The sequence below is a fragment of the Lutjanus erythropterus genome, chromosome 7, assembly GCF_056507025.1.
Source record: "Lutjanus erythropterus isolate fLutEry1 chromosome 7, fLutEry1.hap2, whole genome shotgun sequence".
In the NCBI taxonomy this organism is placed as follows: domain Eukaryota; kingdom Metazoa; phylum Chordata; class Actinopteri; order Lutjaniformes; family Lutjanidae; genus Lutjanus; species Lutjanus erythropterus.
This window is the reverse complement of record NC_139323.1, coordinates 9644130-9763866: the sequence shown is the minus strand read 5'-3', so window position 1 is coordinate 9763866 and position 119737 is coordinate 9644130. Positions and strand designations below refer to the sequence as shown.

Below are 119737 nucleotides of genomic sequence, written 5' to 3'. Positions count from 1 at the left end.
TGTGTATATTGTTCCAAATTACATAATGTTACTAAATGCATCTCTGTGCGAACATGGAAACAGAAAAATTTTATGCTTTCATCCCTGCCCTCGGCCTTTGTTAAAATAAAAGTAGGCAGGTTGTCTGGCTAAGCTTTCTTATCAAAAGCTACAGTTCAATTAGACTTTTGTCAAAGATTTAAGTAGGATTAAAATAATTATTAAATCAAAGAGATACCAAATGCATACATTTTTGCAACTTGCATGCTTAATATTGTCTTTATTCATTCATAATTTGTGATGAAATTTTTTTTTTTTTTTTTTTTTTTTAACTTTATAGTTTCCATGTCGAGGTTAATCTTTGCTCTCACCTCTGTGTGCAGACCTGACAGCCTGGGCTCAGCTTCATTCACATTTGCTGAATGAGTGTTTAGCTAAATCCCACCAGCTGACAGGGCCAGAATCCGCAGAGGTGACAGCCTAAAAGCCCTTCCTGTGGCCTAACTAATGTCCACACCAGAAGTGCAACCTTTGCAAAGCCCGGCCTGGGACAAAGGAGAGACGAGAGAAACGCCGTATGTCGTCATCTTTGAGTAATGGTGCTGCAACAAAAGGGCTAACTTGAACGTACAAAAGCTGGTAATCTTTGTTGTGAGAAGGGTCAGCTTTAACTTAAAGCCACCGGGGCCAATACAAGTTACTGAGAAGCCCAATGCACATTTACAGTGTGTTTACACTGAACTTGACAAAGAACTCTACATGTTTTTGTCAGTTCATTTCTAGTGAAATATTAGATTAAATTTGAGTACATTTGTCATTGCAATGTACTTTATGAGACATACACTCTAAAAAAATACTTGTTTCTTGTTTAAGTTAAATAATTGGACACTAACTTAAAAAAGTTGGGTTCTTGGCTGGCTGCACATTTTAAGTTGGCTACATTTTAAAAGACAAGTTGAGGTTATTTTGTAACAATTCTAAACAAATAACTCTAAATTAATTCAGTTGTTCTTGAGAAAACATGTTCAGTTAAACTGAAGATATTCATTATTTCAGTCACACTGATAGAAATTACAAACAAATTTGATTTCCTTCACAATTATCTCAGTTTGAAGGTTCAATTCTTCATTTGACAACAAAAACAATATGTTGTCTATGTCTGCTCACAGCAAATTTATTCAACATTTAAGTGTAAGGGAAATAAATTTCGTACTAATCATCATGTTTCAATGTTTTTCATCAATGTTGCTGAGAAGTCTGCTAATATACTGATAATTTTTCTTAATTGAAATATTAAATGACACTTAATTTAATCAGTTGATTGAACTCTGTACAGTACATTCATTCAACTCGTCATTTCAAGTCAAAAGACTTCAAGTTAGAAGAACTCATGTGGTCTGAAGAGTTCTGAAAAAAAAAAAAAAAATTAGAAAAACATGAATAAATAAAACCTGCACGGTCACGTCAAGTTAATGAGAACAGATTAGTTAATTCATTAAATGACTGTATGATTTTTTACAGTGTAGATTAATGTGGAGGCCTACAGAGGCCCAGTTCTGTCACTGAGGATCTCTTCTATTTGTGTCTGAGAGCACTAAATATCACTGTCTCCAGCTAGACGAATCAATAATAGTACTACCCATGTAGATAATAATAAGCCAGTTGCTGACTTTGTGTGAGATACCAAGATGGCAATTATATCAAACAGGCATTTACTCTGAGACTAACACATGGCTGACACATATAGTTTCCTCATCACGTGCAGCTGTCATCTTAAAATGCAAACCAAACACTTCTAAGTGGTATTTATAGTTCAGTGTGAATGGCTCCCTTTTAAGCTGTCTGATTTAATGAGTACGCACACCCCTCTCCTGATGTATAAGATGAAATAAAACCTACAGTATGGGAAGGGATACTGCAAGTTGACGCGCAGGTACTGACATGCAGCCCCGTGCCAAATATTGGTTCTGGCACAGGGGCGTTATACAAGCGCCTTGTTGTCGTCTGGCATCCCGTGTCTGTCTCCCAGACTGAACTCATTCACTGCAGCTCATTCATTTTCTCCATTCATCTTCTCAGATGTGGGGCCGACGAATTATTCCAGAATGCCTTAACACAGGCTCACACACTGCTCCACTGTTTTCCTTGGATTTAATAATCTGTTTCATTTTGTTTCATTTCTTAGAAAATGTCCTGCGATTTCAATCACCCAAAAAGGACTTAATCTCAGTCATACTTGTCATGGGTCCTCTGCTAGGCTCAATTTAGTCTGGCAGAATCCTGCACATCCTGAAAATGAGTTATATGCTGCTAACTCCAAGAAAAATGAGAGGCGAAATACACCAACCATGCAAACTGGAACAGAACTGAGAGTCTGCAGCCATGTTAGCATCTCTGTGAGGACGTACACAGGAAAAGCAATGTGCTGAGCTAAATGCTAATATTAGCATACAAACATGCTCATTTTGACAATGCTAACTTGCTGATGTTAAGTAGGTCTTATTATAAGTCATTAGCAATTACCATGTTGCTATGCTAACATTTACTAATCAGCACTAAACACAAAGCACAGCTGAGGCTTTTCAGGTATTTTGTCATAAAATATTGGCCAAAGTATTTTTACCTGATGGCAGTATTAGAGGTGAAGAGTCAGATGATCACCTAAGGTATAGTTCATCCTGAGTGGGACGTGAATGCAGAATTACAGTCAAGACCATCTACCGAGGCCAAGTCATGAACAGGACCAGAATGTGTTGAGACCAAGACAAGACCAAGACTGAGTGAAGTAGTACCATGGCAGGTAGCGTTTATGTCAGAGCTAACAATAGCTAATGCTTATGTAACATAACTACACAGCTTTGTGTCATGTCCTGTCATTGTTTGTTGTTTTATTCTTCCTTTCTAAGTGCTGATAAAAGTTTGATGTTATCCAATCATCATCATCATCATCATCATCATCATCATCATCATCATCATCGTCATCATCATCATCAGTGTTATCCAATTTACATACTGCTGTATGGGGTTTCTCTTTTTTGTTTCCATGACAAGAATTTCAAATTAGAAATTCGTTAAGTTATTGGTTGTATTTCAAGCAGGAAGTTTTACATCCCATGACAAGAATGGTAATAATAAATCAGACAATGCACAAGCAATTCAGTGATATCTCTGCAGCTGTGGTCTCGACTGGTCTTGAAATAAAATCAATTCAGAGCTCAGACCAAGACCTTCAAAAAGTGGTGTGGAGACTGGTCTTGAGATCACGGCTGATCTTGAGTACTACAGCACTACGTGGATGTCTGCACCGCATTCGATGGAATAAGGAAGGAATATCATTCCTTGACAACTATTATCATCAAGTCATCAGGATTCATATTTTGGGCACCATGAATATTTGAAGCAAAGTTGGTGCCAATACATCTGACACTAGATGAAAAGTCAGTGGATAGCTGAAGTCATTAGGATTCATCCTCAGAGGAACATGAAAGACTGTATAAAATTTGATGGTAGAGGAGGTTGAGATATTTCAGTCTGGATCAAAGTTGTGGATGGAACGATGATGGTAGCCCATCGCGTACAGCTGTTTGTTTGTTTTTTTCGCCCCAACCCCTCAGACAGCCTGAGTCCGCCGCTGGCGCACAGGGCTTAAAACCAGGATGTTGAGTAAGGTAGTAAAAAGTCTGGATGAATATCAAAGCTCTCGATCATGATCAGAGTAGTTTGTTGGAGGCTCTTGCAGTGAGTGTGAGTGTTTTCAATCCAACATGAATGAGAGAGAAATAGGCGTGAGGTGTCTAAATGGGAGCCAAGTGTGTCAGTGGATATTTTTGGACTGCAGTGGCGGAGGGTCTGGGAATACAGCCATCGGCGGTGATCTGCTTGACCCTTGGTTGTTATGTCTGTGTTGGAGAAAGCACAGCTGCTATGTGAGAGCCAGAGGGTTACGACTGCAGACTGTTTGATCTGTTAGCTCTCATACCTCTGATATGATAACGACTTCTGATACATCTGTCAATGCACCCAAACTTCAATGTCACCTGCTTCTGAGTCTTAAAAGTGAGTCAGAAGTATACACAACAAAAATATTTGCTCCCATCTTTGGAAGTAAAAGATCAAAGACTTCTTTTATGCACACAAAAGGTTTATTTCTCTCAAACTTTGTTCACAAATGTGTTAAAATCTTAGTGAGCACTTATTCTCTGCCATCCACTTACAGGTGTGGCAATAGAGTTGCTGATTAAACAGCAGGATAGTAAATGTCTTTTTTTTCAAGATAAATCTGCACATTTTAGAGCGACCTTTTATTGTGACGGGTTCAGGCACACCTGTGTAATAATCATGCTGTTTCATCAGCATCTCTATATGCCACCCCTGTCAGGTGAATGGATTATCTTGACCAAAGCGATTTTAATGAATTTGTGAACAAAATTTGAGAGAAATAAACCTTTTGTTTGAATTAGGCATGGTAATAATTAATTGTTGATCGATTAACAGCGATTATTTTTATGAGCAAGTTCTGCATGTTATCTGATCAAGTTGAATTATATTTGTTTATTATGTCCTTCACATCTATATACATTTCGTCGGCTGTAATGCTGTCAGAGAATAAGCAATATGTTGCTGTGGAAATAAAGCTTTGATTCAGGAGGAAAAAAAAGGTATTGTTAGGTATACGCAAATCTCTCTATTTTTTAGTAACAATCAATTAATCGCTCTTTAATGTTACCAATGATTAATTAAGGAAAGTTCTTACAATTTGCAACCCTAGTTTGAATAGAAGTCTGGGATCTTTTACTTCCACTAGTGAAAAATGGGAGAAAAAAAAAAGTGCTACGTTTTTATTTTTGTTGAGTATACATGCTTTTTGAATTTTATAGTGCTTTTTTTCTGGTTGCTCTGAGGAAATAAATAATATGAGAAATTTCTTTAGAAGTTTTACAGATTTTCCACATTCATGCTGCTCAGAGCTTCCCTAACTTCTGTCTTTGCACAGCAGTAAAACAACATTTCTTTCGGTTATTGACCAAAAGTATGGACTACTCATGTGTTAATAGGCATAATAAAATAATTAGAAGCAATAAAAATAGACAACTTTATTGATTAGTTTGATTATTGTCTTCAGCCCAGAGCTCAGTTGTGCATGACTTAAGGTGAATTTACAGTCCAAGGCTCAAATCATTTTAGCAAACGTGCAGTATCAAGCATGCCATCACGTATTTCAACCACCTCATTTACCTTCATCAACAATCAGGATGTGGGGAAAAAAAAAACGGGAGTCTAAAGCATGTTTTTCCAGCACCACATCTTTGCATAGATAAAATCAAAACCACATCTGCTCGTACAGAGAAATTCACTGTTTTGAAATCTATCTTGCAAAACATGAGAAGAAGATTGTGCTCATTTCTTTTCTTTTTTTTTTTTTTTGACTTAACACTGGTTTGGTTTTTAATGTTTCTAATGGCTCCAGTGCAGAAATATGTCTTCATATGATACTAAACATCACAGGGAATTAAAAAAAAAAACTCAGTCAGACAGTGCTTACTTTAAAGATGGAGCAAATCAAGAAAATCATTCAAGTAAAACGTCCATATTTCATACAAATCCAGTGTCCACATTCTTCAGTGTCCTGATAGCCTCGTGTGTCAGTGCTACAGTGTGACAACAGACGGCCAAATCTTATAATGCAGAATGGAAAATTTAGCTGAAATTAATTCAACTCATATCAAATGTGGCTTTTTCAAAAATTAGTACAACCTTGTAAAATTTTAAGTGCAAAAAGTAATCAGATTCAGAAACTAATCTGTAGCACCATCATTTGCTTTAGACCACACATGGATACACATATAATGCACTGTATCCACACACAGAGCACTTTAGTCCCCATCATTAACACAGAACATAACATCGTCATGGCAACATGTGCACAAACTGTTACATGTACTGTAATAAAAGTTAGGATTCATGGAAAATCATGAGAGAAAAATAAGTTAGAATGTCACAATGAATAACAGGATATTTTACATGTGCATATCATACAGCCATTAAAAAACGTATGGTTTAATCCTGCAGAACATCATTAGAAGTAATACGGTAACATCTGGATATGAGACTGGAGTTGTTCATCAAAGAAATCCAAGAGTCACATCCCTGTTTGTCCCCCTCGTCAACACTTTCACTTTTTATTATGTGTTCATGATAAAACGAGTGTCTTTTTCTTGGCTCAAACATTCATGTTGGACAGGGATGTGTTTCAGTGACACACGTAACATGACTCTGACCAGACTTCAGTCACGTCGAGGCCAGGGGCCGCAGTAGCTCCAGCTGGGACTCCAAGGTGACCCTCTCCTGGTGAACCACCTGCAGACAAGCGAAAAGAAAACATAACCTTTGATCACTGCAGTCTGAACAGGAAGGAAGCTCTGGCAGTGATTACATTATTTGCTTTATTTGCCATGGTGACCACGGTCTACATTAGAACAAGATGAGCTCACTGGAGTGGCGCTGAACGCATGGATCAAAGTGTTGGACAGATTGAACAACATGCAAAGATTTAATTTTTTTTTATCAATAATAGGACCAAAAATGTAAAAATCTTACTGAGGGTAGCACTAGAGGAAATGCTGCCAGTACATGATTCGTTCCATCCAGGGCCCCTAATGTTCATTACACCCCAAAAGTGTTAGACAGAATGACCAGCTTATGACGGTAATGATGTTATCAGTTGCTACTAACCCTGTTCAATTGTTACTCATTAACATACTTGCCAACCTGCCTGATTTTCCAGGGCGACTCGTGTTTTTCAGTGCCTTCGTTGGCACAGAGCCGACAGACAGCTGCTGAGAGCCGGGGAGCTTTGGGGGAGAGAGCTGAAGGGACAGACCTGATGCTGATTTCTTTCACGGGCAGGCGGGGAGCTCAGAGTTTATGTTTCAAACTTTTGGGATCAAAAAGTGGATCTTAAATCTTGCTTCTCAACCTTTCTGCAGCAGTGACCCGCGTATGAGTCGACTGTGCTTAGTCGTTTACAGCACGATAATTAGTCTCTCTGTCCATGTTGACCGCTAACGTGACGAGTAATGTATTTTTGTGAACGTACAGAGTGGAGGGAGAAAGAAGAGAGACAGGAAGGACAAAACAGGAAGTATCATGATGAATCTTGCATGAAAAGACGACACTTTGGCAGCATAATTAGCTGAGAAAATTTCAGGGCAATCTATTCGTTAGAGTTTCTTTTATGGCAGTTGCCTAAAGGTGGCGTGGTGATCCTCTGGTGGGAATCAGGACTACCCATGATAGAACTTCAAAGTCTTTTGTAAGTGGTTGTCAAGACATGGTCTCTGGACACAGTGCTGGACACATCAACTAACATCACTGTACTTCACCATAAGACAGAAAAACCTTTACAGAAACTGACTGTAACATAAATGTGTTAGTCTTAAGTAGATTTTTCTTGGTTCATCAAAAAACTGGCAAATACTTCCTTCTTTAGAAAGATGATAAATAACCAAAGTTGGATCGAAGGATAAAAATGTCAGTTTTTGATATGTGGAAATTTCATTAAGATTTTTCTACACAAGACTTAATTTTATAAGCAACTTCAGGGGAGTAAAAAAGGGAAAAACAAAAAAAAAGAGTTACTCCTTTCCATCCAGCGTCCACTCGTTCCTCACACACCCTGCTGCTGTTGGATGCCTGACAGGCCCAGGCTCTATTTTGAAGAAGACAGTTGTGAATGCCAAAGGCTGTTTGGTATTTCAACAAGGCCTGAGTCTATATAAAGAGACATATGCCTTTCTCTGCAAAATTCCACACATGCTTTGAGGAACTAGCAGAATTAGAGCGAATAAATGACATCTTGGATCACCAACTACTAAAGGAAGAAGAATTATGAGAGCTTAAGAAACAGCTTACAATCAAACTGCCTGTCTGGATGCGTATTACTCCCATCTTCTCTGTTCTTTAGTTTCTGTGGTGTTGAAGCTATAAACGTGCTGCATGTGAGCGTGAAGGTTTCGCTACCGGATCATTTACGAGGAGAATGACAGGCATGCAGCATGTGTTCCAAATGTGAGTGCGTGTGCCACAGGCAGATCCCCAAAGCAAACAGCCAAGTCCGTGCCATTAGTTCAGCTATGAGTGACGGGCAGCGAGCACTGCGACACTTGAGCTTGCAGCTTTTCACCAAGTTGGACCAGTGGCAGCATTTTCTGTCAGTAGAATCCTTCATCTGACACAGAACTACTATTTTTTTTTTTAATATTTGTTATTATATATGTAATAATGTTTTGACAAAACTGAAATCCTACCAGGCAGGCCTGAATCAAAAAGAGGAATACTTCTTAATAATCTGGGGAAACTGACTCCCTGGATTAAATCTGAGTCTTTAAACACATTTAAAGTACAACCTTTTATAAATCAAAAAGATGCAGAAAAATGTTGTCAGGTCTTTACTTCATGCTGACTCAATCGGCTCATTTTTGCAGCTCTGCACTGGCTTCCTGAAACATTTAGAACTGATTTTAAAACCTGTCTCCTTACATACAAAACCCTTCATTGGCTAGAACCAAGTTACATTGCTAATTTGTTTCCTACTTGCCTTCAAGAACACTGTGATTGTCTGCAGCTGGTTTAGTGGAGGTTCCCTGAAACAGCCGAACAAAAGTTGGGGATGCAGCCTTTGTCAGTTACGCCCTAAAAGGTCTGGTTAAACTGCCTACAGACAGAAGAGAAGCCAGCTTGCAAAATATTTTTTAAAAGAAAGCTGAAAGCTTATCTCTTTACATTACTCTACAGATACAAAGCCTGAGATTATTTTACTATTCAGTGGGTTTTATTTACCATCTTATTTTATGTATAAGATGCATTCTCTGTATTCTATTTTTTTTTTTATCTTATCTTATTTTCTTTCTTTTTTTTTTTTTTTATCTCATATTTCCAGTGATGGAAAGAGTAAGTACTGTTACATTGCTAAAATATTTTCTCAGTTACAAGTAAAAGTCCTGGTGTTAGAAAAATACTTAAGTACAAGTACAAAGTATTTGTTGCAAAAACTACTCAGAGTTTTAGTTTTGTAACTATTGATGTCACCGTCACCGCTCCGAACTGGGGCTGCAAAGTTTTGTGCATTTTCCTGAACTAAAAAAACCCACAACTGAATAATCATTAATAATTTAGAAGATACAAAGCACATATTTTTCTCTTTTTTTGTCATTTTTTTTCTCATTTTATGTCTAAGTTCAGTTTTCCTTACTCAACAAATGGATCCATCAGACAAAACAATGTCAAATGAGGTGTAATTACTGCCGTGACTATTGATTAAATATCCATCAATACAATACTGTTTTGTTTTTTGTCCACATGTCCTGGTTTTCATTGGTCCATTTGTGATCAGATCACCTGATTGGCTTCTAAAATGCAGATGAAAGGTTTGGATATGTATTCATTGTACTCAGTGCTCAACTATGATTTTAAAAGTAACCAAGCAGATTACATCTTGTAATGAATACTAAATCTACTCATAAAAGTATACGTACCCCAAAAAACTACTGAATTACAGTAACTTGAGTATTTGTAATTAGTTACTTCCACCCCTGCATATTACATTACTTATGACATTATATTCCTGTTTTTATGTTCATTCTATGTCTTTTTTTATGTGAACCACTTTGGACTGCATTTCTTGCATAAAGTGTTCTGCACAAATAAAGTTCATTATTATTATTATAATTATTGTTTTCTATATCTTTATATCCACCATACTGTCATGTTGTTATCCTGTGGCAGTACAATGACAATAAAGAATCATGAATAACCAAAAACATTTGAAACAGTGTTAACATGAACACTAACACTCTCATGCTTGTGGTGAAAACTTGTGTGTATGAAGTCCTTGTCCTTTGATTGAACTGTGTTTTTTCCCATTTCACAGTGTCTCAGAGGAGGAGGAGGGCAGCCAATGTCAGAAAGTCACTGTGGCCAGCCACTAATGTAGTCCACACCCGCTCACATAAACACACAAACACACCCACGTTCAGCAGAGTACTGTACACAGACTGCTGGTATGGTCACATCTCTACATTTACAGGAGCCGTAAGAAACAGAAGATGGACTGACCTTCAGTTGTTGCTGGAGCTCGCTGTTGAGACGTGTCAACACTGCGTTTGTTTCCTTGTTTTTACGGATCGCCATCTGGATCTCCCTCTTCTGTCTGGACTGCAGCCTGAGAGAGAATTTTATTCACTTTTATCAGGTTTCAAACCTGTCTTGATAAATAAAACAATGGAATATAAGAATAAACATAATCCCTGAGCTATCCCCAGTTCACTCAGTGCTATTCAGGTCTAAACAGTGTTAAACTGAGCAAACTCTGAAACAATAGGTCGCTGCCCTCAAAGACACCGGACACTGAAGTGATCAGATGAAACACAGGAGTTTTACATCAATCACCCCGCCGCTGCTGGCAGTCACTACAGTAATTGATGGTCACCTTTTACTGCACTGACAGACAGTTTCAGTGAGCTGTCTGGTCAATAAGGAGACAGGAGGACACATGCTGGAGACATTATGGTGGGTTAGGGCGTGCCTTAATGTCTGCTAAATTCCCCTATCTCAATTGCATGTAGTTTTATGTGGAAGCCTTTATGTCCAAGACAAATTTCCCTCAGGACAAATAAAGTTATCTTGAATCTTGATAGCTTTCAGGAGTTAATGATCAACATACAGTACTCGCTTTTAAGAAGTTCTTAAACTTCAACTCTATTGGTTATCTGTCCAGCGAGAGGCGGGACCTTAGTTTCAACCAAGTTTCTTTTGTATGTAGTCTACTTTAAAGTGTTTACAAGGTTAATTTAGCTTACTTATTAAATTAATAAAGAAGGATTTTCATGCACAATAGAACTTTAGTTCACAGCATTAGAATTCATTTGAAGTTGTGTTTCTGTTCACCTGATGAATATAAGTATTTACTCTCCTCACAGGTGTGCTTTTCTCTCTGCCACCTTCTGAATAAAATGTCTCACTCTTCTGCTGCTAAATGTTAAACTGTGTTCACTGTGTAGAACTTTGTCTGCTGTTTGTTACTGGGCAGCAGACAGAGGGGCGTTTCAGAGCTTCTTCATTGAAAACAGCTGCCTGCTGTGGCTAAAACTGATGCTAATGTGAATGGAGAGAGTGAATCAAAACATTAGAGGGACACTTTGGATTTTTTGAGGCGGGGTTGAATGAGGTACTCATCCGTCGTCTGTGTGTTACCTACAGTAGATGGTGGTCGGAACGCCTCCAGTTTGGAGAAGCGGCAGGAGCACCGGTGGAGGAAGCTAATTAATGTCCTGCTTTGGACAGGGTCGACAGCAAAACATATGAGCCACCTAAAACTTTCTGTCAGTTTCAGTGAATGCTATCTTTAGAGTATATTCACCACTTTACTTTGCTGTCAGAAAGCCTTTTCTGATTGGAAACTGCCATTACATGAGCCAAATATTGCTCTCTCCCTTACTTAGCCAGACTCAGATTGCAAAAACAGAAATTTCACCCCTCAGAACATGGGTTTGTCTACTGCTGCCTCGTTCAGTTAATTTGATTCTGTTACTGAGTGACTGTGGAGAATCTGAACTAATCATTTGAAACAGAGAAGTTACACAACAACACAAACAAAAAATCACGAACTGTTGCAGCAATACACCACAAACTCCTGTGATCTGTGAGGTAAAGTTACTGGTTTTGCCGATGGACTCTGGTTGGTTTGGAGAGAGCGATGTTTGGCTCACGCATCTGCAGTTTCCCATCTGAAATGCCTGTCTGATGGCAAGGCAAAGCCGTGAAAACATACTCTATATAGTGTACATCTAAACTGTTATTGATTTTTGGACGTCTTAACTATATTGGCTGCTTCAGCAAACTGGCGGTGTGTTGACTGCCCTCTACTGTAGGCAATACACAATTGATAAGTACCTCATACAACCTCACTTCAAAAAATCTGAACTATCCCTTTAAAGTCAAGGGTTGTAAGACCAAAAAGAAACAAAAAAAATCTTCATATAACTGAAGGTAACTGCAGAAATGAGTGATAATTCTTTGCTAGGAGCAACCTTCTTATGTTTTCTATTGTCATTTGATCCGGTCATGATATTAAAATATTGATTAGAGCAGTTTTAACATAAGCAACCATATAAATGTGGTTTTCTCTCCTGCCTGACAGGATTTTTAGCCACTACAGCTAGTTTGAGCTAATTCTACTCATGAAATTCACATTAAATCTACTGAAATTAGTTGAAAAGTAAACTCATTTGTGTTTTAGAAATAAAGAGTCAAATTTTTTTTTTGGACTAACTTTTGAGCAGATTTGGCGGGCGGAGGAAACGGCGCGGAAGGTGGAGGTACGGCCTCCAGGTTCTGGCTCTCTGGGTGGTATTTCCTGCGGACCGGCTTCTGTGGTGCCTGACTGTGAGGAACTCCAATCACGTCCTGAAGGAAAGTTTCACAAATAAAAATTAGATCTAGACACTCCTAAAATAAAACTGGCACAGGGCCTGCATGTCTACGAAAGCGGCTCGGACCTGTTTTGCAGCATTTGTCAGGTCTTCAGTACTTGGACCAAATCTGGATCGTGGACCCTGTTCCTCAGGTTTCACACTGCTCTCCTCCTGCAACGCACACACGGAGGCAAAAACATGAGAAAAATGAAATTACACACAAAAATTTGCTCTGACATCAACCACATGAACCGTACGATAAAATATCTTTCCCTACTGACAGCCAATGTCAGGGTGTTGATGTCATGATGAGGTTAAATATTATGAAGGAGCTGCTAAAGAGGCAGGATGAAATGTGTCTGCCCTGACCGTGGATAAATCAGTGCCTCCCCTGCAGGGACTACGATCTAGTGCTCTCCAGGCGCAGCTTCCTGCCTGCTCAGGGGCAGCCATGATGGATTAACTTGCTTTTATTGCATCTTCTTGCTCCGTTTCGGCTATTATTCTCTTCTAGACATAATGCATAAAGTATCCGCACCTGCGTTCATTCAGCACAGAGGTTAATAGTGCAAAAGGGTGAAGACAGGCCCGACACGTGAAGGTCAATTTCTTAAGTTTAACTCATAGCAAGTTGGATCAATTTATTTTACACAGAATTGTACTGTAAACTAAAGTGTATTATTTCCCACTGTTTAGACCTTTATTAGACTTTAGTTTACAGTACAGTTCTGTTGTAATGTGCCACAAATTACCCTCTAATAAAGTATATTATTTCCGACTCCTTAAACCCTTATTAGACTTTATTAGAGGGTCATTTGGGACACATTACAACAGAACTGTACTGTAAACTATGGTATTGTGCAGTCAGTACACGCACAGCTTACAGTACAGTTCTGTTGTAATGTATCCCTAACAAAGTGTAATAAAGTGTCTATTACTATATAATAAAGCGCATTTTTTCTAGTTTTTGTCTAATTTGATATAAAGTACGGCTGGTTACATTTTGTTGGCGTACTGTAAAATAAAGTGACCGTAAGTTGTTGTGAAAGTGAAGGCATATCTTACCAAGCAGCAGCTTCTGTACTTTTTCTGCACTGCATCGTTTCCCATCTGTTAATGTTGCATTTAGTGAATTTGATCCACTAATTTCTACATGCTGCTGTCTCCATTGTGGTGGCAGTTGAAATGCCTGGGCTCTCCTGATGGCTTAAACAGGCTAATGCCGCCAGTGTAAATTGTACCCAAGAAACCTAAAAATCCATTTTGCCGAGCAACGCGACTGACATGCAACCAGACGCAAATAAATGATCCCGAGATTCACCGCACCATTGAATGTGAAACACAACCGCAGCATGGAAACATTTAAAAGGGTACAGTAGTAGCTGCTACAGTGGCAATAAACCACAGGAGCTCCATCAGCAGCATGTGTGGCCACATGAGCCGTAGGTCATGGCTGTTTCACTCCGGCTATGTAAGAGAGCTGAAGAATTACTGTCATTGTCACATCGACCTTTTGAGCATTTAACTGATATAAATAAGAGCGGCTGGATGATACACTAAAGCTCCATGTGGTGATGTTGGCACGATGGGTGAAGCCAGCGAACACAACAGGAGGAGCAGAGGAGAGATGACTTTGAACCAGTCCAACTCTGTCTGAATGTATTTACTTGTCAAGGGGATTGTGAATGTGGATGGTAGTGTGACTGACAGATCTGTGCGTGTGAAAGAAATACAAAGATGTGGCATTTAGGTCATGGCTGCAGTAGCATCACTCCTGGCTGCCCGCCAAGTGTCGCACCAACTGCACTGTGGTTTCTTCTTACTGACGCTGCTGTGGTCACTGGAAAAGTTTGTGGTTTGGAAAAGCTGAGTGAGAGACGTGAAGCGAAGTAAGTTAAGTGAAGTACAGTAAAATAAAGTGAGGCAAAGTAAAACTAGAAGAGTGCAATCAGTAGAGTGCAGACCTCTGCTAGGCAACATGGTGAAGCACCTACTGCAATGCTACTCCACATGTGTCACATGCAGACTTTTTTAAAAATAGTATAATATAAGTTTCCTTATCTAGATGTAAGCACAGTTAATAAACTGTTTTTGTACAGTATAGTCCAAGTTTTCTTTAAAATCCATACAATAGTGTAATAGTATTGTAACTGCATAAAATTAATAAGAAAACGATAAATGGGATAATTAATCCAAACTTATCAATTCAAACTATGTTATTTATTTACAAGAAGAGAAACTCATACAACCTAAAATTCTAAATAAATTACACTTCACATTGGTCACAGCCTGTATGTCCCAGTGGAAGTTGTGGTTATTCAGAGGGTTAACATGTTGGCATAGAGCTGATTAGATCGCCCCAGTAACTGAATTTAATTCCAACAAGGAACCAGTATTATGTTCAATTTGTAATTATTGCTATTATTATATTATGTAATTAACCTGCAGATGCTCTGGTTTAAGATGAAATGGAAGTTTTCCATGGTGATGTTGGCTGCAACAGTCGAGGCTAACCTTGTTTTTCAGCCTAGCAGTTGCTGATAAATTGTGAGGAGTGAGGAGGAGGAGTGAGGAGTCAGCAATCGATATAAAAATAGGGCAGTCGATAAAATATGATTTTCAAGGATTTTCAAAAATTGTGAATCACTGCAACCACAAAGTCTTAAATACAATAAATGTGCTCATTCATAAAATACCAGGCTGATGGGTCAATTAGTGTGTAAAATTAGCTGGACACACACACACACACACACACACACACACACACACACACACACACACACACACACACACACACACACACACACAACGTATTGTAAAATGAAGGGAGGAGAAATGAAGTAGAATAAAGTCAAGTACAAGTTAAGTGAAGTAAAGTGAAGCAAAGTGTGAAGTGAAGTAAAGTAAAATAAAGTGACAATGGAGTGAAGTGAAGTTAAAGTAAGTGAATTAAAGTGAAGTGAATGTACAGTAAAAGTTTGCACTTTGGTTGTGAAATAGCATCGATCAACCAGCTTGTCTCTCATGTGTGCAGGAGAACGTACGGTGGCTGTGCAACATGCTAAAGTCTGTATCTAGAACCAGTGTTTCATTTGTCCATTTGGGTCTACTGTAGAAACATGGCGGAGCATTATGGTGGAGAGGACCCACAGTCTTTGTAGATATAAAGGGCTCATTCTAAGGAAACAAAAACACAACAATTCTTTTTTTCAGGTGATTATACACTAATGAAACATGTATATGATTATATTCAATTACTGCCAATATCTCCTTCTAAATGTTACACACTAAACCTTTAGAGTGCAGTGAAATTATGTTACCTTTGGTTACATAAAGTAAAAAAACATGATGTAAAGTGAAGTTGTTTTTTTAGCAAGTCACACATCAGTCACTTCGTAGCCCTTTCTTTTAAAAATAGAAATGAAACAAAGAAAGACAGTATACGCCTGCAGATGTGAGGAATGTTTTTCTCATTCACCATAACTGCAAACTGAATGACTCCCAGGGGTTCCCTGCAAAAGCTGGTATCAAATATTCACCCTTAACTTCAGATCGACATGTTTTATGTTAAGGAAGCTTTTTTTTAACTACGCCTATAGTTCACTTATGTCTCTCTGAGGAATTTGGGCTGGTATGAGTTTCAGTTTGTCTTACTGAGTGAAAAATATACACCCAGGGAATAAGCACCTTTGGGATCGTCCAGTCTTTTTGGTTTTAATTAAGATTTAAGTAAAACATCCTGTGGGAAGACAGAGGAGGGGTGACAGGAAACAGTGATGGAGAAGACAGCAGAGAGAATAGTGAGAGGGCCTGTCTGCTGGGCTGAACACAGACCATGAGTGATGGAAAAGACCGCGTAATAAAGTCTCACTCAGTAATGGAGGAGGGATTTGAGCGATCGTATGACATCCGAGATAAGAGAGGAAGGACTGAGACAGTTTGTCTGTTTGAATAAAATTAAGAGTTGTGGTGGCCTTTGACCTTGAAACCACATCTGATTTGTCAAATAGGAGTCGATGAAGACAGAAACCCTTCAGGCTGTCTGCTCTGCGAAGACGCAGCTGTCCAACTGAAGTACAAGTCAAGTCTTAAGCACGAGTCCAGTTAATACAAAACAACCTCTGAGAGGAAAATGAGATAAAACAAAAATTCTGGTCATCCATTTTCTCATGTAGAAATTGTTTGCTCTTGTGTGTTTACAATATAATACAATATTAAGAAGTATGTTTTTATTAGTGTATAATCACCTAAAATTAGAGCAGCAACAATAATCTATTATTAAACTAATTGCCAGCTCGCTTAATCTGTTTGAGTCATTTTATAAGAAAAAAAAGTGAAAATTATCTGATTCTAGCTTCTAAAATGTCAATATTTTTTCTGAGGACGTCATCTTGAACTTTGGGAAACACAGATTTTCTGACATTTTCTGGACCAAACAACTAATCAATCAATCAATGAAAAGATCAACAGATTAATTGATCATGGAAACAATTGTCCCAGGAAAGACTTGGAAAGCAGGTTAAAGTTTGGACCTATTTTTCAAGTGACAAGATTGTGACAGGATTAATTCATTAGTTAATCGAGAAAACACTCAGACAGATTAACTGACGATGAAAAAAGTCGATGGTTGCAGCCCGACCTGACAACAATGACCACCATGTATCAAAAGTAGCTCAGAACAAACCAAACCCTGGTTCAAGATACGGCCAACTGCATTTTGAATTTTATGTGAGTTTAACAGATCAACAGCCATCATTTATAAATATGAAAAAAAGGTATGACATTAACTAATTCTAAACTAGAATTCTAAATTAATGGGTTTCTACATTGTTTATTGGAGATCATCAATAAGGCTAATTAGCCCATTCATTGATTATTTTTGTTGTCAAGCACAGAGACTCATTATTTTAAAAAGTTTTAACTCAGGCTGTTTATAGAAGATAGAAGAGTCAAACTGAAGGAAAAAAGATGTTAAATGCAACACTGGTTTATTATTGGTATTAAGTTACTTCTAAACTAGGATTACAAAGGTATATTTTTCCCTTGTACATAGTATTTCTTTTCTAATTATGAAAACCAATTAAGTGGAGAAAAAATAAAAAGGTGCATTGTTTTACATATTTAAATTCCAAACTTTACAGGCCAGGAGATGTAAACATCCTGCTGCACTTCAGATGAGGCCCTTCTAAGAAATCATTTTAAACCTTTTTTCACCTGTTTCACAGATGTTTTTCTATGTTGTATGTTGTTGTTGTTGTTGTTGTTGTTGTAAGGCTGAAGTGCACCACTATTAAAACTCACCTGGAAGAAAACATGAATGTTTTCAGTCCTGATTAGAACATGGGGTCGTGGTGCTCTTCAGCCTCTTGTGGCCGAAATGAGTATTACAACATCAAACACTCAAAAACTTATCTTGACCAAAAAAAAAAAATTTCTTTCACCAGCCAAAACTTGAAGTCATGAACACAGCAGAGAAAAGAATTTATAGATGGATCAAAAATCAAAAATGGATTATTTTTTCCTGGCTGTATTTCTGTGGTGCTCTCCGGAGTCTCATTTCTGTCTTTTAACCAGAGAAATAAAGCGCCCATATTTTCATAATCAGACACTGACTTGTAACTTTCAGACTGAACAATAAATTTGTGCACGTCTGCGTAAACGGTCACAAATCTCAAAGTCTAACCATCAAATATGAAGTCCACCAGGGAGCCAAAAAATGATCTTTTTCAACTGCCAAAACTTTTTTCACCTGTTCTAAAGTCATTACACAGGAGAGAAAACTATTAAGATCAGACTCAGAAAGTAAATCACCAGATTTTTTTCTCTCAGAGCGTCTGTACTGTTCACTGACAGACTTACGTGGTAAAATAAGTAGACTGATTAGATGGATTAATATTAAAGAGGAACTACACGACTGTATGAACTTATGAGACTAAGAGAGATATAAATGCATATCTGACATGAAAAGATCATGGTAAAAAACTGCTGACTGTGAAATTAATGCATGTCTACTGTGTTATGTTATGGGTGTAATGGATTACATGTAACAGGATTACATAATCTGTATTCCATTACAGTGATGGATTAAAAAATATGTAATCAGATTACAGCTACATTTAGTAAAAATGGGGATTATAGACAGGATTACAAACCTAACAACAAACTTAAAACATTTAGAGCTGCAATGATAAATCTATCATTAACTGATTATTAAATTAATCTGCATCTATGAGTCATTTTCTAATTTGAAAAAGTCAAATTCTTTGATTTCAGCTTCTTAAATGTGAATATTTTCTGTTTCTTTATTCCTCTCTGACAGTAAACTGGTCATTTTTGACTTGTGGACAAAACAAGACATTTGAAGACGTCATCTTGAGCTTTGATTAACATTTTCAGTTTTCTAACACTTCATGGACCAAAAATCTAATCAATTAATTGAGAAAAGCCCTACAAAATACTATATTAGGCTTAACAATTTAATCATATTTTATACTGAGGTAATCCAAAAGTCACAGAAAGTAATCGAGTTACATTACTGAATGAAAAAGACCCTGGAGAAGTTGGTGAGTTTTACCCAGAATACAGCAGACAATGTGAAATTGACCACCTAAGCTGGATCATATTGTATAAAGAAAACACTTTCATTTCCTTTCGACTTTCTCTCACTCCTCTCTGTGAGACAGGTCTTGTCATGAATATTTAACATGCACTGGATTGTTGATACAAATATAAACCAAGATGGAATAATAAAACGTGTCGGGAAAGACGAATGAAGGACAAAGAGAATGAGGTTGAAGAGGCTGAGACGAAATGAGCGACGTGTCCCTTCAGCCATGAATAAATCCTTGACGTATTTGCTCGCTCGCAGTTTGATGTACGCCGCTGTCATAACCTCCAAGTTCATTTGTCTTGAAACGGAGGCCCGTTTATTTGACAAACACGACCTCAGTGACACACTCACGGTGCAACATCTGAGGTGGAGGGTGGAAAATGTGGGAGTGGAAAACACTGACGATCTGAGATGGAATTTGGAGTTTGCCTGCTTATTTCTTTTTCCTCCTTTTTGTAGACGGGTTGTGTTGCCGCTGGCTACACTTGGAAACTCCAGCCAAGACAAATCAATGCAGAAAATTGGATTTTTATGCTCACCTCTTCTCTAAAGTGACTGAAGTCAGCGAAGTTTGGCTGCTGCACTTTGTTCTGGGGAGTTTTCTCTGGGACGATGATGAAATGAGGAACCTTACAGGAGAGATAACAGACACTGATCAATCAGAGCTTTCTTGGAGTCGGAGTTCAGAAGAAACAACAGAGGCTTTGTTCATTGATATAAGAGCTTGCTCACATGGACCGCTGCCATAAAAACATCAGGCTTACCTGTGAAGTTGATGGTCTTGGAGGGAGGGCTGGAGGAGGGGGCAACCATCCACTCTTTACCCCTAAAATCCAGACAAAATGTCACTGAGCTGTAAACTCATGCAGCTGTATTTCTACGGCGTAGGAGTCACATTTCTGTCTTTAAACCAAAGAAATAAAGCAGACACTGATACTGACATGCAACCTGCAGACTGAACAATAAAACTGTGCATTAATGGTCACAAATCTCAAAGTCAAACCATGAAATATGGACACTACAGTAGAAATCAAAATTATGTTGAACATGTTGGTATTAAAATAAATGGCTCAGTATATTTGTATAAATTGTCCAAATATGTTGGCTTACTTTTCAAGCTGATGCTTTTTCTTCCACAAAAAGCACTTTTAACCTCATATCAGTGTTTATTTGAGAACTCTGGTTAATTTTTGTGTTAGCAGACATTTAATTAAAGCTTATTTATGGTCGTCTTCAATATGTCTTATGTGATTGTACTTTTAAATTGTTTTGTGAATAAACTGAACTGAACCCGCCTATCTCCATTTCCCCTTTTGATCTCCCATGAAAGAAGAACTGTCATAAAGACAACACAATAACTCGGTTATGAAAAGCACTGCAGCTTCAGGTGGTGAACGCTCTGAATGAGTGTGTGTTTGTGAGAGCAGCTCAGAGTCTGAGGCGGTGAATCGTACCTGGAGCGCCCTGCTGGAAGAGCTTGTTGAGGTCCAGCGAGGAGGCTCTGGAGTGGGTCTTCTGGGGTCGAGGTGGAGGGGTGGGAGGCTCCTCCGCTTTCTTCATCGCATCTTCAAAAGAAGTGCTGGAGTAGGACCTGCAGGTGAGGGAACACGGGCGGAAAACCAAAAGGCATAATGAAGGTAAAGCAACAACACAGGATTCAGAATATTTCTTCACTCCTGCGCTGTCATTTTCACCTCGGTCTGGTTTTTGTCCTCATCTGTGGGTCCAGGTCCTGAGGCGGCTCTGTGGGGAAGGAAAAATGATCACAGGCACGTCAGACTTTTGCTCTTGTTTGAGTTGTTGTAAATGAGAAGCAGCTACTTCCCTGTGGAACCACAAACTGTCATTTCACGTGTGTTAAGAACAGGCTTCCTACAACTTTTCCAAGGTCAAATTCAAGAACTTATCAAGCACTTTCCAGGCATATTGTCAAGCTTTTCCAGCACCTTACAACTGTGGAAAATGACATATTTATATGCTCAAAATTATTAGACCCTATTTCATTTATTTATCACGTTAAAGGACCAGTGTGTAAAATTCAGGGCCTTTATTATCAAACTGGTGGTACGCAAGCTCTCTGTGGTACGCAGAGGAATGTCAAATATTTTTTTAAATGAAATAAATTAAATGTTATAAAAAATAATCAAAATTCTGAATGAAACTACATACAATATGAGTTAACTGAAATATTATTTAAAATACATTTTGTCCTGTCCTCTTTTTGTTTCAGTATCAGTCGGCTACGAGCTAAACTGTAACAGAGGTAAACTGAAGAGAAGTAAGTGCTTCAAAAACACTGCGACAGTGGCTCCAAACAAGAACTTTTCTGGAGAGAAGTGCAGATCAGCAGGAGAATTTTCAGAGCAGCTGTGTTGAAAATGAAGAGGACGACCGCTAACTGAGCACAACTGCTATTGGTTACTTAAGAAGCCAGTGAGACGTCCACAGCGGTGACGTGGTACTCGGAGAGATCAATATTTTGTGAGGTGGTGGTGGGATGAAATTTTGAGAAACACTGATTTAGGGGATTTATTGAAGAATTTGGTAGACTATAATATTCATAAGTATGTTGTCGTTCGTGTATGATCACCTGAAAATAAAAACTGTTGCGTTTACGTTACTTTAGATTGAGCTGCTCCTCTTCTAAAGAGGCCGCCGTGTTGCAGTACCACGTTTCTAAAGAAGCCCAGAACGGACAAACCAAACAGTGATTTTTGTGCTGCTTTCAAGGCCTCCAAATATTTTCCTACACACCAAACGTGACAAAAGAGGAAAGATCCCCCACGCAGTGAAAGCACTGAGGTTAGTGTGGTATCTGTGGTACATGACATAATGTGTGTAAACAGGAATTTGTCATTTTCCCACGTTTAAAAGATTTTTCAGTTTCACCTGGCCTCACAGGAAAAGCACCAAGTTGTAGAGCTGGTTTCTCATGAGACGTCTTCACACCAACATCTGCACACACAGAAATGAAGACATCAGCAGCTGGATTAAGACTAGATATACACAGATTTGTTTGGGAGTGCCGCTGTCCCAGTTAATATTTTGTTCAGTCAGAGGAAATGCATTTGCCTGCATTTGATTTGGTTTTAAAGTTTTTGGATCAAGTGCTTCAATAAACTGAAAAATTATGTGTGTATCTCATTTTACCTTGTTTACACGACTCCTCTTTCAAATCTTGCTTTGTTGTGGCCAGACTTGGTTGGAGCCTCTCTATAATGCTCCGATCCTTAAAAGAAAAAAAAAAAAAAGAGAGTGTGGGTCAGACTCACACAACTTCCAACCTCGTGTTCTGAATGAGAGAAAAAAGTTTTCATGAACTGTATGAAGGGAAACTTTTGAGTCACCTAAATGTGATCTTAGCTAAAATTTAGATCAGACATTTGATGAGGAAAAAAAGGTTAACCTCAAACAAATGACAACAGAAAATCTGACAAATACTTCTTACTAATAAAAGTCTCCTCTGTAACATAAAAAGTTTTGATTCAAAGGTGTTTTTAAACGCTGCTACTAACTTTTTGCTTCCAACAATAATTATTTAAATCAACATCACTATATTATCTCACTAATCCATTTAGATGTTGGCATTGACTAACAAAAATTTAAAACAAAATTATTATTATTGACATGTAACAAGATACAAAAAAGTAACTGTTACAGATAAAAACATTTTACAGATATATTTAGTAAAAATTGGGATTATTAGCAGAATTATAACGTTAAAATAAAGAACAATATACTACCATGCACAGTGGACACACATTTGCCAATTCATCATCATCATCATGGCCTCTAGTTACAAAATGTTTCACTGGGTGGAAATTTCACAATTTTTTGTCTTTAAATCAATCAGTCAATAAATAAATTACACACAACAGAGGAAGAAACAGCTGAACAAACTAATAAACCTAACAACAAAGATGGAACACTGCAATGATTAATCTATTACTAATCACTACTTAAATCAATCTGTATCTATTTTGATAATTGATTAATCATTTTGAGTCTTTTTTTTTTTTGAGAAAAAAAGTCCAGCTTCTTAGATTGTCCCCTGGAACATCGATCAATATTTTTCACCTTCTTCTAACATTCCATGGACCAAACACCTAATCAATTAACTGAGAAAATAATTGATTAATCAAAGATGAAAATAATTGTTAGTTGCAGCCCTAAAAACACTCTATTAGGCCATATTTTATACTGAAGTAATCCAAAAGTAACGGAAAGTAATCAAGTTACATTCCTTTAATATTGTGATACTTGGATTGCGTTGCTGTTTACATTTTTTAACAAGTAATTAGTAACTGTATTGGAGTACATATTTAAAGTAACTCTCTCTAACTCTCTACCATCACTTTCATTAAAGATATTTCAAGAAAACGATCCCTCCAAGTCATTTTGACTCATTTATGCATCTGAGGGTTTAGAATTTCCTTTGTCACACTGCGTCCAACTCCACGTCTCATGTAAGACACAGTCTCTGGAAGATAGTGGACAGAACTGAGCCCTTTGTGTGGACACCAGACAAGAAGACGTGCATGCATCAGTTTTTCTAAACATGGGTGCAATGGGAATTGTGTCACTAAAGGTTTCAGTGTTTTTCAGTATTTTCTCCCACCTGGATTCCTGAAGACGTCTTGATCTGTTCTTAATGACATACTGATGAGACTAGAACAGGTGAAACAGCTCATGTTGTCTAATGACTGTATCAGAAGGTAAAGTGTGTGGTGCATTATGGGAAGTATAAGCTTATGCTCTAAGCTCAACATGTTGAATGGGACACTCCTCATGTTCAGCTTGTTAGTGCCCCCTACAGGCATTAAAGTGGGACTACATGTTCACTTTTTAAAAAAACGGCATTAAGGAGAATTATTATGCTCATATTTTTATTTGGGGGTTCTAACAGAACAGTTTTACAGGCTTTCATGTTCATAAAAAACATTCTTCTTATACTGGCTACTTCTGCAGCTCCTTATTCACTGTCTGTCTGAAACACCCGCCTCCTGAAAAGCCCCGTCTGCTCCGATTGGTCAGCTTCCTGTGCTCTGCTCACTGTGATTCACTAGGAATTCAGTAGGCGGGACGTTCACCTATCTACAGGTTGAGCTGAGCGTTTTGTGACATCATAGATGGAGGCAAATCTGACTGGTGTTTTGGGACGTCAACATTTTCTTAAAGAAGGGAAGAAGCGAAAAAGAGAAGATGGCAGTTTCACTTATTTTGGGGGGCTTTAGAGACACTAGGGATGAATATTTATGTTGAAAAAAAGTGGAATTTGTATCATTTCAGATTTACCATCTGAGCAGGCCTCAGTTCAGCATCCTCAAAGACGATAAGAGGCTCTGCACTCTGCAAAAAAAAAAAAAAAACAGTTTAAATTTCAGTCAAACTCTGAAGTAAAAGTAACCAGCAAACTACAGCAAAGACAGACGTGTTCATGAATGTTTCAGATGACAGATTGATGGCTGTTTCTCTCACCTCAGGAGTATCCGGTATGTCCTCTTCCTGCTGTATGAACCCCGGCCGCAGGGTCGGAGGAAGGCTCTCTGGGAGAGGGTATCCATTCTTGCGCGCCACAATCAAGTGAAAGGCTGTGCAGAACTCAGAGAAAGTGAGAGCTCCATCTCTATCCACATCACTCAACTCCCTTAAAAAATGAGTTGAAAAAATTTAAAAGATCTGCAAAACCTGACAGTGGAGCTGTGAATTACATTTCAAACCACAATCTCAATTATTAAATTTAGTTTTTTTCTAATGCAACTATTTTGGCGATGCTTAATTTTTGAAGGTATACAAATCACTTCCTAGTTGTTTATTTTCTGGAGAGAACTATGTAGTTTTATACTCATTTGTGGTAAAATAAGAAAAAAGAAAGCTCAGTTTAAACCCAAATTAATATTCCTTAATAAGTAATAGACTAATTTACATTTTTTTTTTAAAAAGACTCTCTTGTTAAGTGAGCAATAAATGCCAGTTTATTTATTCTTACATTGCAATGAACAAGGTTTGCATTTTCCCTATAATTTGTGCCAAATGACATCGTTCTTTTCTAGAAATATTATAGTAAACTCGCAAATTATTCTGAAATTACAATGTTACAATGTTACAATTATTTTTAGCCCCTTAAACATTCTACTGTATTATCACACAACATACAAATATATTGAAAATGTAATAATAATCAAATATTGTGTTAACAACAGTAAAGGAATAGTTCAACATGTTGGAAAATACACATATTCCATTCTCAGATTCACAGCAGTCATATTGATATGCAACAGTAGGATAAACAGGTGTTACCAATGATACTAATTAAGGTTCAGTCTTCAGTCATCTTCATTTAATGGCGTGTGAAAAAGACCCCAAAGATAACAAAACTCCCCCACTAAAGCTCACAGTGTTGTATTGTTGCTTTCACAGGTTAGTTTTTGAATGTATAAAACAAACTATACGTAGCATGTTAATTAACTAACTAACATTAAAGGATAGGTCAATATTCCTGTTAGCTAAGCTAAGCACCAGCTGCCAGTTAGCTTAGTACAAAGGCTGGAAACAAAGTGTAACGGCTAGCTTGGCTCTATGCAAACAAAAAGTAGAGAAAAGGAAGTGTAAAAATGCCATGTTACATTTGGACAGAACCAGGCTAACTGTTTAAGCCTGTTTCTGTCTTTGTGCTAAGCTAACTGTCTCCTGGCTATAAACTATATTGCATCACAATTTAAAACAAGCTTAACATTAAGAAATATTAAATGCAAGTCTGTTTTTCTTACTCTAAACCTAGATTAGATTTAATTCTGTCGCACAAAAACTTCAAACTCACAATGAAGGAGGTTGAACTTTTAAAATAGATGCTTTCTTGAGAGCAAAATAATTCTCTGCTGAGCCTTCATGAGTTGGCTAACTAACATGTTAGCTAACTAGAAAACAATGGAACATTTTGTTAACTTTTTTAACTAGCTAGCAAACCATATAACTTTTTTCTTTTTTTAGCTACCTAGCAAATGATGTTTCTATTTATTTTAAGCCAGCTAGCAAACAACATAATTCCCCCTTTTTTCCAATATAATTTTTTGAAATAATTTTTTAGTGTTTAGCTAGCTAGCTAAATGACTTCCAAACTTCCTGTAAATCTTACACACTGGACCTTTAAATCACCCTATTTCTTGCAATAATTATAAAAGAGCTTGTGGTGACACCTTTTCTGTGTGAGGATGAAGTGACAGTAAAGGTCTACACCTTTAAAATCCAGCCTGTGTGTGACTCAGAGGGCCTGCTGAGGTGGTTAGCTGATAAACATCCAACTCACCCCTGAACAGAACAAGGACAAAGCATGAGTCAGCACTCACCAAATGTGGGAGAGCTCTGGAATTGGCAGCTTGGATTTTGTGAAGAAGTTCTTTGCAATGGATCCTAGAAAAGAGTCACAAAGAGGTAAAACGGTTTGAAAATGATTTTTCTATCTATGAATTATAGATGCAACAGGGGGGAGGGTCCATACCCAGGATGAGAGCCCCCAGGTCAGGCTGCAGGCTCTTGAACTGATTAGTGTAATAGTCCAGCTGTTCCTCTGTGATTCTCCAGGGGTCGTCATCAGAATAGTCCTCTACGCCCTGCTGGTCCAGCCTCTCTGATGAGGAAGCCTGGGAACATAAACACGACTTAGGCTGGGTTGCACCAACATGGATTCATTCTTAATCCAGCTTAAGTGATAGTTTGACTTTAAGTTACGTTGTCTCAAATTTTAAAACTAGTTTACAGTTAAGAAAGATTAAATTCAATCCTCTGTTTGTTTTTTACTCTAAACCCAGATTAAAATGAATTCTGTTGCACCAAAACTTCAAACTGACACTTAAGGAGGGTTAACTTTTATAATAAACGCTTTCTTATGAAGGACTGAGAAAAATAATTCTCTGCTGAACCTATGCTAACGAGGCTAACCAACTTTTTAGCTAGCTAGAAAACTATTTACTGTTTCTATTTGTTTTCAGCCAGCTACCAAAAAAATTGAACATTTTTGTTTTGTTTGAAGCCGACTAGCAAACAAAATGATGATTTATGTTTGTTTTTAGCCAGCTAGCAAACCATTTAACATTGTTTTGTTTGTTTTTAGTCAGCTAGCAAACAATATGTCTTGTTTGTTTTTAACTAGCTAGCAAACAATATAACATTTTTTGTTTGTTTTTAGCCAGTTTGCAAACAATGTAATGTTGTCTTGTTTGTTTTTAGTCAGCTAGCGATCAACGTTTCTGCTTGTTTGGGGCCAGCAACACTATAACATTCTTTTTAGTTTTTAGCTAACTAGCAAACAATGTAATGTGCAAGCAGCGTTCAGATTTATTTTTTTAATTATTCATTTGGATTAATAATAAATTCATAATAATTCATAATTTAATTTGGATACAGTCCGTGTTGATTAAACTATTTAATTTTGTCTGACATCACTAAACTTGGATTTACAAAACAGAGATTAGTTTGAATTGTGCAACAGAGCTCTGCTTAATTTTAAATCTGGATTTACTTATTATAAACCTAGTTTTGCTAACCTCTTACTGGAACTTATGTGAGAACAACAGAACCTTTGTTGGTGTAACCCCGTGTTCAAGAACTATAATTAATGATTCTAGTGTAAAATCTGGTTGTACCCGAACCATAGCAGGGTGCTCCACAGTGGGTTTGGTCCCGTAGTTGCTGGGTGAGGAGTGCTGCTCCAGCTGAGTGATCGGAGGCCGTGAGGAATGTTTGCTTTCATAGGCTGAATAATCAGAGAGAGAGAGAGAGAAAAAAAACACAGCTTTACTGGAAACCTGAGACAAACATGCAACGATTTCCTACCAATTACACCCTTCAAAAATGTGATCTGAGGGAATGAGAGATTTACAGATCAAAGAGGCGAGGAGAGAGAAATCAGAGCTTCCCACTGTGGACGAATGAACAGGTGTCAGAGATGCAGTAAAACCTCAGCTTGTTCATTTCAAGTCATTTATAATTTATAACACATGACTAGTGCAACACATGGTAGATGGTCTACATCTGGCAGCTTGAGTCCACTGCAGTATTTCAGTTATCTACAGCAGCAATCAACAAGGACAGTGTTTTATCAGAGAGCAAGTATAATGTACTCAAACATTCTGAACACAGTATGTTCACTTCACATGAGATTACACAACAAAATAATAAGTTGCTGAGTTGTTCCAATGAACTGAAAATCATGAAAGCTACAAAGCTGATGTTTTACTTAAAGGGTAACTTTGGTATTTTTCAGTCTGAGGCCTCATAACAGGAACTTCCTATGTCTGAAATCCTATCTTATCTCAGTCTAGGATTACATTGAGGACTTTTGGTACTACAGAAACATGCTGCATGACAGTATCTAGGGAAAACACCTATCCTTTCTTATCATAGGAATTTAGCCATTACAGAAGCATCCTAACGGAAGAATTTCTTAAGTTAAGATGGCGAGGAGCCTGTCTTGAATTCAAAATAACTGGCAATAAATGACAGCACCACTGTTGATAAGTCTGTCTGGAAATGACAACGAAGATGGGGAACGACATCCCTACATTTCACCTGTTTGGTGTACTGCCGTTTTGATTGGTTTTTAACTCATTAAAACACCAAAAGCCACAAAATAATGCAAGCGGTTCAGCACTTTTAGCAGTTAATGGTGCATAGGTGTCTGGAGGGACTATGTTGCAGCTCAGTTTCGCATCTGCTGACTGCAGCGCTCTCCTTCAATACTGGACCATTTTCAAAAACTGTCTCCATTAGTCACATAAACACAAGAACATGGGAAAATAGGGTCCAGGTTGAAAAAAACCCAACATAATTTACCCTTGAAAGCCAACACTTCCTCTGGTCTGACCAGTAGAAGAGAGTGTGTTGGTGTTCTGAGACTGTGAATTGTCTTACCGATCTGCGAGTCGGCCCCGTTTCTCTGCTTGGTGTACGCTGGGTAACTGCGGTAGGTCAGTGGAGAGCGAGGCGGTGAACTGCACGGTGATCGTGGCGGGGACCACGGTTCCTTAAGGGACAAAATATTTGATTATTATTTCTCTGTTGCCTTTGACAAGTAGCTGAAAACTCCCACTAACATGTCTGTGTGACTGGATTACGCTCACCTTCTGAGGCACATTAATGTTATGAACATCCTGTTCCAACTCCTGTCAAAATGTGTTCTGTTGCACTGAGGTCTGGTGAGATAGCAGGCAAGCATGACCAAATCATAAGTCACGTACCGTACTCTACCTGTAACTATCCTGAGATGTTTCAGTATCTGTTTGAGAATAGACAGCCAGAGGTGGCAAAAGTGCACACATTATGTACTCAAGCTGAAGTGCTTATCTAAAAAAGTCTGCTAAAAGTACAAGTACAGATTCAATTTCTTAACTCAAGTAAAAGAGAAAAAGTACAGACTCTGCACAGTTGCCCTCTGAGGAACATTTCTAGCGGCTGCTTCTGTGCAAAATTTACTGAACTTAATCTTTTCTCTATGATGGAGTCTCCCTCTCTGTCAGTTTCGTTTTGCTGCCTCTTTTTCATCTATGTTTTCTTCGTCTTGTTATGTCTTTTACGTGGTTTGTCTTGTAACTTCTTTTTGTCTTATTACATCTTTTTACATTGTTACATTTATGTTTTACCTTATTTTGTAACTTTTTACATTGTTCGTCTTGTAACTTTTTGTCTGTTTTGTCTTTTTCATCTTGCTCTGTCTTATATGTTGTTTTCATCTTATGCCATTTCGTCTTGTTATTCATCTTGTTACATCTTTTTCATCTTGTTACATCCGTTGTGTGTGATATGCACTGATGGATACACCAGTGAATCTTCTTTTCTATGTGTACAATCATTTATGTTAAAATTGTTCTTGATGTTGGAAAGGCAGCACACAATGATGCAAAATAAAAATAATCAATATTTCCTCTCAAATGCATCAAAACGAAATTTCCAAACAATCCTGTTTTGAAAATGTAAGGAATAGAAAGTACAGATATTTGTGTTAAAATGTAGGGAGTATAAGTAAAAAAAAAGTCAGAAAAGTAATACTCAAGTTAAGAACAGATACCCGAAAAATCTACTTAAGAAAAGTAACTAAGTATTTCTAAAACTATTTTATTTCGGTTCACGTTCCAGTTTTTGAGGGGCTAAAATAAATTATAAAAACATCTTAATTCTAATCCACAGGCAATGTTTTTTTTAAATATATTTTTTGTCTTTTTTTCTCTTTTTTATATTTTATGTCTTAATTTCATTGAGGACAGTAGAGAGATGACAGGAAATGAAAGGGTAAAAGAAGGGGGATGCCATATAACAGTGATACCAGCCAAAGTTGAATCAGGGACAATGTGATTCATGGACGGTGCCTAAACCCCTAGACGGCTAGAATGCCATCATCAGTGCGATAGTTAAAGGATAGGTTCACAATTTTTCAAGTCTGTCTTAAAACAATAATCATATGCCCTCTTGAACACTGACACAGGTTTTGCTTGCTGTAAACGTTCCTGTTGTTCACACTCGCCACTAAAAGATCGTTCCCTCATGTGTTTCAAATAGAAGTGATGGAGGAAAAAATTCTCTTCATTTTGTGCAGAAATGTAATCAATAGTTAATCTGAAGTTCATATGATGTTTCAGCAGCCTTGATCAAGCAAATCAAGTGGATATCTTTCAAAATTACAGTCTGTTTTCCCCCTCAGGTTTTCATTATGTTTGTGTTCTGAAATGCTTGTTTGAATATCAACATACTGTCCGATACCTTCAAGGATGCTTGTCATTCTCTTCTAATCTCTCATCAGCGACACATTTCTGCTTTGATAGCCGACTGGAATGTCTTTGCACAAGTGCACCATTCTTGGTTGACTTAAAGGGATAGTTTGGAAGTGGAGTTGTGTGAGCTACTTATCCATATCCGTATGTATTAGCTACAGTAGATGGCAGGTGGCGCTCCTCCAGTTTGGAGAAGCAGCAGGAGTACCAATGTAGGAAGTTACATCATCGCTAATGTACCACTGTGGACAGAGTCTGCAGCAAACTATATTTTAGCCACCTAAAAAAAAAATCAATATTAGTTCAAGTGTTCAAGTGTGCAATGTTTACAATGTTTTCACCACTTTACCTTGCTGTCAGACAGCCTTTTCTGACAGACAACTGCGTTATTTAAGCCAAATACTGCTCTCTCCCAAGACACCAGACTCAGCTGGCAAAACAGTAAGTCAGTAAGTCAGCTAGTTTGTGTGATGCCTTTTTTGAAGGATTAGTTCAGACTCCCTGAAGTCGCACAATAACACAAACAAACGAGGTTATCAAGGTAGCGGTAGACTGGCAACGTCTATGTTCTGCAAGTTAAATTAATGTTTTTGTCAAAGGAGTCCGGTCGCTGTCGGGAGAGTGATATTTGGCTTATATAACGCTGGTTTCTCTTTGCAAAAGGCTGTCTGACAGCAAGGTAAAGATTTTTCCAGTGACAAAAAGACGTTTTGCTGTTGACCCTGTCCACAGCGGTACATGTACTATGTATAACTACTTCATACAACATCCTACCAATAATCCATGTTTCATTCCAAACCCACTTCCAAACTCAAAACTTGTCAGCATCACATGTTTTTGAGTTGTCAGGAAAGCTAGAAGTCGACAGATGCTGTTTTGTAGCATTGAACATTTCTTCCCAGGCTTACCTTCTTCTCTATATTGGCCTCCAGGTGTCTGAAGGCGCTCCTGTCTGCTGGAGTCCAGGACATGGAGACAGGAGCCCCCTGAGCGTCTATGCTTGGAGGGACAGTTGAGTATCGCATCTCTGGTTCGTTCTTCAGCCCAGCAAATCTGGGCAGAGGTAGATCTAAAAGAGAGACAGATGAGTTCAGGCCCAAAAAAGTCTGCAGCATTTCTCAATGTTGCTGATATACAACTTTTGCTTTGCATGGTAGAGTCTTTATTCATGTTTGGTAGATGCAGTGATAAACTGTGTTTTAACCGTTTCCAGAGGTGCTCATGTAGTATTATTCTTAAACAATCGTGTCAGTTTTTAAGGCAGTGCCACCTGAAAGATGGGAGGTCACATGCATTCAGTGTTGGTATTTGACCTTCACATGCAGAGATTTCTCAGGATTCCCTGAACCTTTTAATGATATTATGGATTGTGGATGGTAAAAGTAAAAAAAAAAAAAAACACCTGGCAGGTGACTATCTGTCTATCACGTCTAACATGGGCTCACATCTACCAGTCAGATCAAACTCTTAATGAAGCCAGTGTGGAAAAGAGCAGAAACACCTTTTCCATCAAGAAAAGCCTTTCAGTGCTGTTCTTTGTTCTTCTGTTGATGAAGAAATACCCTCCAGTTCTGATATAACTGATGCTATCACAGAATCTACGCTAACCTCTTCAGGAGCTGCCATTGTTTGTTCGAGATGAGTCATTTCCATAGATGCTTCTTGCTGTCTTCACACCTAAAACCACAGCTACCAGTAGCCCCATTTAGGATGCTAACTGGCCACCTCACTTTTGGTGTGGACACAAACGAATAACTTGAAGCCTGGCAAGATGGATTCTTGTGTCATCTTATGGTCTACAGCTGCTTCGCAAGATAAGAACCTCACTCAGTCACACAACGATGCTCCTTTCGTACCCAGCCATGATACTATCACCTGTTGACATTTAACCTCTCCATTGGTAATTAACCTACAGTCTATTTTCATTTATGTTTTACATTCGTGTCCTAACTTAACTGGAATCGGCATTTGTATGAAAAGAGTCTTGTCTGATCAGGAGCTTCCTGTTTGATGACCTTTGATACATCTAGAATTAGACTGAGGGAATTAATCAGGATGAGGATCTTTACACGTCTCATTCTGCTGAGATGAGCTTCTACTGAGCCACACCACAGTGAAACTTTGAACATAATTCTTCTAACAATCCATCACGCTACCATATGCTGTGCAGAAAACAGATTTTCTCTGTGCTCGGGGTGTGACTGATTGTGTTCTCTAGTAATAAGGGCAAACCCACTTAGCCCTTTCCACGCGACTCCCCTTTCATCCAGATTAAACCAAATCCTGCCATGTTAAGATAATCTCCTGATCCCCTTTTGCTCTCACAAGACGCCTCCAGTCCTCTCTGAGCAGCAGACTTACTGGCTGTTACGCTCTCCAGGTGGATGGGCAGGCCAGACTGGGCGGCCGCGAGCAGCTTCAGGGCCACGTAGAACTGAGGTGTACCAAAGTAGCCCAGACGCTTTGCTCCACATACCTCAGTCACCTGAAAAAGACGAGTTCAGAATCACTTTTAACAATAAAGCTCAGATTTTAAACTGCCTACGGTGTTTTCCTCTTTTCAGAAACCTAATCTAGCCAGAGTAAGCGTAAGCACGTGATTATTTTACACCGTGATCCAGGTGAGGTGAAGTACAAAATTACAGGCTCTGCTAACAGAATAAAGCTAGAAGAAACAGTATGTAAGGGATCAACAGCACAGTGGGATCTGTTCATCCAGCACTCCTCTGATTAGAGGTACAATGGCTGCTTTGGGGGAACAAAGAAGATTAGGATTATGAAGGACGATCAAGGACAAATTCCCCAAAACATAACTAGAAATAATTTTCTTTTGAAAAACAAAAAAGAGGTTTTTGAAAAGTGAGACTGTTGCAACAGATGTTATAATTGCCTTGATGTGAACACAAGCTCTGTGACTGAACACACACAATACTGAAACAAAAAACCTGAATAACAACCGTTCCTCTTCATCATGGAATTTGCTTAGACACAACTTTGTTTAAAGTTTTTGTGCGGTGTCATAATAACCTTTGAGCATAAATGCGATTCAAGCCGTCTCAGAGAAAACTGGACTTCTTCTCTTCCTCTTCATTCTGTTTTCAGGCTTTAGAAAATCTAACCAATAACAGGTTGGTTAGATAGTTGGAACTCATTCCAACTCATAGGATTTGATGACCTGGGAATAAGACCCAACAATCCACCAACTTCGAGACACTGAACCATAGCATCGGTAATTTGACAACCTGGCAATGACTAACTCTTAATAAGAAAGCGCATATTGTGAATGTTCCCAAAAATGACCAAAACTGTCAGTTGCCTTGGCTCATTAATCTCTGTCTTATCAGTGTTTGGGATGGAGAGAACATCTGTTGTAATTAGACTGTCATTCATTAAAGGTTGCCCCATCCTAAATCCCGCCCCTTTACGCTCTGTACTCCAATGACAATTGAGCCAGTTTGGAAGCTCAGTCAACTTTCCTCTTTCCTCCTTCATTAATTCGCCAGCTAGTAACATCTGATAGCTAATGTTAGCACACCACTAGATAACAAGGTAGCTAACCTACATCAGTTGTTAGGAAGCTAGTTAGCTTGCATTTTACAAACATTAGCTAACTAGATTAACTTAGTGATTAGATATATATGTTGTTTTTACGGGTCCCCGAACATGTTTTAACCATCTTCAAGTTGTGTTTTTCTTTCCAACATAGTTTGTTTTCCATTAGCTCCAAGTTCATTACGTTCTATTCATGACTTCCATGTCATAATTATGGACTCATGAGTTCCACTTGAACACAGCATCTAATACTGCGTTCCATGTGAACTGGAAAGTCAGAATTTCCGAGTTCCGAGTTGGAAATTTCAAAACCCCCTGAGGTTGGGATTTCCAACTTGAAAAAGTCGGAGGAACCTCACCAACCCCAACCTCAAAATCAAAGATGGCTGCTGTTTCTTAACAGTTCTGTCTTTTGTGTCTCATTAAATCAGTCATACGCCCATTACTGTCCAACTTCCTTCTGTGGACATGTTGCTGTGGTGTTTGAATACTGCGTATCGAGCATGAAAAAGTTTTGTTTTTTTCCGACTGGAACACAATCAACTCGGTTGTGATGTCATTCCCAGCTCTAATATCTGATGTAAATGTAACTCATTGTAAGTATAAGTAACTGAAAATGGGGAAGCTGACTGAGGTTAAACTGCAACCAAGCTTGCTCATCTGTTATTGGAGCACATAGCAGAAAGGGGTGGGGCTTAGAAAGGGTCAGTTATATGCGAGTTCATCCCCCAAATTGTAACAGTAAAACTTACTTCTTTTAACATCATAAAAAGGTCTGAACACACAGAACATACAAATTAAAAGAGCAGTAAGGCTGCAGATTGTTTTTTTCTAGCCACCTCAACAACACAAGGAGGTTCAATGGACTGTTGCAGTTGTGTCAACATGGCAGGTATGACTGATGGAGAGAAGCATGTGCTTTTCTTGTGTCAACAGATCAATGATGTTTTTTAATAAACACAAGTTTAGTAACAGAGGATAAAGACAACATAGGCTGGTATGTGTTTTTGAGATATGACTGACAGGCCTGCTGTTAATACCCATTGTCTAATGAGGCTGAAGGGCGGGTGGAGTGCATGTGGCTCATATCGCCTTATGAGACATTATTTCCGCTTGACCTGCATTGTGTTCATTCAACAGCTTTCACAGGCAGGTCCAAAACAACTAGAGGCCATTGAGAGACTGAGCAGACAGTGGAGGCCAGGTCTGCAGCGCTGCTGAATGCGCCCGAGGTCAGCAGAGAAAGATTAATGAAGAGATTATTTCAGGAACACCAGTGAAGGCCTTGAGGAACCGGACTGGCAGGTCGGAAGTTTGGCCTGACGGGGGAAGTTATTTAGTTAGTTATTTATGAGGATGAAAAAATGCCAAAACCTTTCAGCATACATAATGTCATCACTGGTATGACTTTCTGGATATTAATAAATCGCACATCCTGTCGACAAAGCGAAGGAGAAAATCAAGTTTGACTATCAGTCATGTTAACATGTTGAATATCTGACACATGAGTGACAGATTTGTTCTTTTTTACTTTGTAGAAGATGTTCCTGTTTTTCCAGAACATCACCTTAAACTATGACAAAAAACTTCTGTTTTTGGAAAACAAACACTTTTGTGTTTTAATCATTTTTATCAAGAATGCAAAATAACAAATAAGCGAAGAGTATTTGTGTTTACCAGATTCAATATCACAGTTTAAGTTTGAAAACAAGCATACTAACATGCTCACAGTAACAATGCTAACAAGCAGGTATAATATTTACCATGTTCAGCTATGGTCTAGCGTGTTAGCATGCTAACATTTGCTGATTAGATGATTGTTAGGTGATGATGCTGCTGCCAGATCAGGGGTCTGAAACCTGCAGCTCCAGATCCACATGAGGCTCAGTTACCTCTTTCCAGTTGCTCCCTTTGGCTTCAACAAAAAATGATGTGTATTTTGTATCCCTAAAGTGATTCTTGTCAACTAAAATGTGTGTCATAATCTACATCTACAGCTCAGCAGCTGTTCCTCAAAATTTTGCTCAAGGCTAGTCTTAAGTCTCCCTGGATGCCAAATTCAAGAAAAGACACTGAAAATTTAAATAAATGAAGTAGTTGCAGCTCCAGAGAGACTTTGGCCAAAAATGGTTCTTTTGGAGGTAAAGGTTGCAAAGTAAATGGGAGTGATGCATATACGTGTATATATGCACATAAACATGCAGTCCTAATATGAATAAACACTTTTCTTTATTTTGAACATAATGTGAGTCATTCCGTTGTTTTTTTTAAATTCTTTTTTATAGTTTTTTTCATTTCCTCTGTGCTGTGGTGGCTGGTTGCAACCTCGTCCTGAACAGTGCATGACATGCGTGGACAGTGGTTTGACAGGAACGGGATGGGACAGCAGCCCGTCTTCCGGGACTAGGATGTGACAGGTTTTTTTTTTTTTTTTTTTTAAATCTGCCATGGGACTGGGAGGGGACAGGAGTGAAAATCCACTCTGCGTCACCCTCTAGTTGGGATTGAAGACTACAAGTTTGAAAACGAAAAATCTGGAGATGTGTTGTTACAAAGAGGTGACCTCTGTAGCCTGCAACTGAAGCTAGCGCTCGGGCTACATGAGGGAATACTGGCATGACATAGCTGAATCCCCCACTGAACTGTCAGCGGGCGGGATTCATTGTGGGTAATGTAGGCGGTAGACAAAAAAAAAGGAGACAATATAGCTGGTCTCTCAGGCATGATTTTGATCTTTTTCTTTATTTAAAGAATCCAAAATCCATACAGGAAAGACCTGGAAAATGGTCTGAAACTGACAAACTGATTAAATGAATGAATGAAAATAATCGTTAGCTGCAGCCCTCTTATATATTCAAGCAACCTGGTCCGGGTGTGACAACACCAGGGGAGCTGAGTTCTGCAAATAGTTCTATGTTGAACGAGGCCACACCTTTAGTCAACCAGACAGGTTCTACAGCATGTAACTCAACATGCTGCTATACTCAGCACATACCAGAGAGTTCACCTTCAACCTGACAGCCAACTCCGGCAGACGTTAATGGGCAATCCATGCAATTTCAAGTCTATATTTAAATATCACGTATTGAGTTGCTCTCACAGGGGAGGCTTTTAATTAACCACTTAACCTCCCACCAGGCTGATCTCATGTCCACATGATGAAACATTATGGGAAACATTTGCCGCACTTTAAGTCCATATAATCAGCGTAACAACTGATTTGATTGTAGGGTAATAATGTGGGAAGCCGAGCGTTTCTCTGAGAGACGACTGGCAGACAGCAGCGACAGCTCAGCAGGAAGAAAGGTCGTGCTTTTACTACTTATCTGCTGTAAACACAAGCGAGATATGAAGAGCCTTCCTGTGTAGATCTGCTCAATCTGAATCATGACTCAACAAAAACACACCTCCACTACACACAGGGCATGTTGGAAAATTCACCCATGTTTTGACCACAGCAAAGAGCGTATTTACAGTAAAACCAAATCAAGCCGAATCATAACACGACTTCTATGTTATCACAGACCAACGCAGGAAATATGCCATTTATATCTCTGATGCTGTGTGACATAATGACCCAGGAGTCAGCACTGAGTCCAAGAGTGATCCAGCAGGCATCCTGCAGCAGGGCCAAACACAGCTCACAAGGCTGTGTGTCAATCACCCCCGTGCGGTGGCGGCCATCCAGGCCGGACAGGAAGGAAGCGGAGCTCAATGCCAAACTTCCTGACACCCACACAGAGACACAATAGGCTGCGGCCGCCGGGAGCTGACCCCACGGGACTGTGAGCGGCGCGAATGGAGGCGGCGACCTGCTGTGCTCATCTGAGCTGGAAAAATATGTTTATTTCCCCGTGGTGGCTCAGCAAAATAACACAGTTCTACGGCCAATTAGAAACAGTTCAACACTGCCACTGCTAATTTCATTACTGTCCGGCACTCATGATATCATGAAGTAAATGATAGAAATCTAAGAGATGGTACAGAAAAATAATTTGAATGTAACATTTTGTTATTTCCAGGGTTGAATTAGACTTTCAGAAGAGATTCCGAAAGCGTCATTGGATAAAACAGTGGGTGCAACCTTGCCTGTTTTTTTCAGAAGTTTGTGTAATTTTAGATTTTTAGCTGTATTTTTCCTCCTGTTTTAAGCTGAGTTTTGTTCTTCACACCAGCAATGTAACTTGAACAGAAATTAAAGCTGTGGTAGGCAGTTTATTTTTTGGCATCATTAGGCAAAATATTCATATTAACTTTGAAGCATGTTGTAATTCAAGTGGTCTGAGAGAAAACCAGACTTCTGCTCCTCCTCCTCTCCTCTGTTTTTCAGCCTTCAGTCCGTGACAAGGGACTTTGGCCAATCAGCCAATCGGTAAATATCGACGCTTTGGGTTGGTGGCCTCCGATCCAAAGCATCTGTAATTTGACGACCTGGAAATCAGACTCATCAATCAACTATCTTTTTCCAGAATCGCTTACTGCACCTTTAATTCAGAGTGACTCTGTGTAACTTTTGTTTACTGCGGTCCAGAGTGACAAACACAACATAATGATAGGTGCTAAAACAAAGCAGCACAAGTGCAGAAAAGTCACACCTCGATTTCCTTTAGAAGATTATGTTGGTAAAGTTTGCTAACATTAGCTACTGGCCACACCAGACCAAGTGAAGCTGTAGCAGCAAAACTACTGAGTGTACTGACCTGAGCAAAGGTTCATTTTACTGCTCGTGAATTCAACTTTTCATTTGGAAAAAAGAAAAGAGTCAGACTGCGTTGTTTCTTCCTTTAAAAGTTAACAAGGTCTTGAGTCTGACATTAGATTTTCATATTGTGCAAAAATTGATGGAAGTGAATGAGGGAGAAATTTCTACCAAACCACGGCTGTGGGTGGGAGCTGGTACAGTAGAAGGTACTTTATTACTCTGCCTGCCTTTCTCGTGTGTGTTTGTCTATGGAAAAAATGCCTATTTTCCTTCAGTAAAAACATCTATGGCTGGAATTACAGGAAATGTTCCACTGAAAATCTAAAATACAGCAGCATAGTTTGCAGAATTTGTATCTGCAGAACCAACTATTTTGATAACCAATCAAAATATGTGATATGTGACATGTGTTAGTTGACTGATGCTATCGGCCTGATATTGTTCTACCACAGCTTTATCGTTCTATATCAGTATGATGCATATGATGTCTGATATGTGCCTATATGAAAACTTTTCAACAGAATTAATGCAGATTGTTTAATTTGTTTGCTTATAAGCAGAATTTTCTATATAATTGATGCATTTTTCTTGATTCAGGTTTAATACATTCATTTATTCTGCTCCATTTCTTTCTTCAAACTTTCTCCAATTTTAGCATCTTAAATGTGAACATTTTCTGATTGATTTGCTCCTCTCTGACAGTAAACCGAATATCTTTGCATTGTGGACAAAACAAGACATTTGAGGACGTCATGTTGGACAAACAATGATAAACATTTTATGGACTTAACAACTTATTGATTAAAGGAGAAAATGGTCAGCAGATTAATCGACAATGAAGATAATCGTTACAGGAAAGACGTACGTATGTCAGAGACAAGACTGACTGGATAAATTGACTGATTAATCGCTGAGTCATTTTTTAACTTAAAAAAGTCAAAATTCTCAGATTTCAGTTTCTCAGATGTGAATCGTTTCTGACTGGATATTTTTGAGGACATGATCTTGAGTTTTGATCAACATTTTTCACCAATTTCTGACATTTTACGAACCAAACAACTAACTGATTGAGAAGATAATCGTCTGATTTATCAATGGCGAAAAATATTGTTATTTGCAGCCCCAAAACACTATATTATGCTAAACAATTTCACCATACATTATACTGAGGTAATCCTAAAGTAACGGAAAGTAATCAAGTTACATTACATCAATATTGTGATACTTGGATTACATTACTGACATTTTTTAACAGATAATTAATAACTGCATCAGATTTTTAAAGTAACTCTTTCGACCCTGAATGTCTCTGTTTTCACTCTTACATCTAACAACCTGTGAAATATATTCCTCCTTTTCTGTGGATCATCAGACAAAACATTTGTCTTCAGAGGCAGCGAGGGGACATGCAGGACAATTTACAGCCAATGCAGTGAGTAAAGGGGCTGCCCTCCTGTGTGTGACAGAGGGGTAAAGGAGAGGAGGTGTGTGTAAAGGCTCTCTGACACACACACACACACACACACACACACCACCAGGAAGACAATTGACAAAGCAGATATCATTAACACATATTGGAGCCCACAGCCTGAGTGGCTGAGTGTCCACAGAGGTTTGGTGCTCCTCAGCAGCAGCAGCAGCTCTGTCTCAGCTCTGTCTCAGCTCTGTCTCAGCCCTTCACACTTGGTAACATGTGATGAGGCAGCAGCAGCAGCAGAAGCAGCAGCAGGCGCAGATGTGATACTCACTTTATGCAGGGCTTCAGGAGGTAGCTGAGACGCCTTGAACAGCTCTGCCACTTTGCCGGACGACAGTTTCCCTGAAGTGTCGGCTTGGCACAGGCTGTGGAGACCTGAGTAATACCTCTGCTCGTGTTCATTCAGAGAGATGAAACTCCCCGCAGACGCCACACCGGATTCCTGATCCATTCCCTCCCCGGGGCTGACGCATGGAGGATCCGCCGGAGGAGAGGAGAGGAGAGGAGAGGAGGAGAGAGGAGAGGAGAGGAGAGGAGAGGAGGCACTACAAGCCAACAGATCGATACATCCCGCCCCGGACACCGGCTCCTGTTTCCAGCCTCGGAAGCGGAGGGGTTTTTTTTGGCAGGCGGAGGGCGGTATCACCTCCGACAACAGTGCTCGTTGTGCGGACAGACTCGGCTCAGGCTGATCCACTCCTACTGCCTGTTATGGCTGGTTGTAGCAGTACCGACCTGCGCCTGCTGGGGGCGGTAGAGCACAGGAAGAAGAAGGCATTGTCTGTGTGGGAAATAAGGGACTGCTTTGTCTTTCCACTGCCTCATAATGAAGACACAACCAATACTATAATACTGATTTTTTTTTCCTGATAGGTTATTTAGTTATTTTTCATTACTATCACTTTGATTTTGATGTTTTTTTTTTTTTAAATATAATATAAGATGTGCTAATAAATTCAAATGTATGTTGGAGTGGAACCCTTTCAACCTATTGAAGGCCACTATGATTTTAAAAAAGATCCAGTGTAAATCATTGGAACGAGAAACTTAAACCCATTGGAACTTTAAAAAAAAAACATCAACAAAAACCATTTTCCTTAATAATTTACGGATGACTCAAAACATACCCATCACCCTTTGATATAAGAAACATATATGTGTGCATTAATTAATAATACACCAGACTGGCACATTCAGTTACTTTGCCAAAACATCATGGCCACCAGGGGCGTGTCTAAATTTTTTCTACCTTGGTGGCTGAAGTGGTGCACTGACTTATGCAGAGATAGCATTACTGGCATTACAGGTTTTTTTTTTTTGTTTTTTTTTTTACAGTTTCTAACATCCTTTTGTTTTTGTTTTTTTGTTGTTTTTTTTTTTTAATTAAAAGATAAATAGTCCTATCAATCACCACACAACAGAATTTCAACATATAAATATAATAAAGTTTCCAAGGCAACATAAAAGTAAAACTCTGCACATTTGAAAATACTTGTCAAATTAAAGTTGAAACTAAGGTTTGAAGCTGGGATCAACTGTTTGGTCAGTGGTTCTCAAATAGTGGTTTAGGGACCTCCAGATGTCCACGGCGCTCCACTAAAGGGTCTGTGAAAAGTTGATTCATTTAAATTCATTCATTCATTCATAAATATCAGATGTAGGAGAACACATAGGAGAACAGTGGAATGAAAAGAGAACTGAATATTATAATAAGCTTGTTGATGAAAGATGAACTGCGTCTTGCCTGGAGCGTAGATGAGATCAGGTGGCTGCGACAGGAGGTGCTGACAAAAAGCTGCAGTCAAGTTGGACAGTTTCCAGCAGACTTCAGAGAGTAAACAGGAAGAGACACTAACATCCTGTTAGATCACCTGGAGGCTACCTGTAGTTTGCAGACCACATTCATAGATGAAGAAATAAAGTGCTTGATTGAAATTGAAATAGAAGAGATCCCCCCTCTGTAACATCTGTTGTTTTTTTTATCTGCCTTGTAAAGCACTTTGTAACTATTCATTTGATAAATCATATATATAACCTTTATATTATCAGCCACAAAATATCTGCTTGTTGACAGATTAAAACTTCAGAGCACAACGTAAGAATAATATATCTCATGTTAAATATTACAGTTACACAGAAAATTAGTATTTTATGCCACACATGGTGTTTGTCTTCAAAATTAAAAGCCAATCAGAGCCAGTCATGTCACTGATCAGGTGACAGCCAGGTGCTTACAGTTGATGGAGAGCAGCTGCGGCGCCTGGTCTTCAAAACTGCGGCCACCTCGATCTCATAAGGTTATTGTTGCCCACGTGTGCAACGAGCCTGACACAAATCTAACTGGCGTGCATTGTGCAGCGATCACAGCTGATCGATTCTGCTCAGGCCGAGTTCATCTGGAACACACCTGATGTCCCAGTGAAGTTGACCTTTGACCTTTTTCACCTGATGGTGCTATGGCGCCATCGAATGGTCAAACATATGTGTTACAGCTCCCAGCACACTAGCACAGTATATTATGATATAGATATATATGTAATTCAGTGTTGACCTCACCTTTTAATCTGACCCCGCCCCATTCGAAGATCTGCAGTGAGGACCCTCTCATTCAATGTCATATTACTGGTCTGATGTTTACACTCAATATATTTTCATTTAGGACAAGACCATAATATTAAATTTGATGCAGTCTGAGTGTTACGACTGCCCCCACCAAGGGGGCAACACTGAAAAAAATCTCAAATAAAAGCACTCCTCAAAGTAATCACATTACTGCTATAGTATCTTATAATCTTATCTGAGGTTAGATTTCAGCAAAGGTCTATCTCTGTTTTTCAGAAGAGGAAACTATTCTAGAGACAGCTAGATTTTAATTATATAATTTAATTATAACAGAGTTATTTTACATTTAAATTAAGTGAAATATGTTCATTTTCTAACAGAAGAGTATGTCAACACAGACAAAAAAGTGTGTCATGTAGCCCCTGATGTTGCAGCATGATAAAATTTTAGCTAGCAAAATCTACAAGCACAGTTTGTTCGTGTTCCTTTTTAACAAGTAACCTAAAGATAAAATTGATGTAAGTTTAAATTTCAGCCATCTAAACTCTTAGCAGAGGAAAAATACATACAAGTACATCCAAAAAAGTAACCTTTATACCTCAAAATCAACAGATCAACAGAACTTGTGGTATTTTTCGGGATAGTTTTTTTTTTTCTGTGACTTTCATAAATAACTTCATTCTAGTTTTCTTCAATCCAAGTCCCCTACTGCTGTAAATCCTCTGCTGCCATCATGTGTTCAGGAAAATACCTGCAGTCTGTGGTACTGCAGCAAAATATTTTTATGTAAATCAGTCTTCAGCTGAGACTGAACTGGGAGAAATCCAAAAGCAAAAAGAAATCTACAATTACTCGAGGAACATCCACCGCTCTTCATATCATGAAACATCCCGTCAGAGTTTTCATGATGTGTTTCATGTGGAAGGATAGAAGAGAAAAGAACAGCACAACACAAAACAGCGTGGGCATATTGTCTCATCACACGTTGTCTGTTTTATGGAAAAACACTTCCGACATTTTATGGGAGAGAAAGATTGTTAATTGCAGACTAAATGTAGTCTGGGTTTTAAATGGTGCAGAGATACAGTCTGTTATCATGACAGAGAGACTAAAGTGACAACAGACTTGACTTCAAGTGTCTCATATGTTAGTTTAGTCGTTTATAAATGGCTGTCAGGCTACACAGTGGTTGAACAATTAACTAAACTGCCATACTTGCAAGATTGTCAGGGCAGAATGGATGATTAACTTTAAATATCTGCCTCAACTGTGTTTTATTTGTTGTCGAATGTTCTGACGCTGAACATTCTGAGCCTCATGGATCTGTTATGAGGGATTTGTTTAAAATTAACCAGCTTTTATTGTCTACCTGACATTATAAAGCTATGTTCGGCCTGATAAGTGTATTCAGGAGGGGCAGAGAGTATCTACAGTAAAAATTTAAAAAGCTTTGTGTCTGGGCTACCTTCAAAGTTTAAGTTGACTGAGTCTGAAAAGTTGAGGTAATTTTGTAATGATTCAAAAGAAATAAACTTTTCTAGTCAAACTTGGAATGCTGTGCACATAACCAGTGGTTGGTTAGATTATACTACTGGAAAACTGCAATAAAAATAAACTCTTCCTTAACGCTTAAGTAGAAGTGGGAAATACCTGGTATAAATACTTTGTACTTTGTACTACTGTACTTAGGCAGATTTTTCAGGTATCTGAACTTAACCTGAACTTAACCTCAACTTTTTACTTGTACTTCCTACATTAGAACATGATTATCTGTAATGTTAATGTCTACTTCTTACAAAACAAACAGGCTTGTTACTTTGGTTTCAATGCATCTGAGTGGAATTGTTGATTTTTTTTAAATTTTGCATCATTGTGTGCTGCTGGGCGGCACGGTGGTGCAGTGGTTAGCACTGCCACCTCACAGCAAGAAGGTCCTGAGTTCGATCCCCCAGCTGGTTGGGGCAGGGCCTTTCTGTGTGGAGTTTGCATGTTCTCCCCGTGTCTGCGTGGGTTCTCTCCGGGTTCTCCGGCTTCCTCCCACAGTCCAAAGACATGCATGCTAGGTTAATTGGTGACTCTAAATTGCCCGTAGGTGTGAATGTGAGTGGTTGTCTGTCTATGTGTCAGCCCTGTGATGAACTGGTGACTTGTCCAGGGTGAACCCCGCCTCTCGCCCAATGTCAGCTGGGATAGACTCCAGCAGCCCATGACCCTTACGGAATAAGCGGTTACAGAAAATGAATGAATGAATGTGTGCTGCCTTCCTCAAATCAAAAGTGATTTAAATCGAGACAGGATGGGACAATAACAGAGAAAAGAAGATTTCCTGGGAGAGCCATCAGTGCATATCATATCAATTATACAGATGTAACAAGATGAATATGACAGAAAACAAGAAAGACAGTTAAAAAAAAACATAAAAACATTAGACAAAAAAACAACATAAAACATGTAACAAGACAAAAAAAGATGTAACTAGACAAAAAAAAAACCCCACAAAAAACATAATACAAAAAACACAAAAAAACAAAAAAAAAACAAAAAAAACATAGAAGACGTAAAGGTGAAAAAAAAAACATGTAAAAGACATAACGACAAAAAACAAAAAAGATGTAAAGAGATGAAAAACAATCTACGGTGTAAGAAGACACAAAAGAAAAAATACAAAAAGGACATAATGAGACGAAAAATGACAGAGGACAAAAAGGTGAACTTGTACAACTGTCCTTCAGAGGACGACTTTGAGTGCATTTCAGAGCCTGTACTTTTAGACTTTTACCTGAGTAAAGAAGCTGAATTTGTACTTCTACTTTTATCAGAGTCTTTTTCAAGTATCTGTACTGCTGCTTGAGTCCAGAATGTGTGGACTAAAGATAAATTCAGTATTTCCATTGTTTTATTTGATGGCCTTGCACTTGGCCTTTGTGCACAGCAAAGGTCAATGGTCTGTCCCCTAAAATGATAAACTTCCAGGCCAGTTTGGCCTCATGAAAGAAGTAACTGTAAAACATCTCATTAGTCTGACGTGTTGGGTTAGTATGTGCTGACTGAGTACATCCCATCAGCATCCTGGAACCTGTGTGCCAAATTTACCCTCATTTGCCCCGCAAGGAATGCAACTCTTATCTCAACCAATGAGCAGATATGCCAGTTTTGTTTCACACAGTCTGTGTCTTCCTAGTTTCACGCCACAAAGAAAAGAGGAAAACATTGCTACTTAGTATGAAGGTGCCTGGTACAATCACACAGTGTTCTGTGCTGAGTAAACAGGAGCAGACTGAGCCGTTGTATTTTCACTCTGCCTCCCTCACATAAAGCAAACCTATCTGCCTCCTTCGTGGCTTGAACAAACAGACGCACTTTCACTGCAGAACACTTTACAGTTCCCATGTTATCCAGTGAGGGGGCGAGCGGCCATTTTTCTTTTCTTTTTGTTTTTTTAGAGAGGACAGGTTAGTTTAGGTGTGTCCCGGCTTAACCATTAAACTCAGGCATCTATCCAATGACGCTCCTCTTCTGACCTCCTCAAATCACTGATTACTGGGAGTTCCACTGGAGCTTTTTCATTATTTTGTTCCTTTGTCTCTGGGAAAAATGCTGGAAAAGATCTTATTCCTGCTCTGGCTATCGTCTGCTTCGGCAGAGCAGCTCTGTGAAACAAGTAAGTGACCGTTCTTAATACTTAAAATGTAAAAACTGTCAGCAAACACAGGCGTTGTTACTGTGAAGCCACCGGTGTGGCTTTAGTTCCTCGTTGCCTCTCAAAAATGGAATGCAGCTTCTAATCTGACAAAGTCGGATTAGACACATAACTCGCAACAATGACCTACATTTGACACTAACAGTTATTCTAAAATACATGCGGGCCTATATGCCAGACTCTCTACAACTGTGTGAGGAAATAACTGATGCAGTTTACATGAAGTGATGTTAAAATTCTCCAACTGTGAATTTAAATATGTTTTATCTATATAGATGCTTCAGAAGGCTACAAAGTTCGACTCAGCATCAAAACTGCTCTGGGAGATAAAGCTGTATGTATATGTTTAAATATTCATCAAAGCATCAGATCATAAATAAACTGTTTGAAATTATAATATATGCTGTTCTAAAACACATCATTCACAATCCACTGAACATTCACACAGTGAGCTAACCTTATGAATAGTAATACGCTGAATGTGTGTGACTGTTTACTAGTAGGACAAGGTCCATGTGATGATCAGTTAACCTTGAAGACCTGCACTGAAAACAACACATGATCTGTTTATTATTGCAGTATACTTGGAATGAAAATGAAATGTACTTTTTCCAAGCATCTCTGGCTTTTGCCATGAGGAATCAACTCGCTGGCCAGGCATTCGAGTAAGAACACTTTTTTTGTGTGTTTGATTTTTAAAAAAAACAATAAAAAGTTCAGGAATACTCTGTGTGTGTTTTTAAGATGGGAACAGTAACATCGCAGTTACCAAAAAATACAGAAAACTGGTCATTTTGAGGCAAAATGCACCAAATTTCTGAGTTTTAAGTGAAACTCAAACTCTTAAAAATGTTTTAATATATTGGCTGCTAAAATGTGTGTCATAGCCTTGATCAGGCTCAGAGCCTTTCCCTCTAAATTTTGATGCTAGTTTCTCAGAGGAAAATAGAGAATTTACACTGTAAAAAAAAAAAAAAAAGTTGAGACAACCTAAAACTTCAAGGCAAAGTAGCAAAATAGGTTTTTTAGTTTTTTAGCCCGACTCAGGTTTCGAAATAAATTAAAAACCTGTGATCTGTAGTTAAGATAATATACTTTAATAAACTTGATGATTTTTGTGTTTTTCAAAAACAAAACAAAATATCATATTTTGCCTGAAAATTAAATAGTTGAAAATGAAAATATTAAAATTTTAACCACCATTCTCTTTCACTTCAATGATTTTACTAATTTCTTTTTTTTTATTTATTTATTATGTTTCTAAAACTCACTGTGACTTTAAAAATATTGAAGTTTATGTAAAGAAGAAAAGTAAATCATCTCAACAAAAGATAAGATCAGTAGAATTTGAGTTGGGCTCAAAACTCAAATCTATTGCAATATGCTGCCTTGAAATTTGGAGTTTCCTCAACTTTTCTGTTTTTACAGTGCAATAACTGGACAGACTCTATTTGGCCAAAATGTTTTTTTGAGAGTAAAGGTTGCTGACCCCTGATTTATCAGGATCTATTGGCAGAGTATTGGTGTGTTTTTGTTACCTTGGAACAGCGGTTCTCTGAGTCTGAGATTGTGGGTCTGGTCCTTTAATATTTGATTAGATCACTGCTTTAACTGTATTACTGTACTTTAAGTACAACAGTTCATTTAACATGAACCCCAGAAATACTAACGCAAAGATGACTAATGACTATTCCTTAAAGTACAATAAACTAGATCCAATTTTGCCAGCCTATAATCTTTTGTAGAGGTAATTTACATTTCTTAGATAAACTGGAATCTTTAAATTTTAGAAACCAAAACAATTCTGCGTTTCAAAAATTGTTCAGTTTCACTTTAATGAGTTTACTCAATAATGTTTGAAAGGCTTATTTTTTATTTTTTATTTTTTTTAGAAAAGGAAATTATCTCAACAAAAGATTAGAGGTCGGCAAAGTGTTTTTTTAAGTTTATTTCAAAAAGAGTTTGAGTTTGTTTCAAAACTCAAAAATTCAGTGAAGACAGTTGCCTTACAATTATGACTTTTCCCAGATTTTTAAAAACCCTTCTTTTTTTTTATACTGTGTAAAACTAATACATGATCTGTCCGTACCATAATGAAATGAGTGACTCGTGGTTTATGACGCTGACACGGCCTTTATTGTCTCGTGGAACTTCACCAGCGTGTCAAACATCCTCGTGTGTGATGAGACTCCCAGAGTGTCGTTCAGGTTCGTGGTGACGTCACCGCTCAACACTTCAGTCCTCGTTGACAAAGAAAGTGTGGAGGAAGCTGTGAGGTAATCACACCACACGTCCACGCTGAAGCTCTTTGTACTATTTTCTCTACTAGGTCACATCCAGCTCTAACATTCAGAATCATCAAAACTTCACTCCATGCTTTATTTCTCATGTGTTTGGTTTTGATGTAGTTTTATTTTGTTTGGTGCGTTAGTGGCATTAATCAAAGGTCTATTGTGGAGGATTTAGGGGGATCTGTTGGCAGATTACAGCTGTGTTTTTGTTATCTTATGTAATATTCTCAGAATATATAAGTAAGATGTGTTCATTGTAATGTTGAAACTATGACAGTAAGAAGTATCCCTATCAGTTCTAAAAGATGCTTGATTGTGATTGGTCCAGAGCTCTTGATACCCTGTCACACAGTCGCAGTGTGTGAAGTTTGCCTTCCTGCAGAAACAGTCGGCCTGTATGTCACCAGCATGTAAATAAATACTTTAAGTTATAGCGCGTCGTCATCTGGAGTAATTTGTACATATTGTGTAAAACAAGACACCTTAAGACAGGTTTTTCAAAATCTGAGACTGTGGGCCTGGTCCTTTAATATGAGGTGATCACTGCTTTAACTAAATTTGTAAATTTAAATTTTAATGTAATTTTAAAATTGTGGACTGGTAGTTCCTTTGTCCCTTTGCTGCCTGTCGTCCCCTCACTCTTTCTCCGTCTTTCCTGTCATCTTCAGCTGTCCTATGAATTGAAGGCATAAAAGAAAAAAAAAAGCTGAAATTTTGAAATTTTAAAATTGTAGTGGAAAAAAAGTGTTTCTTGAAACACAAGTAGGATAGGGGGCATCTTTTGGTCTCATTAATAAGTGATGGTCCAAAAAAAAAAAAGTCTTGAGATGGACCTGCTTTTTGGATGATGACTGAAACACTGAGATGGAGACGACTGCAGCTGATTCAGACTCTCAGATAACAGAGTGGACTTTTGTTTGAAATGGTTTAAGGATTCTTCCTGGTCTTCACCTGTGTGGGTTTTTTGTTAAAATGTTAAAACATCAAGTTTTTCTGATGTAAAACTAATGGTTATATTATCATAACGCTAAATATTCTAGGAGGGTTAAGTGAACATTTCCCTTTAATGTTCCCTTGGTGTTAAATTGCAGATGTTTCCTACATAAAACTAATATTATGGCCATGTTTCCAGAATGTCCTGGGAAGGAAAATTTAATGTTTCAGGAGGTTTAACTGTCAAAATGTTTTTTCCTGAGTAAAAGTAATGTTATGGTTAATTTTCCAGTACGTTCTGGGAAGGTTACTTGAATGTTCCAGGAGGTTTACTTGAACATTAAAACTGCAAGTTTTTCTGACGCAAATCTAACATTGTTACGTTCCCAGAATGTTCTGGGACGGTAAGTTGAATGTTCCAGGAAGGCGACTAGAACGTTCCCCCTGAACGTTCCCTGCATTTTAAAGAGCTCCTCTGACATAAAACTAACATTCTAGTTATGTTGTCAGAACGCTCAGAGAGGGTTAGTTGAATTTTCCAGGAAGGAATGTAAAGGTTACATGTGGTCATTAGAACATTTTGATAATGTTTTTTCTTTAAATATATATATATATATATATATATATATATATATATATATATATATATATATATATATATATATATATATTTATAACCCTACAAACAGGGAATCTCTGAGAAATGTTACAAAAATTACCCCTAGACAACATGATTTCATGCAGATATTGTAATTTTTGGGAAGTTACGTTGCACCAAGCATTTGCGCAACATTTTTATGAAGCTGTGAGAGGGTTACCCCCCCCCAAAAAAAGACCTGGAAGGAGCATTCTGGGAATGTTAAGTTAGCGGGGATGCTTGCATCAATTCATGTGAGAGACACATGTTGATCTGAAAGTAATCTAAAGCTTTTACTGTACTTTTCCGACAGGCAGTCGAGGAATCGCATCAACAGTGCTTTTCTGCTGACCGATAAAACTCTGGAGTTCGTCGGCATCTACCCCACCCTGCCACCATCCGTCAGCTACGACACCCCCCCATGGCTCATCGTGTTCGGGGTGGTTATGGGCCTCGTGTTTGCCGGCATCATCATCCTGCTGGCGTCCTCTGTGATCCAGAACAAACGGTAAGCAGATGACTGTCGAGGCATTACACTGATTGTTTTGTAAATGTCATTACGGAGCTCAGTCTGTCTTGTCTCTTCTTTGTGGCTTTCTTTTTCCAGCAGAAAGAACAAGAAAACAGCTGAGGAGGACAATGAAGACATGCGGGTGAAAACGATGGAAAATGGCGCCGCAGGAGACGGCGTTTACAACATGTCATTCTCAGATGATGACCGATTCACAGAGATGTAAAGCTCTTCTATAAAAAAAAAAACTCTTCCATGTAAGCAAAAAGAGGGAAAAAGATGTTATTCAGCTGCTCCAAGTTGACTTTTGATACACTGTAAAATTTAATTAGCAAAATCAGTTTTAAATTTTAGTTTATCTAAAAGTTTGCCACTTATATGATTTATTTTATTACATTTTCATGATTTTTTTTCCCATCTGAGGCCATTTCTTTACTGTCATTTCCTGCTGCCTGAAAAAAAGAAACAAGCTCCTGCAATTTTTTAATTCAAGTATTTTCCTTTCTTAAAAAATGTACACATTTTCTGTGCCGAGGGATGATAAATTAAAGATCTGTGTGAGAAAAGTCTGCAAAAGTCTACGTCTGTGAGCCTCACTGTAAAAAATCATTCAGGAATTTGGTGTAATCAACTAATCTTTTATCATAACTTCACATTTCTAGCATTTATTTTTTAGAATACTTAAGAACCTAAAAACATGAGTTCTTCTTACGTGAAGTCTTTTGATTAGAAATTATGAGTTGAATGAACGTTCTGTACAGAGTTCAATCAACTCATAATCACAAAAAACAGGTACTGTCCAAACTATACACCCAGAGCCATGTAGAGAGACGGTGAACGTTAACCTTTTCCCTCAAAGTTTATACCCAAGAAACTGTCTCATTCAGAACAGACGAGTTTCGAACGGCACTGTACGAGTTAAATGAAGTTTCAAACCCGCAGATCTCCCAGCATGCATCCAATCTTTTTATAGTTTGAAGAAAACACACACAATGTAAACTGACTAAATTAAGAGTTGTTGCTTCAACTTAATACCTTAAGCTTATTGAACATGTTATATATATATTATTTTTCAGCAAACAGGATTAGACTGAAACACTGAGGATGAGGCCTCATTTCCAGCTCAATACAGCCAAATATGTAGAAGTGGGATTCATGGCAAAAAGAAAAAGAAAAAAAAATCTTTGATGTTTTTAAACCCTATTATGATACAGAATATACATATATTTAAATGTATATCTGTATGATTCTCATGCAGAACGATTGTTCAGCTACAGACTAGTTGCTACTATATTTAAGCTGCATTCCTACCAACATTTGACTGATTCTGATGTGATCAAATCAAAACGAGTGATGTCTGCTGATAGATGCTTGATCTTGTTTGCTGCCATCCTCTTTCTTTTTCCAGGCCGCAGAGTGACAGTAACCCCCTGAAGTCAGCCGCAGTCACAGTATTGTAGCTGTGTCCCTAAATTTAATGCTAAGCTAAAAACTGCTGTTATTTGACCCCCTGTTGGCCTTTATTGCTCAAGATGAGAGTCTGATTTTATGTTGACCTGCATGAGTACATTTCATGAAAGTGTGTATCAAAATACTAACATGATGTACTGTACTCTGTAGAGGAACAAAGTTTCAAGATTATCCAAACTCTCATGTGACTGTTGTCAGTTTTAAATGTGACGTTTGGCTACACTGCCCCCTGCAGGCCAGTTTGATTAAGGGGGTAACATGTTCACAGTCTTGCACTTTTTTGATTTCAGATTTGATCTTTTTTCATAGATGTAAAAGTATGGTCTTATGTACATAAAATTAAAACAGTATTAGAAATCAGATTTAATCCAGGTTTGAAATATATACGTTTTTATACACTGTCCTGTATTCGGATTGTATTGGGTGTGTTTGTGCTCAAGATTTATTACAAAAATTACGCAATTAATTCTACAAGCCAATCATAAAAAATCCATGTCAGCTGCTTCTCTGCTCCTGTTGCTGCAGCTGCTCTCTGAGTCTGAGCTGAAGTCATCGTACCAGTCCTTAACACAAACACTGATTTAACCTGCTGCCCAAGTCAATATCGGTTTAAGTGGGCACTATATGCAGAACATTTTCCCCGCTTTGCTTTGCTGTCAGACGGCCTTTACTGACGGAGAACTGAAGTCATTGACTGTGCTCTCTTCACAGCTCAAAACTCCACTGAAAAAAACATTTTCCCTTGCAGGACACAGGAGTTGCTGGTCTACCACTGCTCGATCTGCAACAAGTAACGTTAGTTTGGACACAAACAACTCCCTGTGAGATAAAAAGATGGTTTCTGTCTGGAGTCTGGTGCTTGTAAAGAGAGCACAGACGGCAGCTTTAGTTCCCTGCTGGAAAACACTGTCTGATGACTAAGTAAAGCAGCAAACATGTTTTAAATATAACGCTAAGGTGGCTAAAATGTGTTTTGCTGCTGTCCACATCTACAGCTGTCAATCAAACGTGCGCTGACACGGCTACACAGTCTTGAAAAAAGGTCTAAACAGCAAACTGAGCTGTTTTTGTACCAGGTTTTCTGCCAATTGTGAACCTTTATTTGCATTCAGATCTTAATGAGAAACTGAACTTTGATATCATATATACGTTTTAACTATTTCAAGCCAGGGTTTCACTGCCTTTAATATCACATCTTGAGGTGCAAACTGGTATCACGACACAGGACAGGCCGAAGCTAGCTGGTTAGCATTTTAGCATCTATGCTGTTTCTCAAAACCGACACACTGATGAATGTTATCCTCATTTGACCAAATGCACCTTCATGTCCTGTGGAGCACAGCAAATCTATATTTTTTATGCACATATTTGATCTTTTAATGTTTCTTTAGAATAGAATATGATTAAGTCTTGGATGAGAAGGCCTTTCCCCTGCTCCCACTTTTCTGACCCCTTTCTCCTTCCTCAATGATTTTCATATAAGTCTGAAAATAAGTATGAGCCTAAAACAGTCCCACATTGTCCCACAGCAGCAAGCATCTGCCGATGAACAGGAACCACGGTCTTTATCTTTACTTAGTTTATCTTTCGTACCAGTATTTCCAGCTGCTGGGTTCTGATGGAAAAGCCGCAATCCATCTGTCGTACTTTAGGTGGCACCATCGCACCGTCAGTTGCTGCTGTGTGGACAGACGCTGCTGTCCTCCACTTCACAGCACTTCCTCTTGGCACTCTTTAAAGTGTGTCTGAATGGCAATATGCCTTTTAAACATTTGAATTTCAAACATATTTTAATTTACTCTTATTCTATTTTGGTCTAACTTTTTTTTTTTTTTTTTAACTTTTTTTTTTTTTTTTTTGAAGTGATAAGACAGAAAGTCCTTCACATTCTACCTTGTGTGTCTATATTTAGTTCATTGTTAAATTAAATCTGTTCCTGATCTCCAGGTGTGGACATGTCTTGTGCCTTATGTCTTAATCATTTGCACAGTGATAGTTATGCAGCAGGCAGCACTATGGCAGATTCCCACTGTGTGCTGACAATATGCAGCGTGCTGATGACTGGTTATGGCTTGGCACTTCATGTAATATCCCACTCCGTCTCCTCTGCATTTCATTCTCTCTCCTGAGGAGTCCAGTCTTTTTTACACCTCATTTTTCTTGTCAGGACGCCAAAGATTTCCTGTCAAATTTGGTCTGAAAGCATCGCAATCTTATTAGAGCGGCAGCTGATTAGGAGCTAAATTCTCCCTGTAGAGGAAGATAGAAAGCAGGAATAATTCTAAGTCCAGCACATTTTTATCATATTGTTGAAAATAATGTCATTATTTTCATAACTAACCCCGATACCTTCTGAATAATAAATGAACTTTTGAAATGGCTATAGAAATGAGTCATTGTCAAGTGACAGATTGCCTGAACAGCATTACACAATCTTAAAATAATGATTATTTTGCTGCTGCTGCCTCTGTGTTCTGGGCTCATCACAAGAACAATGCCTGTGTGTGTACTGCATCGCATAATGGCTTTTGCCTAATTTTGTCTCTTTAAAACGTGGGAGATAAATAAGCCTTTGGAGATAATTCTAGACGAGCAGACGCAAACACAATAGTGAATTATAAATAATCTTGTGTGGGTGAAATTACGGGGAACGTTGTATATTGTAAGTCGGCAACAGTTTAATAACTGAAAATCAGATGCTTAATTTCCTGTGTGAATTCCATTAAACACCCCCCTTCCCTCCCAAAACACTGTCCACTCGTGAGCAATAACCACCAAAGCAGAAGTTGATGTTTATCTACATATGGGCATTATTTACTGTACGTTCACAACATCTTTGACAGTGACAATCTAATCAGTTTCTAACTGTGTGCAAATTGCATAGTGAGCAGGTTTTGCTACCGTAATTGTGACTACTTGCTGGAGTTAAACTCTACAGAGCTACAGAATATATATGTATACACTTAGGCTGGGTTGCACCAACAAGGATTCATTTTTAAACCAGATTTAATCATGGTTTAACTTTAAATTATGTTGCACCAAACTAGCTTAAAACTAAGAAAGAATCTCTTGCAATCAGTGTAGTTTTTACTCTAAACCTCGATTAAATTTAATTTTGTTTTTACAATGTCTGCTGCTTTAGAGATAGACTGAGCAAAATCATTTTCTGCTTATCCATCATGAGTAGGCTAACTATGCTAATGAACTTTTTCGCTCGCTAGCAAACAACGTTTTGGCAAACAATAAAACGTTTAATTGATTTTTTTTAGCTGGTTAGGAAACAATACAACGGTTCTTTAGGTTTGTTTTAGTGAGCTAGCAAACAAGGTGACGTTTTGTTAACTTTTTAGCCAGCTGGCAAACAATGTAATGTTTTGTTCACATATAACATTTTGAAACATTTGTAGCTAGCTAGCAAACAATATAACATTCTTTCTTTTTAGCTAGCTAACAAACAATATAATGTTTTGTTAAACAATATAACATTTTGTAACATTTGTAGCTAGCTAGCAAACAATATAACATTCTTTATTTTTAGCTAGCTAGCAAACAATATAACTTTTTTGGGTTTGTTTTTAGCAGGCTAGCAAACAATATAATGTTTTGTTAAACAATATAACATTTTGTAACATTTGTACCTAGCTAGTAAACAATATAACATTCTTTATTTTTAGCTAGCTAGCAAACAATATAACTTTTTTGGGTTTGTTTTTAGCCAGCTAGCAAACAATGTATAATGTTGGTAACTTTTTATCTAGCTATCAAATAATGTGATGTTTTGTTGATGAATATAGAGCAAGGGAAAGTTACATTTGGTATCACTAAACTTGGATTTACCAAAACTGAGATTAGTTTTTAATTGTGCAACAGAATTTAAAACTCATTTGAAATCTAGTTTTGCCAAACTCAGATTAAAACTAATCTTAGATGAAATGAATCTTTGTTTGTGCAGCCCCGTCTTGGACTGATCGGAGAGGCTCTGTGAGCATGTGGCAGTGTGGGGCCTACATCACTGTACGCTTGTGTGGTTTGAAAACTCTCCAATTTCAGATGCAAAATGTCTCATTCAAATTCAAAGTACTTCTAGTGAGCGTGCCCCTATTTAACTATCAATATTAAATATCACAATTCCTGTCAATATTTGATGAGGCCTATTTTCTAACAATGCAGCTTTCAGGGCTCAGAATCAATATTTCAAAAAAGTTAATTTTTCATAAGTTTAGCTTTGAAAGCCCAAGTGCATTATTAATATCAGTTACAAGAGCAGTGTGAAAAGTGACAGATTCCATATGCATTTTATAAACATAGTGGAGGTGAAAACTATACGCTGTGCACTGATTTCCACCACAAATCTTGACTATACTGTCAGCCTCCTGCATTTTTCCTGGCAGGGGGGAAACATGATGATTTCTGTCAGAGGCAGTGTATTCCTCCACTCCTGCTGTGTTTAAAATCCATCACTGTCAGGAGAGTCCTCCCAACTTTTCTTTCATCACAGTTTAGAAATCCCATTTCTGCTGTTCTTTTTCTTTGTCCTCCTTTTGTTTGTGAGTCTTATTGAGACTGCTGTCTGCAGTCTCCCCTCCCTCTGCCACTCGCGTCTCTCCTCCTTCACCTCCTCCTCCTCCTCCTTCCTTCTCCTTCTCCCTCTCTTGGATGATCTCCACCAGCCTCTGAAACTTCTGGTTTAACTCCTCCATCCCTCCGACCACCCGCCCCTCGTCCTTCTCTCCGTCGCTCTCCAGCGAGCTCAGTGACTCAGCCCTTGAATCACGGCCCTCAAACTCATAAGTCTGCAGTGAGTCATAGGGCGGCTGCGACAGGTCAAAGGTGACCTGATCCAGACGGATGTTCAGGAGGTCTTCCATGCGTAGAGGCTGCGGGTTGGCGGCTTCTGCTGTCCCGCACGTCCAGCCCCTGCTGTTACCAAACAGCCCTCCAGGTAAAGACAAAGGCTGCGGGGTCAAATCCTTCCTCTGGAATCTGCACATGTTCAGTAGCTGCACTCCTGCTGGGTACAACCCGCCGCCGCTCGTCCCGTTCATGCACGTCCCTCTGCTGTTGGGATTCAGCGAGCCCACGATGCTGTACGTGTCTCCCGTCAGGTAAACAGGAGGGTTCGCAGAGCTGATCTGGCTGCTGTTTGAATAATTCTGCTCTGAGACGGAGGGGATGGACGAATCAGTATCAATGTCATCTAATGTGCAGCTGGTGGCTCCAGTGCTGATCTGAGTCTGCGATGACCCCGGCCGCCCCTCCTGCTGGTTTGACGAGGAGCTGGTGTGACTTTGGCATGAAGACTCATTTGGGTCGCAGTGGGTCAGATTAGCGGCGTTGCTGGCTGGTGTCGACTCTGTTTCTTTCGGGTTTATCTGTATCAGAGAAGAAGAGGGGAGATGATTCACTCGCACATGCAGAAATAATTGCATGAGAGCAAAAAAGGCCAAATGGATTTCAATTTTTAATCAACTGAAGAATTGCTAATCGTGAAATTTAATCACTGCTGAATACTTCATGTTGAAATTTAAACACCATTGATTTGACCGTACTGAAATATGTGTTTTGAATGAAATAATTCCTGTTCAGCAACTGCAAAAAGGATTGAAAAATTTAGATAGATTCAAATGTACTCATTTGAACTCTCTATCTTGCATCATGTGACTGACAGAACTTTATCATATCCTCTCGCGAGATTTGTATGCATGGTTTTTTTTTGCTGTGCAACACTGTGGTTAAAATCCGGTCTGGTCTGGGGACAGAAAACACTTAGGTTAGATTAGGGAAAGATCATGGTCTGGATTAAAATGAGACTTTCTTTTACAGGTCTGAGGTTTCCTTCTAGACATGATAGTCTGCTGCTGGGGTCTTTCTCACATTAAAACAAAAAAAAAAAGATGTGGCCGAGGTAATATTAAAGGTTATAGTCACGTTACATTTAGTCATGTTTGCTAACCTTCCTACTTGCAACAGCTAGCAGGAAATGCACCAACATGTTGACCAAATTATGGATTTATCAGCGTTTAAACTTTGTTGGAAACATACAGGATAATGTAAGTAGACAGGGAAGATCCCATCCCAGTACACTCACCAACATACGATCAGACATTCAATCTGAAAATGGTATCCAATGTTGCTATGGTTTCTGCCGCATTGGCCTTTGGATCGTATGTCAAAGTCGCCACTATTTTCCCTGCGTCAAGACTGACCTGTAAACAAATACATGCAAATGAAGAAGCTGACGTTTTTCTGGATAAAACGATCTTAATGAGTGGTGTTACATTTAATGGTTCATGGGCTACGTGGAGAAAGGTAGAAAAAAAACACATTTTTATTGCTCAGAAATAAACATTTTAGTGTTTTTTATCCAGAAAAAAACAGCAGCTACATGAAGTTGTCCACAAGCCAGTCTTGACCTAAAGAAAATGGTGACGACATCACACAGCAAGAAGCCGAAGCACTCCGTGTGGTGTCTAAGTATATATGTTCATACTTTGAGGCATATTTTCTCTTGCTCAGTGGGCGTGTCAAAGATGTTAACCAATCAGCAGCGACGTATACATAAAACTTTCCGTATTGAAAAGGGAGTGCAGATCGCTTGCCGTTAAAATAAACGTTAGGTTTCTGAACAATGCAAAGATGAAACCAAAGCAGGGTCTGAATTTAACCAATTAATTTTGAGCAATCTGATTTTATGACCTGACTTGAATTTTTGTATCCAAAACTAACTGAGTTTGAACTTGAAATATCTTTTTTTGACACTTGAACTTTAAAGGTAGAATCAGTAGGATTTGTCAGTTGCTGTTTGCAAACACACTGGACAGATAGTTGATTGTTCATTCCTTCCTAGGAAAATACAGATGTTTTGGGTTGGTAAAGCGTTCTGAGCACAGCAAAATAGTGATAAATTAAGAAAGAACGGGGGAGGGCGGGGTCTCCGCTGATTATTTTTGAATAAGTCTAAGCATTGTTCTTTGGGAAAGTCCTACATAGTTTGCTTTTAAATCACTGAAATCACACCACTTGATATTACTGTAGGAAATTTTTAAAAATTCCGTCTAAATATTTAAATTTCAACAATAAACGTCCTACACACTTTATTCCTTCCTTCGACACTGTGTGATCCTAAAATATCTACTAGTAATTTTCTGCCTGACAGACTTCTGTATTTGTGTTTTTGTTCCAGCTCAGGTTTGAGATGGATGGGACTTAAAAAAGGTGACATCACTTACTTTTGTGCAACAATCAGGAATGAACAACATTTGAATCAGACCCTGATGACAGATGGTGGGCTGCTGCAGTGACTGACAATCAAATCCTGTTGAACCACACCCATGAGATTCTGATGAATCACACTGTTGCATGCTTAGTCATAAATGCTTTAGGTGATATTATAAAGAAACACTATTATTCATTTGTTGATACTGTACAGTTAAAATTATTATGGCCTCCTTTGCTTCTGTATAACTGCTACTTATTTTCCTCTGTTGGCATTAACAATCTGACCTTGGCCTGATCTTGGTTCTCTTTCGTGTCAGAAGCGTTTGCTTCACTGCCTTCGTTTCCGCCTGGTATTTTGCTCTTCGCCAGTGTGTGTTCTGCCTCGTAACAACCGGGGCCGGTCTCAGGAGAGCGCACCAGAGGCTCAAAGGTGCTCTGGTTCTGGATGACAAGGGAATTGCCAATATGACCTCCGGTGAGCCCATGGGTCAGCTGTGTTAGCTGCAGACCAGCCTCCAGTGGCCCGGCAGGATAATCTCTGAGAACAGGCAGCGTGTGGATGCCGTAGCAGAGGCGTCCGTAGAGCGGAGCGGAGCCTGGACGCTGCTGAGGGTCCAGGCCGGTGCGCGGGTTACGACTCCAGCTGTACGTCCTGGCCCTCGGCGGGTTCTGCTGGGTGTACCATCTGTGCCAAGAGATAAATGTCAGAGAAGCACACGAACATGCACACGCTCCCATGAGCCACCATCGCAAGGAGAAACTTTTTTTTTTTATTTTTGGGAACAGCTCACATGTTTCTGTTGTTGTGCATGTGCTGTATTCTGTGCATGCTCTGCAGGGCTGTAATGTCAAAAGCGGCGGTGTCCGCTTCCCCTCCCCCCTCGTCATCATAGGATATGATGTTCTCCCTGACATCATCCTCCTCGAAGGGTGAGTGGGAGTCTCGCTTCTGATGGCGCAATGACAGCGAGAGTGCACACACCACTAAAGGGCAAGGAGGAGACACATGACCACGTACTCTTCAGCCGTTACAGAAGCAACCTGACACAACTGCTCAGCATCTTTCAAGAAGTCACAAACAACATATTTATAGTCCTGCAGAGACTTCAGAGAACCATCAAACCTACCCAGCAGAGTGGTGACACACGCCAGCATGGCCAGTAAGGTGACCAGGCTGAATATGAGCGACGTGGACGCTGACGGCACGGGGAGACAGACCACGTGTCTCTCCCATCTCCTGTCCCTCTGTCTCCCCCGGTCCTCTGTGTGCATGCCCCCTCGCAGACAGGGACAAATGGTCACAGTGACTGTGCCAGTGTTGGTCAGACCCGAGGCCCCGTCGCGCAGCACAACTGGCACGTAGAGGGTGAGTAAGGATGAGGAGAAGCCAGGGAGGGGCTCCAAGGCTGACTGCAGCACCAGGCTGGCTGTCACACCTGATAACACAGCAGAAAACCACACATCAAACACGCTCAGTGCACAGCGAGCTCGCACCAGTTTTGGCTTGTGTCATGTTTCTGGATTGAGCACGAAAATGAAAAACAGAGCCAATGGGTGTAAAAGAACCTCCAGTTTCCCGGATGGTGAGGTTCAGGGCAGAGCTGGACTCCGGGGGGATGCTGAAGTGGACCGGGGCGTCCTGTCCTCCTTGGTCCTTGTCGATGGCTCGCAGAACCTGAACTACCTGCAGAAGACAGATCAAGATGCAATTACGTCTGACATTTCTTTCAGTTTTACCTCTTTGAGAGTCTACAGCCCCGATTCTAAAAAAGTTTGGACGTTGTGTAAAACATAAATAAAAACAGAATGCAATGATTTGCAAATACTTCTCCACTTGTATTTGACTGAATAGAGTATAAAGACAATATATTTAATGTTCAAACTTTATTTTTTTCTATAAATATACACTCATTCTGAATTTGATGCCTGCCACATCTGTGAAGGCCCCAACAGGGGCACCTGCCATCCAGATGACGTCTTTTTCAGAGATGTCCCTGCTTATTCCAGCAAGACAATGTCAAAACACATTCTACATGCGTTCCAGCAGTGTGGCTTCTTAATTAAAGAGTTCAGGTACTAGACTGACCTGCCTGCAGTCCAGATCTGTCTCCCACTGAAAATGTGTATGAGGTGCAAAACACGACCCGGACTGTTGAGCACCTGAAGTCTTATATCAAGCAAGAATGACAATTTCAACAATTAGTGTCCTCAGTTCCCACACACTGACTGAGTGTTGTTCAAAGAAAATATTGTATTGAAACAATATCACAATTGTCAACATGCTCCTGTCCCAACATCAAATTCAGAATGAGTGTATGTTTACTAAAAAAAATAATCATTTTGAATATTTAACATCTTGTCTTTTTACTGTACTCAATTCAATATAGACTGATTTTTTTTTTTTGCAAATTATTGCTTTCTGTTTTTACTTACACAAAGTCTCAACTTTTTTGAGATTGGGGTTGCAAATACGACCCCCTTTACGTTGCATTAAAATGTGCTTTGGGTGATCAGATTGCAGTAGGATGGTGCTTGACCACATGAAAGTACATGTCTACATGTACACAAAATGTGTTGAGGACAGACTGTTATCTGATCGGCCAGTGTATGTGTTTTCAGTCCACATACAACAACTACATTGGTGGCAACTTTATTTCAAGATTTAGGGTCTTTTCAAACTGTCTTAGCAACTTTTCAAAAAAAGTGATGGGACTGGAACTTGAATGATCTCGTCTCTCTCTCTCCAGATCAGCAGATTTCTGTAGATTGTAAATATTAAAATAGTTTGTTTAATCTTGTACATATCTAAATATTTTGTTTGACCTTCTCTTTCATTCTTTATCTCTCGATTGTATATCTTTGTATTACCTGTTGATTCCTTTAGGCTCAGCAGGTCTGTGCAACAGTTTTGATCCGTCCTGCACATGGCTGCATGCCCCCAACAGCTGTTGACTCGATCAGATTTTGTTGGTTTGGTCCCGCTTTTGGTGCTTCTACCATAAGCAGGTTATACAGTGTATTTCTTTTTTGATTGTGAGCCTGCACTGGGTCTTTTACTTTGAAAACAGGCCGAACTCTGATTCTGACATTTTATAGAACAAACAACTGATCATTTAATGAAAAAAATGTGAACAGGGGTTTTCACTGTTAATGACAGTGCATTTACTGTTTTTAATTTTACACAAGCTTTACAAAAACTGACCTGACCAGGTGCACTGGAGTCACATACAGATGTCGTGTACTGCCTGTCTAACTCCGGTGCGTTGTCATTCTGGTCTAGTGTCTCTATGGCAACCACAACCCTTGACACAAGATTTGGATTGTCTGAAAGAGAAGAAAAAATGGAACTAATGGTGAAATTATCACTGAGTTTCTATCATTTTTACTCTGCACTTTGTATTTCCCAACTGCAGGCAGTGCTTTGGGTGAAATATGACTCTGGTTGAGCTCTGCTGCTCACGGCGCCCACGGGCAGAGGGTCTGACATACCCCTCTGTGTGGCGATGACTGTGATATTATGCCACTGCTCCTCCTCGCGGTCCAGCTCCATCACCGTGCTGATAAAGCCCGTGTCAGAGGCGATGCGGAACAGAGCCTCAGGGTCTGACTGGGGATCGATGGAGTACCTGAGATACAGACAAGGCGAGGAAAGAGACAGTGAACAGAGGCCTGAGTGAGCCAGTGAGTGACTAAATGAGTGAGTGATGGCGTAATAACCACCTGATGTTGCTGCTTTGTCCCGTGTCTGGGTCCACAGCGAAGACCCGGCCAACAGAGCAGACAGGAGGGCAGTTCTCAGACACATCCAGATGGTAGCGAGCCTGGGAGAATCGCGGCGGCTCATCAGCATTAAGGACCATGACCCGGACTGTCGCCTGGTCCTTAAAGGGACCTTTCCTTAGGTAGCGTGCATCCACTATCGGGTTGGCAACTTCCACAGAGAACGTGTAGGAATTACGTGTCTCATAATCCAGCAGCTGTTGGGTAAAGAATAAAGCAGCCTCAATCTGTGCTCTCTATACTTTATTGAGGGTCTCATTTATTATTCATATGTACTGTATAGATGCTGTATATTTCTTCCCATGTGCAGCACTTCATTATTCATTTTAGATACTTCTCTCATTCCTTTTTTATCTCTCTATATACAGGCTTTTTACGAGGTCTATTATAACTGTCCAAATCCATGACATTTGATTCTAAGGTCACAATTTGATTCTTGATTTAACTGTTTTCAGCACTGTCAGTTATGCCATTGTTAGAATATTAAGTCTTGATTTGTAAAGATCAACACATTAAAACCGCTTTATGCCAAAATTAGCAGTTTTTTTTAAAATGCAGGTAAACCCACTAAAAACAGGCGTGGTGGTCTGTGGTTTGGAATTCAGTTTCTTTTCTGTGTCACTGTTTATTCGCTTTCAGCTGCAGAGGAATTGTTACTGCTCACGAAAGAGCATCATTTCCTGATTTTAATGCTTCACAATAAAAGCTCTGAGATGACAAAATAACGGGGGACTTTAATTGTGAAGAACTTATAGGAAGTAAAATGTTTTTTCTACAGTTCAGCCACTAAATAAGAGCACAGCCCAGCACCGAGTCAAGCAGCACATCTGTATGGAAAAGGAGCAAGAGGCGACAGGCCTTCACTGCCTCCACCGAAACAGGGTGAAAATAACGTGTTCACCTGGGTGGTGCTGATTGAAGCTGGATATAATAAATACAGGTAACTACTGCAGAGTCATTTCACCTGGGAGTGAATTCCAATTTGTAGTCTTTCCCACTGAAGAAAAAAGGTTAGTGGGTGGTAGTGGGCTTTATTTTAATGCCCTGACAAAACAATTTTTTCCATATTTATCCAGACCTGGAAATGACTAAAATCAAATTTTCCACATTTCTATTTTGCGTAGGAACCATATATATAACTCATGCACAATATTCCTTTTTGGAGTTATCCCTTTCTTAAAATATTGGTAGCTACCCTCAGCCTCGTCTTACTTCACCCTCTGCAACCTCTTGATTACAGATTTCACTGAGCAATAATTGTCTTTGAATGCCCTATGCTGTTAAACCCTTAAAATAAAAAAGAGAAATTCACAGTGGCTGCTTTTAACATGACCTCCTCTCTTCAAATGAGCTGCAATCTTTCACCAGCTGCTTATTAGCTCTTTGTTAGTCATTAATTGCTTGTGTGGAGCCTTGGGAGTCTGAACCTGTCAGCAACATAATGCGTTTGAGTGGAGTAATGAAATGTTTAAACGTCCAAATAAAATTCATTTGCGATACCAGACCAACGCAAATTCATTTAATCTCCTGAAATGTTGCATATTTTCTCTCATTATGTGGCCATTTAAGCAAAGCCACCTCCGTGTAGTTTTATCCTCAGCTATTATGACAACTTTTGTTTGTAATGAACTGAAGCTACTTCACACACAAGAGTATTTGTCTGTACTTTTGTGTAATCGCTCACCTTGTTGAGCACAATGACAGCCTCCTGGTCCCTTCCAGTTAGATTGAATATTTCGGCCTCCTCGGCATCCAGGATCGTGAACTCCAGCTGCGCGTTTTCTCCCAGATCGGGATCGGTGGCGGTGAGGCGGCCCACCTCCACACCTGGCGCTGCCAGCTCGGAGACAGAGAATGACCACGCACCTGCACAGGAGGAAACAATGAATACAATGGCTCTGAGCAGCACAGCAAAAAAAAAAAAAATCTCCACAGGAGAACGGTGTCTGGCTCAAAATGTAACAGTTGCTATTAACACAATGCATGTGGTTATTACGGCTTTCACTCATATTTTTGACCAAGTTTAAAGGTTTGGGTCATTTTTTTTTCAAGTCTGTCTTTATCCAAGCACATGTAATTATTGGTCACTGTAATTATTCCACCTGTCTTTACTGGCTGTAAATAGATCCTTCCTGTTAATGGAAGGGATGATTGACAAAATCTACAGTCTTCAGTCTGTGTAAAAATATATCTAAGGCTCAGTATAAAATCAAGTGAGTATCTTCCAAAGTGGCAATATATTTAGTGTGGAATTCCCTTGCTGAATTTCACACCTTGCTGAGCTGCAGTGTAGAGATAGTAACACAAAGAAGGAATTTTATTCTAGAAAGAACTTTTGAAGATACCTGCCTAATATAAATAACTAAGACTGCTGGAGCTTCACATTAGCTTTGGTAAACTTTTAAATGCATATTTGCACATAATATGGACTGTGAAGTTTGCTCCCTATCTCTTACGTTGGACTCGTGTTAGGAAGGGATCGCTTTTGGGCCAGTAAAGACAAGAGGAACATTTGCATCATGATTTATGACGGACAAAGATGTCAAATGAACCTTTAAGTGTCTTTCATTAGTACCTCAGTTTAAAACTTAATTGTCTGCTGCTGATGATAATGATTTTAAAAGAGAAATCTTTACCGTACTAAGTCTGTTTTTGTTTCCACGTTTCTTATTAGGGTTAAAATTAATGGCGAATGCTCGCAGAATAACTAGGTGTCCATAGATAACTAATTAAAATGGGCTTCAACCTATTTAATATACCATTTATGGCTCCAACTTGCTACTGGGACTGCAGTACTCATTTTTGAACGCTATAGTCTTAAAAACTTCTCCTTTAATTCCTGTAAAAATTTAAAGCCCTCATTTGGAAATTATTGTGGCCACATACATTACATTTTAAACAATATCATTTTAAACTGAATACATGTGGGTTTTGGACATCACTTTGGTCTTCTGGAGCTTGAGATGGATTTTTTTTTCCATTTTAATGATGAAATGACTAATAATGAAAGCAATTGTAAGCTGCAGTCACAGTTTTTAGTCATGGCGTGGCATTCAGGATGGCAATGACAGTCTACCAGTTTACCACTTTGCTCCAGACTAAAATACATAAAACTATTGGACAGACAGGCATGAAACTTTTTAGGGACGTCGATGAAGCCTACAGACTTTGGTGATCCTCTTACTTTTTATCTACTGCCAGCAACATGTCAAAATTTTAATTTGTCTACTACTTTGGTTTATGACTACATACTTAAAAAACTAGTGACATGTCACACAGTGATATCAGCCTCAGCTCCATTTTCTATGACTACTTATTCTTTGAAGGGTTGCAGAGGGCTGAATCCTACCCCAGCAGACACTGGGCGAGAGGTGGCTACACCCTTGACAGGTCACCAGTTCATCACAGGGCTGACACATAGAGAGAAACAACCACACACGCTCATATTCACACCTACAGGCAGTTTAGAGTCACCAATTAACCTATTAACCTGCATGTGTTTGGACTGTGGGAGGAAGTTGGAGCACCAGGAGGAAATTCATGCAGACACGGGGAGAACACGCAAAAAATAGAGGTTCCCGACCACAGAAAGGTTCAAACCCAGAACCTTCTTGCTGTGAGGCAACAGTGCAAACCACTGCAGCACTGTCATGATTCCACATTAACCATGGCCTCATGGCCTCTGGCCTTAAAAAGTTACTCTGTGGCCACAGAGACACTCCATGCTCCAAGTGTTATTCCCGCACTGCGAGCCTTCACCAGCACAGGTACAGATCTACAAACAGTATAACCTTACTAACCAAAAACACTACAAAAACATTAGTAGAGTGCAAATATAGTCTAGATTATACTTATATAATATAGAATCTATTTTTCATCAGAAACATCACATCATAATTCATGGGAAAAGTGGATAACACATGAGCATTTAGCTCAAAGCACCACTGTATAGTACAGTGTAGTGCAGCTCAAATGTGAGTATCAGCTACAAGGCAAGGTGACCATTACACATTAAATGCTGTTAAGAATTGACGTATTGACCGTCATTGTATGCTTTATTTCTCAGGAGCTCACAAGTTTTCTAATGATTTGGTGTGGTCTGCCTTGTTAGTCTAGAAACAGCAGTAATTGAGCCACATCTGATGTTGTTTTGAGCCTGTCCTTTTTTTTTTTTAGCACTGTAGGACATGAGCAGCTGTTTGAGCTACAGCCTTGTTCTTTTATTATTCTGTTCTACTAAATACTGGCATATTACAACTATATTGATCTATCTGGTATCAATGTGTTGTTTGGTATGCCCCCCCCTTTTTTTTTTCTAAATTAGATGTTGTTTTTGTTATTTACAGTTATTAAAAAAAGGTTAAAAACACAAGTCAAAGTTTCTTGTTTCTGATATCATGTTGGACAACACTCTAAAATATCTATCCCTATTACATGTCTTTGTCACAAGTGTTAACCACTTTTAAGGGATCATTGAAAAATGTGTTTATGTGTATAAACTATATTCTGTATGTTGATTTCATTTCAAAGAATATTGGCCAATATATCAATAAAAGATTTTTTTTTTACTCCCTAACATTGGTATCGACATCAGTCCAAAAAATCCTGTACTAGTTAAGCTCTAAACGCACCATTATTAGTGTTTTTTCTGTTTTACTGTATGTGATTGTAAATGGAATATCTTTGTTTTTGAGCAGTTGTCGAATAAATTATTCAGCTGAACACATTAGTTTGGGTTCTGGGAACTCGTGGCCATTTTAAGAGACTGAACAATGAAAGTAAATGTTAGTTGTTTCCCTGGTTTCTTTGTTAAATCTCTAGACAAAAACAGGTCTCAGCTCTATTAATCCCATCACTACTATGACAAACATACAGTACAAAGAACTGTAAAGCTTCAAATGAACGGATGCTCATCAGTCCCGTTCTGTTTTTAATGAATCATGAGTTCTATTGTTGCACAGCAACAAGCTGCAAATTCACAGAAAACCATTTTAATCAGAGCAGCGCAACCTCTCTGATTGTTAATCATTCAAATCCTCCACATTATGAAGATCATTTAAAAACCACACCCCTCGCATTCAAAGAGCATACTAAATGAGCCGTTTGCTTAAATCGCGGCATTATTGTCAAACAGAAAATAATGACCCGGAGCAGAGGTGGTGAGGTGGGGAGGATATAGTCAGATATCAGTGAATAAATAACGTACTGCTGGCATTTGGAAATATTAAATTGCTTCTATAAAGCACTGTATTGCAGCACAATATATCAACGAGGGGAGAGGGAGCTTTAAACATTAAGATGAATGGCAGTAAGCAGAGACTGTCAGGAAGAAGAAGCAGGGAAGAGGGGGAGAAAAAGCGAACAGGAGAGGGGTAGTATATAGAGAAATGCAGTATATGTCTCAAAGTGTTAGACACATTCTGCAGTGATTTTACTGTCTATTGAAGCAGAAAGCACTGAACTTTAAGATGAAATATTAATAGCATGGAACAGGGAAAAGCCTGGATAAGAAAAAGCGGACATGATCTTTCACTCTTCTACGTCAAGACACAGTCCATTTGAATCTCAGGGACCAACCGGGAGTGCTTACTGTATATGAATGTTAATGCCACTCATCTTGGCAAAGGTTATGTTATTCCAAGTGATGTTAAAAACAATGATTAGGATGAGTGCGTCAAATAAATAGTGCAATACCCGACTGACAAGCTGTTTAGCTACTTTAAAGCTTATATCTTATCTTCCACCTGTCAAGACTACGAGGACCCAACGGAGGTAAAAAATATCAGACTGCTGTCACAAACGCCATTACAAGATGTTTAATCATTTTGATCTTCACTAACGCGCACACTGACACACACACATATTCCCCAGCTGAAAGCAGCCGACAGTAGAGTGGTAATCTGATAACGGCGGGGCTTACTTCTTCTGAAGTGAGGGGGGTTGTCGTTGACATCAGTCAGCCTCACAGTGATGGTCGTCGTCCCTGATAATCCGCCCAGATGCCCGCCCATGTCTTTGGCCTGGAGGACGACCAGGTACTCATCCCGAGTCTCTCGGTCCATGTCGGGCACCGCTGTCCGCAGGACGCCTGGTACAGAGGGGTGCGGGACGTGGAGCAAAAAAGAAATCACGACAGCAACAGATTTCACAGTGACACAGCGTCTCTTGACATCAGCATCAAAGTGAGCCAGATGCATACGTTTTAGAATTAGGGCATTGGAAAAAAAAAAACAACATATGACTCCAGGCCACTGCTGTCTGTGAACGGATCATATAAAATGTGAGTTAAAATGTTCTTATCCACATTAGACATATGGCAGCAGAGATATCACATGCTGTATGATTTCCGCTGGGATTTATGTGTGAAGTGTAATCATCATCTGGAGAGGCGTTTTATGGTAAACAGCTTTGCGGGGATGTATGGTGCATGTGAGGTTATGACCAGACCTGTCTGAGGATCCACAGAGAAATAGTCCTGGCCCTGCGTGATGGCGTACACCAGCCGGGCGCTGTTTCCATATGTTGGATCATCGGCGTCTCTGGCTGTGACTTGGATTATGGATGTGCCTGTGAGAGAGAGGCGGCGACAAAGGTGATAAGTCAAACAGCTCTTTAAAAGTATAATAGTTAAAGCTACTGGCTGGGTCATAAGCTTTAAGTGCTACTCCACCCAAAATCTGCCTATTGAATACCAAGTACTTACATCTGTAGGATTAAAAGGATAATGCACTTCTCTGCAGTCTATTCGTACACGCAGTATCTAAAAAACATTCATCTTTTGGACAAAATATGACTAATAACCCTGTTTTCATGTTAAGCAACTGCCCTTGAATCACTGGAGCTGTGCCAGTAGCAGCGTATTCAGCCCCATTCTGGCAAAAGTAGGATTTCTTTTCAAGATACTGGGAATTGGTTTGGACAGTAGGGAAGTTGATTATGCAGCAGGAGAAGGTTTAGAACTGCAATGGTTTAACTGACAGAAGATTAATCTGCAGCTATTTTGATAATCAATTCATTGTTTCAGTCATTTGTCAAGCAAACAATGTGATGTATTTCTTTATCAGATATGTTTTTTGGGGTTTGTACTGTTCAAATTGATCTCCCTGGGCTCCAGGAAGTTGTGAAGGGCATTTTTCACTATTTCCTGACATTTTACAAATAAACGATTATTATTACTATTACAAATTATTTCATTTGAAAATCACTGATGGCAGCCTTAATGAGGTTGAGAAGTTTTATTGATTTTTTTCAGATTATCATAGTCTGGCTATTTCCATGGCTCTGGAGATGGCAATGTCACTACTAATTTTGATCCAGACTGAAATATCTCAACAACTATTGGACAAACTGAGTGAGATCCCCAAATGATGAATCTTATATCATCTTTGGTGATCACCTGACCTTTTATTTAAGACCATCATACAGTCAAAATGTCAATGTTTTCAATACATCAATGCTAATTAGCAAATGTTAGCATGCTAATTTTAAAGTAAGATGGTGTCAGTGTTGCCTGGCGTCACAGAGCGGTTAGCGTGGTTGCAGACTGTATGTTGTGGGACCTCCTGCTTTTCAAATTAAGTGCACACATTAACATTAAAGCAGCCACACAGCCTGCATGAGCAGTGCGGCTGATGGTCCATTTAGACTCAACACAACTGTCCGTTGCTTCCAGTTGCTTGCACTTTGCAACTTTTTGCTTTTCACCGCGTTAAGTAAAGCGGCACGTGCTCATCCTGGTGTTGAAAAACCCTTTGCATGCGTCTCATGCGCAGCTGCACCGACACTTTATCGTTCTCAAATTCAAATTCTAAGAGTGAACATTATCGACTATAACATCCTCAAAAATTTGAATATGTAACAAATGATTACTGTCCATGGAATGTTTCTGCTAACAATCCCAAAATGCTTCCAATGTAAACTATTGAGTAAAGGGCTGTCCACACCAAGAAAGAATTATAACAACAACTATAAATATATGGTTTTAAAAACTGCTCTAACTTAAGTGTATGCTGCTGGCTGTTGTTATAGTTCTGCTGTGGACAGTCCTTTAGTCTTGTTTTACTGTGAAAACACTGGAATCCACTGTTAGCTCAATAAATTTAAGCTCCCTATAAAGGACAGTTCTACTTTTACATTTAATAACCACCTTTCAAGAGATTTTCAGTGGTGGATCACTTTATTCTTGCTTTAGCGATGTACCTATATTGGCCATCTCTGGCACCATGGCAACGTAGGGTTCATTGGGGAAGACAGGCGGGTTGTCATTGATGTCCTGCACTCTGATGATGAACTCAGAGGAGGGCTCCAGGGCTCGGCCTGTCTGACGGTCTGTAGCCGTTGCGATGAGACGGTACTGGTCCTTCTCCTCGCGGTCCAGAGACTTGGTGACGTGTATGTTGCCTGTGTTGCTGTCAATAACAAACACAGAGCCCACTCCCTCTCCCTCCAACATATACTTAGTGCGGCCATCTCCTTTGTCCATATCTGTGTGCAGCTGGAAAATAAAAACACACCGAGTAAATAACTGCAACCGCTCCAGGCAACAACACTTTCACACAAACACTACGCCGATGCAGGTATCGCTCATTAACCCTCATCTATTTGTCTGGCAAATGCTGCAAACATGACTATGTGAAATGGGTGATTTATGTTAAGAGTGGATGCGCTCAGTGAATTTGAAATGAATGGCACCAGGTGTGGAAGATACATATGGGACCAGGATGAGTACTGATGCATACAGCTAATTAACTCATTGGACCAAACATGCCATTGGGGGTTTGTTCGAGGCAAAACCACATCAATGTGGACAGTGGCCCTGCACATGTCCTATATGTATGTTCACAGATGCATTCTGTGAACACAGGCCGTATCCATCTGTAAATCTTTCTGTCTGTTCTCTCCATCTGTCCCATCTTTCCCCCTTCTTGTAAATCCATCTGCCTGACTTCCCTGCACCTTTTAAACCACCTCATTCCCCAGTCCTTGTGTCTTTCTCTTTTCATCAAGTTACCTCGGTTACAGAGAATGCCCATCTGCTCACATTTCTCAACCCCCCCCCCTCTCGGACTATCTGTTTTGCTCTCTGGTGCAGAATACTCGTTTGGTATTTAATGGCAGCGAGGATATTAGTGCGAGCTAGATAGGTAAAAGGCCAAACACACAGAAATAGAAAGCTAAAGAGATTACTCAGCCTTCATCACACTGAGCTTTCTGACCAGGAACCTTCACATCTCTCTACCCTTAAGGCGCATCTGCACATGTTCATAATCCACAAGGCTTACTCACAACCTCTGCTGTGGACCTCAGATACTCATGAGAACTAAAAGCTGAATTATTAATTCAGCTGCAACAATGACTGTAAAATAAAAGAAAATGAGAGTTGCATTTAACTTCATAGTACAGTAACAAGCAAATTAGACAAAAACTAGAAATAATGTTCTTTCTTAGACAGTATTAGACTTTTATCAGACCCTTATTAGATTTTATAAGAGGGTAATTAGGAACATATCACAACAGAACTGTACTGTAACCTAAAGTGTCTTATTTCCTACTGTTAGACCCTTTATTAGACTTCAGTAGAGGGTAATTAGGGACACTAACCCTAACTGTGATGTAACTAAAACGTATTGTTTCCCACGGTTAGAATTAGGGACACATTACAACTGAACAATATTGTAAACCAAGGTATATTATTTCCCACTGTCCCCACTGCAGACATATCATAGCATTACGTAACATTACTACATGCAACATACAACAACTTAACTTGGTAGCTCTGGATCACATATTGTTTTTAAATGGGGTAGGTGCAGACATGTGATTTCATTTTACTTTACAGTACAGTTCTGTTGTAATGTGTCCCAAATTACCCTGTAAGAAATCTAATAAGGGTCTAACAGTGGGTAATAATACACTTTAGTTAGTTATTTCAGTACCGTTCTGTTGTAATGTGTCTCTAACTCCCCTCTAAAATCTAATAAAGGGTCTAATACAGTATAATAAAGAACATTTCATTTCTGCTTTTGTCTGATTTGATAAAAATACTGCTTTTTAAATCTTATTAATGTACTGTAAAATGAAGCGCAACCAAAATCATTTTTGAAGGCATATTCATTTTGTTACATGGAATTTATTTGTGCAACAGAGGGACAGAGAAATGTAATTAGTTACATAATGATATGCATAGAACTAGTCAAATCATGTGTGTGCTTAAGACAGATGCTTACTTGAAAGTATCCGTGTATTCCAGCATAATGCATGTTAACAACATCTGCTCATGAAAGTGCAATTCCCACACACAGTGCACAGCATGCAGGCACAGACCAGGGGAAAATATAAGATTAGTGTACATTCTGTGTGTGTGTGTGTGTGTGTGTGTGTGTGTGTGTCTCTTGGAGGATAAAGTTGGGGATTATAGAAACTCATGATAGCATACCCTACAAATTGCTAGATAAGGGACTCAGGCTTTCTTATTCATCCCTACACCCACATCCCTCTCCCTCCTTTCTTCCTTAAAGCTAGCTTCGATTTTGATCCCACACTTCACCACGAGAGACATCTTTGTCAGAGTCTGTGCCTATCTCGCTCCCCTGCTCTTTGCTCCCCCCCGCCACACTCCATCCTCTCTCTTTCTATCTTTCCAGCCCTCCTCTCCTCACTGTCTAATTGCTGGCTCAGTCCTGCTGTGCTTCAGTCAGCATGGAAAAATACTCTCACGGTGGGGAAGAAATTTATCCGCCCCGTACAAACAAAGCTGGAGAAAGAGGAAATTGTCTCTTCCAATTGCTTTGTCACTTTCTCTCCTACTCTGTAATCTGAATTTTCCCCTCCTCTCACTCATGCAGTACATCCACCTCCGGGTTTATATCTGCTTCACACAGCTTTCTTTGGCAGCTAAATTCTTTCTGTTTCGCTCGGGTTGAGGCACCTGTGATGTGAACTGCTGATAACTCACCTCAAACCTTGCACCGGCAAAGGGTTTGAAAAGATAATCTCTGTATTTTTGGCAAACAAAAATGAGCTGCCTCTGAGAGAAAAACATGCTTCCAGCCCCCTTGCAATGCAGGGATGCTTTATTACATGAATATCAACATCAAGACTATACTTGCCGAGGAATGAGCAGCCTTGTGTGTCTACTGATTGCTTTAACACCCCTCCCTGACTGTATCAATAACAACCAGAGAGGAAGATTAAACATTTATGAGGTGTATACTGCACTGGTAAGAATCCAATCTAGACTGTCACTATAAAGTATACTGCTCGCTACAAAGTGGCTGGCAGCATTCCCTGTTAGCGTTACAGCTGATATAATCCTACGCTGAGTATACTGTAGCTGCCAGCGGCTGCATTAGTGTGGAGCGCCTGACTGTGAAATGCTACAAGTAAACCCCTGGGATCCGAATGGTTCAGGTGTGCAGTGGATTAAATCATCTCAGTCACTTTTCGTGTTGCGACACAGACAGAAGTTGAAGGTTGCTGGCTGGGCGACGGCAAAAACTCAAATAAGTGACACGACAAGTGGGGCGACTACTGCACAAACACTGCAATTATACAGAGTTATATTTATGTCCCTTTCCTTGGCGTGTGATGGGACATTTGGAGAGCTTTTGCAAGCACATAAATTAGATTTTGTGGAGAAATTATTACCAGGCAAAGAAAATAAATCTATCTGGGCCTCAATAAATTCATTAGCGTGTTTGCTAATATCCACAAGCGTGCACAATTTGCTCATTTGTCCTCAGTCAGTGTCCCTGACCCTTGCACTTGGACATTCACAGTATCTGTATTGGTCTTAACATCTGCGTTCTCTGCTCTCTCACTCAGCTTGACTTGCAAAGCTAATTTTAGATGCAGCTCAATGTAATATAAAGATGCAAATAGATGCATATTTGCACTACAATATATCACATATCTGCACCTTTACAGCGGGCCACAATTCCAGCCAATCAGAAAATTAGAATATGTCATTTCTAAATGGCTGTTTTGTCTCCAGCTGGCTTGATAGTGGTATTATCAGTTACTATGAGAGTGGGAAAGCACTGGAAGGTGAGTAAGCAGCAGTCATAATAATTATTCTATAGTTTTGGTTACATACCTCGTTTTATGAATCTTCATGTCTATTAGCTTTAAATTAGCAAAGTTCCAAGTAATTAATTCTACTGTCTATTAAATGGAAATCTAAATTTGCTAGACTAGTTGACTATTATAAGTGTGGTTACATATTGCTTCAGTTAATGGTTATATTTCCCACTTTATTCTGACACACACAACCTTGTTTTTATTTTCAAAGTACTGCCAAATCACACTGTTTTAGATGTCATCTTTGTCCCACTTTTCATCTGGCTGGTTTACATCCGGGGATTAGCGCTTGCCTGCCAGGGTTGCAGAAAGAGGTAGGTTTTACATTAATAAAATATCAATAATTGGTTCTATGGACTGGTATTTCTGGTTCCAACTAGTAAAGAGAGCAATGCTAATCAGTTCTCAAAAATCATTAACTAAAACAGTTGGCAAAATTAAGGTTTTTATATCATTTTGTACGTCCCAGTAGTGTTCTGTCTGTATTTGAATCAATAGTTATATCCTGGTTGAAGTACATATATTTTATCAAAAAAATGTTATTTTTCCATGTGATTTGACATAGGTTTTTGCATGACGTTGTCACATATAAATCCCCTAGGTTGAGGGTGGGGAGGACATCAGTGCTGTAACTTACATCACTGGCTGAGTGGGAGTTTCCATTTGAAAAACCCAGAAAAGAACACACAAGGCGTTGCCATTTAAACTGTATAAACTATTTATGAGGAGCTGTGGAGCTGATAGCTATTGTTCCGGTCCTTCCATTCTCCCCTAGTAACCGACAATCCTACTAAACATCCCGTTGGAGGCAAAACAGCCATTTAGAAATCATCTATGACAATATTCAGATTGGCTGCAGATTATGCCACGTTCCCCAAAGACCACCATTATAAAAGGCATAATCAAATGCAAACAAGGTCAATTATTACTATTTGTATTATGAATTTTTGATCAATGGAGGTTGTATATTTATAAAACTTTCCAAGAGCTAAAAAGCCATTTTTATTTTATATGATGTCATCCTGTTGTCAAGTGTATGGGACCAGTGGGACTGAGCAGGCGGGGCTGAAGAAACACTAATGTGTATGTGCTGTGAGCCGCACAACATGAGAGCAGCAAACCTGGAATGCAGAAAACTTTTTTGGCTTATGCAGTTGGCAAGCGACTTTAATTCAAGTGAATGGGTGTCATCACTGTATCTCGTTCTTATAACACATCCATGGAGTGCGCAGACAAGAGCAGAGATGTTGAGAGCAAGACAGACACAGTGAGTGAGTGTCCAAGGGTTTGTGAGCCGCACAGACTGGGAAAATGAGACAGGAAATGAAATGACAACTGAGTTATCATTGTGCATTTATGCGAATAATGGCTCACAAATGCATTTATTTATGAAAAATGGAAATAAATGTTCGTAGCAGAATAGACTTTTGTTTGCTCAAATTAAATTATTCTCTCTTTCGAAATATATTTTCTGTGCTTGAAAAAAAAATCTTTCCCTGCAGTCAAAATGCCCCATTGCACTCTTAGGAATGAAGCATTAAATAGCACTCCATACACAGTAGGCAATTTTATTGGGGACGTGGAGGGATGCCATTCCCCTTGGTAATCTGCCACCCTCCCTCTCCATCCCCTTGTAGCAGAGAGAGTACAGAGCACAAGGTTTGTTTAGTTGAATATGTTAGTCTAGCCTGCCTGCCTCATCGATTCTTTATCTGATTAAGGTTTGTGCAAGTTTAGAAACTCTTAAAATCGTCCCGACCATGGCTCTGAAATATCAGCAGCCTCACTCCGCTGTGTATCGATAAATCTATGGTGCTGAAGTAGCAGAGGGATTTGTAATCGCACCTTTCTCTCTCAGTCCAGTGCTCAGTCAGTGTTGTCTGGAACCTGTAATGTTCTCTAAACTATAACCCATAAACCAGGGGTCTCAAACTGCCAGTACCCCCAATATAATATAATCTGGCCAATCTTGCAAACTCCTTTTTCAATAAATTCTAGTTGTTCTAGTTGTTCATACCAATTTAAGCCACCCTTCAGTTGAATACAACTGACATAAGACCACAATTCTACTACAAAAAAGAATTGTATGTATGTATGTATTTCTTAAGGGTTGCATGTTGTCATTTGCTTATATTCTATGTCCAGAAAAGAAAAGCCTGTTGATCTATATTTCTCCATCTGCGAAGCAGGCAGAGCGGATTAGCATGTTATCAAGTGACATTTATGATCAGTTACGTGACAAAGCTGGAGTTTTCCCCATGTACTCTGTGGCATTTGACGAAAGCACGGACAAAACCGACAATGCTCAGTGAGCCATCTTCATCAGAGTAATAAAGAAATATTAGAAGTGACAGAAGAGATCCGCAGCTAACTAATTTATATAAAAATGCACAGAAACTTGCATTGCATTGCATTTTTTTGTTATGTAGGATGAAAATCTGTTGGTAACTGAAACAGAAAAGTACACTATAGAAAATGAGCTTTGTTGCAGTACTTGAACATTGAAGTGGCCCCCCTGTGAGATGACATCAGTGGCCCTAAGCCAATTTGAGTTTGAGACCCCTGCTACAAATATTTAATACTTCTATACTACAGTGTAGCCTATATACTCTATAGATTAGTGTCTCATTCATGATCAAAGTGGCAAATAGCAACGTGTAGTCGCTGTAGAGCAAGAGGACACACTGCTGTCTGTGGTATTCCTATGATATTTCTATGATCATTCAGTAGTGTCACACATGGGTGTGTGTGTGTGTGGGGGGGGGGGGGGGGGCAGAAGGCGCTCCTATTGGGCCACCTCCCCCTCTTAAAAATGAACAAACTGTCATACTGTCCATAGCAATTACATACAGGTTATTCTCATGCTGTTACAACAGCTTACCCGTCCAATAAGCACAGGCTCTGGCCCTCTGTACTCCTCGATCACAAAGAACTGGTTCCAGAGCCAGCTCCTCCGGCGGCGTGAGCGAGGCTCTGCTGGCTGCAGGTACGGCCCCGACCGCCTGTCTTCAGACTCCGTGACCCATTTAGAGCGGCCCCGTGTCCTCTCAGGCAGAACGTCATCGACACCTGTCTCCAAACGGAGCCAGGGCTGGAGAGCGTACTCCTCGTCTGAACTCGGCACTAGACTATGAGCATTAATTACACCTTCAACCTCTCCATTAGTCAAATTGCTTCTTTTCTCGTGGTTCAGACTGAGTTCAGGGCTATGTTTAGGTATGAGGGGTTTGGCAGCAGATTCCGGATATCTAAGTATGTCTGTTTGCCTTTCCGTGTTGTCTCTTGAGTCAAAATCATTAGGTTTTCTGTCATTTAGTCTAAAAGCCACATTTGGCAGGGTTCTTACGTCATCCTTCGCATTCTGGTTTTCCAAATCTTTGAAACTCACAAAAAAGTTGTCCATGGACTCTGGATGAGGGAAAACTTGTTGTCTTTTGCTTGATATTACTTGCGAATCCTGCTTTTCCTCTGAAAGGCCAGCACCCATTGAAATGCCACTTCTTTCCCCTTTACAGAATAAAAGAAAAAGAAGCACAACATGTGCTGCCATCGCTAATTAACTGATCAGTTTGTTTCAAAGAATAACCGATGAATGGCTGATCAGATGCACGTTTTCATGACGGTCCATCTTGTGTTGTAGCGCCGCACGTCTCCTCCTGCTTCAGGTTTCTTCTCCCCAGAGTGAGTCTTCATCTCGCCTTCTTTTCTCGCATTTTCCACATGCAGTACACATGCTGCGCAGGATCACCTGAGAGAAGACATAATTAGAGTGATCTTGACTGTATTCATTAAAATGGGAGACAAGTGCTTCAAGATGCTGAAGTGAAAAGATGGTTGACATTCTCCTCCTTAACTTATAAAGAGGAGGTTTGATATTTTGGAACAGATCTGTAGATTTTTTTCGATTGTTTGTTGAACAGTTCTGTTTGCTAACCTGAGCGCTCTGCCAGCAGCTGTAAAAATAACTGTTTTACAGTCTGATAAAAAATGACTTCAACACACTCTTACAAACAAAGGTGCTAGTAAACTGTAAAGCGTTCTTCAGTTTGTTCCCATACCCTTTTTGATTTCTGGTAGAACCTTCTACCTAGAACCTAAAATACAAGGCTATACTGAGAACCATCTGTGAAAGGTTTTGCCTATAAACCCCCTTTAAGAGGTCCTAAAGGAGAACCTTTCTATAGTGCAGTGGTCCTACCCACAACCCTCTGTGGGGTTTCTATCCAAAATCTTTCCAACTTCTAAGGTTGTGAACAAGAACCCTTTTATATTCAAAAGATTTTATCTAGAACCCACCTAGGGGGTTCTAGCAAGAGTCCTTTTATATTCTAGGGGTTTTAACTTGAACCCTCGACGAGAGGTTCTAAAGGAGAACCCCTCTATAGTGCAATAGTTCTACCCAGAACCCTCTGTGGGGGTTCTATCCAAAATCTTCCCAACTAAGGGTGCTAACAAGAACCCACCTAGGGGATTCTACTGAGAGTCCTTTTATATTCCTTTTACATTATGACACCAAGAAGCCTCGACAATCCCTTAACAGGTTCTTTAAGTATTTCAACAATCCTTGAAGAACTATTTCTTCCAAAAAGGGTTCATAATGGAACCTTTAGTCTTACATAGAACAGTTGACAATCCATTTCTTCAATAACTTTCCTTCAGAAGTAGAGCCCTTCAAGAAGAACCCTTTTGGAGCCCTAATTTCTAGTGTGGGAGAATTCTTGTCATACCAGATGCTGGTATTCATATCATTCTCATTGCTATTGTCATTGTTGTTGTGTGAGAACCCTGTTATTGATCACTCGGTCATTCTCAGAGAATTAACTGTGGTCTTAAAAATTTTTCAATTAATTTACAGCCCGAGGGCTCGGTGGTGAGGTGGAGCTCAGGTACTTTACTGTTCCTTGTCACACACAATTTGCCTGGACATCAGGTGATTGATGTCATCCCTAAAGATGGTCTCCCCATGCCTCAATGCCCAGTAGTGAAAGAAGTTCCCCTTAAGAGATTAATTAGGCTCATAAATAATTCAATCAATGACTTGTCCTCATTTCACAAAAGTTTAATGATCTGCGTTTCGTTAGTATTTAAGTCAGATCCCGACCATTGATCTTTGAAATTTGATGTACTGAAAAGTGTCAGCAGCTTAACATGACTGAAAGTGTGCAAACGCAGTTTTTCCAGCCACGTTTTCCCTGCATCCATCACTCTGCCTCAATATTTTTATTTTTCACCTTTATGCATGCATGGAGGCATTCATTATCTCTCACTCACACACACATAGTTCAGCAGTGCATGAGTCAGATACAGTTGCTGTCTTCAAACATTCTTAAATAAAGTTTTCATGAATCTCTTTTGCCATGAATTAGTGAAAAATTTAAGCATTTAAATTCTAAAGAGGAGGAGATTTCTGTGCATGACCTGCTACGCCATAAAGATCATCACATAGCTCTGTTTACATGGACAATATTTTTTCAATCTGACTGAAATCATTCTGATAATAAATTTCAACTTAATTATTTCATGGATGCAAAATAGAATGATCTAATAAAACATGTGTTTACATGCCCCAAAGCATTAATGAGAATGAAACTTTTTTCACATATGCAAACTGGTTCCGCTTGTCTAATCTGCTGGAAAATATAATAGAACATTCTGTTTTGCAAACTGCCAGTAAACAAAAGTGTTTCTGCCTTGTTATTTTCAGGATGGACCCACATCATATCCTGGGAACAATAAAGGTGTTTCTTCTGTTTTTTGAATTAGCCTGCGCTGCAATCTCAGCCGCACATACTTCCTGCCACTTTCAAACAGGTGAGGAGTGCAGGAGGACCTGTGCAGCGCGTCAGGAATATTAAACTTGGCGCCCCTATCTCTGCCAAAGACCAGGAGCCAGTGGATGAAAGTCCAAAGCAGAGAATGGTGGCAGAAACATTTCACTCACACCCAAGTGGAGCAGACATACAGACATGTATAGACACAGAAATGTATTCAAAAAACAAAAATCATATTGCGATTACTTTGAGAGATATTGTGATTGCCATGTGATTCATAGTTAGTGGGTATGATCATTTTCACTGAAAAAAAAAAAAAAAAGAAAATCAGGATGATGCAACACATCCTCATACATAAACAAAATAATACGTTGATTGTCAGTTACTCCCAAAACAACATACATTACTAGTGGAGAGTAGAGCAGCAGAGCAGTGCCAGGCTCGCTGGCTAACTAGCTAACTATGCTACGTGTGCACACATGGTTTACATTGTAAAACGGTCGCAGTTTGGTTATGTTTAGTCACAACAAGTATTTGTTTAGGGTTAGGCAATACAACTACATGTTTAGGATTAGGACAAGATTGTGGTTTGGGTTAAAAGACAGAAGTCACATCACTTGCACAACAACATAACTCATGTGACATTAAACTTACTTATTCTGAAAATTTTTCGCAGTTTGGTTAGGTTTCGGCACAAAAACTACCCGGTTAAATTTAGGAAAAGATCGGGGTTTGGGTTGAAATAACTGTTACATATGTCACATGCAGGCTGCACAATATGTTAAAAAAAGTCATGCTGCAAATATTTTGACTGAAATTATGACTGTGATATGCAGAACAGTTAGTGATAATGATCATTTTGCACTTTTCATTTTTAGAGATTTTTTTTTATATATATTTGTTTGTGTTTTGTCACACATTCTTCCTTTAACAAAAAAAATGCTGCTTCTGTGATTTGGATATTGCACTTGGCCATATTGTGATTTTGATAATATTTTAATTAATTGAGCAGCCCTGATTTAGAGAAAAACAATTGGAATATCCCTCTGGACCTGACCAAAAATCCCCTCAGATCAGGCTGGATCAGGCCAGTCTGTTCTGATTGAAATATTCACATGATGTGTTTTTATTCTGATTGGGCCACTATTTTGATTTCTTAGCGTCCATGTAAATGCAGCTAATATGTGGCCATAGAACATAAATGACAGCATGTATGCATGGCCTCATCTGTGGTCTAACTAACTAAAGTGAAACATGTGCTTTGATTAATTTAGATGCAAATAAGCACAGAGTGGGTCCTACTGTACAGTAATGTGTGGGCCTTTGATGGCACTGTATAATATGAACCATAACATTCTCTGATATACCCAAATTGATATGCTTCATTTAAAAGGAAGGACACATGAAAATGAAACCAATGTTCTTTTTCACTCCAGATACTGACCTACTTTCATAAAAGTAGGCTTTAGAACAGACTCAATTTGAGCATTTGATCACAGTTAATAGTAATAGTAATTACTAATCTCTTCATGGCATTCCTTCTTGAAAGGAAATTCACCCTTGAATTTATTCTTTTCATTCTGCACCCCAATTACACCAATTCCAACATACTGTGTGTAATGCTTCATGTTGAGCATTTGCATCTGTTTGCCATCATCTTAAATCTAGCAGAATACAAGAAGTGGTGCATCCAAAACACTTTTGTCTTCCTCAGCTATTGTGTATTAGCACAGATCTGAGCTCACGGCTTACATTTCTCCCTGCTAGCTTTGCTCCAAAACCACGTTGCCAGCAGTACATGTCATTCACTGTTGTTTGAAGTCTTTAGAGTATGAGTGTGTATGAGATATGTGTGAAATGTAAGGCAGGGATAGAGGATGAAAGCGTGAGGACGATTTGCTGTTGCCGGCTCAGAATGGAATGATGAGTGGTGACATAGCTCTAAATTGCAAATCGCTGTTTCAGTCTCACTTCACTCTGCATCGAGTCGCTTCACTGCAACCCGGCTATTTCATTTTTATTAAAAATAGCCTGTGCATGTCAGGCCTTTTACATAGGGAAAAATGGGAGATGGAGGTAGAGAGGGGAGGGGGGGTGTAATGGTGGTGGTAGGAGCACACGGGGGGGAGGGAGGAGGGCAGCCCGGCTGCTTGAAACAACCCAAGACGTGGACAGATTCAGTTCCATTTGAACATCTCTGGCTTTCTCTCCATCTGCCATTCGTCTTACTGCTTATATAGACCTCTCATCCATTCTCACTGCCGCTCTCCCGCTCTCTGCACACATGGAAATCTCTTAAGTCTTTCCAAATCAGACTGGTGAGGAGCAGCCCACTGTACTCAGCACATCAGTCATTCATTGTAGTCAAAGTCTGGCACTCAGACAGCTTAACCTTAAGTGATAGAACGGCATAAGAACTGTGCTGAGCAAGTGTTTAGACATGTCCTTATCCGTCATATGAGAACGCCTCAGTGGGTACAAGGTGCTCTGTCTATATTTGTGCGTGAGATGATCATTTCGTCTATGACATCACATCAGTCTATGTTGTAAACTAGGGTTGTTCCCAGTATATGAAATACAATGTGTCTATCAGGGGGGTCCCCCCTACCTAGAGCCCCAGTGTTATACTGAAGTCTTACACAGACTCAATAACCACAACAGTATTTTCCAGCATTCTTATTTGTGAACAAATATTTTGCATTTTGAGTAATGAAAATTGGACATGACAATTTAAGCTACAATAAATTCTTGAAAGATTTTTCCAGAGATCTCCTAAAATTGTGCTGTTTGAGGCTACGGCTGGTCAACCAAATTGACATATGTCGATGTCCACAGTGAAACACTGCAATGGATCATAATATCATTGCTTGGTTAAAAAGGGTCTTTGTCTCAGCACCACACGACATGCAGGCATGTTGCAATGATCAGCAGCTACAGCTTATTTTTTATTTTCTTATTTGCCTCTCCCACATGTCAAAAAAGGTAACAGCTCTAGGGCAACTCTGAGGGGGCACACTATCTCAAATACTGAAGGCAAATCACAATGGAATAATGGTAGGGGGCTCAGCAGTCAATGACTGTCATCCATCAACCCAACCTTAGCTGAGGCTTTTGGGTGGTACAAAATGTAAGTTCTGCTGCTAGGGGTCTCTCTCACACAATAACAAAACATGTAGTTTGACAGTGTTGTGATGTGGTGGGATCATGGGAGTTATTTCACTTTTAAACAGCATCCATAGCTGATGAAAATCCAGATACAATAGCAGCATCAGAGGATCCCTCTGATGCTGCCTCAAATGCTGCTATCATTATCTGTGAGTATGCCAGTCTTTGTACTGATCCAGTACCACACCTTGAAATGTAGACCTTTAATCTGGCCTGAAAAGTTGAGCCCGTACAGGCCCAGGCACGGCAAAATTCTGTCTGAACCTGATCCGAACCCATCCTTCATTAGCCAATGTCAGCCTGAACCCGATTACAGCTACACAGTTTTCTTAATAAGCTTCCCTCTATGAACCGAACAGTTGGAACTGGCAGTGACAGGGACAATACATGGGTGCAATTTGAACAGGCAACAACAAAATGAAAAAAAAAAAAAAATTACTACTAGTACTACAACAGATGATAATAATGGTTGTTGACCACCGGGTTCAGGCACAGATCTCAAACTCTGCTGCTTCCCTGCAGCTTCCAATACATGATTTTTCACGTCACATTTTATGGCATTCATTATGTATTTCTCAAAGTTTTACAAAACATTTAACCTGAAGCAGGCATACAAAAATGATAGGAATCATATCACACACATACAGAGTTACTAGTATACAGTAGGGCTAGGCAATCTATCAATAATTTATTGATTTTGGATATCGTTAAATCGTGATACGGCATAGTGGTATGTTCTCATTACTGACGACAAAGCATCAGGCTACAAGTCGTGAAACATGGCGCCAGAAACTTTTGTCCAACAGTTGTCGCTGTGTGTGGCACTACAAATCAAACTTGAGCTGGCCTTTTTTCAGCACTCCAGTGACACGTCAACCAGTTATATGTCTTTGTTGTGGCACTTCAGTGTCCTGTCAGCCCACGATTCCTGCACCGTGTAAACAATGGAAGAAAGGTTTATTCTTGCCATTAGCAAATTTCCAGTTTCATTAAACCCTTCCCTTTATGTGAACATATGGTTAAGTGTTGTTTTTTTTCCTGGTTTTAAAGGCTGCATTATAGTAAAGTGAATCAGACCACTCTAGCTGTGCTATTATTTGCCTTTACCCATTTAGTTATTCTAATCACATTCCTGATGATTATTTATCAAAAATCTAATTGTGTAAATATATTGTGAAAATATCCCTACAATACTGTCGCAATATCAATATCGAAGTATTTAATCAAAAACACAGTGATATCTGATGTTGTCCATATGACCCAGCCCTATGTTTAGGACTGCAGCTAACGATTAGCGATTAATCTGTCATTTATTTACTGAATTAATAGTGATAGTTTTAAATTAATAGGTGTTTAAAATGTCAGAAAATGGTCAAATGTCAATCATTGTTTCCAAAGGCCCAAAGATATTCAGTTTACTGTCACAGAGTAAAGAAACAAAAAAATATTCACATTTAAGAGGCTGAAATCAGAAATTTTGACTTTTCTTAAAAAAACTGCTGACTGATTTAATTGTTGACGTTTCATCTAATGATCAGTTAATAATCTCTTAATCAAATGATCGTTGCAGTTGTACATGTGTCATGTCAGAGAAAATGTATTGAGATATAAATTGTATATCGTGCATTATCATATAATATAAAAATACTGAGATATTCTTTTCGAAACTATATCTCCCAGCCCCAGTACAGCTGCTAAAAGAAAATAATAATATCTATATTAATGCAGTGATATCAGAGAGGTACTCGGTATCAACTGATGTACAGGGTTTTGGAATCAGTGCATCAGAAAGTAAAAAAATCATATAGGAACATTTCTATTGTAAACACAGAAAGACATATTTCCCAGAGCACATGATGGCTTTTTGCAGCTTCCCTTTGGTCTCTCTTATACACACAAACACACGCACACACACGCACACACACAGACACACACGCGCACGCACGCACGCACACTCACATCTGGACTGCTTATTAGCATATATCCAGTAGAGATACACCAAACAGCCCGGAGCGTGACCTTGTCTTGTTAGAGGAAGCCAGAAAAATGACCTACTTGATGCATGTTAATGTGATTTACACACTTGGTCTAACTATTATAATGAATGCAACGTCCCCCAAATATTGCCGTCGGCTACTAACCAAGAAAGTCCAGAGACCCCCATCATCATCACTTAAAACGAGGCAGCGTCCCCGCATGAAGGTGCACGCGGCAGGTGAGTATGGCGCGCACGGAACGAGCACGCGCGCACACACAAACGGTACCTGGGCAAAAAAAAAAAAAAATTGAAGGGAAGCATTATTATCCGAACCATCTGTCAAAGGCTGGCGCTCAGTTCAGTCACTCAAAACGTGGTTCGCTTTTCCAAATAACCGCGTGTTATTTCACCCAAACAGCTCGCACATGGAGGCTAACATCTGGTCGTGTTATCAGAAGGCGAAAGGTTTTTTTTTTTTTATTCTGAAACAGTTGGAAACCGCCGCACCGTGGATAAGCCTGCGAAATGAAAAACTGCACGATAAAGTGGAAAGAGCCGAGCAGAGGAAACTTGTCACGTCTGTGCAGGCATAAGAGGCTTCACTTCAATAAACTAGTGAGTCGTGAAGATAAAGAAAAAGTCCTTTAGCAGAGTAGAATAGAGCTTACCGTGTGTTTGCGGCTCTGCTTGGCTGGTTCGCTGGTTTAACGGAGCTGAAATGATCCAACGTGGGAAAGAAAAAGGATGCCGAGGTTCATCTGAGCTCAACGTGAGGTCTGTCCACTTAGCCCAGTCTCTCTCTCCCCCTCTCTCTCTTTCTCTCTTTTCCTCTCTCTCTACCATTCCTCCCTCCCCACTGTCGCTCTCTCTCTCTCTCTCTCTCTCTCTCTCTCTCTGTCTCTCTCTCTCTCCATTAGTTTTAACTATCACAAAAAGACCATGGTCACCCTAAAAGCCTACTATTTTTGAGCACCACACAGGCAAAACGTATCCATATTATTATTATTAACGATAATTGTATTCAAAATCAAAGCTTTGGTTATTAGGGGAGACAGGGGACAGTTGCAACCCATTTTGCTTTCCTCTGTTACTGCAGTCCTCAGGGCTTCCTCCAAATTTGATATTTTTTTTAAAGTTTTTTTTTCAAGAAATAATGAATTATTATGAAGTATGAAAATGTACATTAAGGTGAATCCAACATATTTAACAAAGATAAATCAACCTTTTCATTAAAACAAACAAACAAACAAACAAAAAAAAAAAACAACAACCCCCCCCCCCAAACATATGATATACACCCTAGTGGTATGCGAACTGTCTCTAGTGGTATGTGAAGGAATGTATTTTGTTTGTTTGTTTGTTTGTTTGTTTGTTTTTTAGGAAAGTAGTCACTTTAAACAGATAATACTATCAAAATAAAACCAATTATAAAATGAAAACGCATAAAACGGATGGTGCAAAACCACCGTAATCATGACTCCAAACATGAACAATTATGAGGAGAAGTGCTGACCAGGAGGAAAATATTTCGAGCTGCCATGTTGAAAATAAAGTGGAGCACATGCACAAGTGGTTATTTAAGAAGCACCAGTAAACAGCAGCAGCTGCTAGCACTAAGTGGCGCAAGCCGTAAGGTGGTACTTGGAGAGCTCAATATTTTCTGAAGTGGTACGTGGTGTAAAAAGTTTGAGAAACACTGATTTACACAACATTGGCAAAAGGCTACCCATGAATCCTTGTGTTATCCTATGAGCTAGCGAACCTACTAAACCACTGTGCGGCACCGTAACAGCAAACTAATTAGTTATATTCCTGAAAAAGTTAGCTGTATTATTATCACTTTAGTGTACAGACACTCTTGTAAGCGAGCAAGAGACTGTGGCAAACCCTCCACCTCAAACCACTTGCAAAAGTACAGATGGTGAAGCTAACACAAGATTAGCCATGCTACAACTGCTGCTGACTTAGCAGTTATTAAGAGCAAATGAGAGAAGACCCTAAAGTATTCAGTGCAATGGCAGGGGACCCTGCTCCATCTCTCTGTCAGGTACAGGGGTCCACAGCCTGACAAACATTACCAACCAGGCTGAACCAACCAAATACATTACATATAGTATATTATTTATTTTTATATTAAACTTACATTTATCTGCTAATCATTGACACTATTTAAAGATGATTGCATATAAGATATTATTAAAAATATTTCTTTGAAAGGAAGAAATCAGATGTTGCAACCAACTTCCACACTAGGGGGAGTTGCAACACAGCTCAAGGGACAGTTACAACGTTTTGAAAATAGCAAAATGACATAATGTGAATGACAAAATGTGTATTGCTTTTGTATGTTGAAAAAAGCAATACACATTTGTATTTGGGAGAACTATCCAAAAATTCAGCTTGACAAAAATGGGCAGAGGGTCTAACTGAGAATGTTGCAACAGTCCCCCTGTTGCGGCCATCCCCAGTCTTCCCTACCAAACGGCACAACATGTATCTATACTGATATTAATGGTAACTGCCATTTCAGTTTTGAACCAAATGTCTCCATAATCGTCACTTTGGTTTCTAATCATCACATTAATTATTATGGTGTTTTTTTTTTTCTTTTTTTCAACAACACATGAATCGTTTAAGCCCCTTTAAAATTTTCTCGTTTGCCTGTATCATTTCCTTGAAGCAGAGTTTAGTAATCTGCTTAAATGCAGCCAGTCTGCATAATCATCTTCAATAAGTTAGCATTTTCTCTAGTTATTCCACCCAGAAGCTGGACCAGAAAATTGCTACTCAATGATGCATTAAAAGATGAAATTTCACCATTAGTGTTCTCCCACTCGCTAAAAACATGCCTACCATCTATGGCTATAATTACCCCCCTTCCTCCCTCTTTTCTCCAGTGAGATGAATGGATTGTTCGGGATGTTTTTTCTTGGAAATTGACGATCAATTTAATATACAGCACATTTATGTAATTCAGTCTCTCCTTAAGACTTTAAAGGAACAGTTCACACCAAAATCAAAAACATTTTCCCCCTGGCCTGTGGTGCTGTTTATCCATCTCTCCAATATACTGGGACTAAATGGCACAACTCCTGTGGTGCTCAAAGCACCAAAAAAATACATTTGAAAAATTCAACACCATGTCTCTTTTCAAATATGTGAAAACTGTAGTTCCCAAAGATTCTACTGCAGAAAGAAAGCAGTTCCTACATGAAATTGCTGACAACAAAGCAACCGGGGCATGATTTTTGAAAGGAGACACTGGTTTAGAATTTTTCAAGTGTATTTTTTTGGTGCTTGGTGCTCTCTACAGCTGATATCTCAGAAACTAGGCAACTCACACCAAAACAGTCTAGATGGATAAATAGCACTACAGGCCAGAGGAAAAAATATGTTTTTTTGATTTTGAACTGTCCCTTTAATTTTAATGAAAAATTTCAAGGGAGAAAAACGACTTAAAGAAAGACTATATAAATTAAGACATACTTACTCTTCTAAATTTCAGGGCTGAATGCTCAAAAGTCCTGTGGATGTCCAAGATTTAAATAATAAAGGGACAATTCACCTCAACATCAAAAATAGGTATGGTCTGTTAGTGGGTTTTGAAGATATCAGGATATATATAGAGACATCTGCCCTCTCTTGAATATAATAGAACTAGATGGCACTGAGCACAAAAAAAAGCCCAGCATTGTCTCTTTCAAGAAATCATGTCTCTCTCACACAAGATGATCCACAGACCTTGTTGTGAGGAATTTCATGTTAACCATTTTCTTTCCACTGTATTATTGATTTTGTCCCTTCAAGTGCAATGAACCTGTATGTATGTATGTGATAACCCTAAAATATTAGGCAATGTGATATTTTTACATTTTTACATTTTTTTATTCCATATCTCCTGGAATAGAATATGTTCGTGTCTTGCCCAGATGTTTTGGATATTTTTATTTTGTGGAAAAAAAAAAAAGAATTTGATCTTTTGATGAAAACAGTACTTTCAGCACAGTGGCAGAATCACATGCTTTGAGCATCTCAATACTGTAAAAAGTGATCATTTCATCTACAGAGCGCAGTCTTGCTTTGCACATCGATGTTTCTTGATCATTCTCGAGTTCTGCCTCTTGACTAAGAAACAAGAGAGCCTTTAAACAAGTGGTGGCAAGACAAATGTTCACTGATATGACTAGAAAGCAAACTTGCAACCCTCAGGTCACTCCACAGATCCCTTGTATCCAGCTGGGTTGGATACAATATGGAGGTTTATTAATGCCAAAAGTACTGCGCAAGCACAAAACAAAGCCAAGCTGTAATCAATCTGCTACTGAGGATGTGAGAGCTCTCAGGGACAAATTTACAAGTGCAAAACATGTTCTGAATTCTGACTGTGAGAGGGAGCTGTCAAACAATTTCTGGCTGTTGGGGTCATATGTTTTCCAAGTTCTTTTAGAGGAATGAAAAAAACCCACCAGATGTACTGATGTAAGTAATAAGGCAGGGTCTGTGACATTTCACTTCTTGGTCAAATCCAGTGGAGTTTGCTCTGCTCTCAGCTGGAGTTTGCATGCGAGAAGTAGAAACTGCCAGAACTGAACAGAAAGCTTTGAAGAGGGCAAGCAAAGGAAGCCCAAACGCCCACTGAGTCGCAGCTCGTCTTCCAGGCTCAAAACTTTGATTACAATCACAATTCTGTCCCGTGCTACTCTCAGAACTTATTCTGTGCTTGCAAGCCTTATCCCTGCAAGCTTTCAAATCTGGACTACCAAATTGGTTTCCACTCCTTTTCACTTGCTCAATAATTCTGCCATTAATGAATTTCCAAAGATGGGAATTATGGATGAGGTTGGGGAGGAAGGGAGGCTTTCCCCTCTTACTCTCAGAGCTGTAGTCAGTCGTACAGTAGTACGAGTGCAGGTTTGTGAAGACAGTCTACTCTCTGATGTTGCACTGGTGACATGCTGAGCATCATCACGCATCTCTGCCTGTAATTTATCTAATACAGTGGATAATACATAGATATACAGTATAGAAACATAGGCACATGTTAGCCATGTCACTGTGTAAAAATAAGCTCATCATATTAGCATGTAGAACCACAACCCTACAGGGAAAATTCACCACTTTTCATGTGAATGTCCAGTAAGTGTTGATGGTAAATGTGATCAGTCGATTCAATAAATTCTTCAGTGTGTGCATTATTGGCCATGAAAGCTGAGTTCTCCTGCCTGTGGAGCTGTGACTACAGTGCCTACATGTACCAAGCTTTTGACGCCCACACCCGCATTGTACCGCCACCGTAGCCTATAGATATCACTTTGTCGGCCAAAACAGTGCTAGGTGACAAAAATACTCATCTAGTACACCCCCTGGCTACCCAGAGGCGCAGACTAGAAATCAAGGCTCAGTCTGTAGTTCAGTGATGCTCAGCTTGTTTTGCCTGTGGAACACTTTTTGCAAAGTGACAGGAGACCAGGAGCAAGTTAATGAACAGATGTTAATAATAATGGTATTTACCAGGTAAAATGAATAAACATTAAAGGAATATCTCTTCTTTCATCTTTCTTTGAAGTTCTTTATTTTCAAATTAAATGACTTATCAACTGATCTTTTTAAATAAATCAGAGTTTTTCAAAGTAGGAGGTGGGCCATTTTCTTTTATCTGAGAGGAGGCCTTCAGTCTCACTCTTTGAAAACTCCAGAACTAAATTAACATGGTTCAAGAATTGACAGATGAATCTGATATTTTGATATTTGATATCTGCATTTAATAACTGCAAATGGATTTTAGGTGTAAATGCTCTGGTAACATTAAACGTAGCTGGAACCTTTTCCCTCATACAGTCACTGAAATGTTGGAATGATTCATAAAAATAAATTGATACTACCACGGACAGAATAAATTGCATATTTAAGCTCTTTTAGTGTGAAATACACACTTATGGTTTCAGAATTAGCCTTATTTCTGCATAACTTTTGCTCCTCTTCAGCTAATAGTTGTCTTCCCCTGCAGCTCAACGACTGATCCTACTGAACTTTGCACAACCTTAAAAGGATAGTTCACCCCAAAATCAAAATTATCTCATGCTGATCGAAGGCTGGCTTTTGTTTTTTCAGTCCACAAAACAATGCTTTCACAGTTTCACAGGAAAACAGTGTTGCAGACTCTCTGAAACGGTTGAAGTAAATGATGACCAGTTTTCAAATGCAAAAAAAAAAAAACATTTTGGTGTAATCCAAGTCTTCTAAAGTTGACTTGAAAGACATTATTTACACGTTTTTAGCCTGAATCTTCACTGTAGCTCTTTAGCTTCAGCTACCATCTGAACTGGATGTGAGTGGCGTGATGGTGTGGACACGCAAGTGAACAACATGTTGGGGCTCTTGGAGACAGTATGGAGGCTTTTTTTTTTTTTTGGTTGTTTTTTATATGTGAAAACTGGTCACCATTTACTTAAACTGTTGGGAGATTCTGCTACACTGTTTTTCTGTGAAATTTCCTGTAAAACTAACCCTAACCCTTCAATTGGCATTTGGAGGAGTAAATAATGACTGAATATCATTTTTGGGGAAGCTATCCCTTTAAAGACCATCACACAAAGATCAGTCGTCTCTATTACAAACAGCCTCATTTATCCCATCATATAAAACTGGCATATCTGTCACTCCTTCCTGTGAAAAGCAGCGTGATCTAATTTATGTTACTTGAAAATGGTCAGAGGGCCACACAGCACCCTATCAGGGGCCAGATTTGGCCCACAGGCTGCAAGTTGATTATCACTTCTTCCTTAACACCAGCCATGTCAGTCACTGTGGCATCGCTGTGAGATCACTGATGCAGCAAGAACAACAGATTTTGCAGCAGGAGAACTCTGCTTTCTTGGTCAGTATAGCAAACACTGAGGGATTTATTGCTTTAACTGATGACATATGCTACAAAGTTTCCTTCCATATGGTGAACTGCCTCACTGTTGAAAACTTTCACCATCACTTTGACTAAACTGAAGTTTGAAAGGCAGTGAGAAGGATGAACAGCTCTATACCGTCTGCCCTAATACCCTTTTCAGCCATTGTCACTTGAATAATTACTATTATGCTTAATTTACTACCAGACTGCTCAAACAGAATGAACAGGCAAGTTCAGCAAAATTTCATTTATTCATTAATTTATTGAAGTGTCAAAGAAACTTCAGACGAATTCTGACAGCAGACACAAATCAGTTTTCACCTCCTTACTGTTTATTGCTACGGCTAAATTAGCTCTCTTATAGATGGCAGTACATAATGACCTTCAGACTGCAGACATTTAGATTTTTGGACTGCTCAATCTGGTCCCTTTTGTTCTGCTTCCCTCTGTGTTTATGCGATTCAAATACATGCAGTGGTAGGTTGTAATTATCCCTCATACTTGAAATGATTCATAATGTCTTAACGTCTAAATCAAAATGCCAGCCAGCAGTGTGCTGTTAGAATACATTTTATCATCAGCGCAAACAAAACATCAGCTGTTTATTAGAGGGAACGATATGCATGCCCAAATCATTTGAGAGATAGCCTGGAGGATGCAACTGCCTGTCCTGTTCATTAATTTAGTATCTGCTGCAAAGATGCCATCACATCTCTCCAAAATATTCCCCGATGTTTGCCTTTCTTTTCTCGTGCCATTTTGTGTTTGTTTCATGTCTTTACTCAGACAGAGTCACGTCCTGTCTCTCCTTTTTCTCTTGTCTTTCTTTTTCTCTGTAATATTCCTCTTTCAAATCCTCTCTGCTCCTGCGAGTCCATCCTTTAGCGGAGATGTGATAGATGTCTACATTGTTCCCTGAGTATGCATCCCTGTATGTGGCTCTGTACACAGCCTCTCTGGCTATTGATGTGGCCTCATCCACCGTCAGTCCCCAGTGAACCCCCTGGTCCAAAATTGAGTAGGCGTAGGGTGATCCTGACCCCACAGAAAAGAGCGTTCCCTGCAGGCGGGTGCCATCACTGCACACGTAGTGCAGGCTGGGTCCAGATGAACTCAGTTTCTTTCTGGCAAAGCTCTGTTTATCACCAATTGTTAAAGAAGAACTTTGAATCATTGCCTTTGCCAGAGAGGCCTTTTCAAGACTGGTATCCACAGACGTTCCAAGATCAGACATTAGACTCTTTGTTGTTTCTCTACGACCACTGAGATCTATCTTTGCACTTCCATCTGCCTCTCCCCCATCCCACCCACATAATGTGGCAGCCACACACAACTCAGTTCCCTTAAACGGGTGAAGCATGTGGGAAAGCAATTTGGCAGCTCCGCTTGTTGATAACCGTCGACCGTGACGGAGTTGGTAGAGCCGCAGTTCTCGTGCCAGAATCCGTTTCCAAAGGGCACAATCAGCTGAAGTACCTGAAGTAGTACCCACCAAGTGACTGTGAATGGGCAGGATCTTCTGTGAGGCTGGGCACGCCACGAGCCCAGAGCAACTGGACCGAGTGTCTGCTGCGGCCAGCACGCCACCCTGAAACATGAAAGCCAGGGTGGTGGTGCCATGAGACATGGGAAAAGGCAGCGGGACAGGCTGAGAGGAAGCCAGAGGAAGACTTGTGGGCAAGGAGAGGGATGGTAAGACGGAGTCTTGAGATGAGATGGCGCTGGAGCTCTGGGCGGTGCTGATTTGCCCAAACTGTATTGGACTTTCAGCCAAGTATTCTGCCACTGGTATATAAAAATTAAACAGACTTGTGCTGCTGCTAAAGGGCAAACCAATCACATAGCCAGTACCAGTCTTTTTTCCAAAAGGCGCTGAAGAACATTCAGAGGTTATACTGTCCAGAGAGAAGTCCTGGAAATTGCACAGGTCCTGTAAAGCCATTGAATACGATGCTCTTTCCCCCCTCTTGAATCAAGTCCAGTTAAAAAAGACAAAGGTTTGTACTGTCTGACATTTAGAGTTGTAAATTGTACATGTTAGGAGCAGTCACCCTTTATATAGACAAGAAGACCGCGTCCATCTACGCGTCGTCTCATAAAAAAAACCCAGATGAGCAACAGTTACCGATGCCTCATTCCCCTGACTTTGAAGCATGAACAGTCAGTAGCCCATGGGTAATTAGTTTTGGCTGTGATATCAGGTTGTTTTTCAGATCAGATTTCTTCAAAGTCTTGTGTGGGCGAAGGCCATGGAGGACGCTGGGTGATAGCAAGGCCCTGGCTTGAGCACATCAAATTAAGTTAGAGTCTGAGCTTTGATGCATCACTCCCATGAAAAGTTCCCTAATAGAATCAGGGATAAACTGAGTCAAACAACATTTTTGCTACACAACAGAGTCATTGTGGCCAAGCCTTTCAGGTACTGTACAGTGGCTCTTTAAAGGCAACTCATGCAAATTGCTGAACTAGCAATACAAGAAAATCAGGAAATCCTGCATCGTACAGGGTGTATGCTCACATAAGTGCCACCTGTTCCAGGTGTCAGCATTATTTTACTTGTCACTAACTCCAATGGCTTGATAATGAACTCAATGATCACATGTTTGTTTTTACATTTTAATTCATCTTAAGCCAAAAAACCCTCAAAATGCTACACTCCATTTTTGGATTTGTCTTCACTGCTTCTATTTTAATGGTAAGAAACTCCATTGAACTTTGCTCTACTACAATATTTTACTGTAACCCTGATATCAGTTTTTGACTGTGAAACTTGGCCATTCATTTTTATTTATTGGCTTATATTTTAAATTGATACCTATATAATAACAATGTATGAAGTTTTGTAAAAGAAGTTGCTCAATGTTATTAATCTACAGATAATTATTTGTATCTGCAGTTCATCGTTACAGAGCTTTATAATGATTTTCATCTTATTGTTTAGCTGTCTGGCCCACAACTTAACCGTTGTACCTGATAGCAAAAAAAACACTACCTGCTCAGATAATGGCAGACAGACATAGTTAGCAAGTAACATAGTGGAGCATTTAGCAACTAAAGAATCTGACCTAGATTTGCCAAGTAGCCAAAAACAGGACTCTAAATGAATGCTAATTTTTCTTCTTAACTGCTAAAATAAAACTGTTTGCTAACAAGTTCACCATATCATCTTAAAAGGTGTAGATTAGCCTAAGAAAAGGTCCCATGCACTGTGCACTGTAACAGAGGTGGGGTGGTTAACTAGACGGACGTTAGCTAAACCAACCTGACTTGTACAACCAAAATATATTGCGCCCTATTAAGATGATTGGTTACAGAGTGACCCACTGGTAGTGATGCAGGCACTGTTGTAAACCGGGCTGCGTCATAAGAATTAAAATTGTGATTACTAGTGGATGGGTTGCAGATGGGTAAAATAAGATGGAGCATCTCCCTGTGTTCTGAAAGCAGCCTTTCTATTGATTTATGTGAATCATGGAAGAAAACATTCATACATCAGTAAACCACAATCATCAGGAAAGCTTGTGCTGCTTGACCAAAAGAAGATTTAATGATTAGAAAGGCTGCTTTCAGTTTTGTTTCCATGTGTGTTGTAATGTCACAGCAAATGTCACTAATATTTAAGCATCAAAACTAAAATCAGTAGTTATAAACAGACAGGACAGAAGAAACTCAAGAGGAAACAGAGGAAATTATTTTTAGACAGCTCAGTGGGAAGTCAGGATTTATTATGCTGTTACACCAAACTATATCACTGTTTGAACTTTGATTGTGTGTGAGACCTTTTGGATGTGTGGAAGAATACAGAACATTAATTAACCTTAGATCCTAATGGATTTAAATCATCAATTAAATTACAGCTGCTGTGAGTTAATTGGCACACAGATTCATCCTATTTCTCCCACCTGCAATCACCTGCTACTAATCAGAATATTATTTTTTTATGACCCGTGAATTAACGGCAGCACCCCAGAATCAGTGTGTAGCGTTGGGAACCTGTCGATGTACAATCATCTTGCTATCTGAATAATAAGTACTTTAAGTAATTTTTTTTTGTTGGTCAATGTTCCAATCTCTTTCTGTTGCCTCAAGATAACAATGAACCTGAACAAACCTCATATTAAGACCAACACTCATGGGTGCAAAGATGCACAATGTGGATGCTGGCTGTGAAAATGACGACTGTGTTGATTAGAAAAAATAGCAAAAACAGATGCGCTGCGCCACACTATGCACTGCTTTGTGCTGAAGGGAAGCTGAAGCCCACTGTTTGAAAACCCTTCCAATAAAGCATAAATCTTGCCTTTGTGTTGTTTGTCAAAGTTTGTTTTTGAGTGTGGAATGGGCTCATAGTTTCCCAGTTTCCCCTTGTGACCACAGCTCCTAACAGCTCATTGATGCAGTGTTACAAAGCATATAATTTTTTGTTCCAATTTTTTTTCAGTGGGTCAAAGTAAGGGCAGCTGCAGTATTTATTTATTTCTCAGGGACAGTGCATATTAATAAACATTATTGTAAATATGCCAGAATTAGCTAAAGTGCTATTTTCATCCATAGTCCCTAGCCAAATGTAAAGCTGGCAACCTAAAATCAATATAAAGATTAAGAATTAAGAAACAAGTTATAACAAGTGTAAAGGCATAATTATTATGGTGAATGCAGAAAACAAACAAACAAACAAACAAACAAACAAAAAAAAAAAATATATATATATAAGCAAAAAACTATATACTAAAACTAAAAAGAAAATACTATGCAATTTGGAACATAGCATTACTTTTCTGTGGGACCTTTTCAAAGGGTCTAGGTGATGATATGTCAAGTTCATTCAGGGTTAAGAAAGTGGATGTCCATAACATCTGCCAACATAACTACGTTTCCCACCTAATTTATTCAAGTACAAAAGACTGCAAACTTGATTTATATTAACTCAATTTCATTTACTTATCTTTGCCCTCACCCAGGCACACTGTGGTACCATTTCAACCTCCTTAAACCAAACTGGAGAGAGCCTGTCTGACAATTTCATAGGGTTTGACTCGGCCCCTGACAAAGTGGTGGATGGCTCAGTGGTCCGTGTACGGTATCAATGCTCCAGGCTATGTCAGCTCACAGTGGAGGTGGTGGTGTCAACATTAAGGAAGACAGATTTAGTCGTCTTCAGGAGGAAATGGATCTGCACCACAGTCCGAGTCTCCAGGATTCACCAGGTGCTGCTCAGATGGCCTCCGTCCATTTTATATCAGCACGACTTTTTCAACAGACACGTTTTGGATGCCCAGAATGTGACAGTTCGTGCTTGGTTAGACCATCTTAATGATAGCAGGAAACCTGGGACATACCATGGCTCCATGTGGCGGATTCACAAAGTTCTGCAGATAAAGTCACTCTCAGAGCGTCCAACTAAACCTCCCACTGAGTGCCCTTCATGGTCTGGTCAGCTGATGTGGCAGATGACCAGAAACACAGTTCATCAGTGTCCACATGAGTCAGGTCAGACAGTTAATCTCATTTTTTCATCTCTTTAATCTTTACTACCGATTTTTTAATGGCTTGTGTATGTCATCGTTTGCTGTATTTCTTGTTTATAGATATAATTGATTTGCTGAAGTTCCCACTGGCAACTACTGGTGAGCACTTTGGAGTGGTCCGCAGGTTCCAGCCTTTTATCGACAGAGCCCTGGAGAGAGCTCGTCTTCATGCTGTGACACAGCCCAGGTTGGACTTAAACTTCACACATGCAGTTCTCATTTAGTTCATTTTAGCTACAGTCTATTCTGTATGATGGTCAGCATGAGAAAATCTCCAGCAGGGTCTCCAAATGCTGTATCACATAGTTAAGAATAGCAGAATTTGTAGATGTTAGATACTCTAAAAGTGCAATAACAACAAAAAATGACAAACCACCACATATTGCCTCTAATGTACAGTATATAATAGGCTAACAGCAGAGATGGGTAGTTCTTCAATTAAATGTATTTAAAATAAGTATTTAATTTCTTTTGAGTGTTTTGTAATTCGTATTTTGCTGGGCAGAAAACGTGTATCACATTTTTATTCCCCAGTTTAAACTACAGAAAAAAAACATGCCCAACTGTATTTCATGTGTTTGAGAACTTAATTTGGGGTTTGGTGGAAATTTCAGCGAAGGTGAGCTTATTGACTGACACTAAAATACAACAGAAGAAAAGATCAATTAGGAAACACATGTGATCTAGAACCGACAAATATACTTACAAGCTGGAAACCACCAACATGCCACAAAATGCCACCACAAAATAGGTTGATATAAATATCTGATGCCTACAACATACTTTGTTGTTTTTTGAGATCTCTGTGGGTAAAAGCTGAAGTGTTTCCACCACCATAACCACAAAATATAACGTCGAAAATAAAATTATCCAAATAAAAATCTCCTCCTGCTTCTTTTTAAAAGCCTAATGTATGACTCACTGTAACTTTCCCTGGGAAAATGTTAACATAGGCTCGTATCGTCTGATTTCGGGGAGAGTCTGACCTGGTGGCAGTCATAAAAAAAAACTGTTCAGAAATAGGCAGTCTTCTCGCAGATGGTCTCGTTAACTTATGGAGGTCATATGGAGGCAACACTATCGCACTGAGACTGTTTCATAACCAGTAAAATAAGTAAAATAACTTAACACTGTGTGATTGATCCATCCCTCCCTCCACAGTCTATTTCTGTCTTTATACTGCACCCGTCAGAAGCACTAGAGGTGGCATAATATGACATAAATAAACTGTTTGCACAGATATTTCAGGGCCGTGCAGAAACACTGCAGGAGCACAAGACCGGTGCAACATCGTAAATTGACAATAAGAAGCAAGGACGAGTCCTATGTTAATAACTATCGTTTGTCTGTTGATGTAAAGTTAAGCCTGTTATCCTGAAAACAAAAGCCTGCTGCTCTGAAAATACACAGTCTGGACTTTGAGTCAAATGGCTGTCTGTCTCACTGCCTGCCAGACTCCATTAACATATTGCTCAGTTTAACCATTTATAAACATCTACTCCATCTAATAACTCATGAACAGATTCTTCTTCCTTTGGCGCACATTTGGCATTAATTTGAACACACCAAAACAATTATTTCTGCTGTTTTTTTGATCTCTGATGACATATTGCAGCTTTTTGTTATTTATTTTTAAATTTCTTTTAAATACATTCAATGATCAAGTATTTGTAATTTTCTACAAGACACTTTTTGCTGTATTTGGGACCATATCTGACTGCCAGTGCCGGTGGTTATTGTTGATATCAGCGGATTAACAGGCCTCACAGGTCAGCCAGTTTCCTTTTCAGCGCTGGCAGCTGTTATAACACACTCTACTTTCAGTTTTGCTTCACCATCATTACAAATGACTTTACAAGCTTCATGAAGCCTCTTCACCAGAGCATATAAGCTTTTTATTTACGGTCAATGACAGACGGCGAGGTCATCACTTAGTGCTGCGTTTTAAATCCTGCCTCACGGTTCAGCGGGTGAAGAAATTATTTGTCAAATCATGTCTCGTTGCTTGGTTTTTAGCGTCACCTTATCTGTGTGGATCTACCTGCTGAAATGGTGTCAGAAGAAGCTCTGCGGGATCATCCATCATGTCAATGGCAACAATTTATACGACTCCGTTTTGATGCAGCTTACAGACACAGGTGGGTCACAGCAGCTCGTGGGTGCACCTGATACCAGCTCTGAGGATTAGATTGAGGTATCATGAGATGATTGTGAGTGATGCTGTGTGTTTTGTGAGACTGTGGAACAGGCTGTGTTATGTATTAATAACGAGCATCGGATCTCCTGTGGTGAAATATATGACTGTCATATCTCCTGTGTAGGGGACATCATAATTCAGGCACGTGTGACAACAGGAGTGGATGAAGCTTTCCGAGCCAGAATAGTGTTGCCCCTGTGGAAATGGATTAGATTAGACTGTTACATACAGGACTCAAAGGTATAGAACCTCAATGTGTGCCTCTGGGAGGTGGGATAAAGAGTTGAAATTAAAACACAGCTCCGGGGAAGATCTTATAGTCAGCCTTTCTCTTCTGAGTTTCGTTTGGTGCCCTTGCTTTGCAGGGTTTGATTTCCTTTTGGAACAGCTGTAAGATCCTGAAAGATGGTTGCTTTCCAGCTGGGAAACTCCAGGCGATTGCAGTGTGTACTGCAATTTGGAGTCGTTCACAGCTGAGTAGGTTTTTTTTTTTTTTGTCTGAGTCGTGAGCTCATGTCTTATTATGTCTGACTTTCAGGTGCGGCTGGATGCATCGTGGAATAATGAAACCCGCAGATCTGTATATGAGTAAGGCATTAAAAAATTACTCATTATATCATTTTTTTTATTTATGTGTTGTGCAACAAGAAAAACACAACGGTTGCCCTTATATAACACCTGTGAGTGCAGTTACTGCAATACAACAGGGATGGCTGATACATGCACAATGATCATAAGAGGTGGTTTGAGTGGTTTTAATTATCTTACAGATTTCAGGGCAATATCCATTATAATGACACTGATGGATACTTTGTGATCGGAGGAGGAAAGTACATGCCAGGCATCCATGGGTATTTTGGGCCTATCAAATACTACCGTTTTGGAACTGAGACAGTAAAGTGACTTTTTTCTTATCATAAATATAATAAAATTTCATTGATTTGTTGTTTTATTGCGGTGTGTTGAAATGCATGTATGATGTTATGCACCTCACAGGTAAGAAATCAACTTCAACCAAAGTCAACATTACAGGAACTGGATAAGACTCATCAGGAGTGTCAGGAAATAAAAGCACTTACAAGAGCTTTTCTCCATCAAGTAACTGAGAGTCACTTCCAATCACCAAATGACAAAGGTAAAATGTTATTATGACAAGTGCTTTAAAGGTCCAGTGTGTGGGATTTATATCACATTTAAAGGTATACTTGACATTTAGGGAACATATTTTCTTTTTTTAATTTAATTTTATTTCCTTTTAACAGTTACAGTCATACAGTACAGATGCATGTTCAAGGACTCAAGATTATATTACTCAAGATTGTAAATGTCTTTAGGAAAAACATGTCAATTAGTGAGTCATGCTAGCTGTTTCCCTTTTTCCAGTCCTTATGCTTCAAATTGAATGGTATTAATCTTAACATTTTCCAATACTAATTATGACTCACAGCAAGAAGGTCCTGAGTTTGAATACCCCAGCCGGCTGGGGGAGTTTGTGGCTGGGGCAGGGCTTTTCTGTGCGGAGTTTGCATGTTCACCTCACCATCGCGGTTTTTCCCAGGTCTCCGGGTCCATCTCTGGGTGTGGGTCCTCTTTTATGAAGGCCTCCATGTTACACCCCCATGCCTGGTAGCCCAGGGTGGACAAACCAAACACTATGTTTTGCTCAAGTTTCTCCTATATGTTTGGTTTGGTGAGGTGTTGTTTGGGTTCTGTAAGCTCACCACGAGATGCCGCTGAGTCCTACACACTGGTCCTTTAAAGCAGTGTCGCAACCATTTTACAGGGATCAATCGTCAATAGATTTCACATACAGGGTGTCAATACAACAACTGCACAACAATGTAGTATCAGAGTATTACTGTTGACAGGTTGTGTGTTATTTCAGGTGTCTGTACCTCTCATTTCACAAGACTGTGGCGTCCGTTTGGAGAGAAAATCAGCACACAAACATGGAACTGGGAACAGCAACTTCATTACAACACACTTTTTCAGTTCTTGCAAACAAAAGAGGAGGAAATCAGAAGAGGTGCGCTGGACTGTTTGACCATGTGTGTAAATGACATTATAACATCATTATTCAGAGTTTTTGATGTTTTTTGTATTGTTTTCTGTAGGATCTTTAGGCATCAAGGACCTCTGGGACACTTTGTTTGAGCAAGCAGTTGGTACAATGTTCACTGTGCATCAGGCAGAAAATAAAATCACCTCCAATTCAACAGCTCTACTACAAATATCCTCCTGCTTTGGAAATCACAAAGCATCTCTCTTGTTGGCCGCTCTCCACCTCTCCGGCCTGGGGCCTGCAGCACATCAACAACAGGTACAGTCAATGCTTTCCTTGTAGTTTAATTGCTGCTTTACCACATGTAACGCCACCTCAGTAACGATGACTGATAATATTGACTCCCGTGTGTTTCAGGGTCATATCTATAGTTTGATCAGCGCAGCGGGTGATAACCGTTTCGCCCTGGTGCATGCAGGGTACAAGCACGCACAAGGAATTGATGGGTTTCCCAAAGACTTGGATGTGGCTTACAGCTACTATTCCAATGCTGGGGAACAGAGCGTCGGTGACAGTTGGCGGGTACATGAAAATAAGGTATGTTTAAATGAAATCACTAGAAAATTATTTTAAGAATGACGGTATCAGCCTCCACCTCACTCCAGACTGAAATGTCTTGACGACTACTTGATGGATTGCCATGAAATTTTGTACAGACGTTCTCAGAGGAATTTTAATAAGTTTTTTGGTGAACCCCTGACTTAGGATCAGGCACCAGCATCAGGCCAAAATTTCACTTTGTCCCATACTTTGGTTTTCTGACCACTTACCTGCAAAAATAATGACATTCCCATCAACCTCGGCTGTGTATTTTGTGCTAGTCCTAGTGTGTCTTACAGAAAAAAACAGAAGAACTGGCAACGTCTAACTGGAATTGGTAGTGAGGTGCAAGTATTTATTTAAAGCTACCACAAGGAATTTTAATATTTTGCTGATTCTAAAGAAAAATCTACTCCTGCTTCCTTTTAACTGACTAATGTGCTACCCACTATAACTTTGCCTGGAAAAATGTAAATACAGGCTCGTTACATCTAATTTCAAGGAGAACCTGACCCAGCGGCAGGAATTAAAAACTGCTCTACAGAAAAAGTAATCTTCTCGCTGATGATCTTGTTAACTTATGTAGGTCATATAAAGGCATCAGTAATAAACTGAGACTGTTTCATGACCAGTTAAAAAGTCCTTGAAGTAGCTTTAAGCTACGCTATGACACATAATGTATTTTAGTACATTAAAGAAGGAGAGTTTGTGGCTGTGGCAGGGCCTTTCCGTGTGGGTTCTCACCGGGTCCTCTGGCTTCCCCCCCCACAGTCCAAAGACATGCAGGTTAAAATGTTAATTGGTGACCCCTGCCACCCCCTCACCCCACACGTGACCCTAAAGGGTAAACAGTGTTTTAGGAGTTTCAGGGAAATAAGCTCATTCACTTTCTTGATGTGAGTTAGATAAGAAAATTGATAACACCCTGATATCAGTCAGTAGAATATAAAGCTAAACCCCGTTATCTTAGCTTAGGAAATATACTTTAAACCAGGAAACCACTTGCTTGGCCCTGTCTGAGGGTAAACACTGCATCCAGCCAACATATAGTCTGGCATGTAAAAAAGCAAATTGTCACTTTTATATTTTGTTTTCTGCAGAGATTAAACAAACAAGAGGTTAATTAGCAGGTTTCAAAATTAGTTGTCAAATTTTGCTGTTTTGCTAAACAGACCAGCCCCCTTTTCAAGTCTTTATGCTTCAGATTGAATGGACAGATACACATGCATAATAACTTCAAAAAAAGAATTGTATATTAGCTATGAAGTATATACAGTATATAAAAATGCACAGCATGTACAGTAAAAAAAGATATAAGAATATTAAGTAAATCCATAAGTCATTCAAACACACAGATATAGACACACATGCAATTCAAATACAGAAGCACAAAAACATACAGTGCACATGTGTGTAAGCATGACAGCAGCGATACAAAAGGGACTGTCTCCAAAATATGATTAATAGAGTGTGTGTTGGTCCAGTCAGGGAGAATAGGTGGGTCTTAAATCTTAATTTAAAAATGTGAATGAGTTAGCTGTCATGATGAATAGAAGAAGAGCACTCCAAAGATAAAGAGCCCATTATGAGAGGACACTACTTCAGACTGATTTCCTGTTTATTCTTGGAATATTTAAATAAGATGCATCAAATGAATAGAGGTTCGTGAAGACAGCAGAAAGACTTTACTGTCTGCTCCAGCTTGAATAGGCAGCCAATGCACCGAGAAAACAATTGCGGTGAAGTTTATTAGCTGCTGCATTTTGACCAACTTGGAAACTTCCTGAGTAGATGACAGTATAATAATCCATCTGGATCCAATCTTAATTAAAAGCCCTGAAAACTTTCGTTCTCAATCAGCTTCTTATTATAAGTGATATGATCCTACGTGATTACAAAATGTTCTGCCAGAGTTAAAGCAGTTTTATTTATTTCTATCGAGTGATACCTGTGTGCTGTTTTTATGGGTTTGAAGTGGGCAGAGTGCAGCTGAAAATGTGATGTCGCCTACTTTTGAGTACCAATCAACACTTAACAATATTTAAATCACAATCTGCTGACTGTTGTGGAGGCGTTTGCTTATGTTGCCAGCTCTGTCAATCACATCTGATCAAACCACACGGTCACTGTCCTGAAACAGATTGAAATATATAGCCCAATGCCTAACTCAAGAATGTTTATTTTCAGTTTTCAGGGAATTCATTTGTTCATATTTTCCCAAATTAATCCCTGCAAATCTTCCAAGTACAGTTGTTTGTCACAGAAATGAGCGTTTACCAATAGCTCGGGAGCCCAAAACAGAGAAAGTTATTGCAGCTTAATAGCTGCGTTGCACTAGTTTCACTTTTATTTACCATCCTTTGTTAGAGTCTGAATTGTTCCACAGACGAACAATGGTTTGCAGATAATTATGAGACAGGAGTGGAGGGTACAAATTTGTGTCTTGAATAAGCTATGTGAACTTATTGTCCCGTTAGCGATTGAGCTAAACTAACGAGCTAACAAGTTTTCTAACTGACTAGCAAGCCCGATAGCCCAGAGAGTTTTATCTTCCCTCTCAAATAACTTTTTATTTTACTAAATGTTGTGCAATGGTGAACAAAATGCCAGGGGGAAGCAAAGAAAACAACAGAAAAAACAGAGGGAAGCTCCAGGAGCTATTGTGACTGGCTACTGCCAGGGTTGCCAGGACTGCAGCATTGCCATGGGTTGAATTTTTTGTATGCTGGTTGAGTAGACCTGTTTTGCATACAAATTACATGAATAATTGCTATAAATCCATATTCTTGAATTTGTATTTTATACCCAAATACTACCAAACAGACTTCAGACACACACACAGACACAATATGCCATGCTCAGGCAGGGAGGACGAGAGGAGGAAAAAGAGTAGGGAAAGTGAAAAGACAAAGCAACAGGTTAGTTTGTGCATCAGAGATATATTTTATTTATGATAATATACTGTATCTAATAACACAAGACCATTTTAGGACCTTGTTCAATGACCTAGAGAAATCTGCTTTTAATGCTATGCTGTTTACTGAGATAACTTCTGTTATGTTTTGCCTCTATGTAAATTAAGTTGAAATTTGAAGAGATAATAAAATACATTTGGCAATGATAGCAATTCTGTTGGACTTAAAAAGTAGTGTGTATGGTTTGACAGGGGCATATTTTGAGTTCTGGAATTGGGCTGTTTTTTGACACAGTTTTAAGGGCCGTTGGGCTGGTTTTGGGCTGGTTTTGACCTAGGATTTGGCTGGTTTTGTCAGACAGACCTGGCAACCCTAGCTACTGCTAGCCGTGAGTAAACAATTCGCTCACCAGCTTAGGCCAAATTCCAAAACAAAATGACTGGGGGTGCATCTGAAATTAGTGGGGGTGCACTAGTATTTACACTTCAAGACGTGGACGTGTTGATGAACGGATTATGCTGGAACACAGATGGGAAAAGTTGTAAACAGTAACAAGTGCATACAACATTTACAGCAATGATTTGCTCTGTGAGTCAGAATGAAACCAACATGTTGAGAAATCCACAGCCTCTGAGAAGCGCTGCGCCAGAGTGCAACACTGCTGCACATGGCCACTCACTGTGTTTACTTTCACTAAACCACCTGAACACAACACCAGGCTGCTACAGTATAACCATACAGACCTCTACACACATCAGACTGGTCAGTTACAACCTGTTTTTATGCCATGGAGACACCTGGGCTCATAACCTCTCTGATTTTTGTTTTAGGAAAAGTAGCTCATGTTTTTTCCTTGACATGTATCGCAGACAAATGCTGTTGTGTAACATTAATTACTAAACTGTGTCACTATGTCACATTGTAATTATTGCTAAAACAGCATTGGCCCAATATAATGTGGCTGCAGGTCATCAGCTGGGACCAGTCACTGCAATTTCTTTAGTTTTCATATATATTGGTATTGCAACTACTTGATGATCCATCTGTCTATGGGTAAAGATTTGTGGTGATGTGTATTCATCCCTCCAGGCATTTCCTGTGGTAAAGCTTTGCTCTCACATTTAACTGTGATTGATTGGTACAGCTGTTTCAGAGCCATGAGGCCAGTAATGTGACTGGCGGAAAGAGTATTTAATAATCACCACATTTGCTAATCTGTATTCACCTGCATCCAGCCTTTTGCATGTTGCACATACATAAACTGAAACAGAGGGTGCGCGCGGAGTCAGTGTGTGAAATATATTCCAAAAGAAGGTGTACACTGACAGCTATGGACACCGCGGATGCGTGACCTTCTACTTTGTACTTGGCATTTCTTATTCAGTGAATTATGGGTGCAAAAATACTAAACTGAGGGTGCAGTGCATGCTTTTGCACCCTCTTTGGACAACAATACAATATTTTCCAGTATCACAAAGTATTTCACAATATGATTTAATTGAATTAATTCAGGGGGCTGTGACCGATTTCAGATGATATCATGTGTCCATTTAACACATTCAGTGTCAACCCACAAAAAGCAACTAAATTACGGTTTAACAATTTTGAACTGAACACTTCTTGACATTCATGACACAGACATGCCATGTGATTTTGTGTGGACAGGTAAATGTCACTTTGTGGTGTGACGACTGGTAATCAGTAGCAGTAGCAGTATTGCCCTACAAATACGATTATTATTAGTATTACAACTAGACTTGCCTACTAAGAATATTTTTAGAGCATTATTTGTAATAGTAGCAGTACTAAGTGTTTACTATATTAATGCTTCCTCTTGTATTTCTTACAGCAATACACACCTGAACACATCTACCTAAGCAATCCAGAGGATTTAACCAGCCTCAAAGACGAGGACAGTGACGTCTTTCAGTATCTGAAATTCCAAGCAGAGAGAGGAGACCTAGAATCTCAGGTATATTTGAGTTAAATCCTACTTTTATTATTCCATTATGATCAATAGACAGAGTGAGTGTTCAGAAAAGGCCAATAAAAAGTCTGTTATCTTCAGAAACGTCTGGGAACAATACTGTACTGGGGACAACATGGAGTTTTAAAAGACACGGTGAGCGCTGTGAAGTGGTTTGAAAGAAGCGCTATGCAGATGAAGGATCCTTCAGCGATGTACGACTACTCCATTTTACTCATGAAGGTTCTGTGAGATTATAAAGACTCAGCCTGTTTCACGATTAAACTGAACATGGGATATTGTATTTGTGTGTGTGTGTGTGTGTGTGTGTGTGTGTGTGTGTGTGTCTGTGTTTTGACAGTTATTGATTCACTGATTGATGTCGATTCCTTCAGGGGCAGGGAGTGAAAAGAAACTACACCCGAGGTTTTCAGCTGATGGAGAAAGCTGCAGCAATGGTACAGGCAGTGTTCTCCTAGTAATCAGTCAGTGTGTTTACAGAATGTGTCTTCATGATACCCGTGTCTGCTTCCTTGCTTTAGGGCTCAATTAACGCCTTGAATGGTTTGGGCTGGTACCATGGGATTATACTGAAAGACCATAAAAATGCAGTGAAATACTTTGAACAAGCGGCGCTAAACGGGAGTGATGATGGTATGTTTAACCTGGGGATTTATCATCTCAGTGGGAAAAACCCGAACAGCCCGAGGAGGAATGAGGTTCGAGTCCAACACATTGTCCAGATTTAGTTCCAGCACAGATCTGGTGCTGATAGTGTGTGCTGATATATTTTCTATACGATCCACAGACGGCTGCATTCCAGCAGTTTCTTAATGCATCTCGGTTTGGTCACGTGGCTGCATCCGTGGAGGTAGCCTGGTACCTTTCGACAGGAAGCCTGGAAGGGGTGTCTCAGGATGTGGAGCGGGCTGTGATGTAAGAGGCTTTCATTAGCTTGGTGAAGAAAGCTTTGTTATGGGCTGTTGCACTGTAGCCTGCAGCTCAGTGGCATCTAATTTCAATGACAGTGGCTAATTCAAGGTCAGAACCCAGTATTTGCATATCTAAAAATAAGAGTCACTGTCACTGCATTATTGTCTGGCACAGAGAGATTCTGCTTACCATTGTTCCTCTGGTATCTTATGAATTTAAAGAAGCTCCTGCTACAGCTGTAGAGACTTTTTTAGAATGACCTCAACAAATCAGAAACTATTTTTAGATCATGTTAAAATATTTTCCGTTTATGTGGAGAAAATTATATTCCATAATTCATCACCCATCCTTTACCCTCTGTGCAGAATGCTAAAAACGGTCTGTGAACAGAACGGACACCTTGGATTTATGATCAGAGAGGCTCTCCAGGCCTACCTCCAGGGCTCATGGTAGGGACATTAATTCCAATTACTTTGCAATTGTCCCCATTTAATCATTTTTGCAACTCTTAACTATTTGTCTCCACTTCTACACATTTGTTATGTTGTGTTGCAAACAGGCAGGAGGCATTTGTGAAATATGTTTTGGCTGCTGAAACCGGTCTGGGTTTGGCTCAGAGCAATGTTGCACACTTGTGTGAGGTAAATGTCTGTTGTTTCTCTGGTTTGTAACCCTTTGCTTCTATCCCGAACAAGGAAATAACTACTCAGTCGCACTTAATTTTACAGAACATTAATAAAACATAACAAGCTGTACTTTGTATCAAATTAGACAGAAACTAGAAGTAATGTGTTCTTTAACATTCAGTAAATAAACACAGCTATGACGTGCAGACATCATACACCTAACAATAAGATGTAACAAGGTAAATTTGTACCAAATCAGACAATAACTAGAAATAATATGTTTTTTATTTGACAGTAATTGAAACCATATTATCTTTGCCAGGCATAAGCTGGGAGAGAATTATGTAATCACTTCCTTGTGTGCGTGCGTGATGTTTAGACCTGCATCTTGAGCTAATCTCGAATACTACTGGACCAATCAGCCTAATTATTTTGCGCACATTCATGACTGTATGCTGAAGGACATCTGTGAGTGATAATCCTTGAAACATTTTTTTTTATGACTTTGATCATTTTGTGGTCTCATGTTTGTCCCATTCTCGTGAACACAATATCTTAAGCACTCCTTGAGGGAATTTCTTCAAACCAGGCAAAAATGTTCACTTGGACTCAAAGATGAACTCATTAGGTTTTGTTAAGAAGACTTTTTCTCACTGGGAGTTATTCACTTGAATCACACATGTCAATATAGAGATTACTTCCATTTTGCCAAAAAAAACATGTAATACCTTTCATTAAATTCCTTCAAAACAACTGTGAGACAGTAATTCTATTTTTGCCTGCTCCGTTTCATACGTCCATTAACAGCCGACTTCTAATTCTTTTTAACCAGCCGCTAGGGACCACAAGAGATCAACAACTGTTTTAGTTTGAATCCTGTTTCAGCTCAGGACACCATACGTGGACGTCATGTTAATGTTGGCAGAACTTTGCAAATCTCAGCTGGTTGCATCTGGCAGCTTTGGTGGCAGTGCAGTAGGTGCTTCACCATCTGTTGCCTCTGATGAGTGACCTCTTTTAGTTAGACCTTTATCAGAGGGTAATTCAGGACACATTACAACAGAGACGTACTGTACAGTAAAGTGAAATCACATATCTGCTACTTGAGACACACCTTGTTTGGTCGGTCCTGTTCAACTGCCAGAGCAGGAGAGACGGCCCGTTGTAATGTCTCCCTAATATTACAACATACTGTTATTCTAACATATTATTTTTAGTTTTTGTCCAATTTGATACAAATTACAGTTTAGTATGCCTTATTAGTGTACTGTGAAACAAAAAACAACTGACTATTCCTTTAATCTTGTTTTCAGCAAAAGTTGGAAATCAATGTCTCATAATTGGAGTTCTGAAGGTAGCTGATGAACAAACTGCACAATATTCCAGTCACATACTAAAAGAAGAAAAGCAAGCCCGAGGGAAATTGTTAGCCGTTGATAACATAACCTTCATCACTGCTCTGCTCTTTCTCACCCTGAGCTCATTCTCCCAAATGCAGGAGCTGAATCTCAGTCATGATTGTCAGTGGAGATATCATAACTACTCTATATTAAACTATGATCCCCATCCGTCCGGTGAGTCCCTCTCATTTCATTTTGCTTTAACCTCTCACTCTCCCTGTCAATCTGGTCGATAAACAGAAAGTATTTATCTTCTTTTATAGCTCTGCTGAAAATGGGAGACTACTACTACTGTTCCTCCAGCACGCGAGAAGACTCATTATCCTTGGTTGGTCAGGCCATATCGATGTATGGCAGAGCAGCTCTAGCAGGCAGCCCTCAGGTGACAGATTTACTTGGGCTGTAATCTCATCACCCTATGATAAACTTAATTAAACTTCCACGGGCTCAGGCCCGCCGCAATAAAAACAACAAACAGCATTATACAGTGTTATTATTTGGAGACTTTCTCGGTGAATAACCCATCAGCCCCTGTTATGATTTTGTTTTCGCCCGGACTCACAGGGAATGTACAACTTGGTCGTTTTGGCACAACAAGGACACGTTCTTCCGTTAAACGTCCGCAGAATGTTTAATGTGTCGTATCATGATGAGCAGGACGTCGTAGTGGAGAAGATCTTAAAGAGGTGCTTTTTTTAAATCTATGATTTGCCACAACAATTAATAATGACTATGAATATCATTTGGGTATTTCAAGGCTGTTTATAGTACTTAATAGTTGGTACTTGTGATATAATGTGCTGTTTTTAATTTGCTTTTTTGCCAAGAGTTGATGAAAAGCTTAGTATCCAACCACAATCACTAATTTCTAACTATAATCTAAGTGTCATTTGAAAGTGAGTGGTTATATGCCACTTTATTTCTGAAAATTTCCTGCCCTTTGGCTTGTTAACTCTGCAGGTTAACTGGCAAAAAGGGGGTGTGGGAGTGGGAGTGGCCTATAAGGTGCATAACTTCCAAACGGCTTCATGTCACATGACTCATGAAGAGTTTGTTGTGACAGGTGTCACTGATCTCGACGTGTACCAATTTCAATGGTGACAGTAAGCCCTGCCTCACTCTTGGCAAGAAAGGGAATATTTTCCGAAATGGCAGCATTTTTAAAGGGACAGTTCACCTCAAAATCAAAAATTCATATTGCTTCACACCTGCAGTGCTATTCATCTGGATTATTTTTGTGCGAGTTGCTGAGTTTTGGTGTCTCTTTCCAGGAATCATGACCTATAGTTGGAAATACTGGTAGTAGCAGAAATAGTTCCTAGCAGTGGTGTGCATGAATACGCTAAGAGAGCGGCATTCATTGAATGTGCTTAAATTTTTGATGAATAGTGAACTGAGCGAATCTTTTCGCAATTAATGAACGTGAACGTGAGTATTGTTCACTCCTAAGAGAGATAACGGCGCTCACAACAGTGCTTCTCTTTAATTCTGTGGTCTGTCAGTGATATGTATAAATTTACACTGCAGGCTGGAGTCTGTTAACAGTGACAAACAGACAGATATCTCCATGTTATACGCTCATTTCCAAACATCTGTATCTATTGAAGCCCATTTCTGCCAATATTATGGTAAAAAGAACATCCTGTAAGTCATTATAATGAGAACTTTGTCAAAATGACTGACATACAGAGACACACGAGTGCTTATTTGAAGGTGTCAAAGCATTATTTTGAGATACCAACTTGATATTTTAAGATCGGGGCAACTGTAACTTTTGTAAAAATTTTCCTTTGTAACTCACAGAATACTTGAAATACACTAGTCATCTTTTGATATAAGAAACATATATATATGTGCACTAAAAAAGACAACTGATATATTTTCACCAATAAGAACAAGACCCCAATATTAAATTTCATGTAAGAGGTCAGAGTGTTACTGGTGGGGACTGTTGAAACACTAAAAAAATAAGTTGTATCTCAAATAAAAACCTCACTTTATTGTATATACATATATATATATATATATATATATATATATATATATGTGTGTGTGTGTGTGTGTGTGTGTGTGTGTGTGTGTGTGGGAGGTAGGTAGTTCTAGTTCTAGGTAGTAGAGGATGTTCTATTTCAAATTAAATTCAAAAAAATCAAATTGAAAAAGTGAAAGAAATGAACCTGAAGTGCTCACAACAAGGTCTGCAAACTATCTTGCATAACAAGGTCATGATTTCTGTAAAGAAACGTTGCTGCTGAATTTCTTTAAATTCAGTTTTTGGTGCTTCGAACACCACAAGCCGAGAGCCATCCAGTTCCATTATATTCGAGGGAGGGCAGACATTTCAGTCGATGTATCCAAAATTCAGCAGCTCACTGGGGATGAAATGTCTCTTTAAGGCAAAGTCAGTTAAAGTTAAAGTTAGTTGTTATTGATAAAAAAACATCTATATTCGACCCTCACATCTATTTTGCTGTTACTCATCATCTTGTTATTCAAATGCTGTGCGTCTTCTGTTATTTTAACAAAAGCATGAAGACGTGATATTACTAATGTATCATGGACTATTATTACTGTATAAGACAGTTGTTTTATCTCCTTAGGTGTCTGGAGACTGAGAGTGAAGAAGGAGTAACACCCTGCTCTTTAGTTCTGCTCAGTGTTCAGATAGGAAGAGCCTTGAGGAGAATCACTCAGAACGGTGCACAGCTCCTCTTGGTAGGCATGAAGTAACACTACTGTACGTAGTAAAAGCAAAATTCAACACACTGCAAGCTGCACTCCTACACTATATTATCCTCCTCTGATAATTTGATCTCCCTTTAATAATTGAAATGTAAAAACGCAAATTGGACTTATATCATGAATAAGACATTAAAGATGCCACAGGCTTTCTTTCAAGAAAGAAAATATGATGATTTATTTAAACCATTCTTCTTATTTCTCTATAGGCATATGCATCTCTTCTCTCTGTCTTTGTCATTGCTGTCTTTATGCCATTGCAGAGCTATCTTGGTAAGTAATTGTGCTCTTCTTTACTGCACCCACTTGCATGCAATTGCCACAAGATGGCGCAATTTCCCCATATATTGATTTACCACCTCTTTTTCTGGCTTGTACATCAAAAGATAATCTATATAATCACGTTTGTTTGCCATGACAAGTTACCTCCTTTCATCCTCCACATGTGCAAATCAACACAGAACAAATGGCTCCCCGTCGTCCTGCGGTCGCACCGAGGGCAAGGACATCATCTCTCAGCCAAGATGGTGTCAACTTGAATAGAGAGCAAGATGGCATCATGGGAGGAACCTACAGAGCGGCGGGGAATCAATGGCTCACCATCCTGAATGGCGAACAGTGGCTCCGGCAGACAGGAGATTTGGCCGTGACTCTGTCGGGCGTGTGCCTGTGTGCTTTCTGGACCACAGTCCTCTATCATCTCTTATGACACAAAATACCCAGCACAGTGATCCAATAGCCACAGCAAAAGCCCCAGACACTACATACTGTAAGAGCATACATTTAGCGGATGAGTTAGAGCTATTCATGTGACACACTTGTGTTTCGGAGGCATGTGACTCATTTTAAGTTACACGAAGGAGAGAAGTGCTGTGCTGCTTTATCAAAGTGGTGATAATGTTCCCTCAGTAACCATTTTTCCATTGTTTTCTTTGTAGAAAATGAAAAACTTATCATGCGGTTCATTTAATTAACACTGAGTCTGACCCACAGTGTATATTGTCTTGGGGATGTGGTGCCAAAGAGGGAGAGTGAAGCCTCTGTTATGCAACATAAAGCATATTTCAACACTGAGGCTGAGCTGCACCAAAAAGAATTGATTTTTAAACCTGAGTAAATCATGGTTTAACTTAAAATTATATAGCAACAAACTTTTAAACTAGCTTAAAATTAAGAAAGACTACAATTAAATCTCTTTCAAACTCAGGTTTTGAATTTTTAAAATGAGATCCAGTATTAATTTGATATTTAACTTTTTATAAGGTTGCCTTTTTGAGATGGTCTGAGCAAAATAATCAAGTTCCTCAAAGAAAGTTCAGGGACAGACTCATTGTTCAGACTCATTGGCAACTCACTGTTGAGTTTTATTATGCATCTCATATTTCTTTCACTCCAGTTGATAATTCAACCAACATTTTTTTTAAAAGTAGTAAAAAAAAAAAAAAAAAAAAAAAAAAAAAAATAGAGCTTCTCTGCTGAGCTAGGGTAGCTTAGGCTAACTAGGGTAACTAACTAGCTAGCTAGCAAAGAATGTAACATTTTGTTAATTCTTTTGCTAGCAAACAATGTAACTTTTTTGTCCTTTTTGCTAGCTAGTACACAGACTAACATATTATTAACTTTTTAGCTAGCTAGCAAACAATGTTACATTTTTAAAAACTTTTCTGCTCACTGGCAAACAATTTAATGTTTTGCTAACTTTTTAGCTAGCTAGCAAACACATTGCGTCATGTCATTTAATAATGTTTTTTGTTGTATTTTTACTTCCCAGTTAGCTAAAACTTTATGTTTTCAGCTGTACTCAGGAGATCCCAACAGCATTCAAACTTACACTAAACTTGGATTTACTGAACAGATTAGTTTTTAATTGTGCAGCAGAGCAACTTATTTTTAAATAAGGATTTACTCATTTTAAACCTAGTTTGACTAAACTATGATTAGAACTTAGAAGACTCTTAGATTAAATGAATCTTTGTCGATGAGTATTTTTTGTTGATGAGAGTGTTGCTAGTTTGTTTTTTGATAATTCAGTTATTTATCTTGTGATAATGAACAATTTCAGTCACTGCATTGTTAAAACTGAGAAACACTCTGATGGCTGCACACTGAAAAGCATAAAGGATCAGCCTCAGTGATGGATGTACTAGGAGATGTTGTACCAGAAGCTTTGTTCTAATAGGTCAACTATTAAGACTTGTTCCAGGCCCCTATCAGTGACATGTTGATGATAAGTGTCCCTCAGTAAACTGGACATGCAACAGCAGCATGCAGGGGCACTTAAACATTTTGTCCAAGGCCAGAGCAATGGAATTTTCAGAAGTTATCGATTTAGTCTGCTGCTGGGCAGCTGCTCCTGGTCGATAAGATAAGACAATATCAGTTTTAGCCATCGCTGTGGGAGACAGAAACAAGAAAAGTTTGTCTTGAAAGTATAAGCTACTATAGCAAGTATACACCTCAAACATATCTTTAGAGCCCGTGCTGGGGCATTAGTCAAAAGGTAATGCTTGTGTGTGTTGCTGTTGTGTTCACACAGATAACACAATGGGCAATATCTTTGAGGGATTTTGTTTCTATGGCTGCCAACAAATATGAGGGACAGGCAGTGTTACTCAGTTCTTAACAGTTATTTACAGCTCTGGGCGACTTGTGATGATGTGCAGTTTATAGCAGTGAGTGTTGTTGCCTGGTATTCATGGAGCTGTCATTAGTTAAATAAGGAGTTTCACAGTGTAAACAGCTCCATGTAGAGCTTCTTCAGTTTAGAGTGAGGTCGGTGTATAATTTGGGGATGGAATAATGATCCCCCTCTTCCTTCTTCTACCTCTGTCCTGCATGTTGCCTGTCTCTGCCTCTTCATTTAAAGGGACAGGTCACCAAAACAAAAAAACATTGCATACTGTTTCCCATGTGCACTATAGTAATCTTTGAGATGTTTTCTGCAGTTTATGTGATAGTACTTTATTGGTATTGTTATTTGCAAATGCTTGAATCTCAATTGTGGAAATGAAATGAAAAATATACATAATTATAATAATGTATGCGAACACTTGTTGCTGAAGTTGCATACTGAGCTGTCACCCAAAATAAGTGTTAATAGTACTTTTCATTTTGACCATTCAAATGTTTAAGGTGTATAAAAACAATTGCCAGTGTGGTAAGTTTTGTTTGGAAGGAGTTTGTTATTTTGGAAGATATTTATTTGCTTTTTATTTGAGCTTCAGATGAGATCAACGCCAGTCTGACATCTGTACGCTAAACATTAAAGGCGTAATATGTGACATTTTCCTAAAAAACAGTGTACAAACTCTGTGATTGAGATGCTTTACAAACCCAAAATGACAGTATTTAACATTCTGGGACTGAGACTCAGCAGCTCAGAAAAAAAACCCTACTGATTCTAACTTTAAGCTACAACATCAGCTGTTTAGCTTAAAAAAGCATGAAAACTGGAATCAAGTGAAACAGCTTGCCTGGCAAGGCATGTCATTTTAACACTTTGGTTCAAACAAAAACAAACCAAACTGACCCCTGAGCTGTGGAGGTGTTTGTTGGCTAACTTTGTTACCTTTGCACAGAGCTGTGCTAGGTGTTTCCACCTGTTTATGGTCTTTCTGCTATGCTAAGCTAACCAGCTGCTAGTGGTTGGTCCATATTTGCCATATGGACATGTATCAATCTTCTCATCTGACTTTGGAAAGAAAGCAAATAAGTTTATTTTCCCCAAACTAAATATTTAAAACTGTAACATTAAAATACAACATTAAAATGACATATATACTTTGTTGAGTTGTGTATTTATGTTTTCCCAAATGTTTCCAGCAATGTTCAAATGCAGTCAAAGAAGTCTCAGCTGTAACTTCTGTAACTTCTGGGGAAACACGTGATCCGTCTGATAAGAGAGAGAAAGTAAGGAAGTTGGTGATTAAATTGACCGTACAAACATTCCATTAATATCAGAGTTTGATACTATAGTTGTGGTTCAAAATCCACCACCAAAATCTGTGTGTGAATTGTATCACATCACGTGTCATAACATTAAAAAAAAAAAAATCTACTGATAAACATTTTTTCCTTTGATTCAAGTTGCATAAAAGAAAACTGTTGCCACCTGGTAGAAATTATTCAAGTGGTTTCAAATGATGGTCAACAATCTTGATTCAGTTGGATTGTCTGAGTTGCCAACACATCGATTTGACCTTGAATTGTTGCAGTAACTACTTAAGTTCATGACACACTTTGACCTGAGCTCTGATTCTGTTTCCGCTTTTCAAGTTGAAATGAACTCTCACTGAACCCTCTGGAGTCCTTTGTTAAAAAAAAAAAAACCTAAAGAAAAAAAACCCAACAACAACTAACGATAAAATCAATATTTTAATTGCAGATGTTTCAAAGTCGCGTGGATTCAAGCCGTGCCATGTGCACAAACGCACAAAAACACACAATCGTGTCAGGACTAACAACCGTAGAGTGCAATTTTAGTTACCCTGCAGTAATTGTTAATCAAAGAGTGTGATGACACTGCTGCAGCCATCTAATTTAATTTAGCTTCTTTTTGAATGGCGGCCGTAACATGCAATTAAACAAGCACCCCACTGACATGCCACAGAAATTCCCACATGTTCACAATGAGCCTGCAGCCAATCACTGAGTGTCTTTTCATGTGATCTGAGCAAAGTGTATGCACATGTCTCAGTAAGGCTTTTGGTTCGGGGACATGGACATGTAGCACCACACACCAAACTGAAGAGAGGAAATAATACACAAGGTCTAGAAAAAACAGTTTCTGAACAAATGTTTTTTGTGATTCAGCTTTTAAATGGGGATGGTTTCCACCTGCTGAACTACCGGTGCATAATAGTGAGATAAAAGCACTGCATGTATACAATCCCACCTTACTCAGTTGTGAGATGCCTAAAAATAGCCTGCATCCCAGCTGGACTTTGGCAACAACTGTATGTAGCGAGCTGCTAAACAATGCACCTTGCTGAGGTGATAAAAGGACATAAAAAAACAAAACACAAAAACAATCACCTGCTGAAGGAAAATTATAACATAATTTCCCCTTAAACTCAGGGTTATTCCGCACAATGAGACCTGTCTGTTTCATAATTAGCTAAAGTGAACGCCACATCCTGCTGCGGGCTTCATTAAACCAGAAGCAAGACAATGAAGGCAGTCTGTGTTTTTGCGCCAAGTCACACTAATGATCAGGGAGGAAGCAGACCATCTTTGATGCAGTAAACCATATCTGACTCTAGTTCAGCCTCATGAGAATAACGTG

The 119737-nt window shown here is 39.2% G+C and overlaps 5 protein-coding genes across 5 annotated transcripts; 2 read left to right on the top strand and 3 right to left on the bottom strand.

Moving 5' to 3' along the window:
* Nucleotides 1-6125: 6125 nt before the first annotated feature.
* Nucleotides 6126-41450, bottom strand: reps2 (RALBP1 associated Eps domain containing 2). Its single transcript, XM_084722577.1, has 19 exons — nt 40824-41450; nt 33183-33306; nt 31730-31890; nt 28969-29080; nt 27702-27811; nt 26558-26699; nt 26406-26469; nt 24538-24706; nt 24355-24408; nt 22210-22288; nt 21949-22014; nt 20754-20802; nt 20514-20650; nt 19824-19885; nt 19599-19688; nt 12534-12620; nt 12308-12441; nt 10093-10198; nt 6126-6336 (listed from the first exon to the last, which is right to left on the bottom strand). The coding sequence occupies exons 1-19, from the start codon at nt 41001-41003 to the stop codon at nt 6268-6270; spliced, it is 1995 nt and encodes a 664-aa protein (XP_084578703.1). The 5' UTR covers nt 41004-41450; the 3' UTR covers nt 6126-6267.
* Nucleotides 41451-46580: 5130 nt separating this feature from the next.
* On the top strand, nt 46581-51564 carry cltrn (collectrin, amino acid transport regulator). Its single transcript, XM_084722144.1, has 6 exons — nt 46581-46775; nt 47090-47148; nt 47394-47479; nt 48974-49090; nt 50989-51183; nt 51283-51564. Exons 1-6 carry the CDS (start codon nt 46709-46711, stop codon nt 51410-51412), a joined length of 654 nt encoding a protein of 217 aa, XP_084578270.1. The 5' UTR covers nt 46581-46708; the 3' UTR covers nt 51413-51564.
* A 3878-nt stretch (nt 51565-55442) lies between these two features.
* Nucleotides 55443-87439, bottom strand: LOC146323568 (cadherin-7-like). Its single transcript, XM_084722576.1, has 14 exons — nt 87315-87439; nt 78614-79480; nt 71854-72148; nt 70102-70221; nt 69575-69742; nt 65339-65520; nt 63595-63851; nt 63364-63500; nt 63077-63198; nt 61441-61558; nt 61002-61310; nt 60666-60858; nt 60160-60559; nt 55443-58028 (listed from the first exon to the last, which is right to left on the bottom strand). Exons 2-14 carry the CDS (start codon nt 79280-79282, stop codon nt 57156-57158), a joined length of 3843 nt encoding a protein of 1280 aa, XP_084578702.1. The 5' UTR covers nt 79283-79480; nt 87315-87439; the 3' UTR covers nt 55443-57155.
* A 6451-nt stretch (nt 87440-93890) lies between these two features.
* On the bottom strand, nt 93891-95489 carry psmb11b (proteasome 20S subunit beta 11b). Its single transcript, XM_084723168.1, has 2 exons — nt 94761-95489; nt 93891-94682 (listed from the first exon to the last, which is right to left on the bottom strand). Exons 1-2 carry the CDS (start codon nt 95487-95489, stop codon nt 94326-94328), a joined length of 1086 nt encoding a protein of 361 aa, XP_084579294.1. The 3' UTR covers nt 93891-94325.
* A 705-nt stretch (nt 95490-96194) lies between these two features.
* Nucleotides 96195-115598, top strand: LOC146323566 (protein sel-1 homolog 3). Its single transcript, XM_084722143.1, has 25 exons — nt 96195-96242; nt 98509-99037; nt 99136-99262; nt 101092-101213; nt 101397-101512; nt 101638-101715; nt 101811-101860; nt 102043-102166; nt 102269-102407; nt 103158-103298; nt 103387-103592; nt 103692-103871; nt 108639-108761; nt 108858-108998; nt 109151-109213; nt 109298-109474; nt 109564-109691; nt 110054-110137; nt 110248-110329; nt 111813-111888; nt 111978-112096; nt 112279-112400; nt 114315-114429; nt 114663-114726; nt 114915-115598. The coding sequence occupies exons 1-25, from the start codon at nt 96195-96197 to the stop codon at nt 115160-115162; spliced, it is 3402 nt and encodes a 1133-aa protein (XP_084578269.1). The 3' UTR covers nt 115163-115598.
* Nucleotides 115599-119737: the final 4139 nt, after the last annotated feature.

Bases quoted from the DNA above. Each gene is read 5' to 3' on its own strand.
- reps2 (XM_084722577.1), bottom strand. From the start codon at position 41,003: ATGGATCAGGAATCCGGTGTGGCGTCTGCGGGGAGTTTCATCTCTCTG. The intron at 20,803-21,948 runs GTGAAACTGAAA...CCTTCCCCACAG, and splicing joins TGCTTTTCCTGTGAGGCCAG to AGCCGCCTCAGGACCTGGAC. The intron at 10,199-12,307 runs GTTAGTCCAAAA...ATTCTCTCTCAG, and splicing joins CCCGCCAAATCTGCTCAAAA to GCTGCAGTCCAGACAGAAGA.
- cltrn (XM_084722144.1), top strand. From the start codon at position 46,709: ATGCTGGAAAAGATCTTATTCCTGCTCTGGCTATCGTCTGCTTCGGCA. The intron at 46,776-47,089 runs GTAAGTGACCGT...TTATCTATATAG, and splicing joins AGAGCAGCTCTGTGAAACAA to ATGCTTCAGAAGGCTACAAA. The intron at 47,480-48,973 runs GTAAGAACACTT...GAACTTCACCAG, and splicing joins CTCGCTGGCCAGGCATTCGA to CGTGTCAAACATCCTCGTGT.
- LOC146323568 (XM_084722576.1), bottom strand. From the start codon at position 79,282: ATGGCAGCACATGTTGTGCTTCTTTTTCTTTTATTCTGTAAAGGGGAA. The intron at 72,149-78,613 runs GTAAGCTGTTGT...TTTATTTTCCAG, and splicing joins AGCCTGTGCTTATTGGACGG to CTGCACACAGATATGGACAA. The intron at 60,859-61,001 runs GTAGGTTTGATG...CTTGCCCTTTAG, and splicing joins GTGTGTCACCACTCTGCTGG to TGGTGTGTGCACTCTCGCTG.
- psmb11b (XM_084723168.1), bottom strand. From the start codon at position 95,489: ATGGCTTTACAGGACCTGTGCAATTTCCAGGACTTCTCTCTGGACAGT. The intron at 94,683-94,760 runs GTGGATACCAGT...GGTGATAAACAG, and splicing joins TGTCTGATCTTGGAACGTCT to AGCTTTGCCAGAAAGAAACT.
- LOC146323566 (XM_084722143.1), top strand. From the start codon at position 96,195: ATGCTACACTCCATTTTTGGATTTGTCTTCACTGCTTCTATTTTAATG. The intron at 109,214-109,297 runs GTACAGGCAGTG...TCCTTGCTTTAG, and splicing joins TGGAGAAAGCTGCAGCAATG to GGCTCAATTAACGCCTTGAA. The intron at 112,401-114,314 runs GTGCTTTTTTTA...TTATCTCCTTAG, and splicing joins GTGGAGAAGATCTTAAAGAG to GTGTCTGGAGACTGAGAGTG.